The following is a 144179-nucleotide window of genomic DNA, read 5'->3' on the forward strand; positions in this document are numbered from 1 at the left end:
CACACATGGAGCTGGCCCATACTCTGCTCACCCTTCTCCCCGCCCTGCACACGGGGCTGACCTGAGTCGCTGGCTTGAGCCGTGCTTCCCCCATGTGCAGGGCTCTTGTCCAACCCCAGCCTGCTCCCTGTGTGGGGCTTGTATTGCTGCTCGCCTGAGCCCTGCCTACCTCCCTACGCGGCTGGCATCCCTGCTTGCTGGAGCCCTGTCCCCTGTCCCCACAGGGCTGGCGTTGCTGCTCATCCCACTCACTTCTCTGTGCCCCGCTAGAGGTGCACACCCCACTTTTTTGGCAAAAGTAGGCACTTGTCTCATTTGCTCTTGCCAATTGATCAACATCAGCTGGCAAAGTGCAAACGGGACAAATGGCCACTTTTGCCAAAAAAAAAAAGTCACGGGTCCCTGACATGAACAGTGAGGAGGAGGAGGTCATGTGATAGGTCCAGCTATGCTGTGAGCCAGTCCACTGCAGCAGCTGCAGGACTCTTCAAGACTCCACTGCTGTCCAGTCAGTCCCAACAGTCGAGTCTGGGCAAGCCTGACCCAGGGGAAGGAACTTTGGGTAAGTAAAAATTGCCTGAACCTATTCTCCCCTCCCCCCCCAACCAGTCTTCTCTCTCTTTTTCCTGTGTCCAGAAAGGTTAGCTGGCTCAGCTGAACAGCCTCTACTCTCCCATTTCCTCCTTCACTGCCTCTCCTGCCTCCTTGAATTCCATACCTTACCCTCAGGATCTGCTCTTCTCCAGTCCTTCCTCTCTCTTTCTGCTTCTTTCCCACCCTCTTCTCCACTCTCTGTGTACAAGAGAGTGAGCAAGTGGGAGGAGCAAAGGGAGAGCGGGACAGGGAGAGTCAGGGAAACCCACCCCTGATGTGCATTGGCATTGTGGGAAATGGAGAGGGGAAATGGGTGCCAGACTCTCCCCTGCTTGCAGGCCCCTGTCTCACACAGTTCTTGTCAGCAGAGTATGGCTGTGCTTGGCTTCTGGAGAACTCTGCCCCAACCAAGCCTTCCTGATCTTTCCCTTCACCTGAGAATATAGTATTTAAAAAGATGATGCTATTTCCAGTAGGTGTTCAGCATGGGTGTGAGGTTTCAATGGACTGGGCACTCTCCCAGCCTTCCCTGGACAGAATTATGCTGCCTCTTACTGCCCCAGTGTTAGAGAAGGGTCTAGCTTTCAACTGCAAAGATCAAATGCATACCATGAAAACAGCACCACTGGACAATGAAGCTTTCAGACAAAATCACAAAGGGCCAAACCTTGGTTTTTAATTGAAAATCTACCTGAGAAAGGAATTTCAAAACCTTTCATTGCATTTACAGAGACTGGATAGCCTGGTTCTCTACTGCCCTGCCCATTGTCGACACCTGAGCAGTGCCAGTGAGCAGTGATGCCATTGCGATTTGCACCCTATTTAGCACTTGCAAGGTGAAATCCTGGCACTGAAGTCAATAGCAAAGCTTCCATTTACTTCAATGGAGCCAAGATTTCACCCACAAAACCTTCACTTTTAAACAATACTTTCAAATAACTCTTTATTTATTTCAAAGTTTAACCCTTTGCTTTCCTTATTACACCATGCGTGTTCCCTGTAGCACTGGCTTTCACTGGAAGCTGGAGATCACACCACCTTTCTTTTATGTTTTAGCTGAATAGTCTCTGAGCTGGTAAGTTTACAGGGGCTGGTAGGAGAAATTCAACAACACTGGCTGCTTTGCTATTGGTGGCAGGGCTGTAAATGTTTGACTTTCAATTTCATTTCTTCTCTGTCCTAATCTTTCCCAACTGAAGAGCTTCCACGGTAAGAGCATATATATATATATATATATATGTTATGTCTTAAAATGTTAAGAAGGATTGAGGGAAGCTTTGGTTTTTAAGGGCTGGCAGGCTGCAGTCGGAAAATTTCTCTTTCTATGATGCTATGCTCTAAATTGTAGCTGGTGTCATGAGTTAGAAGATGATCTCATTTCCCTTTGCTAGCTTTTACACCTGCATCTTAACTTGGTTGAAGCAATTCTTGCTATCAAAATGCTAAGTTATGTGTTTCAGATCAGATCAGAGGATAATTAAACCAGATATTGATCACTTTAGCCAGTGGAGTCCTGCATATATCCCAGGCCATGCTTCAGAAAGCCATTTGTATGTTAGCTGTGCTGAGCAAGGAGGAAGTGTCGTGATTGAAGAGCAAGAATGAGAGAGTTGTGCCAGCTACCAATGAGGTGAAAATAACATCAATCATATTCTGGATTCCCTTGTTCCATAACATCACCTCTTAGCTAAAAGCACTGTTTAAAAGAAATCTCCTTGTTTCACACTGAACATGTTAGCAAAGCCTCTGCTACAGAGACCTAGGGGAAGTTGGCATTCAGCAGCGATGGACAGTAACTCTGGCCGCTGAGTGCCAGAACCTGTCAGTTTGTGATATAACCACAAGACGGGTAGTAAAATACCCCCCCTACCATCCCTTTAACTAATACCCACAGGAGGGCAAAAATCTGCTTGTGAGTTCTGCTGGTGTAACACCAGTGACTTCAATGTGGATTCAGAAGTGTGAATATGGTATTGTATAAGTTCTGGTTCAAGTTATACCTATAGGCATGTTACAGTAATGTAAATCTTGATTTATTCAGGGTAACTTCAGCTTTGAAGCTTAGGTTGAAACTAGGCATTTGGGACACAATCAGTGAATGTGTGAACCATAACACTCTAGCTCCACCTACAGGTTAGGTGGAGAACTTTCAAGTACAGTAGAACCTCAAGAGTTACGAACACCTGAGGAATGGAGGTTATTTGTAACTCTGAAATGTTTCAGAGTGGTAGCCATGTTAGTCTGTATCAGCAAAAACAACCAGTAGTCCTTGTGGCACCTTAGAGACTAAGAAAGTTATTTGGGCATAAGCTTTCGTGGGCTAAAACCCACTTCATCAGATGCATAGAGTGAAAAATACAGTAAGCAGTATAAATATTACACTTTGATTGCATTGGCCTCATTAGCACTACAAAAGTAATTTTCCCTCTCTTGATATTCACCCCTTCTTGTCAACTGTTGAGAATAGGCCACTTCCACCTTAACTGAATTGGCCTCATTAGCACTGACCCCCCACTTGGTAAGGCAGCTCCCATCTTTTCATGTGCTGTAATATTTATACTGCTTACTGTATTTTTCACTCCATGCATCTGATGAAGTGGGTTTTAGCCCACGAAAGCTTATGCCCAAATAAATTTGTTAGTTTCTAAGGTGCCACAAGGACTCCTCGTTGTTTTTTCTGAAACGTTGGCAATTCTGAACAAAACGTTATGGTTGTTCTTTCAAAAGTTTACAACTGAACATTGACTTAATACAGCTTTGAAACTTTACTATGAAGAAGAAAAATGCCGAACAAGCACAGAAAGTTTTCATACCTTGTCAAATCTTTTTAAATCCCCCCCCCCTTTTTTTAGTAGTTTACGTTTAACACAGTACTATACTTTTTTTTTAACTGGTCTCTCCTGCGGTCAGATTGCGTACTTTTGGTTCCAAAGGAGGTGTGTGGTTGACTGGCCAGTTCATAACTCTGGTGTTTGTAACTCTGAGGTTCTACTGTAATTCTAATTCTAATGGGCTTTTCTAAACTAAATATTCCTTAGATTGTAGTGGTAATTATTGAATCCTGGATCATCCTATTCAGGGCAATATATTTGTATAGATAGCAGAGAAATTATTGGCTTACCATTGAAAGATAAGTCATTCTGCATGTACCCAAAACAACAAGTGTTAAGTTTAGCTCATCTTGATAAGCAGGGAGCATAATGTGTTTAGGAAGCACTCCCCTACCAATAGTAGAATGTAGAGCTTCATATTTTCTGTCCCATCATTCTAATATATTTGGACAGAGGAATACTTTGGAAATCTTTTGAAGAATGTTCTTTTAAATTTTCCAAGTTGGAAACAAGACAAGAACATTCATACAGGACAGTATGTATTGTACATTTCCAAACTAAGTGTATGCACGGTGCCATGCAGAGATTTGTTAATATGAAATTAAGCAGTAAGTGATCTTGAAAGTTTGCATATTTACAGATAAAGGATTGAAAGAGTAAAGTTTTATATTTCTTTTTTATCTCTATAATGAAGAATAATAAAATGGTGTATATACCTTCTGACATGATACTCAGGACTTTGATATCCAATATAGGCAGCTCCAAATTGCCTAAAGGTATACCTCACTGAAAAAGAGACCACCACCACCACCAAGAATAGTGACCACACATACATTCACAACTACAAGGTCTAGTCTGTTTTACATATTTTATTAAATCAATAAGTAAAGTTACAATTACTGATGATATAGAAATCCTGTAAATACCTATGCAATTATTATAACTGTAGTCATACTCACATCCTCAACGATATTCTTAGGGTCTGATGGATGCCTTGCCAATTCATTATCAGTAGAGGGATGGTTCCTGCTGGGATTTTCCCTGGAGGTATATCCAATTTTACCCAATCTTGGGATTCTGACTGCAACTAACTCTGTGTATGTGCATGAAGGTGTCAACCCTGTTTTTCCTTATCTGTATTGTGCCCCAAAAGAAGATTGGGGTGCCCTGTTTTTCACAGGAGACTATTTAAAATAGCATAATAGAGGCTGAGATTGAATGTATACCCCGATTTAAAAAAAAAAAAAGCAGTGAAAAAGAACCAAAAGTACCACCGTGACTAAAGTAAAAGAGGCCATTAAAGGCAAAAAGGTATCCTTTACAAAATGGAAGTCAAATTCTAGTGAGGAAAAAAGAAAGGAGCATAAACTCTGGCAAGTCAAGTGTAAAAGTATAATAAGGCAGGCCAAGAAAGAAATTGAAGAGCAACTAGCTGAAGACATAAAAATTAACAGCAATTTTTATTAAGTGCATCAGAAGCCTGCCAAACAGTCAGTGGGACCATTGGATGACTGAGGTGCTAAAGGAGCACTCAAGGAAGACAAAGCCATTGCCGAGAAGCTAAATGAATACTTTGTAGAGGATATGGGGGAAACCGCCATACCTGAGCCATTCTTTTTAGGTGACTAATCTGAGGAACTGTCCCAGATGGAGATGTCATTAGAGGAGGTTTTGGAACAAATTGATAAATTAAATAGTAATAAAGTCACCAGGACCATATGGTATTCACCCAAGAGTTCTGAAGGAACTCAGATATAAAATTGGAGAACTACTAACTGTGGCATGTAACTTGTCACTTAAATCAGCCGCTGTACCAGATGACTGGAGGGCAGCTAATGTAATGCCTATTTTTAAAAAAGACTCCAGAGGCAATCTTCACAATTTTGGGCTGGTAAGTCTAACTTCATTACGAGGCAAATTGATTGAAACTATACTAAACAACAGAATTAATAGATAAACATGATATACTGCGGAAGAGTCAACATGGCTTTTGTAAAGGGAAATCATGCATCCCCAATCTCTTAGAATTCTCTCAGGGTGTCAAAAAAAAACATGTGAACTAGGGTGATCCTGTAAAAAGCAACAGAGAGTCCTGTGGCACTTTTAAGACTAACAGATGTATTGGAGCATAAGCTTTCATGGGTGAATGCCCACTTCGTCGGATGCATGTAATGGAAATTTCCAGGGGCAGGTATAAATATGCTGGCAAGAATCAGTCTGGAGATAACGATGTTAGTTCAATCAGGGAGGGTGAGGTCCTCTGCTAGCAGTTGAAGTGTGAACACCAAGGGAAGAGAAACTGCTTCTGTAGTTGGCTAGCCATTCACAGTCTTTGTTTAATCCTGATCTGATGGTGTCAAATTTGCAAATGAACTGAAGCTCAGCAGTTTCTCTTTGGAGTCTGGTCCTGAAGTTTTTTTGCTGTAAGATGGCTACCTTTTATTTTAGGGTGATCCTGCTGATATAGTGTACTTGGACTTTCAGAAAGCCTTTGACAAGGTCCCTCACCAAAGGCTCTTAAACAGATTAAGCAGTCCTGGGATAAGAAGCAAGGTCCTTTATTGGATCAGTAACTGGTTAAAAGATAGGAAAAAAAGGGAAGGAATAAATTGTCAGTTGTCAAAATGGAGGGAGGTAAACAGGGATTCTTCCAAGGATCTATATTGGGATTGGTGCTGGGTGACTGGGTAAAAACGGACAGATGAAATTCAGTGTTGATAAGTACAAAGTAATGCATATTGGAAAAAATAATTCCAACTATGCATACAAAATGATGGAATCTAAATTTGCTGTTACCACTCAAGAGGGAGATGTTGGTTTCATTGTGGATAGTCCTCTGAAAACATCCATTCAATGTGCATTGTCAGTCTAAAAAGCTAACAATGTTAGGAACTATTAGGAAAAGGATAGATATTAAAACAGAAAATCATAATACCATTATATAAATCCATGGTACATCTACACCTTGAATACTATATGTAGTTCTGGTCATCCCATCTCAAAAAAAGATATGAGAAATGGAAAAGGTGTAGAGAAGGGCAACAAAAATGATTGGGGTATGGAACAGCTTCCATACGAAGAGAGATTAATAAGATTGGGACTGTTTGGTTTAGAAAAGAGATGATTAAGGGAGGATATGATAGAGTTCTATAAAATCATGAATGGTATGGAAAGAGTGAATAGGGAAGTGTTATTTACCCTTCACATCACACAAGAAATAGGGGTCACCTAATAAAATTAATAGGTAGCAGGTTAAAAACAAATAAAAATAAGTACTTCCTCACACAGCGCACAGTCAACCTGTGGAAGTCGTTGCCAGGAGATGTTGTGAAGGCCAAAAGTATAACTGGGTTCAAAAAAGAATTAAATAAGTTCATGGAGGATAGTTCCATTAATGACTATTAACAAAGATGGTCAGGGATACAACCACATGCTCTGGGTGTCCCTAAACCTCCAAAATGCCAGAAGCTTCAAAATTCCTCTGTTCTATTTGTTCCCTCTGAAGCATTTGGCACAAGCTACTGTCAGAAGACAGGATACCGGGCTAGATGGACCATTGGTCTGACCCAGTATAGCCATTATTTTGTTCTTGGAAAGAGAAAAAAATTCACTCCATAAAGTAGGAACTATGTTTCTGAGACAATGAACATGTATCTGCTCTCATTACACCACCATAAATTAGTGAAGTCAGTGGAGTTATCCAGTGTAAGTAAGATTAGAATCAGGTCACAGTATGAAAGTTTTGACCATTTCGATAAAATGGGCCTGATCTGCATTGAAGTCAGTAGGAGTTTTGCTTGAGTAAAGGCAACACAATTGGGCCATACGTTTTAAGAATATTTTTTCTCCATTCAGGTAGAAAAATTGTTTTGCTGTGAAATCCATGAAGCTATGCTGGCTCTTTCTGCTTCATTTCCCCCATCTGTAAATGGGGATAACATTATCTTTCTTCCCCTATTTGTCTGTCTTGTTTATTTTGACGGTAGGCTTTTGGGGTTAGGGACTGTCTCTAACTATGTGTGTGGACAGTGCCTCACACAATATGGCTTTGACCTCAGTTGGGGACTCTAGATAGCCCTGGAATACAACCAATAATAATAATGATGATAATGACTTACTGTCATGCCTCTTTCTTCCATGGGGAACATAGGGCCTTCACCACTACACCACTACCTTCCATCTTTGGTGAGTTGAGTTGAGTTAAAAATAATAATACATTTTTCTTATTGTTATACTAGTAATTGTAAAATCTTTTCTGTCTTTTTAGATTAAGAAGAATGGTTGGGGTCAAATCTAGATTAACACAAGATGAGGAAGAGCAACTGCAACATCTGTTGGAGAGCAGATGCTTAAGTCTTCTCTATAAAGCAAGCATCCATGGTTACAATGCTTCTATATTTCATGCCAAGTGTGATGCACAAGGGCCAACTGTAGCAGTAGCATATAACGGAAGTGGTTATGTTTTTGGAGGATTTACGAGTCAGTGATATGTTTCATCTGGAAAGTACATAAATGATGAGAAAGCTTTTCTCTTTAGATTAAAAGGCAAAGAGGGTGTGCTCAGCCCACTAAAAATTCCTGTTAAAACTGCAACATCTGCTATATATGACCATAGTTCCAGTGGCCCTAATTTTGGTGGTGGAGCACTGCAGTTGTTGGACCAAAATGCAGCAGCAGCAGCAACAAGTTCTAACAACAACTATACATACAATGTTGCTGACTTGCATGGAAATGATCTAGGCCTTATAGAATGTGAGGTGTATCGAGTTGAAGGTAAATTGATATCAAAAGAGAAAATGTTTACTGAGGAAATTATAGCTTCGTACTCTTAATGTTATATGTTCCTTTCCCCTAGATATTAGCAGTTTCCTGGAATCTCCATGGAGGAAGATTACATGGACAACTGAGTAAGTTAACTGTTGTAATATATCACTATAATGATCTGTGGCCACCAAAAGCTCTGGTGATGCGAGTTATTTTAGGAATTAACTAGATGGTGCTAGAATAGACAGACATGTGTTGCTGAGATGCTTATCTGTGTATCTTAGGTACTAATGGCACCTATGACCCTAGTGTCTGAGCACCTCACAATCTGGGGATAAGTACAAAATGATGATTTCAGAACAGATCAGACATACATGAGAAATTAATGTCTGAACCAAAATAAGCTTCATGAAGAGCTATGCTTATTCCTAGCCACAGTGAGTCTGCTATGGCAGAGACTTAAAGTGGCATTCCAGAGGATTACAGACCATGATTAAGCAGCTATTCCAGAGCTTAACTATCCTTATACTTAAAAAGGTTTTCCGAATATCTAAATCTCCTTTGCTGTGGATTAAGTCCATTACTTCTTGTCCTGCTTTTAGTGAGCATGGAGAACAATTGATCACCACCCTCTTCTTTATAACAGTCCTGTTATCAAGTGCCCCCCTCAGTCTTGTTTTCTGAAGTCTAAATATGCCGAGATTTTTTAGCTTTTCCTTATAGATCAGTTTTTCTAAACTTTTCATCATTTTGTTGCTCTTCTCTGGACTCTTTCCAGTTTGTCCATCTTTCCAAAATTATAGTGCCCAGAATTGGACACAGTACTCCAGCTGGGGCCTCTCACCAGTTCTGAGTAGAGTGGGAGAATTACCTACTGTGCTTTACATTTGACTCTGCTGTTAACAGAGTTCAAAATGATATTAGCCTTTTTTGCAACTGCACCACATTGCTGACTCCTGTTCAATTTGTGAGCCACTATAGCCCCCAGATCCTTTTCAACAGTACTACCACCTAGACAGTTATTCCCCATTTTGTAACTGCACATTTGATTTTTCCTTCCTAAGTTTAGTACTTTGCACTTGTCTTTATTGAAGTGCATCTTATTAATCTCAGACTAATTCTCCAATTTGTTGAGATCATTTTGACTTCTAATTCTGTCCTCCAAAGTGCTAGCAACCCCTCCCAGCTTGGTGTCATCCACAAATTTTATAAGTGTACTCTTCACTTAATTATTCAAGTCGGACCCAGGACCAACTCGGTGGAACCCCTAGATATGTCCACCCAGTATGATAGCAAACCCTTGATAAATGCTCTTTAAGTATATTCTTTTAACCAGTTTTGCACCCACCTTGTAATAATTTCATCTAGACCAGGGGTTCTCAAACTGGGGGTCGGGACCCCTCAGGGGGTTGTGAGGTTATTACATGGGGGATCGTGAGCTGTCAGCCTCCACCCCAAACCCCGCTTTGCCTCCAGCATTTATAATGGTGTTAAATATGTAAAAAAGAGTTTTTCATTTATAAGGGGGGTCGCACTCAGAGGCTTGCTATGTGAAAGGGGTCACTGGTAAAAAAGTTTGAGAACCACTGATCTAGACTATTTGCCCCTAATTTGCTTATGAGAATGTCATATAGGATTCTGTCAAAAACCTTACTAAAATCAAGATACATCATGTCTACAGCTTCACTTCTGATCCACTGATTATGTTGGTTTGGCATGATTTGTTCTTCACAAAGCCATGATGGCTATTTTTTACCACCTTGTTATCCTCTAGATGCTTACAAATTGATTGTTTAATAATTTGTTCCAGTATCTTTCCATGTATCGTAATCATACTGACAGGTCTGTAACTCCCCAAGTCCTCTTTGTTCCTCTTTTTAATGATAAATACTATGTTTGCTCTTCTCTAGTCCTTCATCCATCCTCCCTGAGTTCTCAAAGATAATTGCTAAAGGTTCTGAGATTGCTTCAGCTAGTTCCTAGGGTGAATTTCATCAGGCTTTGCAAACTTAAATACATCTAACTTATTCTTTAACCTGTTCTTTCCGTTTTTGGTTATGTTCCTTTCCCCTTGTTGTTAATATTAATTGTGTTGAGTATCTGGTTACAATTAATCTTTTTAGTGAAAACTGAAGCAAAATAGGCATTAAACACCTCTTGATGTCATCTGTTATTAGCTCTCCTTCCCACAAACTAGTGGATCTACATTTTCCCTTGTCTTTCTATTGCTCCTAATGTATTTATAGAATCTCTTTTTATTGGCTTTTATGCGGGTGGATTGATCTAAATCACCAAGTGGAAAGTCGTGATTTAAATAATCCATTTTAATCAATTTCACTTATTTTCTAAAGAAAGGTGCATTCTCATTGGTTGATATAACCATTAAAACATGTTGATTTACAACTAAATAGAGGTTTTACACTAGATTTGGTTCATCTTTTTGCTACCTAGGCAGGTACGCTATAATTATATCCATTTATTTAAGCACTATATAGCTTAATATTTTCAAAAAAAGAAAGGAGTACTTGTGGCACCTTAGAGACTATGAAAAGGCTAATTAATTCTATTTCCTCATGTTAAGTATCCTCACACCTTCTTGTCAACTGTCTAAAATGGGCCATCTTGATTATCACTACAAAGGTTTTTTTTTCTCCTGCTGATAATACCTCATCTTAATTAATTAGCCTCTTACAGTTGGTATGGCTACTTCCACCTTTTCATGTTCTCTGTATGTATATATATTTCTTACTATATGTTCCATTCTATGCATCTGATGAAGTGGGCTGTAGCCCACGAAAGCTTATGCTCAAATAAATTTGTTAAGTCTCTAAGGTGCCACAAGTACTCCTGTTCTTTTTGCAGATACAGACTAACACGGCTGCTACTCTGAAACTTTATATTTTCAGATTCTTATTAATTGTACATTTTTAGTATGTTAGAAAATAGTGAATGATATTTTGCTTATTTACTACTCTTGTATCATATTTATAAAGCTTGACTTCAAAAATTAAATGTTTTCTACCTGGTACTTTCTTTATATAGAAAAGCAGCCTTTAACTCAAAGTTTTTGACGGAGACTCATGGATTCAGCATGCTAATTTTTTTATTTAAATATTTTAAGAGATTATACATTTAGGCCTTAATATATTTTGTATTAATTTCAGATTTCATTTTAAACAGGTTTATCTTTAAAAAGAAAAACTTATAATTTAAATATCAAAATTTAAATAATCCACCCTGCTTTAATGTCCATTTTTAGGTGTAACTCATTTGGTGCCTTAGCCTTTCTGATTTTGTCCCTTGTGCTACTCTTCTGTACTCATCTGTAGCAATTTGTCCATGTTTCCACTTTTTGTAGGATTCTTTTTTGATTTTCAGGTCATGAAAAAGCTCCTGATGGAGGCATATTGGCCCCTTACTATTCTTCCTAGCTTTCCTTCACATCTGGATAGTTTGGTGCTGTGCATTTAATATTGTCTCTTTGAGAAACTGCCATTTCTACTTAACTTCTTTTTCCCTTACATTTTCGCTCTGAGTTTGTTAAAGTCTGCTTTTTTGAAGTCCATTTTCTTCATGCTGCTGCTTTCACTATCTATCATTTCATGATCACTTCCTAATTGTCTTCTACCTTCAGATTTGCAGCCAATTCCTCCTTGTTATTTAAAATGAAGTCTAAAATGGTTGCCACTTGGTTACTTCCTTCATTGTCTGAAACAAACATGGTCCCCAGCATGTTCAGAGAACTTGTTGGACGTTTTGTGCTTTGCTGTCTTACTTTTGCAACAGATGTCAGGTTAGTTAAAACACCCTCCATGAAAGAATGTTGTGCTTCCACTAAGCATATATGCTGTACATAGTTAGCTGTACAGGATGTTCTGTCAAAGATGCCATGTGTCAACAGTGTCAACAGTGTGAAAAGACATTTCTGTAAAACATGCCTCTGTCCTCATTTCAGAAATCAGGAACATGAAGTCACAGTGCCTGATATAACCATGAGTGTAGAGAATTGCTGTTCACCTCATCCTATTCAGAAACTCCTTTGCTATGTTGACAGTTGCACACCTAGAAAACAGTCACACTCCAATGACTGCATGCTAGATGTTGGTTCAGATTTGTCAGTTCTGTCTGATTCTGCTTATTTGCTATGTTTTCACAGTGCACAGCTTACAAGACCTAAGCTGCATTTCGTGGTTTATGGTACCTGAGGCTGGTTACCAGAATACATGTGTAATGCATGACAACTTGTATGCTCTGTATACATACGTTGTGAAACCGGATTAACCCTACCTTCCTAATAGCTTTTAGTTTACTTCTAAACCTGTTTGAATGAATTTAACTTTGCTGCCATTCCTGTGACAGAGCCAGCACATTGCAACAGAGATTTATTTCCCCTGTGACATTCAATGCAACTATTTTAGGCAGCATTGGTTTAATATGTTTTCAAAATTTTTAAAGATGAACACTGATTTAGGGTACACAGATTGAGACACCTTAGGGCAGATTTTTACATGTGCTGTGAACCTGAATCTCCCATTGGCTTCAATAGGAACTGTGGGTACTCAGCATTTTCTGAAAACCAGGCCCTAGGTGCTTTAAATTGGGCACCCAAAATAGAGGACACCATAGTTAAATATCCATTCCATATGTGATGTCAGCACCAAATCCTGAGCATAAAGTGGTTTGACTTTGTGTGAAGGTCATACTCTCAAAGAAATCTGTCTGTTCTTCAGTTGCTCACTATATTCAAAAGCACCATTGCATGCTCTTTGGCCATGTTACCAGGATGCTCTCAAACTCTCCATTGTGAAGGGGTGCATGTCTTGATTCTACCTGATGTGTCTATGAGACTACCCTGGAGATTTATGGATTCGCAGGAATGAGCCATAGCTAGGAACTTCACAACGTGATGCCTGGTGTGACACCATCAACCATGGTCACTCTGGCTGCTGCAACGGTCCTCAGTAGACTATGTACATAAGAACATAAGAATGGCCATACTGGGTCAGACCAACGGTCCATCTAGCCCAACATCCTGTCTTCTGACAGTGGCCAATGCCAGGTGCTTCAGAGGGAATGAACAGAACACACTAACATCAAATGTCCAGCCCCTGTCATCTACTCCCAGCTTCTGGCACCCAGAGGCTAGGTTCACTCAGAGCATGGTGTTGCATCCCTGTCCATCCTGGCTAATATTCATTGATGGACCTATCCACCATTAACTTCTTTTTTGAATCCTATTATGGCCTTCACAACATCTCCTGGCAAAGAGTTCAACAGGTTGAAAGTACTTCCTTTTGTTTTAAACCTGCTGCCTATTAATTTCATTGGGTGACCCCTAGTTCTTGTGTTATGAGAAGGAGTAAATAACACGTCCTGATTCACTTTCTATACACCAGTGAAGATTTTATAGACCTCTATCATATACCCCCTTAGTCGTCTCTTTTCCAACCTGTAAAGTCCCAATCTTTTTTAATCTCTCCTCATACGGAAGTTGTTCCATACCCCTAATTTTAGTTGCCCTTCTCTGTACTTTTTCCAATTCCAATATATCTTTTTAGAGATGGGGCGACCAGATCTGCACAGAGTATTCAAGGTGTGGGCGTACCATGGATTTATATAGATGTATCATTATATTTTCTGTCTTGTTCTCTATCCATTTCCTAATGGTTTCTAACATCCTGTTAGCTTTTTTGACTGCTGCTGCACATTGAGTGGATGTTTTCAGAGCACAATGACTCCAAGATCTCCTTCTTGAGTGGTAACAGCTAATTTAGACCCCATCATTTTATATGTATAGTTGGGATTATATTCAACATTGAATTTCATCTCCCATTTTGTTGCATAGTCACCCATTTTTGTGAGATTCCTTTGTAACTCTTTGCAGTCTGCTTTGGACTTAATTATCTGAGTAATTTCGTTTCATCAGCAAACTTTGACTCCCACTGTTTATCCCCTTTTCCAGATCATTTATGAATGTGTTGAACAGCTCTGATTCAAGTATAAATCCTTGGGGGAACCCCTGTTTACCTCTCTCCATTCTGAAAACTGACCATTTATTCCTGTCCTTTGTTTCCTATCTTTTAACCAGTCACTGATCCATGACAGGACCTTCCTTATTATCCCATGACTGCTTACTTTGCTTAAGAGCCTTTGGGAGGGACCTTGTCAAGGGCTTTCTGAAAGTCTAAGTATACTATATCCACTGGATCACCCTTGTCCACATGTTTGTTGATCCCCTCAAAGAATTCTAATAGATTGGTGAGGCATGATTTCCCTTTACAAAAGCCATGTTAACTCTTCTCCAACATATCATGTCCATCTATGTTTCTGATAATTCTGTTCTTTATTATCATTTCAACCAATCTGCCTGGTACTGAAGTTAGGCTTACTGGCCTATAATTGCCAGGATCGCCTCTGGAGCCTTTTTAAAAAATTGGTGTTACATTATCTATCCTCCAGTCATCTGGTACAGAAACTGATTTAACTCTTGGATGAATACCATCTGGTCCTGGTGACTTATTACTGTTTAATTTATCAGTTTGTTCCAAAACCTCTAATGACACCTCAATCTGGGACAGTTCCTCAGATATGTCACCTAAAAAGAATGGTTTGGGTGTGGGAATCTCCCTCACATCTTCTGCAGTGAAGGCTGATGCAAATAATTCATTTAGCTTCTCTGCAATGGCCTTATCTTCCTCGCGTGCTCCTTTAGCACCTTGATTGTTCAATGGCCCCACTGATTGTTTAGCAGTGTGTGTTTGATGATAGTTAAAAATGGAGTATAGGGAAAGATGGGGAATATTTACAGTTTCCTAATTTCACTGAGCCTATATGTAGTGCAAAACATGTGCTGTGATCTCATGGGTGTTTGAAATTATGCAAATCTTTTTGTCTTAACAGGGAAAGAGAGAAAATAATGGAGGAAATCAGACCTTACAAACCTTATTTAAATTCAGTGCCACAGATTCGGATTTTGGTTTTTGGTCCAATTGGAGCTGGGAAGTCCATTTTTTTCAACTCTGTGAATTCAGTTTTCCGAGGTTATGTGACAAGCCAAGCCGTAGCGGGATCTGATAATGCTAGTATGACAACACAGGTAAATATTTGCTTCTAATTAAACAACATCCAAGCTAAATGCCCCCACTGAATTCCATGCATCTACTTGTGATGAGAAAGGCATTACTCAATATGGTTAAGAAATAGTAATCTGGCTTTAAATATTCATTTTTCAGCTATGTCTGTCTATACTATTTTACATATTTTTTTTTGCCCCAATAGTATAGGACTTACCCAGTTAAAGATGGAAGAGATGGCAAGCCTCTGCCTATTATCCTCTGTGACACAATGGGAATAGAAGAAAACTCAGGAGTGGGTCTGGAAATTGATGAAGTGTCCAACATAATAAAAGGCCATGATCCTGATAGGTACCAGGTAGGATTTCTACAAATTCTGTGCAGTTCCTTATTAGACCCAGTGATATGATATCCTTAAATGTTTCTTTACATGTACAAATATTATATCTTACATTTAATTACTGTGGAACAAAATACCCACTGTGCTCAGTAGATTCTTGCATTTGTACAGTAAAAGCTTATGAATGGTGATCACAGGTGAGGTGATCACAGGTAAGGTGTATTTGAAAATAAATAAACTATGGAAAGGTGTTTAGGCCTGATTCTCCACTCTCCTGCACCTTGTGTAGGCATTTACAGTTATGCAAAGTTGATTTAAATTGCTGTCTACCCTTCTGCCCAGGTAGCGTTTGGTACCTATTTTGTACAGGTACAAGCTAAGGGAGAATCAGGCTCAAGGTATATAAAGATTGGAGCTGGTTGAAATATGTTGAACAAAAAAGTTTTAAATAGAAAAATGGACTTTAACACCACATCTCCCCCAAATTTCTGTTGTGTCTTGAATTTTTTTTGTTTTTCATTAAATTGTTTCCAAGATTTTTTTAGCAAAAATGTCATCAATTCCATTATTGAAATGGTTCTCTAATTTATTTTTTTTACTGGAAACCTGGTTTTCAGGAAATGAGCATTTTTAAATATTTTTTTTCTGATGAAAAATGAAGAATGGGTTAGTTTGGTGAAACAGAAACAACGTTGACATTTTGAATTTTTTGAAAACATAGTTTTAAAACATTTTTGACCAGCTCTAGAAAAGAGCAACTTCTACCATATTCAAGCTTAGTACAGCGCCTTCTCATCTGGTCATTTGTCTCGATTACTAGATAGCTGCTGCCTACAGACCATTCCAAATATTAACTATTGTAATATGCAAGAGATGTAGACTTTGATTCTTCATTCCAGATGAACTGAGCTTGTTACAGAAGCAAAGATGGAGGGCTAAGGTCGTAGTATGATTCTCATCATTGTAGTATCTCGGCCCCTCACAAACCTTAATTTATCCTCACAACAACCCAGTGAGATATAAAGTGTTATTAATCCCATTTTAAAAATATGAAACTGAGGAACAGTAATTAATTATCTTGGTCAAAGATATATTGGAAGCCAGATATCCCGAGTCCCAGTTTTATGCTTTAACCACAAGACCAATTTTCCTGTGATTTATTTGGTCCCACTTTATATTAAAATTCCATCTATAAATGGTTTACAAAGAAGTAATAAATGAAGAATGTTAAAAGCATGTTACAGTTCTGAGCAGCACGCGTACAGATGGCTTTAAGCACATGAGTAGATGTTACAGATGGTTATAAGCTATAGTTATGAGTAAATTTTTGATGGACTCTACAACAATCAATTAACCATTTATTAAAACATCTGTTAATAATTTATTAATGCTTTATAGATGGAACCTTAATAAAAAGTGTGATTAAAAACACACACACAAGTAATATGTCAAGAATCCTTTTTAATTTCTAGCGATGTCTTTTGGTTTCATTATTACTTTTCCACAAGGAATATAAATTCAGAGGAACTCTGTTGACTTCAAAGGAGTGACTATGGATTTACACATGTTTACAATAACAGAGATCAGAATCTGGCTCTCCATCTGGAAAAATGAGTATGAGACTGAGAATTGGGAAATCCTGAATTTTAATCCTGATTTGATCACTCCATCTATGAGTGTGTGTAAATCATTTTCCCTCTCTGCATATCAGTATTTCTCTGTAAAATGAGATAATAATACTTGTCTCCCTGTTCCAGAGGGGTATTGTGAGAATCAGTATTTATACAGCTCTTTGAATCTCCAGTTCTTTGGAAGTGCTACGTATTATTATAAAAAAAATTCTTTGCAGTTTAATCCAGCTGCCACCCCTCATCCAGATTCTCCAGGCTATATCAAGATGCCCTCTCTGAAGGATCAGAATCATTGTGTTGCATTTGTTATTGATGGGTGCAAAATTGAGATTCTCCCTGAGAAACTGGAAGAGAAGCTGAAACAGCTTTGAAGAAAAGTGAACCAGTTTGGTATGTTTTATGTCTCCTAATATCATAGAACTGAATGAAGTGGGCACGACAAGGAGGTGATCTGACTTTCAAGCCTGAGCTGCTTGGGTTATTAAGGGCCTGAAGTACTGCTAGAAGCCATGCTTATCCTTGGAGTGTGAGGAGAAATTACCACATATTGCTCTTGAGGGTCACCCAAGATTGAGCAGGATTAATGTACTCTGGAGGGACAGGCCCCCAATCCGATGGAAGTATGGGCACTGCAGTGGGCTCTGGTGTTGGTGGGAGAATAGAGGAATTCCTGATCACCTCCGTTGTTCTCTACTCTTTGGTTGTACAGTGTGCCCTATTGAGTTTCTGCTCCTCCGTACAGCAGAGCCCTCCTGTTGACACAGGCCCCCGGGGAAACAGAGCTGTGCACTAGGCTTATAGAACTCCTGGGGGAATTCTGTACCAAAAAATAAAAAACTCTGCACACAATATTTTGCAAAAATCTTCATATTTTATTTGTCAAAATAACACAATATAATCACATCAGTTTCAATTATTTTAGTACTTTATTTCAAAATACCTGTGAGTAAGTATGTCTGTAACAATACAGACAACAAAAAAGATTTAGGAAATGTTTTTTGACAAATAGATTCCTTACTAGGCATATTAATATTAAACTCTGAGTAATAATTCATTTAAACTACAGTACAGAACCGTATTTCCCACACCCCTCAGAAGCAGGGCAAAGGCTTGGGGGAGTCGGGTAACAGAGGAGCTGAGAGAGGGAAGTAATTGCTGGGAAGGAGCCTGGGTATGAACTTGAAGTGTTTTGGGGTATGGGTGGGAAAAGGGTCTTTTTTTGGGGGTGGGGGGACGGGAAGGATTGTTAGGGAGCATCCCCCATGCAGACCCTGTCTGACCCCTAGCTTCCTCCATTCAGTCAGGCACATCTTCCCCTGTCCCTATGTGTCCCTGCATCCCCATGTGTCCTTGCACCCCCTGTCCACATGGGTCCCTCCACCCCCACTCAGACACCCACTCCCCCATCCCCATGTGGCTCTGCACCACTCCCCCATCCCCATGTGGCTCTGTACCCCCTCCCCCATTCCCATGTGTCTCTGTGCCCCCACCCAGCCACTCCCCCTCCCCCAGTAGCTCTGCACCCTCTGTGCCCATGTGGCCCTGCACCTCCACTCCCATTCAGACCCTTCCTTAGTCTGTCCTCTCCCACTAGCCCTTATGAGCCCCTGTCTGACCCCCAGCAGCCCCACGCTGTCTGTCTCTCCATAGCTCCTGTTTCCTGACCTGGCCCACAGGCACTGTGAAGAAGACAGGCTCTTTCTCTTCCCTATCAGAGCTGGTGCTGGCCAGGAGTGGCTGCTGTGTTCTAGCTCCACAGCGCCCTCTGTTTTGCAAAAGGTGGAACTGCAGTAACTTTTCAGCAGAAGCTATTCTCTGCAATATATATATATATATATATATATATATATATATGCAGCATGTGAATATGTGTGCATGCAGTGGCACAGAATTCCCCCAGGAGTAAAGGCTTCTGGGAAAACATCTTACCAGGAAACATTCACTTTGATTTCATTAATTACTTTAAAAATACATATAATCCAAGGCAATAAAACCATTTTAAAAAGGAGTAGAGGTAACATTGTTTCATTTAGCAGCTGCCATGGAGATGGGATGCAACAAAAAGTGAAAAGAGAACTGAAGAATGGGAGTCTTATGCCTGCAAATGCCAGTTAACATCATTAGCTCTTGTGGTTGTGTTTGGACACACCACCTAGGGCCTGATTTTCTCCACACACGATATGAGTCACTTCCATAGGAGGGAATAGACAGAGACATAACCTATGGGGGTGAAAGCGGGCTCCAGTTGTGCTATTGAACTCAGATAGGTATGCCATGTTTTCTGAGTCCCTTGTTTGCAGTCATTGAATTCACTGAATTTCAGCCCCGGCAATCTTCCCAATAAGGTGAGTGAGTCATTAAGTGTGGTGTCAACTGTACTGGGGGAATAATAATAAATTTGCTTAAAATAACATCTTCCCACCAAGACAATTGGGGTGCTGCCCAATAACTGTTTAATTAATATTAGTTTAATAATTAATATTTTTTTCTAATGTTGTTGTGCAAAACCAAAACACTTTCACTTATGTAAGCAGAAGGAGCTGCAATGAAGAACTGATGGGAAATTAGGTGTAAAATCTTACTCATTTTTTTGGTACAGAGATCCCACAACTGGTTTTGCTAACTAAAGTGGATGAAATTTGCCCTACTATCGAAGAAGACGTCCAGTGTGTGTACAAAAGCAAAGCTGTTGAGAAACAGGTAAAGTATGGCATTGTTGACTGTGGTGCTATATATTAATTCAATTGTCTTGAACAAATCAAGGTATTGTGATACTCTACTTCTGCAATAATTGAATCCCCTCGCATTCCTACACACATTCTCATTCTGGTCTTGTAGGCACAAGCCGGAAATATAACTAAATTTAATACTCAGGTTTTGGTTACCTCTGAAGAATAAAACAGTATAACAGCAAAAGATGGAGGGCAGATCTACACTACAGCCAGGATCGACGCTCTGAGATCGATCCACCGGCAGTCGATTTAGCGGGTCTAGTAAAGACCTGCCAAATCGACAGCAGATCGCTCTCCAGTCGGCCCCTGTATTCTACCCCCAACAAGAAGAGTAAGGTAAGTCGATGGGAGATTTTCTCCCCTCGACTCCCCACAGTGTAGACCCTGTGGTAACTCAACCTAAGGTACGTCGACTCCAGCTACATTATTCACATAGCTGGAGTTGCATAGCGTAGGTCGACTTACCATGGTAGTGTAAACATAGCCAGAGATATCAGAAACCTCATTAAAAATTAAGGGCCAGATTCTTTTGCCGAACCCCACTGCATATAAAGGATCTGGAGTCTGGCCATATTTGGCCAGCTGCAAATTTCCCCTAGTGTAAATAGGTGTAAAACTGAAAAAAAAAAAAAAAAAAAAGAGAGAGTTTCTGCCAGAACTACCCTCTCCATCTTGGCATTGGGGGCACATCAGGGGAGGAAGGAAGTGGAAGGAAGCCCTGTTCTGCTGCCTTCTATCTTGTGTAGATATTCACTCCTGTGCAGAGTGCTTGTAAAATGCTGTCATTCTGCTTTGGTAGAATTTTACACCTACTCTGCATTCTCTTTACACAGCCATAAATGCTAACACAAGGTGGAAAGTTGTGGAAAATCAGAGGCTGCTGGTGGTTTTCAGTTCCCCAGTACTGAGACTGGCCTGGGGCTGATTCAGCCAACAGCAATTCTCAGAGGTATTTAGGCACATAACTCCCATTGATTTCAATGGGAGTTATGTGCCTAAATACCTTTGAGGAATGTGGCCCAAGTGGCCATCTCCCAGTCAGGCATTGCCAAGAGGAATAGCCAACTCTATGCCATTTGAAGACTCCCCCATCTGGGGAATCCTTAGCTTAGGACAGAAGTTCTCAAACTGTGGGTCCGGACCCCAAAGTGAGTCACAACCCCGTTTTAACGGAGTCATCAGGGCTAGCGTTAGACTTGCTGGGCCCCGGGGTTCAAGCCCAAGGGCTTTAGTCCTGGACAGTGGGGCTCAGGCTACAGGCTCTCCACCTGGGGCTGAAGCCCTTGGGCTTCGGCTTTGCATTCCCTCCGAGGGCAGCGGGGCTTGGGCAGGCTCAGGCTTCGGTCCCCGCTCCTGGGGTTGTGTAGTAATTTTTGTTGTCAGAAGAGGGTTGTGGTGCAATGAAGTTTGAGAACTCTTGGCTTAGGAGATATGACTGCTTTCTAGCTGCTTTGTTCAGCAAGAATGGTACAAAGGGACTAGATCAGTTCCTAGAGTAGAGTCCTGACCCTGGGGTACATTCTGCATCTGAAATATGTAATTAATCACAGGGGGAAGGGCTGTCAGGGAGCTGAGTGCAGCTCCTTGACTCTGTGGGCTGGCCCCAGTGTGAACCATGGTTTAGAGGCTTAGCATAGCAAAGCAGAGCTCTGCCTTGGTCCCTCCTTGCCTCTGACATACTCCCCATACTCCTACATCTCACAAGGCCCTGGGTCAGGATGTGTGCGGAAGCGTGGTTCTAAAGGAGCTGACTTGTATCAGTTTTATACCAGCAAAGAGCTATTCTCATCAGAATCTTAACTGTCTAGTTATGACCAAAATCCAGTACAAAGGAGCTGGATTGGCCCAGAGAATATATCCCCCTGTATCTAGAGAGGCCAAATATGGATTTTAGTGGAATTATACCAGATATGAATCCCTAGGGGTGTTCTCTCTAGACTAGTGGTTCTCAAACTTTTTTTTTCCGCAGACCACTTGAAAATTGCTGAAGGTCTCAGCGGACCACTTAATGATCTTTCCAAATGTTTTTTGTACCATTAGCTAGCTATTGTAAAGCGCTTTGGATAAAAGGACTATATAAAAAAACACCTTAATAATAATTTATGTTTTTTTTTGTTCTACAAATAAAAGCACACAACTGATATTTTAATGTCAGTAGCCTTACCTTTCTAAGTGATGGATGTACCCTCTCTCCCCCCCCACCGTGGAAGCCCCCAATCTGGGTCTGGGAAGCAGGGGCGGCTCTAGCTTTTTTGCCACCCCAAGCACGGCAGGCAGGCCGCCTTCGGCGGCTTGCCTGCGGGAGGTTCCTGGTCCCACGGATTTGGCGACATGCCTGCGGGAGGTCTGCCGGTCCCGCGGCTTCGGCATACCCACCGCCGAATTGCTGCTAAATCCACGGGACCTGCAGACCTCCCGCAGGCATGCCGCCGAAGGCGGCCTGACTGCTGCCCTTGCAGGGACTGGCAGGGTGCCCCCCCGCGACTTGCTGCCCCAGGCATGCGCTTGGAGCGCTGGTGCCTGGAGCCGCCGCTGCTGGGAAGGAGGGGGTCTCTCCTTCTCTCCCCCACTCTGGCAGCCCCCAAGCTGGGGCTGGGAAGGAGGGGGGTCTCTCCCCCACCACAGCAGCCCCCAAGCTGAGGTTGGGAAGGAGGGCCATTTCTCCCCGGCAGCTGCAGCCCTGGTGCTGGGGAAAGTCGCCTCTTTCTCTGACCACCACAGCCCTGCATGGCCCAAATTCCACCCACCCCCTCTTCTCACCCCACTGCCCCTCCCACCTACCCCCTATTCCCCCCTGCGTGGCTCCACTAATTAGGTGTGTGGCCCTTCATTCTCTTGTGTGTGGCCATCCAGGCGCGCACCTTAGCGGGAACTACACCTCTACCCCGATATAACGCCACCCGATATAACACGAATTTGGATATAAGGCGGTAAAGCAGCACTCTGGGGGGGGGAGGGGGGCGGGGCTGCGTGCTCCGGTGGATCAAAGCAAGTTCAATATAACGCGGTTTCACCTATAACGCGGTAAGATTTTTTGGCTCCCGAGGACAGCGTTATATTGAGGTAGAGGTGTATCTGCGGACCACCTGAATGGAGCTCGCGGACCACAGTTTGAGAACCTCTGCTCTAGATCATTATGAAGGAAAAATAGCCCTGTGTTCTGGGTATCACCTCTGAGATTAAATAGAGGATTTTGGCCTCCAGGGCAGTTTACACATTCAGTTTCTATCAGTGAATTTGCTAAAGAAGAATAAAATAAAGTGAATATGGTCTTGAACTGTAGCTGCATCAAAATGTAGTTGCTACGTCAGTTGCAGGATGGGTATGATGTGAAAGTAGTTATGCCTTCAATATAAGGAAGTTTGAAGAACTAAAATATCTTCCACTTTTAATCTCACCAAACAATATCTGTGAAAATACTCAAAGCTTTTGCTTAGCTTCCTCAAGGAACAGAAAGATTGAAAAATAGTCGGGGAGTTCTTTAGGATAAACCATTTTGTGCCTTTTCTACAGATGCGGATAACTGCAGAGAAACTTGGAATCCCTCTTGCTCAGATTGTACCTGTTAAAAACTACTGCTCTGAGTTGGATCTTTTGTGCGATGTTGACATCCTGTTACTTTCCGCCGTGAGGCAGCTTATACGTTTAGCAGAAAGCTACCTTGACAATTTCCCTTTTGAGAAGTCAAAGAAAGAGCTCTAGCCTGATGTTTACCTGTGACGCTGGATATTTTATGTGCTAAACTTTTAAAAATCCTGACATCGGAAGTCAAATTTGTTGCTGCCCTAAGCAGATGCAACGCCATTGACTTCAGTGGAGTTGCACTTGCTTATGCCAGTGGAGAATTTGGCCCAACAGTTCTATATCTTGTTATTGCCTACGTAAGATTAATGGTATTTTTGCATGCATCAAGGGAAGAATAGATTCTCCAGCTTTCAAGGTGGGATCCCTTTATTAAACATTCCACATTCTTACTCTTCTCCTAACCTTCCAGTCAGAGACAGCCCTTTCCACTAAAAGAAGCATTTGCATAAACCTTTTAAGAAGTTGCCTAAAGATATTACTTCCTCCTAGTAGTTCATGTGAGTTGCTTGCTGCTAGTGCTAGTTGCTGTGCATTCCATATGTTCTTTATTTTTATCCTTTAAGTTTGTTATACTATATAGCATTGACACTTGAACCTTTTTAATATTGGGAGTACTGAAAGCCAGCTCCTTACCCCATCCACCCCCACCCCCTCAGAGCTGAGGCAGCCGGGACCCCAGGTGCACGGGGCCGGGAGGCAGGACGCCGGGTGCGTGGGGCCGGCAGCCTGGAGCCTGGGGGTACTGCAGCACCCCCCGCACCTCTAGTCTCCGCGCCTATGTTATATCATAAAGTAGTTTTCATACCAAAATTTTATAGCTACAAGGCAACATGTGAAAATTAACATTCACCTATATGTTCATATTTCTCACTGCAGCCATTATAAAGAATAGAGGATTGATTTATAACCAGAGTTAAATTGGTAATTGATAACTAGGATTGACTAGTGACACCTACGAGGAAGTGAAAATTACTGTAGTTGTTTTGTGGTATCATCTGTTTTTCAAAATGCTGTTAACATTTAAAAAAAAATCGAAACAGTAGGTTGTAAAACTTTTATTAATTGGAAAAATAAATTACTCTAAGCACTTTTTCAATCACTTTCTTCAGCCAGGTTTGGGTCTTCAGTAACTCAGCCGGAGGTTGTGGGCCTATTGCAGGAGTGGATGGGTGAGGTTCTGTGGCTTGTGATGTGCAGGAGGTCAGCCTAGATGATCACGATAGTCCCTTTGGCCTTAAAGTCCATGAGAAGAGGTGAGGCAGAGACACAAGGGACCTACTTTTCTTCTCGCTTACACTGGTTAAACACTGCTGTATCTCTATTGACATCAGCAATTACTTCTGATTTGCACTCGAGTACTTGAGAACAGAGTTTGGATTAGATCCTTGATGAGATGTAATATATCAAATGCAATGGTAGCAATAGAAAGAGTAATCAAGGTTTTGACTGTTCCAGAAAGAGTTGGCATTGCTGGCATATGGTTCCCTGCAGGTATAGTTGAGGGGAAGGGCTACTTCCTATACAATAAACTATAATTAAAATTGAGCGATGCATGTTATTGGACAAGCATTTATTTTCTTTTTGTTAAATGACTTGGTCCAGTTTGCCCTCTAGTGGCTGACAGTTACAAAATATGCATTTCTAGAAAATAGTGCTACATAAAGATGCTTTAGAAAAAACTATGGGGCAAGATTTTATTTAACTCTCTTGTCTGACCTAAGATTCAATTCTTTATTATTTTCTTTTCTGTGAGCACACAACTATTTGGGGAGGAGTTTTTATTACCCATTGATGGAAGTCCGGTGTGAACTACCATCCAGCTGCCCCTCTGCCAAGAGAAAGCAGAGGCATATAGCAAGCCACCAGCTCTCTCCACCAGAAGACCACAGCAGGTGATGGGATGGGAGTATGGGAGGGCCTCTTTATGTCGCCTGATATTTTGCTGTTGGAATGTATTCATCCTCCTCAGGCATATTTTATAAACATAAATAGCTATCTCAGTCCAACCTTGTTTTAAGAATGGCAATGATAAAAACACACTTATAGTGTATTACATCCCACAAGTAGCATACTGAGATGCTTAACAAAATGGAAAAACAAGATATAACTGACCTTCAAAGGTCTTTTGAGGTAAATCAGAACCTCTTGGAGGAAAAAAAGAAACCAAATAGCTGTTGAGTTGCAATGAGGCATTTTCAGGGCTTTTATCTCACCTTTCCTCAGTGTACCATATAAAACATTTTTTATTGCAATTTGCAGCCCTGTAGAATAGGCTAGTGTATCAGCATCAGTATGTGTGTATTCTGTTTTTCATGCATCATTTAAAAGGATCATCTAATATTTCTGCAGTTGGGGCTCTTTTGTCATTTTCTAGCTCATGTGCTGATGCTGCGGAGAGAAGCTGCTGTTTAATAATTTCAGTGGGGTTAACTCTACACGAGAGAAGGGAAGAACCTGGAGTTAGAGTGCTTTGGTAAGATTTAGCCTGGAGATTATCATTTAGAAGCTGTCCTCAAGGGGTGAGTGTGGGTGAATCTCAGCTGATAAGCTGCATGCAAAACACCCATTGACTTCCATGGCAGTTAAGTAAAAGAATTCTTCATCAAGCCTGTTTTTTCACTGTCTGCACGCTGTGTCTTAGAATGAACTGCCTATAGTGTTGTACTTCTGCACACAACACATAACTAGATAGTGGAACTCATTGCCACAGGAAATTGTTGAGGCCCTGCTGGAGGACAAAGAAACCATCAATGCAATAGGAGCTGCAATTGTAGAGTTAGCTCTAACCTGATGAATATAAACATAATAATATTACATAATATAATATACATCAGAATAATATAATAATATGCATAAGAATATTACATAATATTGTTTCATGTTATGGCCATAATAAAGGGTGAGGTGCACATATTTGCAAATATGAGGAGACATATAAGGGAAAAAAGGAAGTTAAAGTATAAAAGTGGGGGAGAGGGATTGGCGAGGGACTGCTCAGTATCTCAAGTATTTGCCATCATCAATATGTTTTGAAATACGTTTGATTCAGAAGATTCCGAAGGTCATAAATGTGTCTTCTAAGTGGAAGAGACTGAGACCCAGATCTTCAAAGGTATGTAGGGGTGCCTAACCCCTGGGTAGACAGCTGCCTAGTGGACTCCTCAGCCTCCAGCTAGGCACATAGGGAGGAGTCGGTTCTCCAGAAGGATACATAGTTCTTTTTTTTGTTTTGGGGCCTCAGCGTGCTGCAGACTTGCTGGAGCTTGGCAGAGTGACTCTGCTGGATGGGCCAGCATCATCCAAAAATTGGGTGGTGGGCACTAGTCTTGTTTATTAGCTATTTGAAGCTATTTAGTTGTTTTCATTGTGGTTAAGCAGCCTGGCAGGACACACCCAGAGACCATGAGAGTGTAACCAATGACTGCCCAATAGCAACTCATGGGGAGGAGTCGTAATTTATAAATAGGAGGAGTGGGAGGATGCAGTGCTGGAGCAGTGCAAGGACCAAAAAGTTCTGCTGTAAGGATTGTATTCCAGGGGCTTAGCCAGTCTGTTGGATTAGACTGCGAGGCTCCCTCATCCAACTGCACTGCTAGAAATGCTGCAGGCTGTGCAAATTGCAGACTATCATTGCAAAGACCTGAGGGGAGTCTGAAGGAGACTGTGGGACTATCACTTTTTAAGGAGCTGGTATGACCTACAGCGGGTTTGGACACTATGCCACTGAGAAGGGTAAATCCTCTCAGAGGAAGAGTCCGAGGGGAGTGTATGCACATAATTATATGTTACATTTGAAGTTATGATAGCCACAAGTACTAAAACTTGGGGGAAACCCCACTGAAAGTGTTGTCTTTAAAAGATTTCTTATTGCCAATATTCACACTTGTTTCAAGGACTGCAAGTAACTATGATGTAGTCATATATAGATTTATTTAGTAAATGTTTTCCTTCCGAGATTTTGTGTCACTGACCTTCTATCAGAGATTTAACTCTGTATGATATTTGTGGGTATACACATATATCAAAGTGCTGCAAAGACTTCACTCTGGTCTCTACTGCAGCAGAGAGATTAGCTACAATACAGGCAGAGGGAAAAAATACTATGCCTGATTTAACATATTGCCTTCCCCAAAACTGTTACAGAAACACCCACAGGCTCCAATCAGGTATGTTTTTAACATTATGGATAGAATGTTTGTACAATCTTAAATGAGTCCAACTATATTTAATGTTCAGTATTTTTATTTTGCTTTAATTACTTTACTTTACAGACAACGAGAATAACCCTGCTGTCATTCTCTCAATGTTTTTACAAATTTCACTGTCAAGATTATGATGCATAGAAGATATTATTTGGGCTGAACAATCAAAGGGAGTTAAAGGTGTTGTCACATTTCTCTTCCCTTGCATTTTCATGCTCACTGAAAAATGTTGTCCACAATCCCTGCTGTCTTAAAAAAATATGAATAGTTAATATAAAAGAGCAGATGACCTGTATAAAACATGCATCTCAGTCACACAGTACAAAAAGTAGGAGCTAATAGCTGGAATAGCCATTGTTATCGGCAGAGAAACGGTAAAGCTTTACTCTGAAAGTTGATGTAGCAGAATCTTAGGCCTGGTCTACACTAGGAGTTTATGTCGAATTTAGCACCGTTACATCGAATTAACTCTGCACCCGTCCACACCACGAAGCTATTTAGTTCGACATAGAGGTCTCTTAAATTCGACTTCTGTACTCCTCCCCAACGAGGGGAGTAGCGCTAAATTCGACATGGCCATGTCGAATTAGGCTAGGTGTGGATGGAAATCGACGGTAATAGCTCCGGGAGCTATCCCACAGTGCACCACTCTGTTGACGCTCTGGACAGCAGTCCGAGCTCGGATGCTCTGACCAGCCACACAGGAAAAGCCCCGGGAAAATTTGAATTCCTTTTCCTGTCTGGGCAGTTTGAATCTCATTTCCTGTTTGGACATCGTGGCGAGCTCAGCAGCACTGGCAACGATGCAGAGCTCTCCAGCAGAGATGGCCATGCAATCTCAGAATAGAAAGAGGGCCCCAGCATGGACTGATCGGGAAGTCTTGGATCTGATCGCTGTGTGGGGCGATGAGTCCGTGCTTTCCAAGATGCTATCGAAAAGACGGAATGCAAAGATCTACAAGAAGATCTCTAAAGCCATGGCAGAGAGAGGATACAGCTGGGATGCAACGCAGTGCCGCGTGAAAATCAAGGAGCTGAGACAAGGCTACCAGAAGACCAAAGAGGCAAACGGACGCTCCGGATCCCAGCCCCAGACATCCCATTTCTACGAGGCACTGCATTCCATCCTAGGTGCGGCCGCCACCACTACCCCACCACTGACCGTGGACTCTGAGGATGGGATATTGTCGACGGCCGGTTCCTCTGACATGTTAGCGGACGGGGAAGATGAGGAAGGAGATGAGGAGGACGAGGCAGTGGACAGCGCGTACAACGCTGATTTCCCCGACAGCCAGGATCTCTTCATCACCCTTACAGAGATCCCCTACCAACCGTCCCCAGGCGTTAACCCGGACACAGAATCAGGGGAAGGATCAGTCAGTAAGTGTTTTAAACATGTAAACATTTATTTTTAACAGAACAGGAATATTAACAATATTAACAATGGGTTCACGTTTCAGTCCTTGGCAGTGCAACTACTGAAAAAAAACCTAACAATGTCCGGTTTAGCATGATTGTTTTGCCCTAGGCGCTCTACTGTTTAGTCCCTGCCAGTGCAGCTACAGTAAAATCCGGTCTATATGTCCGGGGATAGAGCAGAAATCCTCCTGGGACATCTCCACGAAGCTCTCCTGGAGGTAATTGGAAAGCCTTTGCATCAGGTTCCTGGGGAGAGCGGCCTTATTGGGTCCTCTGTGGTACGAAACGTTTCCGCGCCAGGAGACAAGCAAGTACTCCGGGATCATTGACTTGCAGAGCATGGCGGCATACGGCCCTGGTCTTTGCATGCTTTCCTGAAGCATCCTTTCTTTCTCCGTCTCTGAAATCCTCATCAGAGTGATGTCGCTCATGGTGACCTGCTTTGAATTAGGTAGGGGAATGTTAGTATTGGGACTGCTTGCCTGTTCCTTTACAGAACTGTAACCGGCGGTTTACAGCCACGCGGTGGAGGCAGGAGAGGGGCAGCATACAGGGATCTTTCCCTGGGACAGCCGTGAGGGGGTGGGACGGGGCAGAGTTCATGCTTGCCGGATTGCTGGCAGCAGGGACTGGCATTGCTTTGAACGTGAAAGGAGGCCAGTGCTATTATTAAAGTTTTAAGCAGCCACAAGTCTACGGCTTACCATGTCGGCCTGCTACACAAATTCCGCTGTCCTGCCCCGCTTCTCTGATCTGCACTGCAAGACTCCAGGCACTGAATGCGAAGGCCGAAAATTCGACCTTGTCCTGAGTGCGCATGTGATAGGTGCTGTGCATGGTCTTGTTCACAGAGAAAGACTATGTTCTTTGTTCACAACTAAATTTATCTTTCTGAGGAATTCACTCCCTTTTTCCCATCCCACAGCTGCGACTGTCTCCCGACCTAGCCTGGCATCACACTCCCAGAGGCTAGCGCAGATTAGGCGTAGGAAGAAGAGGACACGGGAGGACATGTTCTCGGAACTTATGGGCTGCTCCCGAGCCCAGGCAGCCCAGCAGACCCAGTGGAGGGAGAACTTGTCCCAAATGCACAGATCACACATGGAACGGGAGGAGAGGTGGCGGCAGGAAGACCAGCAGGTGACTCAAACGCTGCTTGGACTAATGAGGGAGCAAACGGACACGCTCCGGCGCCTTGTGGATGTTCTGCAGGACCGGAGGCAGGAGGACAGAGCCCCGCTGCAATCTATCTGTAACCGCCCTCCCCCGCCACAAAGTCCCATACCCCCCTCACCCAAAGTCCCAAGAAGGAGGGGCGGCAGAGTCCGTGAAAACTCTCACTCCACCCCTGCAGACTGCTCAAGTAGCAGAAGGCTCTCATTCCCCAAAATTTGATAAGTCCTTTCCTTCCCGCCTCACCCAAGCCCCCGTCCCAGTTTCATCCCCCAGTTTCATGTGTAGTTGCTAATAAAAAATACGTTTCTGTTAATTACTGTTTCCATCATGTTCTTTTAGAGGAGAGTCTGTCTGAAGGGGGGGAAGGGGGTTGGTAATTGGACAGGACAGTCACCTTTACCAGGGTACAGAGGCGGGGGCAGGTTCAGCAGCAGGGCACACACACATTGCAGTCACTAGTTACCCTGGTCAGTCTGGGAGGTGGTTTTCATGTTCTGTGTGTGTGTGGGGGGCTATGTGACTTTGTGGCGGGGGAGGGCGGTTAGAGATCTTATGCAGCGGTCCTTATCCTGGATCACAGAGCCACGCAGCAGGGGATCTGTAACCGTCCTCCCCCTGCTACAAAGTCACATAGCCCCCACACACAGAGTCCCGAACAGGAGGGGTGGCAGGCTCCGTTGAAACAACCAGTCCACCACTGCGGAGCCTGTCATTCCTGGAGTTTAGAAGTGTCCTTTGCATCACTACACTACACCCGCTCCCCACCACAGTCTGCGTCCCAGGTTCAACACTTTACCGAGAAAACAGTAATAAAGAAAACGGTGTTCATTAACAAAATTCAAGTGATTTTATTTTTAAACGTGTGTTGGAAGGGGGTGAACGGGGTATGTAACTGGAGAGGATAGTGAACATTTACTGGGTAAAGAAACGGGGGCAGGTTCAGCTTCTCTGTAAACAAACTTAATAGTCACAGGTTACCCTGCTCACTCAGGAACCTAGCTTTCAAAGCCTCCCGGATGCACAGCGCATCCCGCTGGGCTCTTCTAATCGCCCGGCTGTCTGGCTGGGTGTAATCAGCAGCCAGGCTATTTGCCTCAACCTCCCACCCCACCATAAAGGTCTCCCCCTTGCTCTCACACAGATTGTGGAGCACACAGCAAGCTGCAATAACAATGGGGATATTGGTTTCGCTGAGATCACAGCGAGTCAGTAAGGTTCTCCATCTCCCCTTGAGACGTCCAAAAGCACACTCCACCACCATTCTGCACTTGCTCAGCCGGTAGTTGAAGAGTTCTTTTTCAGTATCCAGGGTGCCAGTATAGGGCTTCATGAGCCAGGGCATTAGCGGGTAGGCTGGGTCCCCGAGGATGACTATAGGCATCTCCACATCCCCAAGAGTTATTTTGTGGTCCGGGAAGTAAATACCTTCCTGCAGCCGTCTAAACAGACCAGAGTTCCTGAAAACACGAGCGTCATGAACCTTGCCCGGCCATCCGACGTTGATGTTTGTAAAACGTCCCCTATGGTCCACCAGTGCTTGCAGCACCATTGAAAAGTAGCCCTTTCGGTTAATGTACTGGCTGGCCTGGTGGTCCGGTCCCAGGATAGGGATGTGAATTCCATCTATAGCCCCACCGCAGTTTGGGAATCCCATCGCGGCGAAGCCATCTATGATGACCTGCACGTTTCCCAGGGTCACTACCTTTGAGAGCAGTACCTCAACGATTGCGTTGGCTACTTGCATGACAACAACCCCCACGGTAGATTTGCCCACGCCAAAGTGGTTCGCGACTGACCGGTAGCTGTCCGGCGTTGCAAGCTTCCAGAGGGCTATGGCCACTCGCTTCTGGACACTCAGGGCTGCTCGCATCCGGGTGTCATTGCGCTTTAGGGCAGGGGACAGCAACTCACAAAGTTCCATGAAAGTCCCCTTCCGCATGCGAAAGTTTCGCAGCCACTGTGATTCATCCCAGACCTGCAGCACTATGCGGTCCCACCAGTCCGTGCTTGTTTCCCGGGCCCAGAATCGCCGTTCCACAACATCAACATGACCCATTGCCACCATGATGTCCTCGGCGCGGGGTCCCGTGCTTTGTGACAGGTCTGTGCCACTCTCAGACTTCAGGTCCTCACCGCGCTGCCGTAGCCTCCTCGCCCGATTTCTCAGCATCTGCCTCTGGGAAAGGTGGATGATAAGGTGCGAGGTGTTGACAACGGCCATAACTGCAGCGATGGTCGCAGCGGGCTCCATGCTCGCAGTGCTGTGGCGTCCGCGCTGTCACTCACCAGAAAAGTGCGCGAATTGATTTCCCGCTTTCAGGGAGGGAGGGCGGGAGTGACGGTTGGATGACGACAGTTACCCAAAACCACCCTCGACACATTTTTTTCCCCAGAAGGCATTGGGGGCTCGACCCAGAATTCCAATGGGCAGCGGGGACTGCGGGAACTGTGGGATAGCTGCCCACAGTGCACCGCTTCCAATGTCGACGCTTGCCCCGTTAGTGTGGACTCACAAAGTCGAATTACTGTCCTTAGTGTGGACACACACGTTCGACTTCGTAATATCGATTCCACATATTCCATTTAAGTAAAATCGAACTACTCTCGTAGTGTAGACATACCCTTAGACAGGAAAACTTTCCAGCAGCCTTGGCAGCCAGTTGCTGCAGCAAGGTTCTTAATAGTGGCGAAGTTGTGTTCAAGGGCATAATCCCCTGTCCACTGAAGTTAATAAGAGACCTAAGTGGGCTTTGGATCAGGCCCAATATGTACAGAGAAATGTGTGATTTTGCACTCTCACTGTTGTAATCAGAATGACACTTTCTTCAGAGGAGGTTATCTGAAAAAATTCAAAGGTAATAATTGATGTGTCTTAAATTTCTCTACTTTGGAAAATTCAAGTTAATTTTTTTTATACCTGTCATAGAATAGAAAAATGACTAACAACTTCACAATACTCAAAGCACATCTGATAATGGATTTTCTACTTTACACATGAATATATGCTCATTTATTGCAAAGGATAGGTATTTTATTTCCACCTACACTGTAACTTTTTAATAAAGGTAATAAATCTCAGTAGAGTATGTATGATTAACAGAGAAACTCAGTATGTGGTTGTCAGTCCTGAATGTTCTCGTATCAAGGAAGGAACAAGGATACTCTATCTCTGATTATTATTTTTTTTTTTTGTAGGAGGATCTTTTGAATAGTATCTTGACTCACCTATGATGTTTCTTTTATATCTGCAAAATAATGAATCTGACTGAGAACAGCCAGAGGGCAAAGAGAAGCCAAAATGGCTGCTTGCCTACCACGACCCAAAGCTGTCAATGATGGATTAAATGAAACTTGAAGTAAGGGAAAGGATTTGGAAAATGCAACATGTTCCGTACCTGAAAAAATGTATTTGAGAGGTGGGGGGAACCTATCACAAATGATAGGTACAGTACTCTAGAATAGGACTGCAACTTGCCTTTGCAAACATTTTTTGTAACCTTCTAATTGAGCATTAAATTGAATAGAGATCTAAAATTTAAACACTATTAGTGTTTTGAATCTGAACTTTATTCTTACTGCCACTAATTTAAAGAAAGTGCTTTGAATAGAATGGTGAAATTCTGAATTATTTTGTTAATTTACTTCCCAGCAAGGGTATATGAAGTTGATATACTACAGTATTATTAATGGTACATGTGAGCTGAATTGACTGCACATTTGGGCACTTTTTATTGATTCTCATTCTCAACCTGATAGTCTGGAGGAAAGGACAGTAATATACTATTGGCAATGTTACTTTTATATACTTGGTATAAAAAGGCATTTGGAATATACAGTAACTCCTCACTTAAAGTCGTCCTGGTTAATGTTGTTTCATTGTTACGTTGCTGATCAGTTAGGGAACATGCTTGTTTAAAGTTGTGCAATGCTCCCCTCTAACGTTGTTTTGCAGCCGCCTGCTTTGTCCACTGCTTGCAGGAAGAGCAGCCCGTTGCAGCTAGCTGGTGGGGGCTTGTAACCAGGGTGGACCGGTAGCCCCCGTATCAGCTCCCTGCTCCCCTAAGTTCCCGGCAGTTCATCTGTCCCTCCCCCCACTGCCATGTGCTGCTCCTGCCCTCTGCCTTGGAACTGCTCTCCGAGACTCCTGCTTGCTATGCGGGGATTTAAAACCAATTTCCACATTATCATTAGTTTTTTTAATTTTTACTATTGGTTTTGATAGAAACAATAAATTCTAAAACATTAATAAAGGTTCACTGTTATTACTCCATTCTTAATGTTTGACAGTAGTTTAATTGTAACTTGTTTGCATGACTATAAAGATCTGTGGGTATAGGCTGGTATTAAAGTAAGAGAATATTTTATTACTGCAACTATAAACCAGTCATGTACCACTGTAATGCTCCCTCGCTCTCCTAGTTGGAGTGAGGCCACTCAGGCGAGGCCTGTCGGGGCAGGGCCAGAGTCTGTCAGACAGGCAAGAGCCCCCAACAGGGCTGCGCGAATAATAGTCACTACCAGGCTTTAGCCTGGGCTTGGGTAGCTCAAGTAGTCAGCCCTTAAACACAGTCTACCAGGGCTGGCTGGGCCCTGGGTGGAGCTCAGGTGGCCAGCAAGCAAACCAGTTTCTTGGGGCTGGCTTTGGCCTGGGCGAAGCTCAGACAGCCAGCAAACAAAACCAGTCTCTCGGGGTTGGCTTTGGCCTGGGCGGAGCTCAGGCAGCCAGCAAGCAAACCAGTTTCTCGGGGCTGGCTTTGGCCTGGGCAGTGCTCAGGCAGCCAGCAAACAAAACAGTCTACAGGTGAGTGGTACGGGATGCTCCTCTTCAGAGCTAGAGCCTCCTTTCACAGTGTAGGGGGTCAACCACCCTCAGGTAAGGTTGCAGGGGGACGTGGGCCCACCCTACTTTGCCGCGTCCCAGCCCCGGGCCCTGGCAGGGGCAGAATCGGCTACCCCTGCGTCAGCAGGGATCCAGCCGCAACATGCTGACTGGGCCACCTCTGGCTCTGCAGCCAGCTGCTTCAGGGCTGCCCCTGGGCCACTTCCTGCCACCCCGTGGTTTGGTACCTGCGGCCTCCAGGCTTCTTCCGGCTCCTCGGGCTATACGGCAGCAGGTACTCCGGGCCAGTCCTTGTCGGCATCTGGGCATCGGGAACAGCCAAGCGCAGGTTCCTCTCGGGGACATGGGAGAGCAGGCAGAGCGTCCTTCTCCACAGGCTCTCTCCCAACTGTGCTGCGGGGCCGGCCTTTTATACTTCCGGCCACGCCCTGGTACTTCTGGCAAGGGGGTGGGGGGATCTAGGCTCCGCCCTCCAAGGGGCACGTAATGCTCCCTCGCTCTCCTGCTCAGAGGGAGGCCACTCAGGCTCACTGCAACCACTAACAGCTTCTTACCTAACCAACTGATCCTGTTGTTGATGTTATATAAGGATCGCAGAGGATGTTTATTTCTTAAATTGTCTTGTGCTCTTGCTGTCACTGATTTTAGCCTTAAAGTTCCTGAATCCAAGTGCAGAGAAGACCATATAACCATTTATAGCAAATATGGTAAAAATGCCTGACACTGATTGATCTGGTCACAATTGTTAACTCCACTGCCCAGGGGTCATGACCAGAAGCTCCCCTCCTTCTCCATTTAAAACCGTGTGAATTTTTGAAATGACTTTTCCTGATTGCCTATCTGGATAAGCACACCTAGCAGCCCTCCATTATTGTGTGCAACTGCCAGCTGACCATGCCAGTTACATGCTCCAGACACACTCCGGCGTCTAGTAGACAGGAGATATTAGATCTCCTCCGCCTGTGGGGAGCACTGTGCAAGCACAGCTACGGACCAGCTGTAGAAACATGGACATCTATTGCACATAGGGATTCAGGGGAAGGGGTATGAGATAGATCAGCAGCAGTGTGGCACGACGGTGGAGGAACTGAGGCGGGAATAGCAGAAGGCCAATGAGGCCGCAATCAATCTGGTGCTGAGCCATAGAATGCTGCTTTTACAAAGAGCTGCATGCCATACTTGCGGGAGAACCCCCTGCCACCCTGCACATCACCATGGAAATCTCCAAGGACCCTGAGTCATAGGCCCCTGGCATGAACAGCGAGGACAAGGAGGAGGAGGAGGTGGAGGTGGAGGATGGGGGACATGTGAGAGGTCCAGCTATGCCAAGAGGCAGGACCTCTTCAAGACTCCACTGCAGTCCAGTCAGTCCCAACAGTCAAGCCTGGGCAAGCCTGACACAGTGGAAGGAACCTTGGGTAAGTAAAAATTGCCTGAACCTATTCTCCCCCTCTTCCCTCACAACCAGTCTTCTCTCTTTTTCCTGTGTCCAGAAAGGTTAGCTGGCTCAGCTGAACAGCCTCCACCCTCCCATTTCCTCCTTCACTGCCTCTCCTGCCTCCTTGAATTCCATACCCTACTCTCAGGATCTGCTCTTCTCAGGTCCTTCCTCTCTCTTTCTGCTCCTTTCCCATCCTTTTCTCCACTCTCTGTGTACAAGAGAGAGAGCGAGTGGGAGGAGCAAAGGGAGAGCGGGACAGGGAGAGACAGGGAAACCCGCCCCTGATGTGCATTGGCATTGTGGGAAATGGACGGGGACATGGGTGCCAGACTCTCCCCTGCCTGCAGGCCCCTGTCTCACACAGTTCCTGTCAGCAGGTATGGGTATGCCTGTGCTTGGCTTCTGGAGAACCCTGACCCCAACCAAGCCTTCCTGATCTTTCCCTTCACCTGAGAAAATAGTGTTTAAAAAGATGATGCTATTTCCAGTAGGTGTTCAGTGTGGGTGTGAGGTTTCAATGGACTGGGCACTCTCCCAGCCTTCCCTGGACAGAATTATGCTGCCTCTTACTGCCCCAGTGTTAGAGAAGGGTCTAGCTTTCAACTGCAAAGATCAAATGCATACCATGAAAACAGCACCACTGGACTATGAAGCTTTCAGACAAAATCCTGCCTCTTATCACAAAGGGCCAAACCGTGGTTTTTAATTGAAAATCTACCTGAGAAAGGAATCCCAAGGAATTCTAAAACCTTCCATTGCATTTATAGAGAGCTAGGGTCTAATTTTCTACTGCCCGGCCTATTGACACCAAGGCAGTGGCAAGTAGGGTGACCAGATGTCCTGATTTTATAGGGACAGTCCCGATATTTGGGGCTTTTTCTTATATAGGCTCCTATTATCTCCCCCCGCCCCCCGATTTTTCACACTGCAGACTGGTCAGCCTAGTGGCAAGTGAGCGGCGCAGGTGCTGCAATGATTTTTATAGTGGGGGCACTGAGAGCCATTGAACCAAACTGTAAACCCAGAATATAATGGAAACTACTTCAAGCCAGGGAGTTCTGCAGCACCCCCAGCACCTCTACTTCCAGCACCTATGGTGAGCCGTGCTTACATTCCGATTTGTTGTACCCTACTTAGCACTGGCAGTGATAGCAAAGCTTCCAAAGGTGCCAGGATTTCACCCACAAAACCTTCACTTAAAATAATACTTTGCAATAACTCTTCATTTCGAAGTCTAACCCTTTCCTTTCCTTGTTATTACACCGTGAGTAGCACTGGTGTTCACTGGAAGCTGGAGATCACATCACCTTTCTTTTATGTTGTAGCAGAATTGTCTCTGAGCTGGTAACTTGATAGGGGCTGGCAGCCCGCTCCCGGGAGACTGGAGAAATCCAACTCCATTGGCTGCTTTGGTATTGGCGGCAGGGCTGTAAAGAACAAAGGTTTGACTTTCAGTTTCGTTTCTTCTCCGCCCTGAGACTTTCCAACAGAAGCGCTTGCACGGTAAGAGCCCATATCTTTGTATATATCCATTGTGAGCGCTTAAAATGCTAAGATGGTTCGAGAGAAGGTTTGGTTTTTAAGTGCTGGCAAGCTGCGGTCGGAAAATTTCTCTTTCTATGATGAGTCTCTTTCTAGACTCTAACGTGTAGCTGGTGTCAGGAGCTGGAAGATGATCTCATTTCCCTTCGCTAAAGCTTCCCTTTCCCTTCCCCAAGCTTTTACACTTGCACTGTAGCTTCGTTGAAGCAATTCTTGCTATCAAAACGCTAAGTTATGTGTTTCAGATCAGACCAGAGGCTAGTTAAACCAGATATTGATCACTTTATTAGCCAGTGGAGTCCTGCATGTCCCAGGCCATGCTTCAGAAAGCCATTTGTATGTTAGCTGTGCTGAGCAAGGAGGAAGTGTCGTGACTGAAGAGCCAGAATGAGAGAGTTGTGCCAGCTACCAATGAGGTGAAAATAACATCAATCATGTTCTGGATTCCCTTGTTTCATAACATCATCTCTTAGCTAAAAGCACTGTTTAAAAGAAATCTCCTTGTTTCACACTGAACATGTTAGCAAAGCCTCTGCTACAGAGACCTTGGGGAAATTGGCATTCAGCAGCGATGGACAGTAGCAGCGGCTGCTGAGTGCCAGTACTTGTCAGTTTGTGATATAACCACAAGACGGGTAGTAAAATACTTCCCCTACCATCCCTTTAACTAATACCCACAGAAGGGCAAAAATCTGCTCTTGAATGTGGATGCAGAGGTGTGAATATGGTCGTATATAAGATCGGGTTCAAGTTATACCTTTACGCATGGTACAGTAATGTTACTCTTGATTTATTCAGGGTAACTTGAAGCTTAGGTTGAGATCGGGCATTTGGGGCAACAATCAGGGAATGTGTTAACCATAACTCTAGCTCCACCTACAGTCTAGGTAGAGAACTTTCAAGTAATTCTAACCCTAATAGTCTTTTCTAAATTAAATATTCCTAAAATTTTAGTGGTAATAATTGAATCCTGGCTCATCCCCTTCGGGGCAATATATTTAAATAGAGAGCAGAGAAATTGGCTTACCGTTGCAAGAGAAGTCATTCTTGATGTACCCAAAACAAGAAGTGTTAGGTCTAGTTCTTCTTGATAAGCAGGGAGCATAGTGTGTTTAGGAAGCACTCCCCTGCCAATAGTAGAATGTAGAGTTTCATCTTTTCTGTCACATCATTCTAATATATTTGGACAGAGGAATACTTTGGAAATCTCATAAAGAATGTTCTTTTTAAATTCTCCAAGTTGGAGACAAGACAAGAACATTTATTCAGGACAGCATGTATTGTACATTTCTGAGCAAAGTATGTGCACTGTGCCATGCAGAAATTTGTTAATATGAAATTAAGCAGTAAGTGGTCTTGAAAGTTCTGCATATTTACAGATAAAGGACCCAAAGAGTAGAGGACAGCTTTATATTTCTTTTTTATCTCTATAATGAATAATAATAAAATAGAGTATATACCATTTGACATGATACTCAAGACTTTGAAATCCAATATAGGCAGATCCAAATTACCTAAAGGCATTTCTCACCAAAAAAGGACACCAACTCTTCCCCCTTCCCCTCCCTCCCCCCCCCCCCCCCCCCCCCAATCTGGCTGCACACAAAGATTTCTTCTGGCAGAGCAGTCAGTATGGAAAAAAAACAACCATCCCTCCTCTTGGAAAATATTAAGAGAACTGAAAAAAGAACAATTTTTGGAGGTGTGTTAGCCTCTGTGTCAGTCCATACAAACAATGCAGTGAAAGAAGAAATGAAACGTGGCAAGGTGAAAACACAAATAACATTGATGTGTTTGTTAATTCTTTCTTTCTACTTGCAACATAACCTTCAGAATTATTAAACTAATCTTGTGTGGTTATGCAGACAATAAACCCCATGCACTTTGCTCATACAAGTAGCTTTCAGGTTAGGATTTACAGGACTGGCTCTGTGCTTTCAACTGGTCATTAACTGGCCAGGGTGCAAAATATATAGGAATGACAGAGTAGCTCATTTGTTGGGGTAGTGCCACTATGTGTGAAAGAAAGCATAGCGTCAAAGTAAAAATCTTAAATGAATCAAACTGTACCATAGAATCTCTATGGACAGTAATTCCATCCTTGAAGATGGATGGAAGAGTGTAGGAGTATGACTGGGATAGTAACAATGATTGTGAAATATTGAGAGAAAGGCGACAAAGGCAGAAAACACATTAATAATGGGTTTTTTCAACTATCCTCCTATTGACTGGTATATGTCGCCTCAGGAAGGGATGCAGAGGTAAAATTTCTAGGCACCATAAATGACTGCATCTTGGAGCAACTTGTCCTGGAACCCACAAGGGGAGAGGCAATACTGGATTTAGTCCTAAGTGGAACACGGGATCTGGTCCAAGAGGTGAATGTAGCTGAACCACTCATAGTGACCATAATGTTAAATTTAACATAATTGCAGGGGGAAAATGCCAAAGAAACCCACCACAGTAGCCTTTAACTTCAAAAAGTGAAACCACAAAAATGAGGAAGCTAGTTAAATGGAAATTAAAAGGAACAGTCACAAGGGTGAATTGCCTGCAAATTGCATGGAGACTATTTAAAAACAGCATAATAGAGGCTCAAACAGAATGCACACCCCAAATTAAAAAAAGAAAAGAAAAGCAGCAAAGTTCCACTGTGACTAGACTGCAGAGTAAAAGAGGTGGTTAGAGGCAAAAAGGCATCCTTTAGAAATTGGAAGTCAAATTCTAGTGAGGAAAATAGAAAGGAGGATAAACTTTGGCAAGTCAAGTGTAGAAATACAATAAGGCAGGCCAAGAAAGAAATTGAAGAACAACTAGTGAAGACATAAAAACCAACAGCATTTTTTTAATACATCAGAAACCTGCTAAACAGTGCCATTGGACAATCAAGGTGCTAAAGGAGCACTCAAGGAAGATAAGGCCATTGCAGAGAAGCTAAATTAATTCTTTATAGAGTATATTGGGGAAATCCCCACACCTGAGCTATTCTTTTTAGGTGACAAATCTGAGGAACTATCTCAGGAGGTGGTGTGGCAGCAGAGGAAGTTTTGGAACAAATTGATAAATTGAACAGTTAATAAGTCACCACAACCAGATGATATTCACCCAAGAGTTTCATATATAAAATTGCAGAACTATTAACTGTGGCATATAACCTATCGCTTAATTCAGCTGCTGTACCAGGTGAGGTGACTGGAGGGTAGCTAATTTAATGTTGATTTTTAAAAAGGGCTCCAGAGGCGACCCTGGCAATTACAGGCCGGTAAGCCTAACTTCATTACCAGGAAAAGCAACAAGGAGTCCTTGTGGCACCTTGGAGACTAACAAATTTATTTGGGCATAAGCTTTCGTGGGCTAGAACCCACTTCACCAGATGCATGGAGTGGAAAATACAGTAGCAGGTATAAATACACAGCACATGAAAAGATGGGAGTTGCCTTACCAAGTGGGAGGTCAGTCTGAGACAATTCAATTAACAGTAGGATACCAAGGGAGGAAAAATCACTTTTGTAGTGGTAATGAGAGTGGCCCATTTCAAACAGTTTCATTACCAGGCAAATTGGTTGAAACTATACTAAACAACAGAATTATCAGACACATAGATCAACATGATATATTGCTGAAGAGTCAACATGGCTTTTGTAAAGGCCATTATATTAGAATTATTTAAGGGTGTCAACAAGCATTTGGACAAGGGTGATCCTGTGGATATAGTGTACTTGGTCTTTCAGAAATCCTTTGACAAGGTCCCTCACCAAAGGCTCTTAAGCAAACTAAGCAGTCCTGGGATAAGAGGGAAGGTCCTCTCATGGATTGGTAACTGGTTATAAGATAGGAAACAAAGAGTAGAAATAAATGGTCAGTTTTCAGAATGGAGAGAGGTAAATAGTGGGGTCCCCCCAGGGGTCTGTACTGGGACTAGTACTATTCAACATATTCATAAATGATCTGGAAAAAGGGGTAAACAGTGAGGTGGCAAAATTTGCAGATGATACAAAATTACTCAAGATAGTTAAGTCCAAAGCTGACTGCAAAATGTTACAAAGGGAAAACTGGGTGACTGGGCAACAAAATAGCAGATGAAATTCAACGTTGCTAAGTACAAAGTAATGCATATTGGGGGGGAAAAAATCCCAACTATGCATACAAAATGATGGGGTCTAAATTAGCTTGTACCACTCAGGAAAGAAAAATTGGAGTCCTTGTGGATAGTTCTCTGAAAACATCCACTCAATGTGCAGCGGCAGTCAAAAAAGCTAACAATGTTAAGGACCATTAGGAAAGGGATAGATAATAAAACAGAAAATATTATAGTGCCATTATAAACATACATGATACACCCACATAGAATCATAGAACTGGAAGGGACCTCAAGAGGTCATCTAGTCCAGACCCCTGCACCCAAGGCAGGACTAAGTATTATCTAGACCATCTCTGACAGGTGTTTGTCTAACCTGATCTTAAAAATCCCCAATGATGGAGATTCCAAAACCTCCCTAGGCAATTTATTATGGTGCTTAACCACTCTGACAGGATGTTTTTCCTAATGTCCAACCTAAACCACCCTTGCTGCAATTTAAGCCCATTGCTTCTTGTCCTATCCTCAGAGGTTAAGAAGAACAATTTTTCTCCCTCCTCCTTGTAACAACCTTTTATGTACTTGAAAACTGTTATCATATCCCCTCTCTGTTTAGTCTGGAGAAGAGAAAACTAACCCAATTTTTTCAATCTTCCCTCATACGTCATGTTTTCTAGACTTTTAATCATTTTGAATACTGTGTAAAGTTCTGATCATCCCATCTCTAAAAAGATATAATAGTATTGGAAAAGGTGCAGAGAAGGACAACAAAAATGATTAGGGGTGTGGAACAACTTTCATACTGTTTTATTTAGAAAAGAGATTGACTAAGGGGGAGTATGATAGAGTTCTATAAAATCATGAATGGTATGGAAAAAGTGACTAGGAAAGTGTTATTTACCCCTTCATATAACACAAGAACTAGGGGATCACCTAATGAAATTAATAGGCAACAGGTTTAAAACAAACAAAAAGAAGTACGTCTTCACACAATGCAGTGTCAGCCTCTGGAACTTGTTGCCAGAAGATGTTGTGAAGGCCACAAATATAACTGGATTCAAAAAAGAATTAAATAAATTCATGGAGGATAGGTCCATCAATGATTATTATCGAAGATGGTCAGGGATGCAAACCTATGCTCTGGGTGTCCCTAAAGCTCCTAGTGTCAGAAGCTGGGACTGGACGATAGGGGATGTATCACTCAAAATTGCCCTGTTCTGTTCATTCTGTCTGAAGCATCTTGCACTGATTACTGTCAGAAGACAGGATACCGGGCTAGATGGACCATTAGTCTTACCCAGTATGCCATTCTTTTGTTATTGGAAATAGAAAAAGATTCACTCCATAAACTGGGAATTATATTTTTGAGACAGTGAATATGTATTTTCTCTCATTTACACCACCATAAACCAGTGAAGTCTGTGGAGTTATCCAGTCCAAGTAAGATTAGAATCAGGTTACAGTATGAAAGGTTTCACCATCTAGATAAAATGGTCCTGATTTGCATTGAAGTCAATAGGAGTTTTGCCTGAGTAAAGGCAACAAAATTGGGCCATACGTTTTAAGAATATTTTGTCTCCATTCAGGCAGAAAAAGTATTTTGCTGTGAAGTCCATGAAGCTATGCTGATTTATACTAGCTGGCCCTCCCTGCTTCATTTCCCACATCTGTTAATGGTGATAAAAACATCTTTCTCCCACTATTTGTCTGTCTTGTTTATTTTGACAGTAGGCTTTTTGGGTTAGGGACTGTCTCTAACTATGTGTTTGGATAGTTCCTAACGCAATGTTAGGCACAATACACATGTCCTCAGTTGGAACGTCTAGATAGTCATGGAATAAAACTAATAATGATGATGATAATGATTTACTATTCCATGGGGAACAAAGGCCTTCACTACTGTCTTCCATCTTTGGTGAGATGAGTTAAAAATAATAATACATTTTTCTTATTGTTATACTTGTATTTGTAACATCTTTTCTGTCTTTTTAGATTAAGAAGAATGGCTGGTGTCAAATCTAGATTAACACAAGATGAAGTAAAGCAACTGCAACATCTGTTGGGGAGCAGACAATTCTCTCTTCTCTATAAAGCAAGCGTCCATGGTTACAATGCTTCTATATTTCATGCCAAGTGTGATGCACAAGGACCAACTGTAGCAGTAGCATATAATGGAAGTGGTTATATTTTTGGAGGCTTTACATGTCAGAGCTATGTTTCATCTGGAGGGTACATAAATGATGAGAAGGCTTTTCTCTTTAGATTAAAAGGCAAAGAGGGTGTGCTCAGCCCACTAAAAATTCCTGTTAAAACTGCATCAGGTGCTATATATGACTATAGTTCCATGGGCCCTAATTTTGGAGGTGGAGCACTGCAGTTGTTGAACCAAAATGCAGCAGCAGCAGCAGCAAGTTCTAACAACAACTACACATACAATGTTGCTGACTTGCATGGAAATGATCTAGGCCTTATAGAATGTGAGGTGTATCGAGTTGAAGGTAAGTTGATATCAAAAGAGAAAATGTTTACTGAGGAAATTATAGCTTCATACTCTTAATGTTATATGTTCCTTTCCCCTAGATATTAGCAGTTTCCTGGAATCTCCATGGAGAAAGATTACATGGACAACTGAGTAAGTTAACTGTTGTAATATATCACTGTAATGATCTGTGGCCACCAAATACTGTGGTGATGTGAGTTACTTTAGAAATTAACTAGATGGTGCTAGAGTAGACAGACTTATGTGTTGCTAAGATGCTCATCTGTGTATCTTAGGTACTAATATGGCACCTATGACCATCGGGGCGGAGGGAAAGCTCAGTGCTTTGAGTATTGGCCTGCTAAACCCAGGGTTGTGAGTTCAATCCTTGAGGGGGCCATTTAGGGATCTGAGGCAAAAATCTGTCTGGGGATTGGTCCTGCTTCAAGCAGGGGGTTGGACTAGATGACCTCCTGAGGTCCCTTCCAACCCTGATATTCTATGATTTCCATGATAGTGTCTGAGCACCTCACAATCTGGGGATAAGTACAAAATGATGATTTCAGAACAGATCAAACATAAATGAGTTATTAATGTCTGGACCAAAATAAGCTTCATGAAGAGCTATGCTTATTCTTAGCCACACTGAGTCTGCCATGGCAGAGACTTAAAGTGACATTCTAGAGGATTACAGACCATGATTAAGCAGCTAGTTACTTATCTGGCCAGTTCCCAGAGTGGCATAGGTACAGTGTGGCAAACATAAAAGTATTTGATACGTTTAGAAAACCCTGTGCATCTCAGCATAGAATTATAGAAATATGGGGCTGGAGGGGATCTCAAGAAGTCACCTAGTCTAGCTCCCTGCACTGAGGCAGGACTAAATATACCTAGATCATCCCTGACAGGTGTTTATCTAACCTGTGCTTAAAAACCTCCAGTGATGGGGATTCTATAACCTCCCTGAGAAGCCTATTCCGGAGCTTAACTGTCCTTATAGTTAGAAAGGTTTTCCGAATATCCTAACCTAAATCTCCATTGCTGCAGATTAAAACCATTACTTCTTGTCCTGCATTCAGTGGACATGGAGAACAATTGATCACCCTCCTTCTTATAATAGCCCTCAGGGCCGGCTCCAGGCACGGCCGCTTTTTTTTTCCGTTCCACTCCGGCCGCCCTGTAGGGGGCGGCGGCGCGGAGGACGGGAGCGCCCTGCAGGAAGCCCGGCAGGGCAGTCCTTGTCCTTCCCTCCCCGCCAACCGGAGCGGAGCCCTCCCGGCAGGCGGCACGGCGGGAGGGGCCACGTGGCCGTGCCCCGTTGTAGCCCTGGTTGCCCCCCTTCTCTCTCTTTCCCGCCCGCTCCCTCCCCCTCCCCCCCACTAGCTAGTCCCCCTGCACCCGCGCTCCGGCCGCGCTGCAGGTTTTTTTTTGCTTTGCCGTTCTGGCCGCCCCATTTTATTTTTGCTTGGGGCGGCCAAAAAGCCAGAGCCCTTAACATATTTGAAGTCCTCCCTCAGTCTTGTTTTCTGAAGTCTAAATATGCTGAGTTTTTTTAACTTTTCCTTATAGATCAGATTTTCTAAACTTTTCATCATATTTGTTGCTGTCCTCTGGACTCTTTCTAATTTGTCCACATCTTTCTTAAATTGTAGTGCCCAGAATTGGACACAGATCTCCTGTTTGGGCCTCACCAGCGCTGAGCAGATCGGGACAGTTCCCTCCTGTGCCTTACATTTGTCACTCCTGTTAACAGACTCCAGAATCATATTAGCTTTTTTCGCAACTGCATTACATTGTTGACTCGTATTCAATTTGTGAGCCACTATAACCCCCAGATCCTTTTCAGCACTACTACTGCCTAGCCAGTTACTCCCCATTTTGTAGCTGCACATTTGATTTTTCCTTCCTAATTTTAGTACTATGCCCTTGTCTTTATTGAATTGCATTTTGTTGATTTCAGACCAATTCTCCAATTTGTCAAGCTCATTTTGAATTCCAACCTTGTCATCCAAAGTGTTTATAATCCCTTCAGCTTGGTGTCATCCACTTATTTTATAAACATATTCTCCACTTCATTATTCAAGTCATAAATGAAAATATGGAATACTTTCATACCCAGGACCAATCCGTGTGGAACCCCACTGGATAGGTCCACTCAGTATGACGGCAAACCCTTAATAACTGCTCTTTAAGAATAATCTTTGTCACAGAATCCACAGGTCTGGTGCTCTCGCACAGCTCTGGAAGAGTCCCCAAGAAGACCCCTTCAGTGTGTTATCCCCCTTTGGGTTACATTCTCTCACTGGGGTAAGCCTCATCGATTCTCTGCCTCCTGGGACCGAACCTCTGAGCCTTCAGCACCCCTGCTTAACTCCGTGAGCTCCCCTTAGTGAGTCCATTTGAATTGGACACCTGGGGAAGGCTTGCACACCCAAAGGGAGCAATGCACCCCTAATTTCCTTAATCTGGAGCAGGGGTCAGCAACCTTTCAGAAGTGGTGTGCTGAGTCTTCATTTATTCACTCTAATTTAAGGTTTTGCATGCCAGTAATACATTTTAATGTTTTTAGAAGGTCTTGTTCTCTAAGTCTATAATATATAACTAAACTATTGTTGTATGTAAAGTAAATAAGGTTTTTAAAATGTTTAAGAAGCTTCATTTAAAATTAAATTAAAATGCAGAGCCCCCCGGACCAGTGGCCAGGACCCGGGCAGTGTGAGTGCCACGGAAAATCAGCTCGCGTGCCGCCTTCGGCATGCATGCCATAGGTTGCCTACCCCTGATCTGGAGTCAGGTTTCAGAGTGGTAGCCGTGTTAGTCTGTATTAGCAAAAACAATGAGGAGTCCTTGTGGCATCTTAAAGACTAACAAATTTATTTGAGCATAAGCTTTTGTGGGCTAGAACCCACGTCATCAGATGCATGGATTGGAAAATACAGTAGCAGGTATATTTAGTCTCGTTAGACTGACCCCCCACCTGGTAAGGCAACTCCCATCTTTTCATGTTCTATGTATAAATATACCTGCTACTGTATTTTCCACTCCATGCATCTGATGAAGTGGGTTCTAGCCCATGAAAGCTTATGCCCAAATAAATTTGTTAGTCTCTAAGGTGCCACAAGGACTCCTTGTTGTTTTAATCTGGAGTGAATCTCAGACAGCGTTGTAAAAATCAGAAAGGTTTATTAGATATCTGGAACACAGCGTAGAAAGTCCTTGGTTAACATAGAGAGTTACAGAATATTCCATCTCGGTCAGTCCTGAGCCCCAAGCTCTCTTTGACGCCCCTTGAGTCCCAGTCCAGAAGAGTGTGTCTTGCTGCCAGCAGCCCACACTTATACAATCCCCTCTGCCCTTCCTCACCTTTGTTCTTCTTCCTGGGCAAACCTCTCATCACCTGGCTGTCCACCTTTTTCTTTTTTCTCCAGCTGGTCAAAACTGGCTGGCTTCCTGCAGAGGGGCTTGGCAGTCCCATGTCATTAGTTGCTTGGCACCAAATGTCTGGGCAGTCGGAGCGGCCATTGTCTTCTGAAACTTTGCATGGGTATGGGGCCCAGGCCCCAGACCGCAGATAGCCAGGGAACAGTCATACCTGTATCGCTACAAAAAGTAAACCGCCTTTTCCCACCAGCTAGTTAATCATGCAGTACATAGGGGAAACTGAGACACCGACAATATTCATCCAAAATATTATGAAAAATTCCCACTTCATCACACTCTTTTAACCAGTGTTGCACCCACCTTATAGTAATTTCGTCTAGACCACATTTCTCTAATTTGCTTATGAGAATGTCATGTAGGACTGTCTCAAAAGCCTTACTAAAATCAAGATATGTCATGTCTACAGATTCACCTCTGATCCACTATGCCAGTAACCCTGTCAAAGAAAGAGATTATGTTAGGTGGCATGATTTGTTCTTCATAAATTCATGTTGGCTATTCTTTATCACCCTCTTATCCTCCAGAATGACGTTTACAAATTGATGTTTAATAATTTGTTCCAGTATCTTTCCAAGTATTGAAATTAGGCTGACTGTAACTCCCCAGATCCTCTTTGTTCCTCTTTTTAAAGATAAACAGTATGTTTGCTCTTCTCCAGTCCTCTGGGACATCACCTACCCTCCATGAGTTCTCAAAGATAATTGCTAACGGTTCTGAGATTGCTTCAGCTAGTTCCTTAAGTACCCTAATGTGAATTTCATCAGTCTTTGAAAATTTGAATACATCTAACTTACTCTTTAACCTGTTCTTTCCCTTTCCCCTTGTTCATATTAATTGTGTTAAGTATCTGGTAACATTTTAGCAAATACTGAAACAAAATAGGCATTAAACATGTCTTGCCATCATCTATTAGCTCTCCTTCCCCACCTACCAAGTAGTGTATCTACATGTTTCCTTGTCTTTCTCTTGCTCCCTACTATATTTATAGAACCTCTTCTTATTGCCTTTTATGCAGGGTGGATTGATCTAAATCACCAAGTGGAAAGTCGTGATTTAAATAATCCCTTTTAATTAACTTTTTCATTTGTATTTCTAAAGAAAGGTGCATTCTCATTGGCTGATATAACCATTAAAACATGTTGATTTACAACTAAATAGAACCATTACACTAGATTTGGTTCTTTTTTTGCTATCTAGGAAGGTACACTATAATTATATGCATTTATTTAAACAAATATATAGCTTTATATTTTCAGATTCTTATTAATGGTACATTTTTAGTATGTTAGAAAATAGTGAATGATATATTGCTTAATTGCTACTCTTGTGCCACATTTATAAAGTTTGACCTCAAAAGTTAAATGTTTTCCCCCTGATACTAGAAAAGCAGCTTTTAACTCAGAGTTTTTGATGGAGGCTCATGGATTCAGCATACTAATTCTTTAATTTAAATATTGCAAGAAATTATAATAAATTTTGGCCTTAACATATTTTGTATTAAATTCAGATTTTATTTTTAACAGGTTTGTTTATAAAAAGAAAACTTCTTATAATTTAAATAATATTTAAAAATCTTTTTTTAAAATCCACCCTGCTTTTATGTCCCATTTTAGGTGTAACTCATTTGGTGCCTTAGCCTTTCTGATTTTGTCCCTACCTGCTTATACTACTCTTCTGTTCTCTGTTAGCAATTTGTTCACATTTCCACTTTTTGTATGATTCTTTTTTGATTTTTCAGGTCATATTGGCCTTTTACTATTCTTGCTGTCTTTCCTTCACATCTGGATAGTTTGGTGCTGTGCATTTAATATTGTCTCTCTGAGAAACTGCCACCTCTACTGAACATCCTTTTTCCTTACATTTTCTTCCCATGGGACCTTCCTACCAGTTCTCTGAGTTTGAGGTCCATTGTCCTCATTCTGCTGTTCTCACTCCTTCCTTTCCTTAGAGTCATGAAATCTATCATTTCATGATCACTTTCACCCAAATTGCCTTCTACCTTCAGATTTGCAACCAATTCCTTCCTATTATTTATTCTGAATCAAATCTAAAGTGGTTGCTTCCTGCTTACTTCCTTCACCGTCTGAAACAACACATGATCTTCAACACATTCAGAGACCTTGTTAGACATTTTGTGCTTTGCTGTCCTACTTTTCCAACAGATATCTGGGTAGTTAAAGCATCTTCCATGAAAAAATGTTGTGCTTCTGCTAAGCATGTATGCTGTACAAAGTTAGCTGTAGAGGATCTTTTGTCAAAGATGCCATGTGTCAACAGTGTAAAAAGCACCCACCTCCTATCTGTCTCCCCCCCCCCCCCCCCCCCGGGACTCCTGCCCGATCCAACCCCCCCCCCCGTTCCATGACTGCCCCTCTGAGACCCCTGCCCCATCCACACAGCCCCGCTCCCTGTCCCCTGACCGCCCTCGGACCCCCGCCGGCCCATCCAACCCCTCCTCTCATTCCTGATGCCCCCCTGGGAACCCCTGCCTCATCCAACCACCCCTTCTCCCTATCCCCTAACTGCCTCCGGAACCCCTACCCGTGACTGCCCCCTCCACCCCATCCAACCCCCCCTCCTTCCTGACTGCCCCCCTGGAACTCCTGCCCCCATTCAACCTCCTGTTCCTCCCCTGACCACCCCGACCCTTATCCACACCCCCGCCCCCTGACCACCACCCTGAACTCCCCTGCCCTCTATCCAACCCCCCTGCTCCCTGTCCCCTTACCGCGCTGCCTGGAGCACCGGTGGCTGGCGGCGCTACAGCTGCGCCGCCCGGCTGGAGCTGAGCCACGCCGCCACCATGCAGCACAGAGCACCGGGTCAGGCTGGGCTCTGCAGCTGCGTTGCCCCAGGAGCTCACAGCCTCGCCGCCCAGAGCATTGTGCCGGTGGCGGAGCGAGTGAGCTGAGGCTGCGGGGCTGGGGGGACTGCAGGAGAGAGGTCGGGGGCTAGCCTCCCAGTCCAGGAGCTTGGGGGCTGGGCAGGACGGTCCCGCAGGCTGGATGTCTACTTCTAAGCCTGTTTGAATGAATGAATGTAACTTTGCTGCATTACCAGTGACAGAGTCAGCACATTGCAACAGAGATTTAATTCTCCAGTGACATGTCAAAGCAACTGTTTTAGGCAGCATTAGTTGAATACATTTTCAAAATTTTCAAAGTTGACCACTGATTTGGGGTACCCAGATTGAGACATTGTAGGCCAGATTTGTATAGGTGCTGAGCACCTGACTCTCCCATTGGCTTCAATAGGAACTCTGGGTACTCAGCACTTTCTGAAAATCAGGCCATAGGATGTTTTAAATTGGGCACCCAAAATTAGAGGATATCATAGTTAAAGATCCATTCCATGTCCAAACCATGTCAAAGTGTGAAGGTCATTCTCTCAGAGAGATCTGGCTGTTCTTCAATTGTACATTATATTCAAAAGCACCACTGGATGCTCTTTGGCCATGTTACCAGGATGCTCTCAAACTCTCTATTGACACCTGGGGGGTGCATGTTTTGACTGTACCTGGTGCGGTTGTGGGGACACCCCTGAGATTTGTGGATTCACAGGATTGAGCCAGATCTAGGAACTTAACAACATGGTGCCTGGTGTGACGCCATCAACCGTTGTCACTCTGGCTGGTGCAACAGTCCTGAGTAGACTGTGTGTTTGATGATAGTTAAAGATGGAGTATATGGGGGGGATGGGGAATATTTCAGTTTACTGATTTCACTGTGCCTATATGCAGTGCAAAACGTGCTGTGAGCTCATGGGTGTTTAACACTATGAAAATCTTTTTGTCTTAACAGGGAAAGAGGGAAAATAATGGAGGAAATCAGATCTTACAAACCTTATTTAAATTCAGTGCCACAGATTCGGATTTTGGTTCTTGGTCCAATTGGAGCTGGGAAGTCCAGCTTTTTCAACTCTGTGAATTCTGTTTTCCGAGGTTATGTGACAAGCCAAGCCATAGCAGGATCTGATAATACTAGCGTGACAACACAGGTAAATATTTGCTTCTAATTAAACAACATCCAAGCTAAAGCACAGTCTCTTAGTTAAAAATCAACATTTTTTTCCCACTAAACGGAAAACCCAAAGATAGTCCATGATTGCCCCACTGAATTCCATGCATATACTTGTGAGAAGAAAGGTATTACTCGATATGGATGAGAGATAATCTGGTGCTAAATATGAATTTTTTAGATATGTATTTCTATACGTTACTTTTTTTTGCCCCAATAGTACAGGACTTACCCAGTTAAAGATGGAAGAGACGGCAAGCCTCTGCCTATTATCTTCTGTGACACAATGGGAATAGAAGAAAAATCAGGAACAGGTCTGGAAATTGATGAAGTGTCCAACATAATAAAAGGCCACGTTCCTGATAGGTACCAGGTAGGATTTCTACAATTCTATGCAGTTCAACTGATATCCTTTAATGTTTTTTTACATGTACAAATATTATATCCTAAATTTAATTACTGTGGAACAAAATATCTACAGTGCTCAGTACATTCTTGCATATGTGGTACTGTACAGTAAAACCTTATGAATGGTGATCATAGGTAAGGTGTATTTGAAAAGGAATAAACTATGGGAAGTTTGTGTTTAGGCCCGAGTCTCCACTGTCCTGCATTTTGTGTAGTCTTTTACAGTCATGTGAAGTTGATTTAAATCGCTATCCACCCTTCTGCCCAGGTAGCATTTGGCACCTACTTTGTTCAGGTACAAGCCAAGAGAGAATCAGGCTCAAGGTATATAAAGATTGGAGCTGGTTGAAATATTTTGAACAAAAAGGTTTTAAATAGAAAAATGGACTTTAATGCCCCTACCCCAAATTTCTGGTATCTTTTGAAATTCTTGTAGTTTTTCATGACATTTTTTGAAAGATTTTTAGCAAAAATGTAATCATTTATATTATTGAAATGATTCTCTAAAAAATTTTTTTAACTGGAAACCTGGTTTTCAGGAAATGAGCAATTGTTATTAATTTTTTTTGTGAAAAAAATTGAAAAATGAAGAATGGGTTAGTTTGGTAAAGCAGAAACAACTTTGACATTTTGAATTTTTAGAAAACATTATTTTAAAACATTGTAAAGAGCAGCTTCCACCATATTCAAGCTTAGTACAGTGCCTTCTTACCTGGCCTTTTGTCTTGCCTAGTAGAGAGCTGCTGTCTATAGACCATTTCAAATTTTAACTCTTGTGATATGCAAGAGATGTAGAATTTGATTGGCCATTCAGTTGAGCTGAGCTTGTTACAGAAGCAAAGATGGAGGGCTAAGGTTGTTGTATTACTCTCATCATTGTAGTATCTTGGCTCCTCACAAATCTTAACTTAATCCTCATAACAACCCAGCGAGGTATAACGTGTTATTAACGTAATATTAAAGATATGAAACTGAGGAACAGTGATTAATTATCTTGGTCAAAGTTATATTGGAAGTGAGATCTCCTGAGTCGCAGTTTTATGCCTTAACCACAAGACCAATCTTTCCATGATTTATTTGGTCCCACTTTATATTCAAATTCCATCTATAAATGGTTTACAAAGAATTAATAAATGAAGAATGTTAAAAGCACATTACAGTAGTGAGCAGCATGTGTATAGATGGTTATAAGCACATAAGTAGATATTATAAGCCATAGTTATGGGTAAATTTTTGATGGACTCGACAACAATCGATGAATCATTTATTAAAACATCTGTTAATAATTTATTAATGCTTTATAGATGGAACCTTAATAAAAAGTGTGTTCAAAAACTCTATAGTAGGGATAGTCAATGGTGTGTGTGTGTGTGTGTGTGTGTGTGTGTGTATGCATGGGTGTACACACACACACATACACATACACACACACACACGGAATATCTCGTGAATCCTCTTTATTTTCTAGAGATGCCTTTTGGTTTCATTATTACTTTTCCACAAGGGATACAAATTCAGAGGAACTCTGTTGACTTCAAAGGAGCGACTCTGGATTTCCAAACGTTTACAATAACAGAGATCAGAATCTGGCTCTCCGTCTGGAAGAATGAGTATGAGACTGGGAATCAGGAAATCTGGAATTTTAATCCTGATTTGACCACTCCCTTTATGAGTGTGGGTAAATCATTTCACCTCTCTGCATATCAGTATTCCTCTCTGTAAAATGAGATAAGAATACTTGTTTTCCTGCTCCAGAGGGGTATTTTGAGAATCAGTGTTTGTACAGCCCTTTGAATCTCCAGTTCTTTGGAAGTGCTACTTATTATTATAAAAAAATTTCTTTGCAGTTTAATCCAGCAGCCACCCTTCGTCCAGATTCTCCAGGCTATGTCAAGACCCCTTCTCTGAAGGATCAGATTCATTGTGTTGCATTTGTTATTGATGGGTGCAAAATTGAGATTCTCCCTGAGAAACTGGAAGAGAAACTGAAACAGCTTCGAAGAAAAGTGAACCAGTTTGGTATGTTGTATGTCTCCTAATATCATAGAACTGAATGAAGTGGGCACGACAAGGAGGTGATCTGACTTTCAGGCCTGAGCAGCTTGGGTCATTAGGGGCCTGAAGTACTGCTAGGAGCCAGGCTTATCCTTGGTGTGGGAGGAGGAATTGCCACTTATTGTTTTTGAGGTTTACCCGCTGGCTGACTCTCTGAGCTGGATTAATGCACTCTGGAGGGACAGGCCCCCAGACTGATGGAAGTATGGGCACTGCAATGGGCTCTGGTGTTGGTGGAGAATAGAGGAATTCCTGATCACCTCCGTTGTTCTGTACTCTTTGGTTGTACAGTGTGCCCTATTGCGTTTCTGCTCCTCAGTACAGTAGAGCCCTCCTGTTGACACAGGCCCCCGGGGAAACAGCTGTGCACTAGGCTTCTAGGAATACATCTCTCCAGGAAAAATTCACTTTGATTTCAGTAATTACTATAAAATACATACAATCCAAGGCATTAAAACCTTTTAAAAAGGGAGTAAAGGTAAGATTGATTCATTTAGCAGCTGCAGTGAAGACAGGAAGCAACAAAAAGTGAAAAGAGAACTCAAGAATGGGAGTCGTATATATGTGAATGCCAGTTTACATCAGCTCCTGTGGTTATGTTTGGACACAATACCTGGGACCTGATTTTCTCTCCACGTGATATGAGTCATTTCCATAGGAGGCAATAGACAGAGACATAACCTACGGGGTTGAAAGCAGGCCCCAGTTGTGCTATTGAACTCAGCTAGGTGTGGCATGTTTTGGAGTCCCTTGTTGTGAGTCATTGAATTCATTGCACTGAATCTCAGCCCTGGCAATCTTCCCAATGAGATGAGTGAGTCATTAAGTGTAGTGTCTACTATACTAGTGGAATAATAATAATTTTGTTTACAAAGCATCTTCCCACCAAGAGAATTAGGGTGCTGCCCAATAACTGTTCAATTAATATTAGTTTAATAATTAATCTTTTTCTAATGCTGTTGTGCAAAACAGAAACGCTTTCACCTTATGTAAGGAGAAGCAGTTGCAATGAAGAACTGATGGGAAATTAGGTGTAAAAGCTTACTCTTTTTTTTGGTACAGGGATCCCACAACTTGTTTTGCTAACTAAAGTGGATGAAATTTGCCCTACTATTGAAGAAGATGTCCAGTGTGTGTACAAAAGCAAAGCTGTTGAGAAACAGGTAAAGTATGGCATTGTTGACTGTGGTGCTATCTATTAACTCAATTGCCTTGAACAAATCAAGGTATTGTGATACTCTACAGTACATTTGCAATACTTGCATCCCCTCATATTCCTACACACATTCTCATTCTGGTCTTGTAGGCACAAGCTGAAAATATAACTAAATTTAATACCTCAGGTTTTGGTTTACCTAAAAGGTTTAGGACTTGTTAAAATTGCAAGCTGCACCTCTGAAGAATAAAACTGCATAACGGAAAAAGGTGGAGATACCAGAAACCTCATTAAAAATTAAGGGCCAGATTCTTTTGCCAAACCCCACTCCATATAAAGGGGCTGGAGTCTGGCCAAAACTGGCCAGCTGCAAATTTCCCCTCGTGTGAATAGGTATAAAACTGAAAAAAAGAGTGCTTCGGGGGAGGAAGGAAGTGGGAGGGAGCTCTGTTCTGCTGATTTTTTTTTTTTAAGCAGATTGTCTTTCGGGGAGCAAACACTGCTGAATTAATTTTGTACAGTCCCTAGGCTGTTCTAAGTCATGACATGGCTCATACAGACCAGCACATAGAATTCTCTCCTTGGACTCCTTGCCCCTGTCCCATGCTGACAGAGTCTGACTCAGGAGAGAATCTATAAAGGTTTGATTCCCTGCTACCTTCCATCTTGTGCTTGTATAATGCTGCCATTTTGCTTTGGTAGATTTTTACACCTGTTCTGCACTCACTTTGCACAGCCATAAATGCTAACACAAGGTAGAAGGTTGTGGAGAATCAGAGGCTGCTGGTGGTTTGCAGTTCCCCAATACTGAGGCTGGCCTGGGGCTGATTTAGCCATCAGCAATTCTCAGAGGTATTTAGGCACCTAACTTCCATTGATTTCAATGGGAGTTAGATGCCTAAATACCTTTGAGAAATGTGGCCCAAGTGACCATCTCCCAGCCAAGAGGAATAGCCAACTCTGTGCCATTTGAAGTCTCCCCCACCTGGGGAATATTTAGCTTAGGGGACATGACTGTGTTCTGACTGCTTTGTTCAGCAGGAATGATACAAAGGGACTGGATCAGTTCCTAGGTTAGAGTCCTGACCCTGGGGTACATTCTGTCCTGTATCTGAAATCTGTTAATCACAGGGGGAAGGGCTGTCCCTGACTCTGTGGGCTGGCCCCAGTGTGAACCATGGTTTAGAGGCTTAGCATAGCAAAGCAGAGCTCTGCCTTGGTCCCTCCCTGCGTCTGACATACTCCCCATACTCCTACATCTCACACGACGCCGGGTCAGGATGTGTGCGGAAGCGTGGTTCTAAAGGAGCTGACTTGTATCAGTTTTATACCAGCGAAGAGTTATTCTCATCAGAATCTTAACTGTCTAGTTATGACCAAAATCCAGTACAAAGGAGCTGGATTGGCCCAGAGAATATATCCCCCTGTATCTAGAAAGGCCAAATATGGACTTAAGTGGAATTATACCAGAGATGAATCCCTAGTAGTGTTCTTTCTAGATCATAATGGAGGAAAAATAGCTCTGTGTCCTGGGTATCACCTCTGAGATTAAACAGAGGATTTTGGCCTCCAGGGCAGTTTACACAGTCAGTTTCTAGCAGTGAATTTGCTAAAGAAGAATAAAATATTGTGAATATGGCCTTGAACCGTCACTGCATCAAAATGTAGTTGCCACTTCAGTTGCAGGATGGATATGATTTCAAAATATATGTGAAAGTAGTTACGTCTTCAGTATAAGGAAGTTTGAAGAACTAAAAATCTTCCACTTTTAATCTCACCAAACAATATCTGTGAAAATACTCAAAGCTTTTGCTTAGCTTCCTCAAGGAACAGAAAGATTGAAAAATAGTCGGGGAGCTCTTTAGGATAATCCATTTTGTGCCTTTTCTACAGATGCGGATAACTGCAGAGAAACTTGGAATCCCTCTTGCTCAGATTGTACCTGTTAAAAACTACTGCTCCGAGTTGGATCTTTCGTGCGATGTTGACATCCTGTTACTTTCCGCCGTGAGGCAGCTTATACGTTTAGCAGAAAGCTACCTTGACAATTTCCCTTTTGAGAAGCCAAAGAAAGAGCCCTAACCTGATGTTTACTGTGATGCTGGATATTTTATGTGCTGACACCAGAAGTCAAATTTGTTGCTGCCCTAAGCAGATGCAACGCCATTGACTTCAGTGGAGTTGCACTTGCTTATGCCCGTGGTGAATTTGGCTCAACGGTTCTATATCTTGTTACTGCCTACGTAAGATTAATGGTATTTTTGCATGCATCAAGGGGAGAATAGATTCTCTAGCTTTCAAGGTGGGATCCCTTTATTAAACATTCCACATTCTTACTCTTCTCCATTTAAAAAGAAATTGAAACAATAGTTGTAAAACTACTTTTGTTAGATTAATTGGAAAAATAAATTACTGTAATCACTTTTTCAATCACTTTCTTCATCCAGGTTTGGGACTTCAATAACTCAGCAAGAGGTTGTGGGCCTATTGCAGGAGTGGATGGGTGAGGTTCTGAGGCTTGTGATGTGCAGGAGGTCAGCCTAGATGATCACGATAGTCCCTTTGGCCTTAAAGTCCATGAGAAGAGGTGAGGCAGAGACAAAAGGGCCCTACTTTTCTTCTCGCTTACACTGGTTAAACACTGCTGTATCTCTATTGACATTAGCAATTACTTCCGAGTACTTGAGAACAGAGTTTGGATTAGATCCTTGATGAGATGTAATATCAAATGCAATGGTAGCAATAGAAAGAGTAGTCAAGGTTCTGACTGTTCCAGAAAGAGTTGGCATTGCTGGTATATGGTTCCCTGCAGGTATAGTTGAGGGGAAGGGCTACTTCCTATACAATAAACCATAATTAAAATTGAGCAATGCATGTTATTGGACAAGGATTTATTTTCTTTTTGTTAAATCATAGAAAATTAGAGTTGGAAGAGACCTCAAGCGGTCATCTAGTCCAACCGCCTGCTCAAAGCAGGACCAACCCCAACTAAATTAGCCCAGCCAGGGCTTTGTCAAGCCGGGCCTTAAAAAGCTCTAAGGATGGAGATTCCACCACTGCCCTTGACTTGTTCCAGTTTGCCCTCTAGTGGCCGACAGTTACAAAATATGGATTTCTAGAAAATAGTGCTACATAAAGATGCTTTAGAAAAGACTAGGATGCAGGATTTTATTTAGCACTCTTGCCTGACCTATGATTTAATTCTTTATTATTTTCTTTTCCGTGAGCACACAACTGTTTGGGGAGGAGTTTTATTACTCACTGATCCAAGTCCAATGTGAACAAGCCTATTATCCAGCTGCCCCTCTGCCAAGAAAGCAGAGGCATATACCAAGCCACCGGCTCTCTCCATCATAAGACAACAGCAGGTGATGGGATGGGAGTATGGGAGGGCCTCTTTACGTCTCCTGATATTTTGCTGTTGGAATGTATTTATCCTGTTAAAGCATATTTTATAAACATATATAGCTACTGCAGTCCAACCTTGTCTTCAGGATGACAATAGTAAAAACACACTAAAAGTGTATTAAATTCCATAAGTAGCATACTGAGATGCTTAACAAAATGGAAAAACAAGATATAACTGACCTTCAAAGGTCTTTTAAGGTAAATCAGAACCTCTTGGGGAAAAAAATGAAACCAAATAGCTGTTGAGTTGCAATGAAGCATTTTCAGGGCTTTTATCTCACCTTTCCTCAGTGTACCATATAAAACAATTTTTATTGCAATTTGCAGCCCTGTAGAATCAGGCTAGTGTATCAGCATCAGTATGTGTGTATTCTGTTTTTCATGCATCATTTAAAAGGATCATCTAATATTTCTGCAGTTGGGGCTCTTTTGTCATTTTCTAGCTCGTGTGCTGATGTTGAGGAGAGAAGCTGCTGTTTAATAATTTCAGCGGTGTTAACTCTACACAAACACTGAGAGAGAAGGGAAGAAGCTGGAGCAATTCTTAGCATTCTTTAGTAAGATTTAACCTGGCGATTATCATTTAGAAACTCTCCTCAAGGGCTGATTGTGGGTGAATCCCAGCTGATATGCTGCATGCAAAACACCAATTTATCCATGGCAGTTAGGTAAAAGAATTTTTCATCAAGCCTTTTTTTTTCACTATCTTCAGGGTCTTAGAGTGAATTGCCTATAGTATTGTACCCGTTCTACATTACAGGGTGATGACAGCCATGTTGGTTGTGATGAGGGACTTCCAAAGCTAAAAGCGTCAGCCTCTGTAGCATGAACTAAGGAATTAAATTTATATCTGGAAGCTGTAACAAACTCACATCCTTTGTAGCACAGAGAGGGATGTGTAACACACACCAAACTGTGGGTTATATAACTGCTAATGTAGACAGTGCAATGAAGACTTCTGCTCAATGTGCAGCTGCAGTCAAAAATCAAACACAATGTTAAGATTTGTAAGGAAGAGACGATGAATAATACAGGGAATATTATAAGGCCATTATATCAAGCAGTGCTGTGGTCTCATCTGGAATCCTGTCACCTCATCTCAGAACAGACATTGCTGAATTAGAGAAGATTCAGACATGAAAAGAAAAACTCTCCTAGGAAGAGAGATTGAAAAGCGTGGGATTGTTTACCTCAGAAAGGAGACAAATCAGAGGGAACATGATAAATGTATATACAATAATGAATAGTATAGAGAAGTTAGATTGGGAACTTTTGTTCTCATGGTCTCATAACACAAGAAGAGGGGGATATTTGATTATACTGAAAGGCATCAAATACAAAACCGATAAAAGGAAATACTTCTGCACACAACACATAACTGGACAGTGGAGCTCATTGTTACAGGAAATTGTTGAGGCCAGGAGGACAAAGAAAACATGAAAGCAATAGCAGCTACAATTGTAGAGTTCGTTCCTCACCATGAAAGGGAAGAGGGTGCAACCACAACAAAATATTGCATATTATTATTTCATGTTATGACCATAATAAAGGGTGAGGTGTACATATTTGCGAATGTGAGGTGATGCATGGGGGAAAAAGTACAAAAGTGGGAGAGAAGGATTGGAGAGGGACTGCTCAGTATCTCAAGTATTTGCCATCATCAATATGTTTTGAAATACGTTTGGTTCAGAAATAGATTCCAAAGGTCATAAATGTGTCTTCAAAGTGGAAGAGACTGAGGCTCAGAAACTCAAAAGTATGTAGGGGTGGCTCCAGTCAGTACTGCAGTGCCTAACCCCTAGGTAGACTGCTGCCAACTGGACTCCTCAACCTCCAGCTAGGCACATAGGGAAGGGTGGGTGCCCCAGAACGGCATTTTCAGAAACCAGCAAACTGACTGGAAGCCACCTAAGTTAGCAAGGAGTGAAATGCCACAGTAAGGGGTGGAAAGAGGAGGGGCTCAGGCACCTAACATGGGCCGCCTGGCTGACGGGCCAGAGATAGGTTCTCCCTCCATTTGGGATCCTCGGTTATGAACCCTGTCCTGGAGTTAAGCGGCTGACCTAGCTTAGTTCCTAGGTAGCCCATGCCCTCAGAGCTGAAACAGTGTCTATCTTTCGCTGTCTCCTGCTCGTGCGCGATACTGCTCTCATGCTCACCCTACATTTCCCTGTGTCCCTGCTGTCTTGTGTGCGTGCTGTGCTGCCCGTCTGCTGTGATGCAGTGCTGGAGCAGTGCAAGGACCAAAAAGTTCTGCTGTAAGGAATGTATTCCAGGGGCTTAGCCAGATTAGACTGCAAGGCTCCCTCATCCAACTGGGAATAATAGTGAAAAGACTTCACTCTGCACTGCTAGAAATGCTGCAGGCTGCGCAAATTGCAGACTATCATTGCAAAGACCTGAGGGGAGTCTGAAGGAGACTGTGGGACTATCACTTTTTAAGGAGCTGGTATGACCTACAGCAGGTTTGGACACTATGCCACTGAGACTGGTAAATCCTCCCAGAGGAAGAGTCCGAGGGGAGTATATGCATATAACTATATTTTACATTTGAAGTTATGATAGCCTCAAGTACTAAAACTTGGGGGAAACCCCACTGAAAGTGTTGTCTTAAAAGATTTCTTATTGCCAGTATTCATACTTGTTTCAAGGACTGCAAGTAACTATGATGTAGTCATATATAGATTTATTTAGTAAATGTTTTCCTTCCAAGATTTTGTGTCACTGACCTTCTATCAGAGATTTAACTCAGTATGATATTTGTGAGTATATGTATATATCAAAGTTCTGAAAAGACTTCACTCTGGTCTCTACTGCAGCAGAGAGAGAAACTACAATACAGGCAGAGGGAAGAAATACTATACCTGATTTAGCATGTTGCCTTCCCCAGACCTGTTACAGAAACACCCACAGGCTCCAGTCAGGACCCCACTGTTCAAACACAGCTATGTTTTTTGCCCCAAAGAGCTTACAATTTAATTAAAGGCAAGACACAACCTGGAGGAAGAACAAGGAATAATAAAATCATAAGGCCAATTGGGGAAGGAGCTAGTTTCCCATTACAACTGGCCTATAGACAGACTTTCTGCCTTTGGGTGTGTTTTCCCTTGATTACATTAGAGAGAATCACTGTATTCCAGAACAGTCTGTAGAGGTCCTGTGCTGTCAAAGTGTCTCTGCGTGTCTTAACCCCAACTTGGTTCCATAACAACGCCGCTCCAGTGGAGCCATTCTGCCATGGACTTGAAGCAGCATAAGCTTTGGTGTGGAATCTTAGGGGAGACGATGCACGGAGATTGTATGCTCCCGCCTTCCGACCACTCATCACCACCTGAGCATCTCTCGTCCCAATCCACTCCATGCTTGGGCAACGATCCAAGGAGTTTTGGCCCCATTGTGGCAGGGTGGAAAATGAATTCTGCAAAAACAATGTATAGCTCCCATGAAGGTAAACATTAAACCACAATGAAAACAATTTTAACATAATCCCAGGTAGAGAGGAAAGAGAAAGAGGGTGTGTATTTTTAAAAAATACGGGATCAGCTACTCAGCTGATGTGAATTGATGTAATTCCACTGAAATCATCAGCAAAGGATCTGGCCCCCAGCCTAGGTAAGGAACTGTTTATAATCATAAACTAAAGGAAAGAGTATTACAAGTGGATAGCACAGTCAGGACAGACAGAATAAGGCTATAAAATTCCAAAGGCTTTGTCAGACAAACATTTTAACACAAGTTTGAATTTAACTCTTAAAGTTTAATGAATGGCTTCTATTAGGAACTGCTGTAAGGTTTGAATGGCTTTTTGCATACTCTGTGTATAGGAGGGGCCATCTGTGCTTAGTTGCTGTCTGGTTGAAACCATTAAAAATTGGCATTCATTGTGTCTTGGTGAGTCAAGCAGGAGAATGTGCATTGGTAAACTAATGAAATTAAAATAGGTAAAAAAAATAGGTTTAAGGTAATAATGGTAAATGTTGTAATCCTGTCTATCTGTGAATACAATTTCTGCTTCTTACACTCCATCTAAAAGTAATGAAGGATATTGGGACAAATAAATATCCACTGTAAATTACAGTTAAGTGAACTGTTGGAAGAAGCAGACAAAAGTTATTTTAGGTGCATTCAGATGTTTGTAGGTACCCACAAAATAACCTTCCTATGCTGAGTCCAGGAAAGCCATATTTGCTGTTTTTGAACAGCTTTGGATTTTCTCGGTAAACTGTTCTCCCAGCCCTGCTAGTAATGTAATCAGCACTTATCCAGCAATAACAGGAGTGAGAGTGGCTTAGGCAATATCTTTAACCTCCAGAGACAATGGAAAATGGGTGTTTACAAAGGCTCAGTACTATAATGCACTTATACAAAGAGTATTTTGGGGGTTGAAACAAACTGGGCAGTAATTCACTTAAAACTTTCTGGAATGTTTACAAACGTATAAATAAACCAGGAGGAGGCTTTAAACCATTGTTAATAATCAAAAGAGTCAGTAGATGGCATGAGAGACTTGAAAATTCAATGTGAAAAGGCGTTCCCTTCTTCAACATTGTGCCCTGTCTCCTGTTTTAGCACCAAGCCCTCCACTGTGTGGATTCCCCTGGTCTCTTATTCATAAGTTGCACTTTAGTTACACATAGCACATTTGTTTTTTAGTTTACTTACTAACCACTTATTCAAACATTGAGTGAAATCCTGGACCCATTAAGGTAAATGGGAGTTTTGTCATTGACTACAATGGGGCTGCGATTTCACTCATTTTTTAAAGTTCTTATTATGAAGTGTAGGCATTTAATTTCCAGCAGCAACTTGATCTTAACTATTTCTTCCTCTCCTGTCATCCTGGATCCCTTGTCGCTGGCTGCAGTACAATATCATACTTTCTCAAAATGACACCCGTTGTCCTTTCAAACTAATGAATCAACAGGAACCTAATAAAAGCATCTGATTGGACCAAACTGTTTATCACCTTTGTTCAGGAATGAAAAGAATCTGTTCAGATCAACCTTTTCCCTCTTTCACTTTAATTTAATGATCTAAATAATTTAGACTCATTACAAATAGGTGAGTTTTAATCAAAACTGAACACAAGCAAATCAAACATTCTGTTTTGATTTCTCCAGATGTCTAGTTGTTTTAAAATGTGCTGAATCCTGAAAATACAAACCCTTTTCTTATCATTAAAATATACTGCATTTGGTAATGAGACCAATTGGAAAAATACCTTAATTTCTATCATCATGGACTAAATTGTGTAACATATACAAGAATAAATATTAATATCTAAGTATTATTAACTCCATGCAGGAGGTAGGTATTGTTATCCGCAGATGGAGAAAATGAGGCTGAAAGCTCACTAGACTTGCTGAAGGACACACTGCAAGTCAGTGTTAGAGCCAGGATTAGACCTCAGGACTTCACATACGCTCGGGCATATGTCATTCTTCCAGCCCTCATTTCATTACACAAATGCAAATGAAAATAAAACATACAGGGGTGAAAACCCCTCAGTGGTCTGGATGGGCCCCAAAATGTCAGTGGTATACTCGATACAGCTGCTGCACCCAAAAAAATCAGCGAACCGAGATTCAGGCTCCAAACACTTGCTAAACACACTATAACAGGTTCAAAAGTGAGGGAGCAAAGTACAAGGTTACAGCTTTTATATTTTCTGTTTGTTTATTACGGGTAAAGGGAATAGAACAAAAGTCAGTATATGATGAATAAAGCAGCAGAAAAGGCAGATGAACAAAGAAACTCATGAAGAAGCAGTTAGAAGAACTGTGTGAATAGCGAGGGCTGTCAGTCGACTAGAAGAAATCAGAGCTGGTGGCCTTGCTGCACTTACATGCCATGAAGAGCAATGGGGGTTCCTGCCCAAAACTGGGGTCCAGAGAAGTCCCTTTTTCTCCTACAGGGCATATAAGAGACCAAGCAGATGGTTCCCCAGATGATCCAGCAGAGATAGCAGTGATGGTGAGAGGTCTAGATGTGGAGGCTGAAGTGGAAAGGCTGCTTGTGAAGGAGAGGCGGAAGAAACTGGAGGCCAGGGATCAGGAAAGTGGAGGCAGAGCTGGAGCAATAGAAGCTTGCTGCCGAGAACAAACAGGCAGTTTAAACAGTCAAGTCATGCCCATGGGACCCAGGAGGAAGGACATAAGGGTGTGCCTGATCAGGGGCTAGCAAACAAGCAATGTGGGTACGATGGGTGCCATTGCTCTGCCTGTAGTCTTCAGCATTATGACCACTAAAGGTTTTTCTGGGCATTGGAATGTGGGACTTTTTGTTGTTGTGTTACTTTCTGTAATGAAGTAACGGGGTTAAACTCAGAGGTCTCAGGTAGACGCCTACGAGGGCCAGACTCAGTGGTTGAGGGGGCAAAATTGTTGTCTATCCTTGCCCGGGAAACTGAGTGAGGGGTGAGTGTGGCTGTGGCACAGGAAAAAGGTGCTGTGGTCCAGAATCTGCTAGGAGCAGTCTCTTCTTAGCATATGTGTAACGTGCCTTAGGATTCATCACCAAATTTGGTCCACTTGTTGGCTCATTAACTTCCTCAGCCCAGGCCGGGTACTGATGGGGAATGCGACATGAATGCTGAGCCATGGCCCCCCGCTAGGAGCAGTGAGACACTGCTACAGCTAGGAAATGCTGTGGGACAGGATCTGCCGGCAACCCAGAAACTAGGCACAGCATTAAAGCGATGTGGGTGACGCTGTGTGATAAAAGTGCTGACAAATTCATGCTATCTTGTGTAACGTCCCCTTTCCTCCCTGGATTACTGAGGAGCAGGCAACACTCGCTGGGTGCCTGATGTTGACAGTAAAGGAGATCCTAAGTATCCCAGTGGTGATGTTGGCTAGGTGGGAATCCTCTATCCACCCCTCTCCTGCAGTCCCTTTACTGTACTAGTAAAGGAAATTAATCTTGAGGGTGCCTGCACCTGGTTGGACCCTGTACACATGCAATGGCGTGCCTTGGGATCCTCAAGGAATAAACATGAGCTAATCTATGCAATGTGTCTAAATCAAAAGTACCAATTATATGCATCTAATATAAACTTAGTTTAGAGTTAACGCACCTTTACTTAACAACTTAAAAACCATGATATTACAGACTGAGATTAATTAAAATGTCACAACCAATTTAAATCAGCAAGGGGCAGTTCAATAAATTAATTAATGCAGTTTACAGTAGTAAGTGAAACTTATCTAACTTGCATTTACACTGGCACCATTTCCCCCACCTCTGTGTGTGCGCGTCTCTGAATTTCAGAGTTCTAAACGCTTGCGTGGGTGCATTTGAAGACATGAGCGTAGTTTGAGGAGGTGCAGGGAGGGCCTTGCCCCCCCAAACAGAGGTGAGGCATGCGGGGTCATGTGCCGCTCTACCCCCCCAGCTTTCTGTCAGTGCTGAACTGCCCTGCAGGGCTTGTTTTGCTCAGTCTTTGGGGGAGTGGGGGGTGGGGCAGACATGCCAAACCCATGAAAAAAACGCAGAAATTGGGCTTGTTTTTGGCTTAATTGGCTTGTGAGTTGCTTGTTGGCTAGTTTTTGGCTTGTAGCGTGTTGTAGCTTGTTGCTTATTTTTTTTGATCGGCTCCCGGCAAGCAGGGGTAAGGGGGGGGCAAGCAGAGGCAAGGAGCAAGCAAGGGCAAGAGGGGGGTGAGAGTCAGGGGTGCCCAGCAGGCCCACCACAGTCACAGACTGCATGCTGGGGGGGATCTAGTCACATAGAGCGTTGGGGTTCTTAGGGATTGGCTTGTTTTGGCCTTGTTTTGAAATTGGGATTAGCTTGATTTTTGGCTTATTGTGAAAGTCAGGGTGCTTATTTACCACGTGAAAGCTGGCTGCTGTGGTGGGGGGGCTATGTCCTTCCCACACGGTGCCTCTCCCCTCTGCTGGCAGGTCAAGCAGCGCAAGCCCTGCAGCCAGGCAGCCCGGCGGGGCGGGGAGCAGGACGGAGCAGCTGCTCTGGGTTGCTACCTCAGCAGTTGGCCGCCACCTCTTGGGTCCTAGTTCTACCTGTTTCTTGTACAACAAGTGCTCACAGGAGACAGGACAAAGGGGGGCAGGGTGGGGCTGGGGAAGAGACAGTGGAGAAGGGGGGGATAGGACTGGTGAAAGAAGGGGCTGGGAGAATGGATTAAGGTGCCCCCTCCCCACCTATTCCACTTGCAGTCCCCCCGTTCTGTCCCTTCCGCGTCCGGCCCACCCGCAGCCCCACCCCTTTCTGCCCCTTCCCCAGGCCTGCCCCTTTACTATCCAGGGTTCCCTCCATTCCACCCCCCACTGCAGCCCCCATCCCGTTTGCACCTTTCTCCCCCTCCCACCAGTGGCCCCCAGACTGGAGAAGCTCTGTCCCGGTTCCATGGCCTCAGGGCTGCAGCAGGGAGTGAGAGCTCCTCCAGTCCCACGGCTGCAGCAGGGGGGTCCGGGTGCTGGGTCTTCCCCTGCCACCCCTTGCACTTCTGCAGGGAACGAGGGTTGGAGTGTCGGGGCTTCACCTGCCCCACCTGCCTGTCTGCTCCCAGCACTTCTGCCGGAGAGTGGGTCAGGCATGGGGGCTTCCCCTGCCACCCTACCGAGTCTGCTGGGGAGAGGGTAGGGGGCTGGGTCTTTCCCCATCCCGCAGCTTCTGCTGGGGAGAGGGTAGGGGTGCTGGGGTTTCCCCTGCTGCCTGGGCTTCCCCTGCTGCCCGGGCTTCCCCTGCTGCCCCGCACCCGGGTTGTCCTGCCTGCCTGGTGCTTCTGGGAACTGGGGGCAGGTGCTGCTGCTGGGGCTTCCCCTGCTGCCCCATGCTGAGGTCAGGTGGGGGAGGGAGGGGGTGCTGGAGACTGCCCTGGTAGTCTGGCACTTCTGGGGACCGGGGGGAGGGAGCTGCCACTGGGGCTTTCCCTGCCGCCCCACAGTGGATTTACACTGCGGGGGGGGGGGGGGGGGGAGAGCCCATTTTCCCAGTTCCCACCACCAATTGGCCGGGGTCCCTGGGCATGGACACTGTGGGCCCAGTGGATAATCCACCACTGGGGTGGGGCCTTGGGGGGAAGAGGCAGCAGAAGGGCAGGGACTCAGGGGAGGGGAGGGGAGGTGCAGTGGAGGTGGGGCCTCAGGGGAAGGGACAGAGTGGCGGGGCAGGGCCATGGGTTTGGGTGTCGGTGGCCCACCACTTTTAGGGAGCTGCTGGAGCTCCTAGGCAGAAATGACTCTTAGGTCATGGCCAATGGCCAAAACACCAGTATCAAACTCATGGGGGAGACTGTGATAATCAGGGTGCAGATGTAATGCTGACAGACCCTGGTCATCGGAGGGCAGGAGAAAACCTGGGACCTCTGGAGCTTAGTGCATGAGTCTCTACTGCATGAGCTAAAAGCCATATGGCCCTTAGCTAAGGCTGTAGGGCAGACTCATTAATTTCTCTCTCTAAGTGGTCTCGGTGCCACTACAGAACACCACACCCAGGAGGTGTGTGGGTTACACAGACACCCCAAGGAGAGAAGAGAAGGGTTAACTTCCGCCACAATAAGAAGTTCAACCAATTGATTGCATATACTGTTATTTTACTGTAAGAGAATACCAAGTGAGATCTTTTATGAAAGCTTGTAATGCACTGAACTGAACATTCATTTTGAGATACGTTTATGGCTTATGGTTATGACTGTATGTATGTATAGCAAATTGTAACTGACCTCAGCACCACCTCACAACAGCATGGTGACGCAATCAGGTGGGGGTGGGCCACCTCTGAACCAGACAAGACTGCCTTCAAGCATCAAGCAAACGAAGACAGGCGAGCATTTTCTCCTCTCTGAATACATATAGTGACTGAAGAACACCCCCTCCCTCCCCGCCTCAAACCCTTTTAAAATGGAAGGGGTTTAAGTGAAACTGAGGGACAGGCTGTAGGCCGGAAGCTGTCCATGAAACACTGGCACACAGGCAGTATGCTGGGAAACAGTTCAAAGGCAACTTGTATTAGAAAAGGGATTTTATTTAATGTAGAAGTTAAAGCCTGAGGTTATGTCTGTGTTTATTTACTGGGTAACTCATATGTTTGCTCTCTCTTACTATTTCATCTTTGAATCTGTGGTTTTGCTATTAAATAAACCTTTTGTTTATTTTTACCCTAAGCAGGTCTCTGTGGTGCAAACTGTGTGGAGTGTGTGCACCAAAGAGACCTGATAATGTAGGGGGTGGGAGGTGAGGGGCTGGATTCAGACCTTTGGGCGTGCTGAACCAGAGGGGAAAAGTTAGAGTTTCTGGTATTTACGAACTCAAGAAAGATGGATTTGGGGAGACTTTGGCAGGGCTGTTGAGTCACCCTGCAAGGAGAAACTAGGCTGCTGGACATCAGAGTGACTTTGCGCTTGTGAACAGTTACTGGTGTTAGGGATCTGAGCTGCAGTTGCACAGTTACCCCCAGGCTGCAGGGCAGGTGGTGACAGATCCCCTTAGTAGGGTTGCCAATTTTGGTTGGACATATTCCTGGAGGATTTTTCACATGACATTATCTTTAATTAAAGACTAATCCTTAATTCCTGGAGACTCCAGGACAATCCTGGAGGCTTGGCAACCTTATCCCTTACTGGTCTGGGTGTGCTCCAAAACATCATAAGGGGCGTAACTGAAAGGCCATTTGCTTAGCTTGCTACAATACAGAACAAAACTTAAGCAATTCATAGCAGTTGAGAAGCAACAGTGAAGAAAGGTACAGTACATAAAAGCCTTGCCTGTTAAATATACATTTTAATACTCAGTAGATAATTGTAATGTTAGAGTTGCTTTATAACATAGGGCAGGACTGAATTCCAAATGAGCTTTAAATCCAAACTTCAGCCAGCCTCTGAAATAGGTCTGAAATATCGCTGCGGTATATTAGCACGTGGAGCATTGGCCTTTTGACACTTACAAATCTAATATTGCTCTTAATTCCTTTGGTAAGATGAGTTTGTTCTATCAGCCTTCCCCCCCCCACCCCCCAAATTCCAACTCGGAGCTTTATGAGCTTTCATTATATTTGGATTTCACAGCTGCAGCATCAGTGGCTTCGTTCTGTCTTTTAAAGATATTCAGCTGCCTCAGTATGGGGCCACTAATGAATGAGCACCATCACCTCCAGAACAACAGACAGAAATAAAAGCTGTGCCTTAAAAATGGAAATAATATGAGCTGTGGCTAACCTCTGTCCTGAATGGAACAGAGGGAAGCAGGCATGCACTCGTTTCACTAGCCACGGCTTCCCCATCTGGGCGAAGCTGCAGTCTGAGCAAAGCCTTATTTGAGAAAGTTTGAATGGTTGCCATCATGTGCACTTCCTTAGCAGAAATGAACATCTGCTCTATCATCATCTTGTGCTCCCAGCACATACACTCCCAGATATCACCTTTCCTTTCGTCAGCCGCTTGAATGCGGTGGAGCATTCTAGCTTACGGTCATTTAGAATGTGCCAGTACTGCTTCTGAATGTATCTACACATAGAATACTGTCCACTGATTTCAATGGCCTGGAAATAAAACAGCTACAGCATGGCAGCTGCAGCACTGAGCCACAAGAACGTGAAACAATGATATGTGTTGCCTGTCACAAACTGCTGAGCTAACGTCTGTCCTCAGATGCTTGGGGCCAACTCCCACTGAAGGCGGTGGGACTCATTTTAGTGCACCTGAGTGCAGAAGAAGGTTAACAAAAAAAGTTTAAATGAGCAGCATGGTCTTCCTTCCTGTTTCTGCGCTTCAAGCTCCCTTCTACTCATCACTAGCGGCCTGACCTTAAGTCAGGTGACTGGCCTGCAGTTGTTACTAGGGTTGAGCATTGAATACTCAAGGCTCCGCCCTCCATCACTGGGGATGAGCATTTATCGTTTCAGGCGGTACAGCATAGTGTGTCTAATTTGGTAAATTTTATTTAAGCGGGTGCTATACACAGGGAAATGCATTTTTACTGTCTTCTCTTTGTTGCACTTGTACATCTGAGGCTGCCACCCCCGAGACAGGAACATAACACTCTCTGCATTTGCCGTGATTTATGGCATTACTGTGTTGCCATTATGTAATACACTGGCTTAGTATATGTGATTGAGTTTCCTCTCTTGAGGTTGGTTCCACGGATTATAAAAACACCCTGTGTCTTACTTCCAGGGGAAGGAGTTCTCTTTTAGCTGACATAACAGGGGCTTATATTTTTTTCATACTGCAGGTACCAGCTTGATCGGTGCTGATTACTGTGGTATCTATATGTAGAGGGCATGGTCTATTAAAAGTAGAATTAATTCATAATGGTAAAGAGTATTTGATTTTTATCATAGTGCCTTTTGAGCATTAAAGCTCCTGTTAACATTTCTCTTCACTATCTTTGTTTTATTTGAACTGGTTTACTGGAGGAAAGTTGCCCTTTCATAAACAGGTGGCTTAAGAGGCAAGAAGATTTGGAATTAGAGACAGCGGCCCAGTAGTGAGTGCATTAAAGTCAGGGCAAAGCTTCCACAAATGATAGTGGGAAGTGGCCCAGGCCCAATGGAGGAGCTGACAGTAGCTCAGCCTGTACTTTGTCATTTTAATGGGAGGAGGAGTGTAAGATGCTTCATCTCCCCTTTTGCAGTGTAACTCTTCTGAGGAACTAGCAAGTAACATGGATTTGGATTGAGGCAGAGGTTCTTCAAGGAAGGATAGGGAACATCTTGTGAACACTGTATTACAAATAAAAATGTAGCAGGAGAACTGATGTTATTGTTCCTAGACTGAATGGAGTTGATGGGAAAATTGAGGATCAACATTAAATAGTTGTCTGAACAAATTCTTCGGTTACTACTACCCACATGCCAGACAGAATCTGGCCCTTACTGTTGGACTTTATTTTAGATATGTAATGTATGGATATTGTTGTCATTTGTATCATATTTTTCTGTCATTCTTTTGGTAATTTTACTCAGTGTTTTACTAATAGTTTCCTAAAGTTTTTATAAGCATGAATTTCATGGATGTACAATAGAAAATGATCAACAAAAAAAGTTCCTTTTTACTCTGGTAGCCTATGAACTAACATCACACCCTTTTAAATTTAAATCAAAATGGGGACTGTGTCACACACATTGGCTCTCTGAAAAGCTACTGTGGGAGCCTAGCAGTTCAAGTCATTCTTTTGTACTGTATACTAAGGCTAATGCTCTTGCTGGGAGTGAAATATTTTTTTACAGAACAGTTTTGAAGCACAGGATTTTCCTTTTTATTAGAAAACATAAATGAAAACAAGTGTGTACTTTATCTTTAGTATGCTAAATTATGAAATCCTTTATATAATAGAATGTTAGAGATAGCCATAATCGTGTTTTCCTCTCATCACCCAGTGAACATAATTTTAAGAGAGGACCAGTGTAATTATATTCCAGATAAAAGGATCCAGAATATTATACTTGGCTTGATTGCTTTGTTGATAAGAAGGAGGGGGAAAAAAGAGATCTGGATACTTATTTAATGAACAGCATATTTATTAAGCAGCGCGTATTGTACATAATGCATTTGACTTTGTACGTAATGCATTAGGCTTACCTATTTTTAAAGCATTTTTTTTTAATATTTTACTGCAGCTATTGCATTCCCCCTGCAGCTGTCCAGCTATTCAATCATTTGGGTGAGTACGTCTATAGCACATTGCTAAAGCATTAAGATGAACTACAATCGTCAGTGCAGGAACAGTCAATGTCAGCATCCACAGACTCCACGATGTCCTCGGCTGCATATTTCCTGTCACTGCTCCTATGCCAGTCAGACAGGCTCACAGCAGAATCTGTCAGAAGAGCAAAGCCACATTAACTAACATCAAGCAAATTAACACTTGACAACATTCCAAGGCAATATTATTTTGATGGTTGCCAACTCTTTCACCAGACAAAGAATATGGGTCCAATCCTGCCTCTACCATTGACCTCTGACTGACCTATTGACTCGGAGCAGGATTTTCATCTGTGGTGTAATTACTATAATACTTCCCTAAAACAAAATGAATTGAATTTCATGATGCACAAATATAGAAAGCAGGGGCTTGTAGAAGTGCTGGATGTGACCGCCCTTTAAATAAGAACACTCCGTAGAAAAGCACATCAGCCATCTCTTTTCATGTTATCACTGCCTATGAGGGTGGAGTGGGTGGGTGGGTATTTCATCTCTCTGTTTAAGTTCATTCTGAAGGATAAGCCCTTTGGAGGATTTTCAGAGGTTCATAAACTTCTAATTAAAGTTTTCCATATATTCTCAAAACTGGCAGTGCAATGTCAGTTTCAGTATTAACCTTACCAGGTTGCTTTATCAACAGCAGCTTTAATATATCATAAACCCCTACTGCTGAAATAATCTAAATGAAATAATAATATTCATCCTCCCAATAAACATTCTGAGCTGGTTGGAGGTTTAACATTGCATATGGAAGAATATTAGAACCCGCATTTAGATTGTTTGCCTAAGTAGAATGTGCCAAGCTTCCATAATTTTATCTCTAGTTGTTTTGTCAGACATATGGGCAATATATTTACAACATATTATATTATACCAAGAGAAAATCCGGAAATGTTTGTTTGGGTTTTGGCTGTATCAGTCATCCATACTCAATGAATGAAATGTTAATGCACAATTTGGTGGAAAAATTACACCTCTCTGACCAACTTGACACACAGGTTTTGTATAACAAACTACAAAACATATTATCCTAGCATGATGCTTGAGCTGTTTGTTATTAAATATTTAATATTTTAAAGCTAGAAAATGAGAAACCCTAAAGAGTCTAGTTTTGATTTGCTTTTGCTTAGCTTTTTCTCATGCCTTGGTCTTCTAAATTTTTGCATACTAAAGGCCCAATCCTGCAAGCTTTAGCCTCATAAGTAGTCCTTACTTCTGCAAACAGTCTCAGTGGCATCAATGGAACTGTGTACCTGAGTAACTACGATGCAAGTGAGTAAGAATTTGTAGGATCTGGTCCATCAGGCAAATTGCCTGAAGTATAAACTGCAGGATTTGGCCACAGATTTATAGGGCAATAGGGGGAAATTTTCCCCTCAGTTCTGCACAGCAGTAACTTCCCTGATATTATGCTCACCCTATACGTGTTGGCCTCCCATTGCTGTCAGTAATGTGGGCTCCCACTTTGTGAGGAGCAGAGTATCAGGGCTGAGTTCTCCCTGTGTGGATCTGAGAGAAGAATTTTGCCCACATATATAGGAGTTCATTTTATGAACCTGGGAGAGAGAATTATGTTACCAGCTCTGCTTCTGCTGCTACTTATCTGGTCCATCAAACAAAAACAAAAAAAGGACATCTCTTAAAGAGTTCCATTGTAATGCTGTTGATTCCCAGCCTGAGGAAAAGCAATCATGTTACTGAAGAACACCAATGGCATCCTCTACCTTCTTTCTCCTCAGGAAAATAATAATAATAATAATAAGAAGAAAACCTTGATAAAAGAGCAAGAAGCAGAGGTGGTAGTGGGCTCCTGTGTCTGAGATTCAGTAAACGAACCAGAGAAACCTGCAGCTGCTGTGCAAGCAGCAGTGACTATGATGACTGATTTGGCTGATTTTCTTCTTTTCATTTTGTGTGAGAATGAGACAAATTTATTATAGTCTAGTAATCGAAGCAGTGAGTGGCCTAGGGTGATGACACTTCACAGATATGGAACATGGACACAAACGAAAATCTGTGAAACATGGATATGACAAGATTTTAGAGATAGCTTGGCATTGAGGGTGTCTTTTCTTTTCTTAAAAGGATTCATCTAGTCACATCACATGGTGCTGTCAGTATGCTATTAGTAATCTCACTGTGTTACTTTTCTTATTGGTTGTGTGAGCTGGGTTGCCTACTGAAGAGATATATACCCAATGTTTTCGTGAACTGCTTTGGCACATTGGGAATTCTAATAATATGAGCAAAGCATGATGATCTTTAGGAACACTGTTTAAAATCAGTCAGAGAACACTAGATTCTTCTTCTGGTATAAACTGAGTTCTATGGAGCTATGTCAGTTTACACCAGCTGGGGTGCTGGCCCAGAAGGTTAACATGCGGAACAGAGCTGTACTGGTAGGTGGCAGAACTGTTTATGGCTATGGTACATGTGAGTTGTGTGATCAATTCCTGTATATTTAAGGATTTGGAAGTAATGCACCAGAAAAGAAGAAACTCTGTAGACATGAGGCCTGATTCTCCTCTCACACTTGTGTGAATTTAGAGTATCTACTTTGTAGACAACGGAGTTGCACTAGTGTCAAGCTGATATAAGTGAAAACAGAATCAGGTCCATGCTTTTTAAAAATCTGATATGTCTGAGAGTTAAATACCTTCAAAACCAAGCTGTTTTCTGAAAAAATCAGGAGAACACCCTAGCAATATGTTTTTTGCTGATGCATTGCACATGGGCAGAGCATGGCAGCCTAATCATACTGCAGTCATGTCACATTACGTGACTGACTTTCAGTTGCTTTTCTCATCTTCGTCTACATGAAATAGCAGATTGCAATGTGACTAAAAGGACTTTTTGTTGCTTATCACAACTCAATGAAACATCTGGAAGGCATGACACATTTTTATTGGTCACTGCTGCCCCTTTTACCATCCCTAAGATTTTTTTCAGACAATACCATCTGCCAAATAATCCACATTGGCTTCTAGCTACCCATTATTGTAATTGTTTATGTAAAATATTAATGGGGTTAGGAAATAACAGCTCTGAAAGTCAGGTGGGCTAGTAGGGGGTCTGTGTGGTGCTATGCTATATCTTGACTAACTGATCTGACAGAGCTCCTCTGGTATGTGATAAAGAAAGTAAAACCAAAAAAATCCTACCTTTTGGGAAACAGGAGAAGCCAACTTTAACTGAGGTTTTCTCAGTTGGAGTACAGCCTTTCATACACTGCAGTATCCTGTCAACAGAGTAACATGTAGATTCCCTTCCATCAATAACAGGATGTCCCTTCAGTTTCACATAGCGGCGTTGCAGTTTACACCCTAAGAGGAAAAAGAAAAAGTAGTTAAACCCTAAGGAATACAAATGCTCTAATCTTTCCTTACAATAAGAAAAGTCCATATTTTCTCCTCAGCTTTTAAGTACAACTCCCCAATGACCCATTTTCACAGCAGTAAAGGTGGCAAGATCAGGACCATAGTTAGTGGGGAAAACTGATTTTTGAAAGGGGAGTTGTGTTTAAAAACTGATGGCACAGTATGGCCCAAATGAAATCCTATAGTCCACTCTTTTAGAAATAGGTCTGAAAGCTATTAAGAATAGGTGCTGTGTAAGAACAGGGACTGCTGAATTGCATTAGGAAAAATGTCAGTTGTTTGTGAGTGCATAAGTAATGGCAGCGTTTACATAATGATATCAAGACCAATTGTTGTATTGGATGATTTTTATAATGCTGCAATTATCAGCACTAAAAGGATCATTAACATTCACAGGATTCCACGTGCTATCTTGTTTCCTGACATGCTTATGGGTATGATCTTGCTGCCACTGAAATCAATGGAAAAAGCCCATTTGACTCTATTGAGACTCTTTACAAGCCCAAAGTAAATGAAAATACTGCACTGTTGGAGGGAGTGTAGTATTATTATAAATATATGCAAGGAGACACACTTATACAGTAAGAGTATTTCCCAACGCCCCCTCCCGCCCCCTTTCTGTCCAGATCCTCTGATGGGGTAAAATGGAATTGAAGTCAATGGTGCTATGCCATTTTACCCCAGTTGAGGGTCTGGCCCAATGTACTAAAATTCTCTGTGTGCTGTTTATAACATATGCAGTTTGTTTGATTAAATTAAGTCTACAGAGAGCGAGCTGATTTAGTGCACGCTCCTGCTCTGAAGCAAATCAGTGGTGAAACTTCCACTGACTTCAGTGGGAGCAAGACTGGGTCTGATTTTGCCAGTCATGGAGTAAGGAACTACTTAAGTATCAGTAAATGTGGCAGAATCAAGCCTCTAGTAGTAAACTGAATGTGAGAAAGAGTTGTATTCAACGCTTCAGATTCATTGGGAGAGTTCTAAAATAACGATTAGTTATATAAACAGAAAATGAACGACAACAGTGGTCCTTTTTATTTACAGGTAAATGTTTCTTTTTTCTTTTTTGTATTTTTAGGGGAAAAATAAAAGAAAAATGACATTTTCTCTAAGTAGAAATTGTTTTCAAATCTACTGACCTTCGGCGCAGGTTTCTTCTACCAGTACCCATGAATGGACAAAAGCTGAGCAGCTGTGTGCCAGCCTATGATTGGGCATGAGGAGTTCATTTTGCTTTTGTCCATCATTATTTCCACAAATACCACAGGTCCTTCCTCTCATCCATGAAACAACAGTAACCTATAAAGATAACACATCTTTTCTGTCGATGCTAATGTGTTGGCCCATTACAATGCAAAGGTGTAAAAGAGAAGAAAGCTAGTAATATAACAGATTCAGAAGTACCTTAAGTGTCGAGCCATCAAAAGTCACATTCGCCAGCCCTTGGTCTGGAGCTTCTACTACAACTGTTGTTTCATTTCTATAAATTTTAATGTTTTCTGTAAAAAGATACAACCGTTTACAAGTTGTTCCTCTAATTTTGAAATAGTAAAGAAATTATCTAATCTCAGGGATAATGTATATAATCATTAATTTTCATTTACAATGACTGTTTACTATTTCCATCTGAATACATTTTTTGTGGAGAGGTGAGGTCACAAATAAGAGTTTTTTCTTTTTATTTGCAAAATGCTGTTTCTCTGGATCTATATAGCTGTCATTGACTTTTCTGTCTAGTCAACAGAGCCAGCCTGATTTACACCAGCTGAAGATCTGGTCCTAAATATCTAACTTTCTCTATGATGTTCATCATCATGGCATTGCACCTACATATAAACAAGTACCAATATAGTCAAACAGCTCTGAATGCAAAATGCTTCACATTTCAGTGAGAGGATTAATCCTTATGCTTTACAGTGGCAAGCACACTATGCAAATCAATATAATAATGGGCCTGATTCACTTATTAGTGAAAATTAAGAGTATGTCAGTTGAAGTCAGGTATGTAAAACCAAAATAAGTCACAGAAGTATCAGGCCCATAGTTTTTCTTAGTATTGATACACAATTATTTTTTACATCTCGAAGTCCTCATTAAGCTTGTAAAATATTTTGGCCTAGATAATATTTAGTCCTGCCATTAGTGCAGGGGCTAGACCAGACGACCTCTCGAGGACCCGTCCAGTCCTACAATTCTATGATTCTATATTCCTGTAAATATTTAATTTCTAAATAATTCCTGGAAAGGTGAGTAACACACTGTACCTCTTTTATTTTGATACATTTTGCTGTGCGTTAACACTGGTCCGTCATTGTATGACACGAGGATAGAGGAAGATGGAGAAAGATAGAGTCTCACGCTTCTTGAAAGAAGAAAACAAATGTGTTTAACTGTAGGAACATTGATGTAAATGACCAACACAGACACAGCCCCAACTTCAGCATCCAAATTTTGAATATGCCCCCAAAGTTCAACACTGGTTGGGTTTAGGGCTCTGGTTCAACACTTTCCTGGAAATGAGAAGCCCAAGGAGGTAGCTGTGTGGGGGCTGTTGATAAGCATTACCTGAGAAATTGAAGAGAGAGGCTGGAGGGCAGAAGACGATTGCTGGTATTATGATTTAAAAAGTACCCATCATTTTTTCCAATGCAACAAAATGTAAACTAACTTCCTAAAATTCTATATAGAGACTCAAGAATGATTACACTTACGATGAACTAATATTGATGTACACCTCCCTGGAGGAAGAGCGTGGATTGACTTTTCTCGTCATGACGATGAATTTGGGGTGAGCAGTGCAGTCTTGAGCTACTACAAGGTTGCAGTCTTTATTGAATGAACATTTGTACTTCACTCTGTCAAATGTTTTGAAGTTTTCTTCCCTCACTTCACATGTGGCTGAAAAACAACAATAAAAATAAATGGCAGATGCAACTGTGCTTTGGAGATTGTCATGGAGATTTTGAAAGCTGCCCAAGAGGTCTGAATGGCCAGTTCCCATTAAAATCAATGGGAATTGGACAGCCAAATCTTCTTGGCAGCTTTTAAAATCTCAGCCTAAGTATACATACTTAAGAAAGGCACGGCAGCAACATAAAATGATCAATCAGTGTGGAATTATACTGTTGTATACCCATCACTTTTTTTGGATAAGCAGCTGAAAACAAACCATCTAGTGATAGTCTTGTTTTAAAGACTCTGTTACTATCACATTCCTGAGAAGCTAAAAGTTGAACCCATGACAAAAACTATTAGCATTTCTCCAAATTTTTCCACTGTTTGTAATAAGTATCATTAGAATTAGACAGACCCAGTCCTACTAAAAATCATGAAGTCTCCCTTCTAAGGAAAATAAATAGGATTGGAAAACTCATGTCCCTGCCCTATATCCACCAGGTCATCCCTCTCGTGGTGGGGATGACAGCCTCTTGGAAGCGACAAAGGACAGAGCCACTTGGGATCTCTGTGTGAAACCCATGAATTCCTAACCATGCAAACAGACCTGAACTCCCTGCGCCCCCCTTCCAACAACTGCTGAGAAGGCATCTCCTGTGGTTGGGGTAAGGGTAAAGGTAAGGGTTGCCAAGTTTCCCCAGAAGAACACTGCTTGAAAAGACCAAGCCCAAAGCTGACAGGAGACAGAGTCACTGGAGGGGCCAAGTTTTAACTATTACAAATAACCATTGTTCATTTATCAGGGACTAGACCAGTACTGAAGTAACATTTACATTGATCTTCTTTAGCTATCAGTGAAGATATTTCTGGAAGGAAATTCCAAGCAGTCACTTCTCGAGCCTGAGAAGCTGGAGCTGGGCTCACAGGCAAAGCAAATGGAAGTGGGAAAGCCTCATAGTAAAGGGTTAGCTGAAAAAGAAGCAATGAAAAGGCTTTAGGATATGTTTAGTCATACAATTTGGTCAATCATAACAAGCAAAAAGACTCCCCTTGTTAAAAATTCCCTAAATATGTATTTGTATAACTGGAGTCATTACAGTCTTCCCAGGACATTGTGGGCACCCAAACCTAACATATATATTTTTATGAGCTCATTATCTTTTATTTTATTATCACTTGTACATTTTCTTGAGAGATTATCTTTAAACGATTATTTAAAGACATAGGGAATTAAGATGCACAGATGATGTTTACGGTATTGTTAAATGACTTCCTTAAAACGAAAAACCAAACCAAACAAACCACCACACCACAGGGTGGCTGAATAATAAGTTCTCTCTGCCTTATCCTGTCCCACTGCAACTAGGTACTAAAGAGCATGTGTTAGCTGGCAGTCTTACAGAATGAAAGTTGGCTTGATGTGATTTTGGTTAAGTTCGCATACCATAGAGAAAGACACATTAAATATATCTAGATAAACAGGTCATACACCACTCCCTCATTATCACATATGAAAACCCCCTGGAAAATTGAAGTACAAGGGTAGGTTAAGGACACACACATTTCCTTTATGGAAAGCCAAGCTGTTGTTAAATTACACCAGACCCACTAGGGGACATTTTTCATAAAGATGCACAGGGATTTAGTGGACAAAGACCAATTAATCAGTTGGAGTCTGCAGACTACATCTGTGCAGGCTGCTGGCAAAACATACCCCTTCTTGTTTGTTCAGAGAAGGGCTTCATTTGGGAGTTCCAAGGTTTGATCGGTGAGTAATGGACTGCAAGAAGCACCGGGCTGTAGGACTCCAGCACCAGGCAGCATATAGGTGCAAGTAAGGTTAAGCACTAGCTATAGTCTTCCTCAATGCATCCTTTGTAAGTCACACACCCCGTACTCCTGAGAGCCCAGGATAAAAACAAGCAAAGTGTGTGGGCAGGATGGGCATATCTGAGGAGATATCAGCTTCAGTGCTACCCTCCGCATACAAATGAAACATTTGGCTACAGGCTTCCCTTTTGGGCATTACTCCACAGGCCAGACTGAGTTGGTCCTGTGAAGTTGGTGGCTCTTTCATTATGAAAGCATTGAGTTCCCAAGAACTTCTAGTAATGCTGATCACGTTTTTATCTTGTGCTTTATGGCACACTACAGGATCAAGCCCGGTGTATTCAGGATCTACGGTAGCTCGTGTAGGAGGTAAGGTTCTGCATTTTTCCTTTCTCAGAATTAGCCTAGATGTATTACCCAAAGTCAAACTATATAACTAGAAAGTATATTTGGAAAAACAAACAAACAAACAAAAGGTCCACATACCCCAGGAGCCTTTATGACTGTATTAATTGTCCGTGGTGAAGTTGCAACTGCTCTTACTACAAGCTCCTGAGAAGGATTTTTCTGATACACTTCTGAGAAGCCCATCAGGTATGCTATTCCAGGAACAAATTCCATAGTTCTAGAGATAAACAAGATGTGACATACTCAGAAACTTCATAACACCAACCAATATAACAAGAACAACACAACAAATGACAAGGTAGCAGACTGCATACGTTATAGTTGTCCTCCTTATCCAGGATGGAAGTTTTGTCCAAGCCAGCTTCACCTGTACAGCTGGATTCCTTGAAATTTGGCCTGTGGAAGCTCTTGCTTCAATTCTATACTCCCGGCATTCCTTGCCCCACCTGAACCTGGCCTTTATGAGGAAGAGAAAAAGTCATTAGAATTTTGGAAATGAAATCATATAAAAAAAATCTGTCATCATATCAAAATACATGATCTCTTTATGAAACTTCAGTGAAGTCTTCAATGCTCCTAACTCATTCACTAAATATACTTGTGGAGGAGCTTTGGCTACATCTGGAGGAATATGGGGATGAACGGTAAGGGTAGTAGGCCAGGCTGAATGTTCCCATTTTGAACGTTCAAAATCTTGCACTGAAACATGACCTAGAATTCTGCAGTGTGACATTTTGCTGAGATGCATTACATTTTGCAAATTCATCACCAATCTGTATATTTAAAAAAGAAATGGCCTGCTCCTCTAGAAAGTTCACTTTTACAAAAATGTCTGGTTTTGCAAAGATAAACAATTTTCACTACTGACAATTCTGATGAAATTTTGAAACTGCAGCCACAAAAGGCAGACGTCTGGAGATCACTGTACACGTACATAGCTCTGCAGATGAAGGCTTCCACGACTGGGACATGTGGGCATTGCTGTACGGAGAGGCTTGAAAATAGAAACTGCAAACACAGTGCCCTAATTCCAATGCTTTCAGGCATCAACTGTACACCCAACATGACTTCAGCACCTCTCTTATATGGAAAGAAGGAAACAAAATGTCCTTGAAGTGGCACGGTGGGTGAGGTAAAATTTTGTATTAGGCCAATTTCTGCTTTTGAGCCACACAGCGCTCTTCTTCAACTCTGGGAAAGGTACTCTGAGCAGCATAGCCAAATGCAAGATGGAACACCTTGTCTCTCTAATATCCTTGGACCGACATAACAACTATGCTGCATACAACATTTGAAGTGGCTGTCATTTGAAATGTATGTATAAAGAAAGGAATGAGCCAGATCCTCAGCTGGTGTAAATTGGCACTTGAGCTGTTCAAACATTTTCAAATTTTGAAAATTTAGCTACAAATGTTTTTCAAACAAATTTAGAAAATTTTCACAAATTTATTTTCCTGTTTTTCAGTGGTTGCATTTTTTCAAAAATTCAAAATTTTGATGAAAAATATTTGGGAAAAATTCCAGGAAAATTTGTCTTCCTTGTTTCACCATCTCTAATCAGTATAGCCATCTGGTTATTTGATACTGAGGGGCCTTTTAAAGCTCTCACTTGGTGGAGCTAGTTGTATCTTTACCTGTGCTTTGAGAGGCAATACTACAGAATCAGCACACGCTTTCCAGTTAGTTTCAGCAAGCTGAACCACAACCAGTTGCATATCGACTTTGGCAGCAGCAGAGTTAATATATGCTGTGGCTTGGTAACCTTGATTTTTGTTGTCACTCCTAACTGCCCGAGCCACAATGGTGAGCCCAGGTGGAAGTACGTCTCCCAGGAAATTGGGCTGAAAAACAAAACAAAAATGGCAATGCTTAAATACACATGTATATTCAGTGGTGAACGTTGGATTCATTTCGTACTGCACCGATAGCTGTACAGCAGTACAGAGCCTGGGTTGGTTGAGAATGAACATAGTTCCAGACTCTTATTGTTATTTCAGTGTAAGTTTTGGTGGGTTATTCTCCTTTTTTATTTCAGTAGAATAAAGAATTTTAAAAAGATGCAGTTGTCTTGACACAAGAGCCACGACTTACTTAAGACATGTCAATGGACTTATTAAGATTTTGTGTATTATTTTTAATATTTAATCGATTTCTAGAACATTGGATATTACCATAGCAATATATTCATTCAGAAGCAACTCCTTTGAGCCATAATGAGAGATGTGAGTTCCTTATTAATTGCAGTATTCATACAATATTATGAATCCTTTGGATATTTAACTATGTATTTGGGCCAGGCTGGTATATTATTATTAAGATACAATTACTTGGAATGGATTCAGAATACCACACTAAGGATTGTGAACAGTTAGTGAGCTAATTGGTGCTTACAGAAATGTTTGTTTCTCCCTAAAAGTAATGGATCAGTTTTACTGAGCACATGGCCAGATTTTGTCTCTGTTACACTGGACTTACACTGATGAATTCTGTGACTCTACTCTGGAGAGTAAGCACTGCAAAACCAGGATTTAACATTTAAATGAATAGGTGGGTTTTTTTCATATTCTCAATGAATATATAAATTATATAGGACACATGCCTAAGTTGTGTTTTTCAGTACAGCTGGTTGAAAATTTTCTGTCAAAACAGTTTTTGATGGAAAATACCTTATCAATGACATGGAAATTTTCACCAAAAATTTTAATTTTGGAGTTTTCATTAAAAAAATTGAAAATCTTTCCATTTCTAGCCACCCAAAAGGAAACTTTTCTTTGAAAGTTTTTGACTGCTGAAAACGCCAAAAAAAAATATTGAAAAATTTAGTCAAGAAAGGAACTTTAAAAATCTTTGTCACAATTTTTCACAGGAAAGAAATCATTTCTGGTTTTCAGCTTGTAAAAAAAAAAAAAGATCTCCCTGTAGGGCATTTTCCGGAGAGCAATGACTCATTGGGGTTAATGGCTAGAGGCACAGGCAAGGTCAACAATGCCCCTTACGCAGTCTAATTCCCAGGCAAAGAGAAAATTTCACCTCATGTGCAAAGCTAGAATCGCTGCTGCTGCTGCTGCTGCTGCTGCTACTGCTACTACTACTGCTGCTGCTGCTGCTGCTGTTCCTGCTGCTGCTGCTGCTGCTACTCTCTCTGGTGCTGCTGCTGGTACTGTCGCTGGAGCTGCTGCTGCTGCTGCTGCCTGACTGAGGGGAAGATGATGATGATGAGCTGCTTGATGACGCCTGATCTGGATTCTGTAGAAGAGAAATAGGTAAAAGACTGTATGATAGGTATTTGGCCAAATCCAGCTCTTATCATGAAAACCAGGAGCGGCGCCAGGGTTTTGGCGCCCTAGGCGGGAGTCCTTCCGTGCTCCCGATTGTCGGTGGCAATTCTGCGGTGGGGGGGTCCTTCCGCGCTCCCGGTCTTCGGGGCACTTCGGAGTGAAGGACCCGCCGCAGAATTGCCGCCGAAGACCCGGAGCGCGGAAGGACCCCCCCGCCGCCGAATTGCCACTGAGGGCGGCAAAATGCCGCCCCCCCAAATCCTGGTGCCCTAGGCGACCGCCTAGGTCGCCTAAATGGAAGTGCCGGCTCTGATGAAAACTTCCTCTCCTAACTGGAAGCTCTTGTGTCAGTAATCAGATACTATGTCACACGGAGGCACCTAAACAGTGTAACATATCATTATAAAACTAGAGCTGGTTAAAAATATTTTATTTGTATAAAAAAGGGCAGGATTTTTTCATTACAAATTTCACAAAACCATTTTCCTATTTTGTGACCAGCCCTAATAACAAGAACTTTACAGGAAGAATCCATAAAGCCACCACATTTTCCTCCTCATTTAAGTACCTCCTTAAAACTCACCTCTGCTGTGATGCACACAGAATCTGCCTTCTGATAATGTCTAGGCAGGTGGCAAGCTCTTATTACTGCTACTGATTGTCTAAGAATTCTGCACATAGCTAGTCTGTGCTAAAATATCTTATTATTTTGTTATCCCTTTCTCCCCCCCCCCCCCCCCAACATGCCACGCCTGCTTGTTATTTAGTATATGGTTCTACACCACCTAACTCAGAATAGCCTTGATCTTGTTGAGGCTTCTAGGACTACAGCAATATGCAGGTATTATAATAATATTATCAATAATAAAAATGATTACCAGTCCATTGTGGCTGCTCTAGATGACACCATAGTATTCTTCACATTCTGACATTGGATATTAAATTATTTGGGGTCACTCACTCTTCAGAATGTCCACGTGAAATGAACATAAAAGTCATTTTTCTCCTCCCATCTTCCCAGTAACTGCTCTACAAGTCCTCTCCCTCCAAAGTGCTCTGTTTAATGCCATATACTCTATACATCACATGCTAATATGTCTTCCCTTATGACATCCCACAACTTTTCCTTGAGTCAGCCTCTCTGTCTCTTTCCTTCAATCTTCATCTGTTGGACTCTCTTACTCGTACAGTTGTCAAGACTGTCCTTTACACGATCAAACCAACTGAGCCTGCACTCCCTCATTTTTTTCATTTATAAGAATTATTTTGAGAATGTATCAAACATACACATTCCTCATGTGGTCTTTCTTACTTATGCCACTCATCCATCTCAACATTCACGTTTTTCTGTGGAACAGATCACTTGCTCATATTTCTTCTTTGAAGCCCAACCCTCAGTGCCAGACTTTAAAACTGGATGGACTAGTTTTATAGACTTCCCCTTTAATCTTACTGGTATCTTCCTGCCACATATTACACCACTTATCTATCTCCATTTGAGCCAGGCATTTATTACCCTAGCTCTAATTTCATCCTCTACTTCCCCATTTTCTGGAACCCAGATACTTGACATTTTGTGGTTTTGGTATTGTCTGTCCATCTAGTTGTAGGAATAATTCTTCAGTGGTCACATTATTAAAATTACATACCATATATTGTTTTTCCTCTGCTTATTTTGAGTCCAAGTCTCTCCTACACATCTCTCTATTTATAAAGATCCTCTTCTAGACTATCTTTCTTCTCACTGCGTAGAATGATATAATCTGCAAACAACATGCACCAAAGTGCCTCCTTCTTTTGTATGTTCCTTGTAAGGGTATCCAGGATGAAGATAAACAAGAAAGGGCTCAATGCTGATCCCTGATGCACTCCCACCTTTACCGATCATTCTTCTCTTTCACTACTAGGAAGTTTTGACTGTTGACATTGCACCTACATATATGGCTTTAACAAGCTGCACACAAAGTTTGGTATCATTTTCTCCCTCGTACACCTCCGGATGACTTTCCTGGGAACTTGGGCAAAGATCAATGAACACTATGTGAATATTTTCCCTCTTCTCTCTGAATTTTTCTGACTAGCTGCCTCAGCTCAAAATCAGCATCTATTGTCAATCTTCCTGGCACGGAGCTATATGGGTTTGTTCTAATATCTACTTCACTTCTTAGTTTAATGATCATTAAAGTAAACACTTAAATTTTGGACTTACCAAATGGGACTTGAAGCGGAGTCGGTACATTTCTGGAACGTGCTGTTCCTGCAAAATTCCAAAACAAATTATTGCCTGCAATGATTCAACAAGAATCAGATCACATTCAACTATGATACATTAAAGATGGTTACCCAATCTCCAGATGAGTCATAACTGCTGCGACTGGTGTATTGAGACTTAGCATGTTTCCTCTCATCTTTTCTATCAGTTTTGCTGAAAGGATACGACTCCTTGGAACGCTTCTTGGCATCGTAGCGAGCTTTATCAGCATTTTCACTGCTGCTGCTGCTGCTGCTGCTGCTGCTGGGTCTGCCGGTGGTGGTTTCACTGCTGCTGCTGCTGCTGCTAGAGCTGCTCTGCTGTTTGCGTGCAGCCTTGGAATGTTTCTTCTCGTGAAAACCTCTCTCTTTATCAGCACTAGTAGCGTGTACAGTAGGTGGTTTCTTAGAATGTGTCTTAGCTGTATGTTTTCCTCCAACAGCTTTGCTGCTGCTGCTACTGCTGCTGCTGCTGCTGCTGCTGCTACTGCTGCTGCTGCTTTTCCCAAATGGAGATAACTTCTTTACTTTGGTTTTAGAATGCCCTTTGCTGCGGGGCCCTTTCTGCTCATGTTCTTGATGCCCCTTCTGCTGTTTCTTGCTTGGTGGGCCCAATGAATCGTCAAAGGAAGATACATCTTTCTTCTTCAGATTTACCTGGTCACCTGCCTTACGCTGAGAATCACTGCTGGACTGGCTGCTGGATGAGCTGGAGCTACTGTTGCTGCTGCTGCTGCTGCTGCTAGAGCTGGATGATGATTTTCTGTCTTTTCGGATAACGAGTGATTTTTCCTAGTAGAAGACATGAGCAGAGAAAGACAATTATTATTCTGTTCACTTGCGGACGTTTTTAAGTAAAATGCTCTTCTGAGAGAAAGAAGTCTTTCTGCTGTCCTTCAGAAAGCAAGGTCTCGTCCCCAAGTAGAGACTTCATCTCTGTTTATAACATATTTTAGTGATGTCCACATGGGATGGTGCTCTAAACCAATACATTTAGATGACTATATGTAGAAGTTATGGTGCATAGAATTATGCATGACTGAAGTTAATACTGTATGATGTTATTTCCTACACTATCTAAAGTACTAAGTTTGCCTTGTTATTGTCACTTTATTTACTATTAAGAGTGTACTAAGTGTGTGTATATTGTCCCCTGCAAGTCTAGAAGTGTATATATTAGATAAGTACCTGGGTCTGGACTGTGGGATCATCAAGGATTTTCTTCAGTTTTTTAATTGCCTCTTTGCCAGAAGCTAGTTCCGTTTCTGTGTCTTCAAATTTTACTAAACGCACCATTTTTGCAGCAGCCTGAGCACCTGCTTGGATTGTTACTTGTATTTTCTCAATTGATGACCCTGTATGGACTGACATTACATGGCAATTAATATCACTGTTGCTGGTTATTGTTATTAATAGCAGTAGAGGACTACACTAGCCGTACTATTGTATAACAGTATTGTTACTGTTTTTTGTTGTTAATAGCAGTAGAGGACTACAATAGCCCAGAATGTGCCAATTTCTGCTTTTATATTGTATGTGGGAGATAAAGCAACATTTTTTTTGCAGTTATATTTGCATTTGGTGAAAATGGCTATTTCTGGTATTTAGTGACTTCGATAGTGTGTCATGCAAATTGAACTTACATATATTTTTCAGTGTTGAGCATGACGCTAGATTCATTTCAAGTGAATAAAAAATTGCAGATAATCCAGTCAGCACATCCAGGTCACTGGAATAAATTGCTTTTTTTTTACCAGAGTTTATTGGCGGTGCCTTACTTGGCAACAGCTCTGATAAGAGAATTATACATTTGTTGCCATATCGGTCTTGGCAAATTAACATGAATTTCTGTGTTTATATATTAATTAATTAGATATTGTGCTTGCCTCTGGACATTTAAAGGATGGTCCAGAGTTCAGGCCATTAGCCTGGGACTTGGGAAACCTTTGTTCAATATCTTTCTCTGTTACAGATTTCATGTATGACCATGGACTAGTCATTTAGTCTCTCTGGAGTGTCGTGACAATAAATATATTAAATATTGTAAGGTGCTGAGATACTAAGGGCCATGAATAGGGGCCATGAAAGTGCCTAAGATAGAAAGACAAATATTTATTAGTTTCTCTCAAGACAATAGTATTTACCTGGTTTGCAGGTAAGTTTAAAAGCATTCTCCCCAACCAGATAATAGAGAGGAGCCTTTCTGATAAATGCAGCATTCACACTTTTCCTTTCTGCGCAAATTTCAACTCCAAATGTACTTGCATTGAAGCACATGGAACGAACAGATGGTACTTTCTGTTGGGATGATTGTCCAGCTGAATAGATGTTTCCTGTTGAAATGATTTCTGAAGACAGTCTACCCTATTGTGTAATAAACACATGTCAATGTTAGATTCTGTGACGCCAATAATAAAAAATATCATCAAATTGTTAAGTCTCCTGTTTTAAGAATAGATTCCTGTATGTTTTATAGAGGTGATTAATTGATTTGCTTGAGATTCTGGTCGTCTGACATGGAATGACCTTGTTGTCAGCTGGTCAAATTGGCCATGTCATCTCATGGTCAAGTAGGCCATGTCATCTCACGTTTATGGTATCTATTTAGAATAGAAGGGGAAGGAGCATCAGGATTTAAGGCTGGAAAATGGAGTTCCACCTAATCGTGCTAATTATTTTATTTGGCTTTGTTTGTTCAGTGATTCAAGCTGTGTTTACTGAATCCCAGTATCTTGGTAACCCTATAATGACTGTAGAAGTTCTAGACAAAAAGAAATTTATAGTATGGAATTCTGTCCTACAATAAACATTGAGCCAAATTGTGGAGCCCTTACTCAAGTCAATGGAGCATTTGCCTTGATAGGGTTCTAATAAAGACTACAGGTTTCATCAGCTAAGAAAGCCACAAAGATCTCCTAGATGGCCATAGTGGATGACATTAGAAAGTGCTTCCCCTAAGCATTCCATATATGGCAAACAATGGTTCCAAAGGACCCAATGAATTACAGTTAAGAGGTTGGAACTAAATCTGTGCAATGCAATTTATGGTTTCCCTGATCAATGAAGCTAACAGCTAAATGGACAGAACCATGAGTTTCCACCAGCCAGGTGCATAGTGCCTCTTTAAATGTAGTAAAAGGTTTACAACCAATTTTACTTTTTCATAAATGAGTAAATACTTCACATTTTTGTGGACTGCCTGACAAGATTCCTGAGTTGTCAGAGGCATACTCTAAAAATACAGCTTTTAATGGTAGCTCTTTCTTTTGTAGGTAAATTCCAACTATGCTGGGAATCGTTCAAGTTAGGCTTATCATTTAGTTACTGTTCATTTAGCGTCAGTTCAACAGTCAGGGCCAGATTCTGTGCTGCAGCTCTCCGCAGATGCAGCAGAGAGACACAGACTAGGAGGATTCAGCTTGTTTCAGTGCCACAGGGGCTGCTCCACCTTCTATACTCCTGGGGGAATTCTACACCACTGCATGCATGCATAATTAATGAGCCATGCATATTTTTATTTTTTTGCTGCAGTTCTGCCTTTTGTCCACCAGAGGGTGCTGTGGCGCTAGAACACAGCAGCAGCTCCCAGCCAGCTAGGGAAGAAAAGAGCCTTCTTCACAGCAGGCCAGGTCAGGAGATAGGGGCTATGAGGAGACAGACAGCGTGAATGCTGGCGGGGTCAGACAAGGGCTCATAAGGGCTAGTGGGGGAGGATAGACTGGGGCAGGAGCTGAATGGGAGTGGAGGCATAGGGCCACAGGGGGAAGGGAGGTGCAGGGCCACATGGTGATGGGGGAGGGGGTGCAGAGCTACATAGGGACATAGGGTGTCTGAGTGGGGGCATAGAGACACATGGGGATGAGGCGGGGGTGCAGGGCCACATGGAGATGGGGAGAGTAGATGTCTGAGTGCAGGTGGGGGGACACATGTGGACAGGGGGTGCAAGGACACACAGGGATGTGGGGAGTGGGTGTCTTAAGTGGTGGTGGAGGGACATATGTGCCTGACTGAATGGAGGAGGCTATGGGTCAGCCAGGATCTGTATGGGGGAAGCTCCCTAACAGTCCCTCTCCCTGCCCGCCCCCCAAAAAACCCCTGTTCCATACTTTTCCCACCCATACCCAACAACCTTCCAAGTTCACACCCAGGCTCCTTGTCAGCAATTATTTCCCTTTCACTCAGATCCTCCATTACCCCTGACTCTCCCCAGCCTTTGCACTGCCTCTGGGGCGCGTGGGAAATATGGTTCTGTATTGTAGTTTAAACAAATTATTACTCAGATTTCTGTATTAATATGCATAGTAAGTAATCTATTTGTCAAAAAACATTTTCTGAATCTTTATTTGTCTGTTACACACATACTTGCTGACAGGTATTTTGAAATAAATGACCAAAAATAATTGAAACTGGTGTGACTATACTGAGTTATTTTGACAAATAAAATATGCAGAATTTTGCAGAATTTGAAAATATTGTGTGCAGAATTTTTCATTTTTTGGCACAGAATCCCCCCAGGAGTACTTATAGCAGCCTCCCCATGATTGCCTATAGGCTTTGCCACAGCAAAGCACTATGGCCACTCTCCTTTGGACCCCCATCCCACCCATGAACCAATTGCCAACATACCCCTCTGACAGAGGCTGTGAGGGAGACAGTACAGTGTTGTGTACGCCATCCCTTGTTGCTCTTGCATTGGAGGAATTCTCCACAGGGCCATTGTGTCTCTTATATGTTACTAGAGCATCACGAAGACGCTGAACTAGAAAGCCCTTACTGAAAACTGTGTCCCCAAAATGGAATTATAGTCAGTCATTTGACTTGTCACAAAAACAGACATTCATCCCTGAACCAGAAATGCCCCATTCCTCAACATCAAATCAACATCTGTTAATTTACAGGAAGGCTACATGAGAGTTACAATGCATTTAAAGGGTTGTGGGCCTTTCCCATAGGAAATTGCAAAAATTAATTATTCAAGACAATGTTATAGTTTCTAAAAACAATTATGTTAGCCTGACACTGTGATTAAATTCCAGATTTTTGTTATATCATTACTATTGGGTTATTTTTGTCCGAAGGTTGTACTTGACTCATTTTGAAAAAAAAAAATGGGTCAGAAATCATTAATACAAATTCACTTCTGGATAAAGGAGATAATCTTACACAGATCAAAAAAACAAAAGGAGTGTTCAAAATCCAATATGTGTTACCCTTATTTTATCACTCTCGCTTGATGCGGAACCTGAATCGAAGGACAGCTTCATTATGTCAGGCACTGCCTCAGGTAGAAGAACTGGCGTCATCTTAGTGGCAGCTAAGTCTTCAAGATTTCGTGTAACAGCATATGTCTTAGACCTGCAGAATAAACATGAAGGGGAATGTTGTATCGATAAGCACTTCTGAGGAAAAGATCTGAATTATATCTTGTGGCATGTACTTAGCAACAAACATCCTACCTTGCAAATTACTTCACAGATATTTACAGAAGTCATCCTGCTAGTGAGATTGTCAAGCCCTATAAAGGCTGCAGAGAAATGTAGACCAACATTTTCAAAGTTGGGTGCAATCATTGAAAGCAGTGGGCTCTGTGCATGTAAGCATGGAAAACGGGGCCACTTAGTCTGGTGTCTAGCTATGGATTTAATTGCTTAGCTTTTGGCTCCCAAGTTTGGAAATTACGGCCTTCTTTTTAATTTTCAAAATTGTACATAGCCTAGAAAAGACTAGCACTTGGGATGCTTGTTTCTAAACTGTTACTTCATCCTCTCTTTTTTATAATTAAAAATAATAAACACCAGGGAAAGTACGCCATGAAATGTAAATTCTTGTGTGACATTTATTAAAAATGCCATTGAAGAGAGGCGCCGAGAGTCACCTGAACAAGACATCCGCAACTTGCTGCAACTGCATTATCGCTAGAATCATTGCTTTTCCCAGACCAGGAATGTTCAGAACTTTATTTACATAATAATATTCAGTACCGAGGTTCCTAAGCTGTTGTTTATGGACTGCTGGTGGTCCAAGAGCACTCAGATCTGGTACTAGTAACATGGGATGAGATTCTGTATTGCACCCCTTAGAGGCTCAGAATGAGAAGGGGGCTGAGGTGGCTTTAAGCCACCTTTGTGCCTTCCCAATCCTGGGCTGCTCCATGGCCTGGAGAATCCTCCCCCAGCCAGATGTGCGGCTTTTAAGGTCCCTTTACACCTCTCCAGCCCTTTTACCAGGTGTAAGGGGGCCCACACAGAGATGAGGATCTTACCTCTGGTGCTTGCTGTTTATTTCTAGCTGTTTAATAGCATTAAAATACAACTAAAAATACCTTATGTACTCTCCTAATGTTTCTTTTTCATGTCACCAATTGCCGTAGCTACCACAGGGTTGTTATGGGATTGTGAATGAGAGGAGGTGGCCTGCCTGACCGCGAATGGGGAGATGGCCTATGAGATGATCTCTATTATAATGAGGTCCACACTGTGTGAAAGTCTGAGCGCTCTCAATCTTCCCTATTTGAAAGGTGAATTTGTATTCATTTGATGGTGCTCTCTTCCTCTTGAAGACTCTTGCCATGCTGCGTGCACTGTAAAGCACACAATTGCACTTCATGTGGAACACCTCAATAAAACACGTGTCACCCAGGGGGGCTTTGTTTGCTTTTCCTGCTCTCCCATTTTAGCTAAGGACATGACAGCAACGCTCCATGCTGAGCGTGAGTAGAACCTTGAAGAATGGAATCTGAAGTGAAATATTCTTCCTAACAAGCTGAGTGGATAAAAGAAAATACAAATCAACATGCATTTCAGATGGCTCATCTGGATAAGGGAGACAAAGGAAAAAGCAAATGGCTTTTATTTCAGTCCCATTCAATAATTTAAATGACCACCGAACAGCAGGCTGGGTCTCCAGGCACAAAGTTCTCCTATTCCTTTTTTTTTTTAAGTATTATTTTTTTATGCCAATAGTCTACTCCTGCCACCTAACGAAAGCGGAGGATCAATTCCTCCCTGTTGTGCTCAGAGAGCTGACAATGCAGCTGCATCAGAGGTGACACATGTCAATGTCTGCAGAATCACACAGCACAGTAAAAATAGGCTGTAAGAGCCAACTCTGGCTCTTTAACAAGAAAAAAACAGTTACAAAGAGGGCCTACAGCTATGATATGAAAGAATCTGTTCTCTGTGATCCCACACAAGGGAGAAAATAAAAGGGAGATTTTCCAATATATGTATTAGTGTATTTCTTGGATAACAGAAGAAGCTGTTCATTTATCTGTGATATAATATCAGCCAAATTCAATGTGTGTGTGTGCGTGCGGGGGGGGGGGGGAAGGATTCTGTTGAACTGGGCCCATTTATGTCAGCAGCGAGTGTTGTCCTAAGTACTAGCATAGAAAAAAGAAAATAAGAGCTATATATGAATATGTTTCATTATTTAAAAAAAGTCTTTATTCATTTTAAAACACTACCTATAAGAACTACATAAATGATACGCAAGTAACAACCCTATGGCCAAATTCTGATCTCATTTGCACCAGTGAAAAGCCAAAGTACCTCCGTTGAAATCCACAGAATTACTCTTGATTAATAGCAGGAAAAATTAATTCAGAATCTGGCACAAGAATGTTAAAAAAATAAAGTTTTGAACTGGTATGGAACTTCCCTCCCACACATGCACACCACATCTCCTTAGTAATGTCCTGTACGACACACTGGCCCACTTGTGTACTCCTTCCTAGGAGAGTGAAATTATCCCATGTCACATAAAATTGTGCAATTCTGTCATTAATCTCATTTATAAGAGGCTCCTGTGAAGCAATTTCTGCTAGGCCAACCTACAATTTTTTAAAAACTGGGACACAGCACTATGCAAGCGAATGTATATATTTCAATAGCTTGTCATTATGAATATGAGATACATTTTCAAAGCGTGCATTCTCTGGCATCTCTCCATACATATACTTTAAGCACAAGGCTCTGATTTTCCCCAAAGCTTATTTACATTTCTTCCTGTAAATGTTATAGGAAAAAATATGTTTTTAAGTAGCCATCTGCTGGCAAGCTGAATATAATACCAATAAATATGCAAAACCCAATAAGTGTGTGGAAAAGGTTTTAAAAATACCTAGGGTTTGTATTGTTTCTCAAATTCAGTTTAACTTTGATTGGATTGGATTGAAACAAACGCTTTGTATTTTTCATGTAGTATTATTAATGGGTAGTTGTGATATGTGTTGAAAAGGGAGTCTGAGTCCTAAATTTGCTGTCTTGTCTTGGGGCTTCAGTGTCTTTATCATCAACACTTTAAATCAATTCTTCAAAAGTCAGTGATTTCTCATCTGGGTTTTTATTTGCTGCTGGAGTCTCATGCATCTCACCATTCTCACAGAAATGGTGTACCAGCCTAGATAATATTGAACCAGATTTTACTCACATGCCCATGGAAGTCTGGTCGCTCTCAAAGCATGAGTGCCAGGAGACAGTCATGCTAGCTTCCCCATGCAGCCAACTATCTTCTCACTATCTGTAATGTCACTGTAAGCTCTCAGTGCAGGTTGGTTGGACTAGGTGACTTTTTAAGGTCTCTTTCAGCCCTGTGTTTCTATGGTGCCTAGGTAGCTCACTGACTGTGAAGTCCATAAAGACTGAGTCAAAGTGCCATATTGTAAAATATAGTTTCATTATGAAGGCTGCTCACAAATGGCTCTAAATAGCAAACACCTCCAACTTCTCAGCTTCCCCTTAAGAACCATTCCCTGTGGTTTCTTTAACAGAGGATACAAAGGTAAATAGTGTCAGAAAATTTCCAAAATATTGAATCCAATAGATTTCTTATAACTTGACAGGAAGCACTGAACTATTCAAAATATCACGCAAAACAAATCCATATTAAATTAAGGTTTCCTGCTAATTCTCCATATATTGATTTAATATTTTTCCTTTTACTTTTAAGATTTTACTTGTCCCAGAAGTACGTTGGTGACATGGTTCAATCTTTTGTTCTCTGATCATTCCCCTTATGTGCACATTGTTTCATTCTGAGTGCATATGCCATTACTCACTTGTTTTGTAGCATAGTTTTGAAATTCTTTTATAAGCATAAGAAAAATTGATGGTGATAAAAATTTGCTCATCTTTGCTAGAGTCTATACCATTAATGTATGTGTTTGATTAGGCATTATCTAATTATTTCTATCTAAGATGATTTCAGGTGACATATAATTTACTGTGCTTTGATACTCAGAGGTGAGCAAGGGGAAGTGGTTTGAATAGGAAAGTGTGGCTCCCGAGTTCTAATCCCACAGTTCTAATGTTGGCTCACTCTCTGACCTGGAACAAGTCATTTAACATTTCTGTGTCTAAGTTTCCTTTTCTGACAGACAAGGAAAATAACTATCTAGTTTTGCAGGAGTGTTGTACATTAGTTAAAGTTTGTATAACAATTTGAAGCTCCAGGTAAATGCTCAGCATTATTATTAATATTCATTATTATTATTTATTTCCTTAATATTCCCTTTAACCTGTCCCACACTGGGACCCACTCAGAGTGTTTGGCATAAATATCCCTTTCTAGCTGATCTCAGGAATGAACGTGTGGTCCATGCAAGAGACTGAACAAACAACTTTGGGCCATGACCCCTTTGAAGCTCTTGCACAGATAACTGATGCTCTGTCAACTGTGGAAGAACTCGCCCCTTTGTTTAGGCATCTGGAATGCTTCCTGAGCATGTTCACTGGAACCCCCAAAGTCATTGTGGAGAACCTGGTTATGATCACTCTTGATGGAGTGAAGGATTCACGCTTGGAGGAGGGTGTAATACAGAATGTCTAATAAGACAGTTTGCGACCATAATAGGGAGAGGGGACTTTTAAGGGCGAATAATGATCAGCCTCCATGACTGCTAAACTGAAGAGGCCTGCAGAGCTTCCAGGAGCCAGCAGCCATGAATGCTAACTTCAGGTGGGTCAAACACTGAATTCTTTCATTGCTGCTATATTCCTAGAACAGAAACTTGTTAACATTTCTGGGCACTGTAGATTTCTGTTGTTGCTGGCACTTCTCCTTTGTGATGAATTTGCAGCTTGGCTATCTGTGTCTTTTGTATGTGAACATTTTCCTAAGCTTTGGTCTGCTGCTTTGATTCCTTGGACACTCTCTTTTTTCCCCCTCCCTGCCTCTCTTTGTGCTTGTATTTCTATCTGTTTTTGGTTCGTTGCATCTGGCTGCAACAGTTTTCCAGAGTGTTTTGCAGTTGCATGAATGGTAGTAAATCAAGTAGACCAATCAGGCAAGACGATCAAATGCCCACCACAGGAAAACCAGATAAAAACACAAGAAATGCTGAATTCTGTACAATTTTAAAACATTGAATGTGTGTATGTGTGTGTGATTAGCAATGTATTCCAATTATAATCAATGGTGTTCATTCTGCTTAAACCTAACCTTATGCTTTCAAATGCAAACTTTTTAATACATATATATTGTGTAGTTATTTGAGAGAAAAAATGATTAAATGAATGTTATAAACAATTTGGGCCTAAAAGTGGTTTAAAAGAGAAAAGCAAGTGAAGACCACCGGAGAGAAGTGGCATTTATATAAGCATAATTTTTGATTCAAGGCATTTACTCTATAATAAGTAAGTTATGCCAGACAGTGCCAGTCAGCCAAATTATTTGCATGGGGTGATTCCTAAAAAGGAAATGCATTTTATTTTCAAAAGATTCCTTTCTGCATTACTACATAGGAAAAATAATATAATATCACCAAAAGCATCATAATATGACTGATACAACCTGATATGAGAAAGTTCAGAAATCCGAGTCATAAAATGGATGCAGCTTACCTTAGAGTAACAACATCAGTTTCCTGGCTGCATGGTGGGATTTCCAATTTGAAATTCTTATCCTTAATATTCAGAGTAGCCGCAACGTTCATAGGGATATTTATATTTGCTTTAGCATGTGCCTCCAATCCAGCTTGGAACAGGTGTGTATTAGTTCCCATTACAAAGATCATGTCCTTGACCATGCTGAAAAATTAGAACAACATGGTGAAGTTGCAAGCATACAGTAAACAGCTGACAGATACTTACAACTGCCCTGTGCATTTGGAAATATGATCGTTTTATTTTGTACTAAATGTTTACCTTAGGGTCAGCTTGGATCGCACTTTAATATTGGCATTAAGTAAGTCAGCCAGTCTGAAATCGGAACTTGGAGTTGGTGAAATCTGTGCTTGAACTATTGTAAAGAAAGAAAAGAATATGAAACTGTGTAAAAAGTACCTTGCAGTCCTGCATACCACTTGATTTTCAATTTGCCTTACCACTTCCTGCAACATTTGTGAAAGAAGCATGATACAAGCTTGTCTCCATTGGGAATCCAATACACATAGGCACAATGCGACGGACTTCCGCAGACAACAAAGCTTTCGACCACTGGGTCCCTACACCACTTTGAAGATGATTTATGAATTTCTTTATTGAGGGAATTTTTTCTTCTGGTCCATACAATGCCTGCAATTATAGATTTGCCCTGTTTAAATAAGTAGAACTTGAATATCATAGCCCATGTCACAAATTATGCTCCAGGAGAAAATCTGCCAGCAGTGATAATAATTACTGTTGATCAAAGTTTGAACTTATTGTACATGATCAAATCCTTACAGCAAAACATCTCATGAGTGTAAAGTTAAAAAAAAAGGAAAGAGAGAAAAAAAAGAAACAGTATTTTATGCCTTTTGATCATGTGTCTGATGGTACTATCAAAGAGCTACCTGTAATAGAGTTTGGATGGAATCCTTATCAAGTGCACCAAAGAGGATTTCTTGTCCAAACATCTTCATGTAGCCTGATGCAAAAGGTTTATCACTGGACTGTGCCTTCCAGTCAGAGAGCTGTGTGACAAGAAGAAGTTTGTTAGAATGTTCCTGGCATTGGTAGGATTAACCCCTTACTACATTTTTTTTCTGTGAACGCACCGTTTTCAGAACTTCCCTCACATCAAATGCACTGTCAGAATCACTGTCAGGTAAGTGTCTTTTCGCTAACATCTCCTGCAGTCTTTCAGCTTTCAGTCCCACCTGCGTAAAGAAGTAAATCAGAAATGAAAAAAAGTGTGGGAGGGATAAAAAAACAGTGATATTAATCAGAGAAAAATTGTGGGAACGCCCATTTACCTCCAAAGGTTCAGCAATGTGTCCAACGAAATGGGCCCTGAATTTGGACAATGCTATTGATGGGAATATGCTGCCTACATTATTCAGTGTCAATGAATGGGCTGCCATTCCAATCATAAGAGACTCTAAAGAGAAAGGAAAATATACAGTAAAACGCAAGCTCAGTTAGTTTTTAAAACCACAGAGTGCAGACTGTATCAATTTACTAATTGCATAATATGAGCAATACAGCATGACATGAGAGAGGCCAGAAATCCCAGTAATAAAACTGATGTCATAAAACTGTCATAAACAGAATATTCTGCATATTTGAACTATTAATGGACAAAATTACAACTCCCCTGCTCGTTGCATAGCAATTATGCTATTTTTTCAATTGCTTCTGCTATATCATTTACATCCGGTCAGATTCTGTAACATCAGCTTATGCGGTGCATTTACAAGACATCATTCAATGTAACTTGACAAAGGGGATCAGGAATTGAAACAGATTTGCCATCCTTTGCTAACAGTTATGGGAAAGTGATATAGATGTCCTATAAGGACAGATGGTGAGGTGTAGACGTGTCTCCCAAATTACTCTAAGGCAGTTAAATACATCTAGTAATAAATGTTGTAACTCCTTACATGAAGTGGCACTAATTGCTCAGTAATTGTTAACTGTCAAGTAAATACAAAGCAATGTAATTTATATGTATTTCCCGTTCTCTAGGTTTATCATACACAATGGGGCAGATCCTAGGGCATGGTTAATCTGTACAGAACACGTCAGCTGGCTCTGTGCTAAGGTGGTTTAAAACTCTCCTTTGCACTCCCTTGATCTTGGTGCAGCTCTGTCCAGTCTAGTCCCTGTGCTGTGTGAAAGTAGCCTCAAGGCTCTTCTAAAAAAAATTGGGCTTCAACAACAAGACCAAAACCATATGTGAGAACCAGGATAGCATAGGGGCATCCCTACTACATCTCCTTTCCTCCACTCTTCCCTTGTTACACCAGCAGCAGCTAGTGTGAGTGGCTGAAGAACTCCTATGTTAGATCTCTGCCACTGGAGGATCACCCTTACTTTGGAATTATACTCCACATGCTTGTTAAACTGGCTTTAGGACCAGACTACACCAACAATGCAGCACAAAGTTGAATAAACTTTACTGAGACCCCATATTGCTGCAATCCCATTACATAACACAGGAATCTAATGGAGAAAGGACTGGAGGCAACAAACTAAGCCATCAGGAGATATAATTTCGTACGGTCTCCAATACAGCCAAGAGATGTCATTTTAGTGTGTAATGATCCCACATCGGATCACCCACTAAGGAGTAAATCTGAGGCTTTCAACACCAGAAACACTGGTCTCCGCCAGTTGAGATAGGTCCATTAGCTAGTAGCATTAGTACTCTATTATCCTTTATATGAACCAGCCACTGATGTGTGTTACAGTGCATATTGTCTACATTCTAGGCCATGAAATCTTGTCATTAACCCAAACATTGCACCTACTGACACTTAATAAGAATTGCTGCTTGTAAATGATTAGATGATTACACAAAATGTATTAACTTGAAGAGAGCATGGACATTTTCCATCAGCGTGTGTCAGTAACTCATACAGCTCGAGTATCAAATATTTTTAGTTTTCTGAGAAAATATTTACCAATATTTACCAATGCAAAATAGTGTTGGCACAGTCATATGATGCACTGTAGCCATTATATCTGGAGAGATGTGGATACATATAAATGTATCTGACTAAATGGCATATCTCGAGGAAGACTGAGAGATTGATGGAAAAAACCAGTGCTGACAAAAAGCAATGTTAAAAAATGAAACCCTAAAATATTAATAAATGTGTTTTATTTAATTCTGTAATAATTTCTAGAGTATCTCCCTGAATGCATTTTAAAAGGTACAAAAGTTCACATAGCACGTATTAGTGATTGTATTTCTTCAGGCGTTCTCTGTCTGCGTCTCCAAGTTAGCAAGCATGTGTATCATATATTACTGTTGTCACTGTGGTATGTACTGTACTTATTGTCATTGTAGAGCAGATTAAATGGCTATGTAAAATCCATGAAAAAAAGGCAGAGCAGTAACAAGATCTACCAAGGCGTTGCAATAAAATAATAAAATAATAATAATTAATAATTAATCAATAACAACAAAATACATCAACATTTGTCACTGTAGGTTTAGAATGTTTCAGGGACTTGTTTTTCATTGATTTTTTACAAAAATAGCTTTAAATATCCTGATAAGTTACAAAAGTGATAAAAACATCCAAATACAGAGGGACTGTGTTTATAGATATAATTCCCCTAGTCTGCCAGCTAAATATGCCAAATTGTTGGGGCTGTCATGGTCATTTGTATCGGGGAACCACTTAAATAATCACCATTATCAAATAAAACTTGCATGAAAACAGCTAGAATTTGGTTGAGCAAGCATGTGTCTTCTTATCATGCTTTCTCTCTTTATACAGCTAACGGCCATACACAGCCTATGACCTGCGCATGAAACTCCCATTGACAGGAGTGGGATATCAACAGGATCCCATGCATGGATCTACTGTATTGTATAGGAGAATTAAGGGTATGATGGTGCAAGCAAAAGCTATGAACGTAAATCTTAGTTGTTTGTGGGAAAAGGAAATGTTTGTGTCTGAATATTTTCAAACTTGAATATTTAAAGATGAGCACCTATTTTCAGAAGTGTTGAACATTCATAGCTGCATTTGAATTCAGGGGGAGTTGTGGAGGCTCAGCACTTTTAGAAATCAGACCACTTATATTCAGTTTTGGTCAGTTTTGGTGCCCAACTATGGTTTGAAAACTTGGCCTATGTCTGCATTGTTCCTAGCCCATCATGGAAGCTATATTGGGCTGGCTGTGTACAACGTAAAATGCACAGGGATATAAATCTCTTTAAAGGAAGTATCCTTAGATATGACATTATATTCCTGATGATAGAAGAATTTTCAGGTGCAATGTGCAACTGACAAGCAGTTCAGGAATCTATGGGTAGAACTGGGCTTGTATGATTGGCTTGTATGATTCCCCTCCCACCCTTAACTTATGTGTATTTTATTTCAAAGCCTACAGGTGATTAATATAGATGGAGAAATTTGAGCCTTACCTCTAAACATACTAAAGCGGAAAACTTTGCTGAATCGATAGCCAGGTCTGTCAAGTTTGGGGCTGAGTATTCTGATAGCCATTCTGCAGGCAGAGGCCCTGAAAGATTCAGTGAATTGTACCATATTAAAATCTCCATTGCAGTTTTCAGGAAAGCAAGTTTCTCTTTTAGAGAAATAATGTGTAGTGCCCTTACACGACTTGGAGATCCGGAGCTGTACTTCTGCCCAGAGCCCTCAGGGAGGTAAAGATGAAAGTTGCCACTTGCATGCTAGGTTCTTTTAGCATAGCATTAGCTAAAGTCACCAAGACAGGAAGACCTGGTTTGGTTTCAAGCAGAACAAAGGCAGCAATCATTCGGACTTGAGGATTAATCTTGTGGTTTAGGAACATCTCCAGGGTAATATCTTGTACCTGAAAATAGTAAATAGAATTTTAAGTTACTGTATGTTTGAACATTTGCAATTAACTATTCATCTTTTCCCACCCTTTACCACAATTGTAGTACAAGTCTTGTGTTAGAAACAAAATCCATGCTTAATTTTTTCCATTTAATTCTTGCAAGTAATGTGGCAACAAAGTTCATAATTTTAAGTTCAGAAGGGACCATTATGACCATCTAGTCTGACCTCATCGGGCCAAAGGACCTCATCCAATGCATTTTGCATGAAACCCAGAACTTCTGTTTGAGCTATAGCAATTCTTTTAAAAAGCTAGTCAGTCTTGGCTTAAAGCCTTCAAGTGATGAAGAACCCACCACCTACCTTGTAAGTTGTTCCAATGGTTAGTTACCCTGAACGTGCCTTTTTTTCTAGTCTGAATTTGTCTAGTTTCAACTTCCAGCCATTGGATCTCATTATAGCTTTATCTGCTAGACTGAGCAGCCCTCTACTATCAGAAATCTCTTCCCCACATAGATACTTGTAGATTCTCATCCAGCCACCTCAAGTTTACACAACAAATTTAACTGCACATTGTTATCTGTGACAAATATAGTCTGAGCTGTACAATATTTAGTAGTGTAAGCATCCAGGTTGTGCAGTGTAAGGGCTTGATCCAAAGTACTTTAATGATCAAGCTCTAACTGACCTGATATTAATTCAATGATGTGGATTAGCAAATGTTAAAATAAAGGTGACTACAAGGATGCAAATGTTTCCAAAATGTACACAACTATTTCAAATTAAGCAATGAAATGAAAGGCCACCTGGTAGGACTGATTAGTGCAAATTTGTGTGTAGTAAACCACAAACCTGGGATCACATTGTTTCTTATACGGTGGAACACCCAGTCATGGGCATTAAAATACTTCAGATTAGGGTTTTTCCAAAAAGTGCATAATAAATGTTATGAAATAACTGCCTGGGCCACATGAAGAGTGCTGGGCTCAGGGGGAATCACAGCCACAATACCGCTTTGAAACACCAAAGCAGCTTTTTCTTTTCCTCTGAAGAAGAAACCATGGCTCAACCCCCATCTCCCTGCTTATATATCTCATGCAACCTAGCAGCTGTTTCCTTATTTTTTCTGCTAAAAACACATTCTGGAGCAGCTTACCCTGGAGCCAAAATATGGGATCAAGACAACATATACAAAAATTGGGTATAACAGAAATCCTGATAAAGCATCAGTGGGATGTTGTGAATTCAGCTGACGTAAAGATTAATTAAAACCATATACTTTTTTTTTTGTTTAGAACAAGAAAAGAAAAAGAAAAGAAAACAACAATATTCCACCCCGAGTGATTAAAAAAGAATCTTGAACGTAAGTCAAACTTGAAAACATAAGGTTTCTGGTTTAGAATAAGACTGTTTTCAGGTGAGAGGAGCAGTAAAGCCTGATCTGTGGAGTAAGAGACTATTTTGTGCTGCCTGATCATAATATAACTCAAAGACAAAAGTCACATTTAATAAATGTTCCATTTATGGTTTAAACACACACAATGTCTATACATTCATAATTAGGATTCAACTCTGCAATATCTATGAGATATCAATATATATCTAAGATTTAGATATATATTGGCCCTGATTTATGATTAGATGTGACACTTAATCTATAGTTAATATAAATCTTTGGAAAACCTTGCTTTGTGGGTTCTCTCTCACACCAGTGTTGAAATAACACTAAACACATTTTGATCAGTAACTTATCTCTCATGTATCTTTGGAAAATAAGATTTTAAAATGGAAATGCTGACAACAACCCAACAACAGAATAATGAACATATCCTTATACTAAGCTATTCCGTGCGTTCTGAAATACTGAAGATGAATGTGTCATAAGGAATTGGAGGTTCCCACTCATAAATAATGGAATTAATGTAAAGAAAACCACCAGAAGTATGTATAAAATGCCACCCCTGTCTTGCAACAAATAAAAACAACATGTTGAGCTTATAGCACATGCTAAAGAGGGATTCTTTGTTTCCTTACCTTTCGTGGGTCTCTCTTGGCCAGGTTTCTCAGGGCCATCACTGCATTACTTTGAACCCTGACTGGGAGATCAGAAGCACCAGGTGCATATCCTGGCATAAACTTCATGATGCGCTTTAGGATGGTTGGATGTCCTACATTCCCAAAGGTCTTCAGGGCCAGGACCATTTCTTCCTCCTTGGCCCTGCTGGATGCTTCAGCTGCAAAATCATACAGTGGCTGAAAAAACAAAAAGGGTTTAAATTGCAATTCGGTTCTGTAGACATACCCTGAGGGGGTCGTTGAGTCGTTTTAGTTTGTTCAAATATTATTATTATTAAATTATAATTTAATGAAAGTATTTTCAGTTGCATTTAGTGCTCATGGAAATTGCTGGAATTTTAGCTCTGAAGACTGAAGTTGTGAATTTGTTCTTGGAACAAGTACAGCATAGACAGCAGCAATGCACAGTTCCTCACCGATATACCTTAAACATGATGGGTTAGATGTATACAGGGCCGGCTCCAGGCACCAGCTGAGCAAGCAGGTGCTTGGGGCGGCCAAGGGGAAGGGGCGGCACTTCGGGCTCTTCGGCAGCAATTCGGCGGCGGGTCCCTCGGTCCCTCTCGGAGGGAAGGACCTGCCGCCAAAGTGCCGCCGAAGAAGAAAGCGGCGTGGTGGAGCTACAGCCGATCGCGATCGCGACTTTTTTTTTTTTTTTCACCACTTGGGGCGGCAAAAACCCTGGAGCCGGCCCTGGATGTATAAAGGCACAAATGGCAGTTAGGACCCAATTCCCAATGGCTTTCAATGGGAGTTAGGAACCTGGCATTGGTGCATTTGAAAATCTTTCCTTTCCTGCTTAAGAACCCCACTAGATTCAATAAGACAGACTAGTCTTTGGGCCCATTCTGTCTTTAGTCTCTTTTATGAGATGGTTAATAAAGGTTCCAATCTCTGCCAACTGGAGTGGCAGTTTTGTAGCATCGACTTCTAGGGAGACCACCAGGCCATTTCATTCTGCTGCTTGTAAAGCAAGCAAATCCTAACGTTTTTTAGTCACTGGGCAGGATTTGTACTTGTGGTCTAAACAGCTGTCATTTTTGAGTGTGTGGCTAGAACTAACTCTTGCCTGGTAGAGAACTTTTCTGACTGTACAAACAAGGGCTGAATGAAAAAAGCCAAAATATCACAGAATATTTTCAATACATCAGATAGGCCTAAAGAGCAACTTTTGTTTTTTAAGACATCATATTTTTGATCTATTAATTCAGCTCAAAACTTGCACAGGATAATACTAATAGGCAAATCCAAATTTAAAACATTTCCTGTCTGACCCCTTGCTTTGCTTTAAACACTTCCCATCTCCCAATAACATTTGTCTTAAATAGCTGGGAGGCAGTGTAGCATAGTGGAGAAAGAGTGCTACAGTTCAGGACACCTGGGTTCTATTCCTGGCTCTGCCCTTGGCCTGCTGGGTGACCTTGTGCAAGTCACTTTAGCCCTCTGTGCTTCTGTTTGCCCAACTGCAAAATGGGGAAAATGATACTTACCACCTTTGCAAAGCACTTTAAGATGTACTGAGGAAAAACGCTGTATAAGAACTAGATATTATTATTGCCAGTGTAGTCTATTGGTTTAAGTAGATGACTGGGTGTCAAGATTTCTGGGTTCTATTCCTAGCTCTACAACTGACTCACTACATGACTTTAGGCAAGGAATTAATCTTTGTGTTCCTTAATTTGCACATCTGTTAAATGGTTATATTTATGAGTACCATGGAAGTGTGTCCATAGGCGCCAACTTTCTCCGGCGCCGGTGGGTGCCTGCGCCCCCCCTTTCCCTGTCCCTGTCCCCACCCCCATTCCAACCCCACCCCCAAAGTCCCCGCCCTAATTCCGCCCCTCCCTGCCCCTATTGGGTCCCTTTCCCAAATCCCCGCCCCGGCCCCGCCTCTTCCCCCAAAGCGCCGTGTTCCCCCTCTTCCCCCTTCCCTCCCTGCCCTGTGAATGAGCTGTTTCACAGCGCAAGCACTGGGAGGGAGGGGTGAGAAGCAGGACGCGGCGGCACGCTCGCGGAGGAGGCGGAGGCTAAGGTGAGCTGGAGAAGGGGGCGGGGCCACAGGGAGCTGCCGGTGGGTGCTCAGCACCCACCAATTTTTTTCCATGGGTGCTCCAGCCCTGGAGAACCCACGGAGTTGGCACCTATGAGTGTGTCATGAGACTTCACTATAAAGCATTTTGAGAGCCTCAGATAAAAGATGCCACGAAAGCGTGCAGAATGATATGCTTTGTCCTTCCAACCTTAATTGTCTCAATTACAATTTTTCCATTAAAAAATAAATAAAAGAAATTCAGGCTGTGTACCTGGAGAGCTGACTCAGGGCAGGAGTCCGAAACGGAGCAGTACTTATGAACCAATGAGCCATAGACTAGATAGGCAATTCTGTGCAGTAAAGTATCTGAGCGTGAATGAGCCTTTTTCAGGATGAGCTAGAGAGAAAATATTTGGACATTACCATCACTAGCAAGAAATAATTTAATTTTTATTTTGCATTTATGTACGTTTTATATAAATCCGCATGCAGGAAAAGGCAATGCATAGCAACTGATATTCCCTGAAAGGCTGGCTTCTTAGTTGATCAGTGGCTGTTACTGTATTTCACATAGTGACTACATGGTATCTCTGAGAAACTTAAGATTTGTTGTTTTAATAATATTCCAGATTTTGATTTGGGTATTAAATTCTTGTTGTAATGCAAAGGGTGAAAAATCACCAAAGTAGGGAAGGTGAATTTTACTGAGAACTGAGTGGCGCATAGTATTCATAAAACTATGAGTGTTCTTTGTTGCTTTATAATTGCCGGAACTGTAGGGACAAAAAACTAAGAGGGATACTAAATATATCCCAATAATTCAGACTGATGGGAATATTTAGCATGAAAGCATATGCTAACATCGGACTTGAATCCATCACTTTCTGCCCCATAGGTGAACATGCTAATAACTGATCTGTGCTGACATTCATAGAGGGCCAAGTTTTGCTCATAGAGGCATGGCTCTCATTGAAATTAAGAGGAAATGACTTTATGCTTCTGAGGGCAGAATCTGACCCACAGAATATGTACAAAATTTTATAATGAGCCTGATTCTACTCTCTCTTACACAAGTTCATTCCACACTGGCATAATTCACTTGACTTCAGCAGAATTACTCTGATTTATACCAGTCCTGATAGGACAATCAGGCCCAATATATTCTGATAAAGCAAAACATGTATTTCTTACTATCTAGCTGTTGTGGGGTCCCTGAGTTACAGAGCCAATCTTGATCTAACTATAAAGTTAATTTGGACAAAAGACTTCCAGAAATCAGTTTGCAACATTAAAACTACATCACTTAGGAATATTCAGCTGTTTCATTCTGGCTTCATCTATGTCCCTTTGATTGCTTCCACCCTTCCAACACTGTCAGGAAATAAAGTCTTTTCAGTCTCACTACCGGATATAAAACCTTTGTGTTTTCAAAGCCTTTGCAATCTTGCCAAAGGAGTAAATACAATGGATGCTAGAATTGGTGAAGAAAGATTAGAGAGTGTTAAAACATCCTACCACAGCTTCCTCTATCACATCACGGGTTGGTGTACTTAAATGCAGGCCCACAAGCACTGCCTGAGCTGCTTCCAGGTCACTGAGTTCTTGCCTTTCAATTTTATGCCTTAAGAATCTGATTGCACTATGAGTGGAAACGGCAGGAATTATATCCCAAATCAAGCGCCTGCAATAGGAAAGACAATGATCATTTTCCAGATCTGCATCTGAACACATTAATTTCATATCTTCAATCATAGTTTTAAGAATTAAAGTTACTATTACCTGTATACAGGCCGGCTAGAAAACTGTTTCCAAACTGACTCATAGATATCATCATTTGCTGCCCGGAAAAGCTGTACAAGCTGCAGGAATTTTGATGGAGCATCACTAGGAACCCGCTCATGTGTGTGCTCTACCAGATACCGCAGGTTTTCCACTATCTGCAAGAAAATTAAAATATACAGCAAGATCAAATATGTTCCCTTTCCCACATGCATCAGCACTGATTTACAGCGAAATATTTACTTCCGGCAGTTAATTTTACCTGACTCTCCAAGTTTTTGATTTTGAATAACTGGCCGGGAAGCTGAAGCAATTCACTGCCAAAATGGTACCGAAGTGATCCACGTTTCCGGAATTCTGTTGATGGGACTTCTGAGGAGTGTTTTTCCACATCACTCAGTACCAGCTTCTGCCTGCAATGGAGAAACCCAGTGAACTAACATCATGAGATCCAGCGTGCAAAATTAAGAGAAGTTCTGCTCTGAATATAATTATGTATTTTTACAAAAGTGTTTTGTTATCAAGATGCAAAGTTATTCACAAACATATGCACTGAAATCCAGAGAGAGGGCCTGATCCTGAGAGAACCTACAACTCCCAATACTCAGAACGTCTCAGGGTCAGATCTAGACTTTACTCCCCTTTAGGAGTAAAGAACTAAAATTCCAGGGGAAGGGAAACTGGGACAGGAGGAGTATGTGTGTTGGGGGGGGGTAGGATGAGGGGGCTTGATAAATAAGATCACAGGAAATGTGTGTGTTATATGTACATTTATGTATTGAAGTTCAGACAAAAATAACGGACTTGATCCTTCATCAGAAATCATCACTGAATTTTGAGCCTGTCTAGAGGTTTCCTGCGAGTTCTTAAATACCTCTTCACTTTCTGGTCTCAAATGGAAGTGAAAAAAGTGAAATATTGCAAGAAATGTTACAGTCTCTTCTTAAATTATTACTGACCCAACTATAAGCAGAATGTCCTGGGGTTTTCATAAGATGAAATGTTCTCATGAGATTTCCCCAACCTGATTTCTGAAGCAAAGAGATTCAGATACTTTGGAAAAACATCCAAACCTCTGGAAACTTTTCAAACTGAGCTAAACCATCACCCTTCATCATCAAGAAGTTTTTAATGAAAGGCTGTGTTTGTAAACATTTCTTATCCTTGCCATATCTGTGGCTAAAGGGATGTGTCCTATCCTGCCAATTACATTTAAATAGACCATTTAGGACAATATAATACTTTTAGGTATTTGTACTGAACATCTGAGAACATTCCAGTAGATATGATTGTACTGAATAGTCTCTAAAACCTCCATAGAAAATTGGCATGTTTACTTTGGAATCTCTACAGAGATCTTTTGAAACATTCCACACACTGTTTCCATAGGAATTTCATAAGATCTTTGCAAAAATATTATAGAAATATTCTACAGACAATCCAGTAGGAGCTGAATACAAGGGTCTATACAATCAATAGAGATTTTTCCTCTCCAGAAAATGTATACAATATTACTGGAAGGGCATTGGAGTCAGGAAGTATAATGCCAGGTACACTCAGACAGGTTTCTCTCCCCCTTGCAGCACATGCCAAATCTATTACATACCTTCAGCTCTGAAGTATTGGGAAGAGGCATATGTGCATATATGGGAAAATGAACATCAAGGCTTGGTCTACACTTAAAACTTATATCAGCATATCTATGTCAGCTGGGACTGTGAAGGGGAAAAATAAATCTAGTGACGTGGCTATTCCAACAAATCCCCCAACGTAGATGCATCTTGCCAGCAGACACACTCTTCACTGGCATTAGCTAATGCTGTTCAGAGAGATGGCGTTACTATACTGGGAGAACACCTCCATCTATCAGCATACGGTGAATCTACATTGGGGACTAGGCTAGCATAGGCTTTGTAATGTAGCCATGGCCTTAGGGTAGGGTTAAAAGGTAAAATAATAGTAAAACTCCCCCGATTTCAATGGGAGCAGTGTTAGGCCAGCGGTGAACAGTTTTGAAAATCTGACCCCAAGTGTATTAAATTTCTTGATATTTTACTTCTGACTTATATGAAAAATGTATTTAAAATAGCTTTAGTTATCTGACAAATGCTTCCTGGAGACCCAGACTGCATGCCCTCCTCTTACTACCCCTTAGTGGTTGGCCAATTCTGCTGGACAGTTCATGGAGTATAGGAGCAGGGAGCAGAGCAAAGCCACTGCTGAGTCTCTTTTCCACTCTTTTGGGGGCATCAAGCAGCCCTTGAGGAACAGGAAGGAAGCAGTCTGTGCTCTCCTGAAGACAGAGGGCCAGGTCCTAAGGGGGTGGAAATCAGTGTAGGTCCATTGGCTCCAAGAGGGATATGCTAACTTACAACAGCCTAGGATCTGGTACCTGGTCTGCAATTATGCCTGACCCTTTCCTGGGCTGCATCAAACACCGTTCATCATCACCACCCAAATGTGTATCCACATCTGATCCTTAGAGTGTAAAAGTTCTTTAAAATACCTTATCCTACCCCCGCTTGTTCACTGTTTAACCAAGTTATCATGCCCACTTATGCTCCTCTTGGCCAATTAATTGCTCTCCAGCCCTTTATTCATTTTTGTTGCAGTTCTCTGAACTCCTAATTTGTCTTAATCTTTCTGGTATTGCAGTGCCTAGACCTGTAGGCTATAGTGGAGGGGACAGTTCCTCACTGAATTTTATGGAGCAATGCCAGTTGACATAAGCTAGGATCTGGCTTGAGGTGAAATATATCTAAGTGATAAAAAGAACTCCCTATCTTCCCTACTCTGTGACATGATTTCTCTGTATACAAAGCCCATAACTAGAGTTGGTCATAAAATAATTTGTTTCTGTGGAAAATTTTGTTGAAAATTAAAAAAAATATTCATAAAGAAAATGTAAATGTTTTTGGATTTCAGCTGAAAAGTGGAAGGTTTAAATTTTTCAAGCAAATATTTTGAGGTCTTGGCCACAAAGTTTTTGACATAAATTCAAAATTTCCCACAGACAGCAAACACTTTTAGTGTAGCATTTCATTGGTTAAAACCCCAGGTACCCATCAAAAGCAGTTGTGATGGAAAATTTTCAACCAGCCATACCCAAAACTGCATTGGCAACATGACAAATTTCAAACTGCTGTGAATATCCACATGGGTCTCTTTCAGTGACGTGGTTTTCCAGGGATCTTCCTTTTAGTGAGTAACTGTATATCAGAGTATTTTACTACAAATAAATTAGTTTGCATTTTTTCAGATCAAATTGCATTTATCTTGGCTTTTAAGGCATAAATCAAATATCCCAGAGAAATAAACTCATCAAATACTGCCAACTTTAGCTAGCAAAATTTGGATAGTTATGCACATGTTTCAGATTTATGACCAACAGTGATGGTTGTTTTTTTATTATCTGGTTGAGGCTTTATATAATGTAATATTGCCAGTCAACATGTGGTAGGTACAGAGGTCTCAATTCAGTTAGGGAATTTGACTAGATTACTTAGATGCTGAATTAGTGAATTAAAGGGATATGTAATTTTGGATCAGCTATGCAGATGTACAGTACCTTGCTTCTACTACTGCATCCCCTCCAGTGACCTCATGGAATGGTGTGAACTGATGGATTTCTTGGACATCAGCTTGCACAATTAAAGCCTCCTCACGGGAAGATTTGATTTTGTAATTGTAAGTAGTGGTTGCCCGGGAATACTTGTTTTTCTTCAGAATGAAAAAGTGACAAATAGAAAGTTATTTAATTTAAATTCCGTGAATAGAATTCATAGATAGTAGGCTCAGAAAATACCACTTATACCATCCAGTGTGACACCCATTTGTTTGCAAGGCTACTCTCTATATTATTCCCATTAATGTCTCATGTGAACTCTGCTTGTATATTTACATAATGGAGTTCAATCCCATTGCTCATACTGCTAAGAATTTTAAGCATAAACTTTTCTTTCCTTGAATTTAAGCAACTGATCATTCTTTTGAGAGGGTAGAATTTTGTTCTGAACAGAGACAGCATGAGACATATGTACCCCTATTCTGAGGGCATAATGTGACACAGAGGTTTTGCAATGGCCAGTACACATGAATACCATGCAGAAAGCAAACATAGATAATTAGATATAACAAGCCTGATTTGCCTTCCACTTAAAGTGGTATAAATCAGGAGCCAATGTAGTTAAATGGGTGCAAAACCAATGCATGTCAGAGAAGAATCAGCCCCACAATGTGTTTAAATATAAATCCATCTTACTTACTTCTCTGCAGGCTGGGCATTGGCAAGTATATGCAGCACCAGTAAACATCTGAGCTCTCTCATCACAGCTGCTTAGGTCCTTGGATTTTGTCACATAGATTTGATTTGCTTTCCTGTTTTCTTGAATCACATAGGTTGTATTGCAAACACCATCGATCCCAGCCTGCCAAAAATTAGAACCAATCAGCGCTGTCTCAGAGAATGCTTCTCTTGATGCAGAATTGCTGGATGCCTAACATGGATCTCTACTGTGCTCTGACCATATTTAAAAAACATGCATGTACTGTCAAAGGGCCAAAGCAGGGGTCCCACTGAAAGCACAGACAAAATCCCCGCTGACTTCAGTGGGATAAAATTTTGGCTCAGTGAGAGGTTTGTATCAATTTCCAATTAAGGACTATGGAATAGGAAATATAATTTGGAAAAATTAATAAATATGTGCTGAAATAATTTGATCAGTCAGAATTAAACTTCAAAAGCAAGAGATTTTTTAGTTGCGGCTGATACTTTGCCCTTAAAAATCCCATTATACCTAATCTCCAGCTTATACATTCCTCTATTAGAGGCTTCAGAATAGCAGATAATCTGACACACAATGTGAGCAGCAATAATTATACATTAGTTAAGAATAGTGGAGCTTTAACTGTGGATTTTCTTGCATTAGAAGGTTTAACTCAAATGTTTAATACTACTTTAAGATTTTATATGTATAAGGTGTATTGGTTCTCTTCAGTCAGTGAACAGGACTTCTACTAATGTTAAAGGGAGATAAGTGAATATATTTTTGGGGGAATGGTTCATTTCCTGACTTTTCATTGTTAATGGTAGCATACAATTACTCCAAGGACTTAGTGGTACGGGACCTGATTTTTCAGACCTCAGTTAAAACTCCCATTAATTAAGTGATCTCTTGTAAGTCATTTATCACCTGATTCTTCATTCCTTAAATATCCCAAACTCTTATTGACCTCACTGGGAGTTTAGAAGGCACAGGAAACATAGAGTCACACTCTGCAGCTCAGGTTCACCTTCTGTGTTTTGGGACCTATCGTGATGCCTATCTTCCTTTCTAAAGTTCTTTGAGATCCTCAGGGAAAGATGCCAAGGTTTATTAATCAGTAAATGACGGAGTAAAATAATGAAAACTCAGAGAAGATTTCAGTAGCTAAACCCATATGTGTAGGTTGGCAACCGGACTACCACATGTAACCAATTCATTTAGAAATAATGAAGATGTGCAACTGGGCATTGCAAAATACTGCATATGCTACAGCTACAAGGTCTCAATATGGTGCTGCAGGTGGAACACATATTGTGAAAAATATGAGATCCTGAAGCTCATTTCTGAACCTTATTCTGATCATATCAAGTAAATGAAAGTGGTTTTGGGCTACATTTGCAATAAAAATATTTTGAAAGCACAATAATATCAATGAAATGAAAACCAACCTCATCAATGTAAATATATTTATGCAAAACTAAATCAATTTCAATCTGTGTGGTGAATTTCAATGTGGGGTTACTTAAATTGGTATTAAAACCCATAAAACAGTGGAAATTCCAACAGAACATCAAGTACAGCTGTAAATGCTATTATAATAACACAACATCATATGTACTATATTCCTTCTCAAATAGGAGCTAAAGGAGATTAAAGTATGCATGATTTCTTAGAGACATCAAATTGCTATTATTTCTAGATGAAATGTTAATAATATGCTGAGGATTTAAGCTTATTTTAATGTACTATTCACATTTTTTGTAGACCAACATTATAGCTTTCAGAGTGGTTTCCTTTTTCCTTTTACCACCCAACAAGCCATGTTTTCTTAGTTTCTAATGTTGTTAATGCACTCCTGAAATCATTGGATCAATTAGATTAAAAATCTATACATTTCTCTGGACCATTAAGGCACAGATCTACCAGTGGCAGTACAGAATAGATGAACAACTTTCCTCTAAGTCTAGATGTTGCTTACTAGTAAATAGACACTTAACACTGAATTCAGATAAATGTGTTAGAAGAACCAGAAGTGTATGCTTATTCAAATTACACCACAAACATAATTACCAAAGCAAAGTGCTCACCTCCTGCAAATTATATGTATTCTGTGACTTCTTCAGGGTGAATTCCAGCACATTCAGGAATCCTCGATAGAAATTAAGACCATCATCTGAGAGAGCATCTGGAGCCATAAGATTTCCAACACGGCCATTGCTGTATTCAAATTTGACGGGATTTCTGAGTTGTGCTGCAAGAGCCTGGGTCAGTTTAGATGACCGTGCAAATGGATCTCTAGGCCAGATACCATTGTATTCTGCTGCTTCAAGTGAATGAATCTGGGAGAGAAGGGGAAATAGATTTCCTATTAACATTTTTCCATGAACTTTTTTTCTTAGGATTTTATGAAGCAATACCTCAAGATAAAGCCATGACAGGGACTTGCAGATGTGAAAAGGGGCTGAGTGGGATGTTTCCACACATACCATCCTTTGTCTCAATTCACAGATCATCTGTCTGGCCCAAAGGTTGGCCTGTGTACAGAACTGAGCCAGAGAAGAGACACACTAAGCCCTATTCTACCACCAGAACTGTGGAAGACCTGCAGTAAATTGTGTGGAAAGTCACTGTTACATGAAGCAGCATTAACTCAGGTGGCACTTGCTATGATCCCCCTAACTGCAGTCACAAAGCACAGCCAAGGGTAGAGCTAATAGTGACATGGCTGCTGAGCTATTATTAGAGTCACAATTAGTGTGTATGGGGGGGGAGGGGGGGCTAGAGAGCAGAGTGGAGGAATTGTCCCTCCCTATACGTTTTACCTGGGAACCTTGGGGTTGGAAGCTCAGATAGCTGCAGATCTCTCTTCTCCACCTCATATTGTAGCCCTGCTGCAGTGCAAAACTCCCCCACCCCCCAACACACTGCCCCATCAGTGTGCTTCTGCCATATATGTTCAGTTTCCAGGGCCCATTCAGTACTTGGGCTTTCAGTGGAGACTGCCAACATGGGTGAGAGTTATGCTGGTGGTTTTACGATGAAGATACTTGTCTACTGGGAAGGGGTCTGAGACCATTAATTTTGATTTAAGGTAGATATGAACCAGTGGCCTGCAAGTGAAAGGTTAATCTCCTGCGCCATTCACTTCTCCAAAACCAAATGCTTTAAATTTAGCAGCATAAAAATAAACGTCCCCTATAGCTGAAAGGGCATGCCATGTTACATAACCAAAGAGAGACATTTCCTATTGCCTTTCATTATATCCTATAAGAATACACAACAGCAGGCAGCTACTTCAGTTGGAAAGTTCCTGCTCTTTTCAGGCACTTATTAGGACACAGCCACTAGTCTTTCCTATCTATAATTTAAATTTGCCAAGTGAAATCTTTTAAAAAGATGATTTTTCTTCCACACACATACAAGACTAAATGGAATCAGTCTAGAGCAATAAAGGGGTATGTTTCAATACATTCATTGGAAGCACACATAGGCTTACATTAGAGGTCAAAATCATTTTCATATCATCAGAAATCTTTAGTAATTACTCAAAAATGTTAATGTCAGCATACAATAAAGGAATACAATCTCAGTGTAGCACAACATGGCATTTCCCCACTGAAGCTAAAGAAACAGCCAGAAAAAAATACGTATGCCAGATATTGAATGACATCCAGCTGCTATAATATGTTTATTTCTGTTTGTTTGCTAGTTGCAAAATCAGTTGATTAAATAATCTTAGGTTGTACAGTTTGGGAACAATTGAATTGATCCAGTAATGAATTATTATGCATTTGAAATTACATTCTGTTGTCTCCCTGACCACAAAGCAGAAGAAATCCTTCAAGCCCAAGGTTGGCTTGAGCTGAGAATTACCTGGCAAAGTGCAAATAGAATATGGGGAACTGCATAAAAAAATAACAGTGTCAGTTACATTCTGCCTGAGTAAGCAAAACATATGATGAAACTTAATTATTTCCCCAAAGCTTGAAAAAAAAAGTCAGGTAGGAAGATAATTTCAGCTTTCACATTGGATACATTTTCTTACCCTAATAAGACAAAGTTTTGGCCCAATACCACTGATTTCCACTTTACATTTTACTTTTATTCCAGCTCTTGCAAGTCCTCTGTCTGGAAGTCCACTGAGAAATACACTTTCATAATCATATGTGTAAACCTTGTTTTCTTTGAAATCAGGTTCTGTAAAGAAAAAATGCTCAGTAAACATTATAGAGAACCTATAGAATATATTTTAGTACACTTAGCTCCAAATAGGAAAGATCAATTTGTTAATTTTGATATTACTTCTGAAGCACATTAGCAGTTGTAAAACTAAATTAAACATTCCTACACCTTTCAGATTATATTTCAATTGCACCCATTAGAATGATATAATCTGATAGGAAAAATACTTACGATAATTAAGATGCTGACTCCCTGAAAGAGAAAAAATATATAGAAATTATGGCAAAGAATCATTTTACAATTTTTTTATAAAAAATTACTGTCCAAATTTTTATCTCAACTTGTGAAGTACATGCTGCATAATACTTTCCAGTTAATTCTGTTAATTTTTAAACACAGATTTTTATTCTAAAGTCAGAATATATCCAAACTTTCCTCCCCTAGACAATGGAGAATTTGGTATCAGGTTTTCTTGTCCATTTATGCAACTTTGAAGTTTATATTTATAAATGAACAACAATTAGTCTCTTAAGCCTTATTCAAAAAAGTCTCTGCTATAAACCTATCCAGACAGATAACGTACTTACGTACCCACAAGGGTTAAAGTCAGAGCTAGAATTAAGTCCCTCATTATGAAGGATAAGCTAAAGGTGAATGTGCCGGGTTCTCTTTTATAAAGGCATAGTGTATCACATGATCATCAAAGTGAAGTTCCAAAATAAATAACCATATTTCAGAATCAGTATTGATCAATCAAAAAACAAACATTTCTTGTGGTAGGAATGCTGTTAATGCAAATCTATTGGATAATTTAGACCAAATGTATCTTTTCTATGAAATATGGAATCTATTTCTGATATTTCTTGTTTTCGCCCTTTTTTCCCATTTCTCCACACACATTTATACAATAATTCAACAACTGGCAATACATATTTGGGCTTACTTTAAAAACAGTGGAGCCAGATTCACAGCTGATGTAACTCAGCCTAGCTCCACTGAATTCAGTGAAGTCATGATGATTTACACCTCCTGCATATCTAGACCACAAGCTCTTTGAGTATCAGGGGGTAGCCGTGTTAGTCTGTATCTACAAAAACAACAAGGAGTCTGGTGGCACCTTAAAGACTAACAGATTTATTTGGGCATAAGCTTTCGTGGGTAAAAACCTCACTTCTTATCCGAAGAAGTGAGGTTTTTACCCACAAAAGCTTAAGCTCTTTGAGACATACATCAGTTCTTCAAAATGACATAGTCTTAAAGGAGGATTTGTGCATGATTTAATCTTCCGGTGACTGAGATTTGTGCATGTTGCTTTAGGTCACAATCCTGCAGAGAAAACCATGCAAATGCAGAGCCCCACTGAAGTCAATGAGGCTCAATGACTGTGCATGGCTCCCTCTGCAGTTCTCTTTGTAGGAGTGGGGTCTTATTACAGACTTGTGTGAAGCTATCTGGGGAGAGCAACTCCCTCAGATTCTGTTGCTGGTTACGTGTGTATCAATCTCGAATAAATGGGCTGGCCATTTAGGTCAATGGCATTACTCTAGATTTACACCATAAAAATGAAAGGAAAATTCACCATTTTCATGGGAGCACAGAATCACAGGGTTTAGAGGAACCTTGAGAGGTCGTCAAGTCCATACCCCTCTGCTGAGGCAGGACTGTGTTTACCTAGACAAGTGAACCTATTTTGCTGTGATATCTTAAGAGGAGACTGTAAGAAGAGGCAGTGGGTAAAATTTTTAAAAACACCCGTGTGTGTTAGGTGCATTATATCCCATTGACTTTGAAAGGAATGGCCACTAAATCACTTAGGTGATTTTTGAAAATGTTACCCACTACCTCCAACTCATCTTATATAACTTTTTGATGCCCAACTTCTTGTAATGATGACAATTATTTTAATCTTCCTTTGGAAAAAGTTCACAATGTGTTGCAAATCCAATTTCTCCCAAAACTAAAGAGAACCTCAGTTATGCACATTTTGAATGAGCTTACGTCCATTTTGAATGTAACCTTGCCTTAAGGGCAAATGTTTTATGTAAATTACATATCAAGTAAAAGACATAATTTTCAAGTGGCTGGGTGCTAAGGTTGTTATGTGGAGAGGGGAGGAGAACTCAAAATGTACGTCTAGTATTTTTCTTTGAGGCTGTGAAAGTTAAAAAAGTGCTTGCAAGATAGATGCACATGCAGGCAGCTAAAATACAGCAGCTAAAAAGAAGAAAAAGATTTTCTTAGGCTGCTACTTCATTAAGAATAAGAAGAATAAAAAATGGTGCTGGATTTTTAAGACTGATTCTGGGCCTAAAAATCTACTCTGTGGAGGCCCCATTGACTAGTTCCCTCTCTACCGTAATGAAACTCTACATTTACTTGAGTGTTGCTACCCGAATGAGGGAATGACACACTAGAGCTGTGCCAGTGCATCTGAGGAGGAGTCTTTCAGTGGAGTGCCTGGAGCAGTCAACTATGTAGAATAACCTGACATAAATGTGCCGTGCACAATCATCAGTGGACAATCATTGTGCTTAGCCGTGGCAACACCAGTTACTCTGTAGATGGCATCGAGGTGCACAGATGGAGCAGCTACTGTACATCACTTTTGGAGTTGAACAGATAATCAATTAGGGAAACCAGTGGCAGAAAAAATAAGTAGGATGAGGGCAAACTCATCTGGGAACCCTTATTATTGATGCTGCTAAGTCCTGGAAATCCTAAGTTCACACCTGCCTTCCAGAAAACAAAATGTATACCCCCAAATATCCCCATTCCTGGAAATCATGCTGTTCTCTAGTAAAAAAAAAAACAATGAAAATATCTCCTTCTATTGAAACATGTTAAAATTTGCAAGATATATATATGAGTTGTTATGCCAGATCCATATTTAAGTCGTTGGTTCGGGGCCAGTTCGGATGGTAGAATACCACCTTACTGAATAATCAAGAGCAACTGGGTTTTCCTTAACATTTTCTCTTCAGAGTGTTAACTAGACCCTCATGTTTCCCATCTTGTAGCTATCTGATGAGATCACAGTGTGGTTTCAGGCGATAGGGGTTCAGTGGCATCCATTTGCAGGTAGCATGTATATTGCCATAAGTGGCTTTAATAAGAGATGGATTTCAATGGAGTTACACCACCGTAAAACTGGAGGGACACAGTGGCGAATCAGGCCCATAGTGTGCATCAGTAGCTTCCAACTTTGAAATTGGAACTGTCATTTGGTCTTATTAACTGCTATCAACTCAGCCTGCAATTTTCAGTGGGGCCTAAAGGAGTTCGATGCCCAACTTTCATTGACTTTCAATAGGAGATGGACACCTACTTCCTTTGAAAATGTCAGCCTAAAAGAATGTCTCATTCTGTCTTTCCAAGTATCACCGTCTTTCCCAACTCACATGTTCCGTCCACTTGGTGTTTTCCCTCAAAGATGTAATCTGCATAATGTGGGGAAAGAAATAGAAAGTTTGCACGTCTCTAAGTAAAATGCTACAAAAATATATTAAAGAGATGGCGGTGAATAACCCAAGAAGATCTTTGAGCCCTGAAGTTCTAATATCAAATGTGTAAATGCGTATTCTCTCATTAACTTTCTTTTAAGAAATCCTAATTTAATTTCAATCTGATTTAATGAGAAAAGTGTGAGAGACATGAAACATTCACTGACTATATAGTTTTCTTACCCCTTTGCCTTTGTTGACTAGGGCATTAAGTATACAATGGTGACTGTTGGAAGTATTTGATAAAATGCAAGTCTATTACTAATGAAGGAAATGCTTATTTTTTCTGCAGCCACATTATAAAAGTGGCTGTATGTATAGTGGCAACATAATATTTTCTGAGTGGTAACATCAGAATTCTGCTGCTTCTGTTACTGTTCTTTCATTCGACTGTAATCAATGATATAGCTCAATGATATAGCCTGACCACTGCAGTCATATTGTGCCATCATGATCAACTGGCCAGGCTTGCATAGTACACAATGTTGAAACACTGTGAGTAAGACTATTAATGTGAGACTATTAACACAGTATTGGAACAATGTGTAAGCGGCACTCATACATTTTTATATGGTGCTATAAGATGTTTCTATTTTAACAATAGGTTTTATAGTTCAGATAGCCTTGTTCTAGCATTACTTTAGTGATGGGAGAACCTTAAAAGAATTAAAGTTTGTGATCAGCTTGTATAAGCCCCCCAAATTTGGATGCTTAAAGGTATGTCTACACTGCAATCAGAAGATATGATTGCAGCACACATAGATATACCTGATATAGTCCTGCCCTCCGAGGGCCTGGCTACATACTCAAGTGGCCGCCACAAGTGCTGCCGCAGCTTCACTGCTATTGTTATTCAAGCTAGCTTTGATTTAGCTAGATCAAAGCTATCTCAGGTATGTCTCATTTGATGAAATCACATCTCCTGATTGCAGAAGAGGGACATCCTGAGATAACTGAATCTCCGGAGTATCCCTGTGTTCCATTCATCACCAGGTCCTGCAAAATTTCCTCCCTACCTCACCATAGCTGCTGAATCCCCACTACCTGAGTTTGTTTTCCTGGGTGTCAGGAAGAAAAAGGTACAGAAATTTGTTACACCTTTTGTTATTTTCAAGGGGGAGCCTGGTGGACCATTCCCCACCCCACACAAATTCACTGGGTACCTGAAAGACAGCCCTAGAGTTTTGCCACTGACTTTGAGGGGAGTAGCACTGGGCCCTAAACTAGCTTTCCCCCAAAACATCCAGGTCAGAAGGGATAAACAACCTACCACTTTAAGAAATCAGATGAAAAGGAAAATACAAGTAATGAGCGACACTGAAATACACCTAAAATAAATACAACTGAAAAGAACCCTACAGTAACCAGCTAGTGGGTGCATACTTTCATGGTAGAGGAAGGAATTTGCAGTCTGGTCACAGACTTCATTTGCAAACTACAAAGGTATTGCTAAAATACAAACAATAAGCAAAACATGATTTTTAAAATGATGGGAGCATCTTAAAAAAAGGCAAGTGAAAGAAGTTCACAATGCTACTATTCTATGCCATTTCCACAGCAACACATGTAATAAGGACTGTGTTGTGCACTATTTCAATATGTGGAGGTGGGGAGAGTTCCAGAGAGCATGATGGCAGCGTATACTTACAAGGGCTGCAGCATGATAAGGTAGGATGCTTTGAATTTACAGGTACGTGCACCATAAATGAAATATGAATACAGGCTAATTAACCCAATTAGAACTATTGCTTCCACGCTGCCATTGTCTTTCATAACAGATTCTACTCAAGTAACAGACTCTTATTATCTGCTGTTGGACTGTTGCTGATAGCCCTGCACTCTCCTTGTTCTCTATTTATGTTGCTGAATTATGGTGCAGTGATGCCATTTTCATCCGGCTAATATATTGCCTAACAACAAAGAAGGGATTAGCAAAACAGCTCCCAAGCAACCACTGTAGGTTAAAATGGATGCAATCGGGTGGCTAAGATTTTTGCCTTCGAATTGTACACAGCTTCTATAGTTGGAGAAAGGTTAAAATGACCAAACAAATCATATCTAACATTCAGTCACTGAGAAGTTTTAAAAAATATTCAACAGCCACTGTTTCGGTGTGGCTTACAAGACAATGTTTTGTACTTCCTCTGCTGGCTCTGGGGCAAGGAATGTTCTCTAGTTTGGGCCAGGCTGCCAGATGCTGATTGTCCAGCATTCACCTAGGGACTTTCCTATATCAGCTTGCTTTAAAAGTTTCTTTTGTTGTTCTAAAACAACAAAACCCCTGACAATTCAGTCCAATGTACTAGAGATAAAGCTGCAGGCCCAATTTCCTATCGTGTTACCCCAGTTTCATACTGGTCAGCACCACTGATTTCAGTGGAGTCATACCTGTGGGACCAGACACAGTGTGTTCACAATGACATTGATGGCAAAATTATTTATTATTTCTGTCTTTCTTTTGGAATATGCAAAAATTAAAAGGGGGCATCTATCCAAAGCCCACAGTGGAGCTGGTTGGAACATTTTCAATGAAATGGTTTTTCATTGAACTGTGTTGTTTCATTGAAGCTGAAATCTTTTGTGGAGATATACCAATGTCAATGATCTTTTCAACAGGAAAGCTTCTGAGGTCCAGGGTGGACTCTTCAGTCATTTCCACAGAGAGAGAGAGAGAGAGAGAGAGAGAGAGAGAGAGAGAGAGAGAGAGAGACAGATTGAGGGAGGGAGGGAGAGAGAGAGAGCCAGCGAGCCCTGAATCAAACCCCAGCCTTTTTGAAAATGGATGTTTGAACACAATTCTTTGTCACAAAATTGTTTGAAAGGCTTTGTTTTCATAAATAAATTTCAAAATCTCAAATGTTGTCAATGAATGGAATTTTCCTCCAGCCAGCTCTAGTCCACAGCTCGCCTGACAAAAGCCATAAGAACAAATGATACGAACCCCACAACAGCCAACAAAACTCCACCGCTCACAGACTGCCCACCTCAGAACAAAATTATATTTCATTTGATTTTTGAGCTACTACAACGGGATTAAAGATAAAAAAGAGGAAAATGTTTTTTGAAAAAAGGCAAATTATTAAATTAGCTATAATTATGGAAATTATATATCTACAGAAATGGAAGGCACTGATTCATCATCACACTCATCATCAGCTGTCAGGCTAATTACTTGGCTTCAGCTTTCTTTCTTTCTTTCTTTCTTTCTTTCTTTCTTTCTTTCTTTCTTTCTTTCTTTCTTTCTTTCTTTCTTTATTTTTTACTTGAGGCAGTCCTTGGATAGGAAAAATGTCAGTCAACTTGATGTTAGAGTCGGGTCACATCTGAGTGCTAGCAGATATCTGCTATAAGTTCATCTTGCTCTAATTCAGATTTCATGGTCAGGTAGCTCTTAATTTCTGTGGCATTGGTATGCAGACACAACATCAAGTAGTACTGAAATTTAGCCTTTGCAGGAAAATGTGTCTTCACTTAACTCACCTTGGTGAGGAAACAGTGTCTGTACAAACAGGATACTCCAGAGATACAAACAGTTAGTGTACATAGCTTTCAAACACCGTTCTTGTATAATGGCCACTGCGTGTGGTTGTATTCCTGGTTACGGTCACAGTGGACAATAAGGAGAGAAATGCCAGTATAATGTTTTATTCTGATACACTTTGACTGGATAGATAATGTGTTGATGCTCAATTATGGCTGTTAACACCATTACCCCCAGTCGGTATGTATGTATAGGATTGTGGAGGTATTCTGTCTACCTTAACAATAAGGCACACAGAATGTATCTGGGATCATCAGAAGAGTACATGCCAGAATGGCCATTTTTATAACCGCTCACAAGAAGTTCTCTGGCCCTACACATTTACTATAATCTAAGAGCCATTGTAGAAGGCAGCCCATGTTCCTCCATAATCTACCACCTTCATGAAGTTGCAGAATGTGAATCTCTCTTTTGCTCTGGGAGCACAAGGACTGAGACCTTTGCAGAAGTGCTTAAGGAAGAGGGGAATTCTCCATGCACCCTCTCTCTCCTCCATTATATCCCATGCCAGACCACCCATAATCTGGCTCTAGTCTTTAAGCTCTCCTGGGCAAAGATTTGATTTTTATGTGTTTTTAAAAGCATTGTGTACATTTATGGTACTATCCAGATAAATACTAATTAATAATTACATTTATGTTGTGGTTCCATACAAAATGTGCTAAGCACTTTCCAAATGCAGAGGAAGCCATTGCCACTGCTCACAAGAGCCTACAAAAACGATAGTATTTCTCAGGCAAGGTGTTTATAGACTTCTTTGTTTTATAGACCATGGGTTTGATTCTCCATTCAGTTATGTTATAAAACCAGTGTAACAGAATAGTGAATCAGGCTCATCCAGTTGCCATATAATTGTAAGAACATTCCTGTATTATTGACAGCTAAAGAAGTTAATGATAACAGGTTATAAATTCAATGTAAACTCATTTAGGGGCAGAACATATGAAGAGCATGATGCCTTACCACTAGGTCACTGTGACATCAGGTCATAGGCCAGATAAGATAAGCGGTTTATAACTCCCAAGAAAGAAACACTTTTCTGCCAATACAAATAATAGACATTGACTTTACCCTCAAAAAATGCAAAATCACCTATCAGTATTTGATCAACGACTTTGACGTTGAAAGACTCAGGGATCTAGTCACATGAAAACAAGAAAGCAATGCAGACTAACACAGTTTAGTTTTAAAATTAATCTAATGGCTAATTTAGTAATGAATTAAATACCTTATATTTCATTAATTAGGAAGAACTTTGTTAACACTTATAAAATGGATATTTCTGCTATATTTTAAATGGCTCATTATTCCTTTTTCTGTTTTATATAATTTCATGTTAGAATATTAAATGTAGAAGTGACGTTCATATCTATTAACCAAGCAACTTAAACCCATCTGGACATGGGGTATAGCCCTAAAGCCTTGAATTGTAATTGACCATGGATGTACTGTATGCACAGGCTAGTTCTGGGTTCTGAGTTTCCTGGCAACGTTCAGTGATATCACAAAAAGAGTACTACTTGTAAACCATTTGGGAAAAATAGACTCTTGGTTCTAATTCATGGACTCACCTGGGGCTGAGATTATCAAGGATGAATTTGATTCTGTGTTTGTGAGAGAAGGGCCTAAATAACCTTCCCAGATCCATGTGTTTTGGAATCAGGACTGAAATCTAGATTTGCATTTCACAGTTGCCTCTGGCTGAAATTTTTCATATCTTGTGTCCTGGCCCTTTTACATTCCTCATACTGCAGGGCATTTCTTGTTCATTAGAGTGAATACCACAGAACAATGCTGCTTATTTGTAGAAAAGAGCTTCCTTTCCTACAGGACAGGAGGACTTTTACATAGCCAGCACAGTACATTTCCCCCCATACAATATGTTGCACACAGAATGTATTTTTGCATGCAACTTGAGTGGTCTAGTCACTTGAATTGCACGTTCACATCCTAGTTTATGTATATGTAAAAGATAAGGGCCAGATTCTGGCAGCCCTGTCCACAAAGCTCAATCCAACTCCTACTGAAGTGAATGGAGTTATTTCATTCACTTTAAAGGGAGTGGATCAAGCACATACTGAGCAGTACCTTACTCCTTGAGTAGTTATTTTAACTTTAATAGGAGTGTTCTAGGAATAAAATACTACTCAATCTGAGCAGGGCTGGCAACATCTGGCCCTTACTCACAAAGCATTTCAACACATTTTTACAGGCCCCTTAATGTTGACCCTTATTTCAGCAACCATCCAGTTTCTTAGTTTTTGGTACACAGTTGCTGCAATGTGTAAATTCATTTCCTTTTTCTCATCTCTGGGGAAAGCAGTAGCAGGATTATGCTTTTCATGGCCTTTTTAGAAAAAATACTGGGAAAGCAACTTCTGAATTGTTCTGTAGCAGTTCCTGCACTGATCAATAAATAACAATATTCATTCTTGAAACCAAAGTGTGACATAATGACCAAACTGAACAATTCTATATGGCCTGTAGTGGAATAAAAGAAACACAGGGAGATGCCCTGCCATATAAGGTTTATACTCTTTATGCACTTTGCCTTTTCCTTCACCTTTGACAAAAGGTATCTACTGTTTATTGTATGAATCAGTCAATGAGCTAGAGTTTCAGCTGGGGTAACTTGGCAGAGCTCATCAAAGTCTATGGACTTATGCAGATTTACTGCAATTGACTATCTAGCCCAGTATTTCTAATCTCCCACTCAGGATGATCTTGGTTAATGTAATTTATTGTAATTACTTTTTTCTGGTAGGATCTATACCAATCAGCTGAGATCCCCGTGAGTGGGAAATTAGAAATACTGCATGAATCTCATACATATACTTTAGATACCAAGTTACAAAAGACAAAGATGGAAAATACAAAAAGCCTAAATATCTTCCATTACATTCTTGTTGGATTCATAATTTCTTTCCCAGAATCTTTGGACATTGTGACATTAAAAACTAAGAATGCAAGAACCAAAGGAAATCAGAAATTTGACAACTCATTCATTTTGAGCTAGATCCTGAATTCCTCATGTTTTATAATAAATTTGATCTTAGGACTTCCAGATTTTTCAGTGGTTGATTTTCATCTGTTATGAACGATGTTGCAGCATGCATGAAAAAACAAAGTCCTCATACCCAATAAAATCACTCACATTTATGCTTTCCTTTGTGAAAAGGTAAAATATTGAATTTTCCATCTCCACTCACAAAATATGCAGTATATCAAAAGTACCCTTTGACATCTAGTAAGCATTATTTCAATAAAATTATAAAGACATCTTGATATGGATACTGTTCTGTTGACCCGCTGAGCTCTCTCATTACCTGATTGTCTAGTGATAATACTATTGTCCCATAGACTATTGGCCACTGTCTCACAAGACTCTTGTTGGAGTAGAATTGGTGATACTATTAATAAGATCAGCAAGAGTCTTACTAAAATTTGGCTTTCATGTGAAGAAAGATGCATTTTATCAATGGGGCTGTGAGTAACTCCAGAGACCTAAACATGCTGCTGGAAATCCATCAACATGTGGGTTTGAGAACGGGTGTCTTGCTAGATTTCTGCTACCAGTGCCTAACTCATTGTTCTGGTAGCTTTACATACTATTTTGGTGGTGCTTATTACTAAACCTGGAATCAGGAGAAGTTCAGATGTCAGATAGAAGCCCGGAGTTGATACAATATAATTCAGTAACTTACTTTCAATAACAACAAGGAGTCTGGTGGCACCTTAAAGACTAACAGATTTATTTGGGCATAAGCTTTCGTGGGTAAAAACCTCACTTCTTCAGATGCATAGAGTGAAAGTTACAGATGCAGGCATTATATACTGACACATGGAGAGAAGGGAGTTACTTCGCAAGTGGAGAACCAGTGTTGACAGGGCCAATTCAATCAGGGTGGATGTAGTCCACTCCCAATAATAGATGAGGAGGTGTCAATTCCAGGAGAGGAAAAGCTGCTTCTGTAATGAGCCAGCCACTCCCAGTCCCTATTCAAGCCCAGATTAATGGTGTTAAATTTGCAAATGAATTTTAGTTCTGCTGTTTCTCTTTGAAGTCTGTTTCTGAAGTTTTTTTGTTCAATGATAGTGACCTTTAAATCTGTAATAGAATGACCAGGGAGATTGAAGTGTTCACTTACTGGCTTTTGTATGTTACCATTCCTGATGTCCGATTTGTGTCCATTTATTCTTTTGCGGAGGGACTGTCCGGTTTGGCCAATGTACATGGCAGAGGGGCATTGCTGGCACATGATGGCATATATAACCTTAGTAGATGTGCAGGTGAATGAGCCCTTGATGGTGTGGCTGATGTGGTTGGGTCCTCTGATGGTGTCGCCAGAGTAGATATGGGGACAGAGTAGGCAACGAGGTTTGCTACAGGGATTGGTTCCTGGGTTGGTGTTTCTGTGGTGTGGTGTGTAGTTGCTGGTGAGTATTTGCTTCAGGTTGGGGGGTTGTCTGTAAGCGAGGACTGGCCTGCCTCCCAAGGTCTGTGGGAGTGAGGGATCATTTTCCAGGATAGGTTGTAGATCGTGGATAATGCGCTGGAGAGGTTTTAGCTGGGGGCTGTATGTGATGGCCAGTGGTGTTCTGTTATTGTCCTTGTTGGGCCTGTCCTGTAGTAGGTGATTTCTGGGTACCCGTCTTGCTCTGTCAATCTGTTTCCTCACTTCCCCAGGTGGGTATTGTAGTTTTACGAATGCTTGATAAAGATCTTGTAGGTGTTTGTCTCTGTCTGAGGGGTTGGAGCAAATTCGGTTGTATCTTAGGGCTTGGCTGTAGACAATGGATCATGTGATGTGTCTTGGATGGAAGCTGGAGGCATGTAGGTACGTATAGCGGTCAGTAGGTTTCCGGTATAGGGTGGTGTTTATGTGGCCATCACTTATTTGCACTGTAGTGTCCAGGAAGTGGATCTCTTGTGTGGACTGGTCCAGGCTGAGGTTGATGGTGGGGTGGAAATTGTTGAAGTCCAGGTGGAATTCTTCAAGGGCCTCCTTTCCGTGGGTCCATATGATGAAGATGTTATCAATGTAGCGCAAGTAGAGGAGGGGCACTAGGGGACGAGAGCTGAGGAAGCGTTGTTCTAAGTCAGCCATAAAAATGTTGGCATACTGTGGGGCCATGCGGGTACCCATAGCAGTGCCACTGACTTGAAGGTATAAGTTGTCCCCAAATCTGAAGTGGTTGTGGGTGAGGACAAAGTCACAAAGCTCAGCCACCAGGCATGCTGTGGCCTCATCAGGGATACTGTTCCTGACAGCTTGTAGTCCATCCTCATGTGGAATATTGGTGTAAAGTGCTTCTACATCCATAGTGGCCAGGATGGTGTTTTCAGGAAGAACACCAATGCATTGTAGTTTCCGCAGGAAGTCGGTGGTGTCTCGAAGATAGCTGGGAGTGCTGGTAGCGTAGGGTCTGAGGAGAGAGTCCAAATAGCCAGATAATCCTGCTGTAAGAGTGCCAATGCCTGAGATGATGGGGCGTCCAGGGTTTCCGGGTTTATGGATCTTGGGTAACAGATAGAATACCCCTGGTCGGGGTTCTGGGGGTGTGTCCATGTAGATTTGTTCCCGTAGTGTAGCTGGGAATTTCTTGAGCAGATGGTGTAGTTTCTTTTGGTATTCCTCAGTGGGATCAGAGGATAGTGGCCTGTAGAATGTGGTCTTGGAGAGTTGCTTTCAATGTCTTCCTTCCAGCCAATCCACAAAGAAATGTAGCTGTAAGAAGCATTGGAGGAGTCTGATAAATCTCATCTTCTAGGCATAAAAGTATCTGCTGGTAACAACAAAATGAAATTCAAATATGAGACATGCAGCTAAAAAAAAAATATGCTTCATGTGAAAGCACATCAGCAACTCCACCTATAAATTCCCACTTATCCAATGCATTGGGAAATGTATAGAAAGCGATGAAAGGGAGTTGTGGTAGTGCATGCACCAATACTTAGTCAATGTCTGAAGAATAAATAAAGCAAATTATAGACCTGCAAGTTAGTGGTCAATGGACTCTAAAAATATAAAATTGTCCATACTGCCACTGACTGTGATTCAGCCTTAGCCTCTAGATGATAATTACTGGAGCATCAGGGGAAACTAGCATAGCTGAAATGTATAGTATATTGAAATGAACAATATTCCACACATTTCTAAGCATCTCAACACAAAGGAAAGATTTTGTGCTATTCTTGGACCTGTGCTGCTATCCCATTTTGCCCCCGAAGATATAGAGAGCAGGGAGTAGGCCTGCTGGCCACTAACTAAAGACTTGCTGACAACCTCCTGAAGAGGTGGAAAATTAGGCTAGTGTACATCTAGGCTTATTTGGGAAGAAACAAGATGGTGCTAAGGATCACTCCAGGAACTGAAAAGGAGGGGACCACTTTCCTGAGGCATAGTAGGGAGAGGGGTTCTGCTAGTGATGATTGAGAGAAGATGGTTGTATGTGGGAGGCCAAGGAATAGCCAGCGGAATTGTGTGGAGTGATTGGTGCAAATGTTCGGATAATTTGGATAAGATTTAGATAAGCACCCAAACTTTTTAATCCTTATTCAGCCAAAACTCTGAACCTTTGAAGATTTGCCAATCTCTGATTTTGAGGGTTAGCTGGAGATCACCTACTATTCTAAAGTATTCACAAGAGTGCGTTGCTAAGCAGGCATTCAAGGAAAGTGGGGGAAATTCCCTTTTTATAGTTTTGTTTGGTTTCAGAGAGAGAAGATTCCAGAGTTCCATTCTGAGATCACTATGCCATTGCTGGGCCCAGCACTTTGCCTCTGGTGCCATTCATTTTGCTCTAGAGCCCTGCAAAATCTTGGATCCTAGGTCAGTGTATTTCTCCCAAAGATGATGCTTTATTGGAAATCCCTTAATGAAGAATCAGTACCATGGCCCATGTTCAAGAAAGATGAAGGCTAGTAGGACAATCAGGGGAATAGAGAGGGCTTGGCTTCTTTAGTCTAGCAAAACACAGGCTGAGAGGGGATCTGATTGCTCTTTGTAAATACATCAGGGGCGTAAACACCAAGGAGGGAGAAGAGCTATTTAAGGACAATGTCAGCACAAGAACAAATGGTTATAATATGACGATGAATAAATTTAAACTGAAAATTAGATGGCTTCTAACCACCAGAGAAGTGAGGTTCTGGTACAACTTTCCAATAGGTGTAGTGGGGTAAAACTACCTGACTAGTTTTAAAATAGAGTTTTACAGTTATGAATAGGATTCTATGACAGCATTAACTGTGATAGTAGGGGACTGTACTCAATCACCCAGGAGGTTCCATCCAGTTTTATGTATGTTTGGATTTAGTTAGACAGACTGCAACAAGGGAACAGTCAAGAGGGAAAAGAAAAGCACATCAAGGGAAGGAGTGAGCAGGACTGATAATCCTAATGATCATCCACTATAGCCTCGTGGGGTGACGAGTCAGGGGTTGTCTCTGGTCCTCACACTTGATTCCTTCTGTAGTTTGGTTTATTTGGCTTTGGTGACTGTACCAGGCTTTTGGCCACAAGTGAAGCAACCTGGAAGAGGTGAAAGCACAAAGCCACATTTTTCTTCCAATGGAAGCACCAAAAGAAAATGTCCCCAAAAAAGTTTCCCTTGTTTCTTAAATAGGCTGTTCCATGATCTTCCAGATCCTTCTAGTCGTTTCCATTATTAGATGTCTAGATTGTGCCAGATAAGCATTTCTGTAAGGAATGGGGTGGATCTACTCTGCCCAGATAAAGATGGGGAGAGATGAATCCATCCCTGAGCTGGATGGGCAGGAGGAGCACAGTCTGTACCATCCTTTAGGATAGTGTCGCCGTCTCTTTCTGGGGTACTCAGACCATTCCACTGACCAGGGCAAATGGGGTTTTACTACTTCCCTGTCCCCTTTGGGCTGATGTGCCCTCCTTGACCCCTCCACATGCCCTGTCAAGGGATGGGGAAACACTGCTCCAAACTTCCATGTGAATTTGTTTACAGTTCCGGTCTTGGCATTTTAGTTTAACAAATTAAAATTATTTGATTACAAGAATTTCTGACTGTTTTTCACTTATTTCCACTTATTTTATTGGCATCTGAATAAAACATATGCACAGGTTACTGGAAACTTGCTACACTGTTCACCTCCTTAACTCTCAGGTCCAAAATAGATTCTAAAAATCAGAAAGCAGCTATAGTTCAGCACTACACAGCGAGAGACTGAGCGCATGAGACAGTGTGAGAGAACAGCACATGTACATTAGAAAATAGTCCAAGGACCTGATTCACTTGCTGCAGGATACAAGTAACTTCACTGGGAATAATTTATATCCTGTGGTGCGAAGATAGGTCTCCAAAGAGCCTATACAGGAAAAAAACCAGAGCGTTCTCTATATACAGCAAATGGCTCACTTCTTACAAATCAAAATTGCTATGTGCTTTCAAAGTACAAGAAGTAACAGCACTTAAAGTATATATGTGTACGGCAGGTTAACAGGGGAGCCATTTTATCCCACGTTTCTTTAGCTTTCTTGTGTCATTAGGCAAGAAGTCTTCAACAACAGTTTATACTAACCTCATTACAGACCATGCAATCTTGGGGACAGCTTTCTATACAGCCTCTTCCCCCAACTGTTCATGATCAAGAAGGACACAGTTCACAGTTTCCTCTTTCCCCAATTTTATTCAGTTTTTATAAAAGCTTGCGGTAAGTAATGAATGTTCATTTCTATGAGCACATTGAAAAGTATCTATGTGATGGTTATGTGAGAGCTTCATAGCCCTTTACAGTCCATAGTACAGAAGTGAGCCTTTGGGGCGCCTCAAAAAGTTTTAAAACACTTGATTTCATTCAGGGAAGAATCAAAGAGTTTCAGGAGGAGAAATTGTCTTTACACACATGAAAATGAAGGGATCTTTTAGCGAGATGACAGCAAACCTGCGTTCTGTAATCCCGCAGGGGTTCTTTTAATAAGTCACTGAAAAGTTCCATTTGATGAGTTAAACCTTCCATTTTTTTCATACTTATTATAGCCAAGGAGGTGCTAACCTAGTACAATGGGCAAGGGGGCGTTAACACATTACAATAGACCAGACAGAGTTAGTACAATACTGGGCAATAAGGGACCTCAGTACAATGAGTGAAAGAGGCAGTGTCTGCCACACAAAAATGTGTTTTAGAAGAGAATGCTTTAGGCTGTTACTGGTCATTTTATAGCTGCCATTACAACCAAATGAAATTAATTAAAGATATTTAAATATTTCCCTACTATTTTTTTAAACAGAGTGCCTAAAGATTCATAGGTCAGAAGGGACTATTTTCACCATCCAGTCGGCCCTCCAGAATAACACAGCTCAGAGATTTTTATCCATTGATTTCTGCACCTAACTAGAGTCGGGCAAAATTTTTTGGACAAAAGGTTTATTCACTGGAAAATACCGTTTAGGCCTCTATGTATATGGAAATAGCAAAAGTATGTCAACTTCTCTTTTCAAGATGATGTTTTGTTTTGCAATTTATCAAGATTTATTTCAAACAGATTCGAAAACACCTAAGAATGAAACAAAAAAACCTGGAAAAAATAGTTTTTGGTTGAACTAAATATTTATTTTGACCCGACATAAAATGTCATTGCTATTTTGGTGAGAAAAAAACAAAAAAATTACTATTTTGGGTAGACCCAAAATGAAAATTTTGTCCGATTTTTCAGTTTGGCCACATATTCACTTAGCTCCACATCTAACTCAACAAATTGGAGTTATAAAGATGGAGTTAAACGAGGGATTAATTTGGCCTAATAAATCAGATACCATGGTGATGAGAGTCATATTACCATGTAGAAAGATAGATTAGCTAGCTAGATGTAGATGGGAATGCAGCAATATTGTTGCTGGTAGTATTGGACTATATCTGAATACAATTTGCATAAATTAAAGCTGCTTGCTCTGTGATCAGTTTTTCTATAGGCAAAGTGAGCCTCCAATGTCCACCTTCGTTTCCCTGATTATATCCAGGCCCATCAGTTCTCTCACTTTCATTCATATTCACTTCCTATTTCGTGCCTGAATATCACAGAAAAAGTATAATACATCAGCCATATATTCCTGCTGAAAGAAAGAAAGAAAGATGCATTTGTCAGAAGAGAAGAGAAGAGTATTCCTATCTGTCGCTTCATTATAAAGCACAATGTGGGAACAGTCTTCTCAAAAGAAATTCACAACATGCACTATGTAAATTTCCATAGGTATTCAGCAAACTAAATTCTGCAAATGTATGTGACCTACTTTATTTCAGACTATTTAACACCTAACGGTATCCCTACTGCCAATCAAAATGACAACTTCAAATGTTATATATGCCCTTGATCTGAGAAGAACTGAACTGTTGATGGATGACTTGAATAAGACTCAGGAAAACTGTAGGAGAAAATGAGATGTGTAAGAACTAGATTTTACAGCACTGTTGCACAGATGCATTGCTAGGGAAAAAGTACTGTTCATTCTGTTGACGTGTGGCCAGACTGAGGCATACAAGGTAGACTGGTGCCTCTGAGCATAAATTTAACATACTGAGTTACAATTTAAGATCATTTTAATATTCATATTAAGGGCAGCTGAGAATCCAGGTAGCACCTTTTCTGAGTGATTACAAAAAACCCTAATAGCAAAGCTTCATACAAAACACTGAGGTGCTAGGAAATAACTGTCAGCAATCATAATGTATGATGCACACTAATTTTATGGATGCAGATGCAAAGAGAAGGGAAGCCAAATGCTTTTGGAGTTAGCTACTACTGTGCTTTCAGTACAATTTAAAGAGGTCTATGCTGACTACTGGACCTTATTTCAATGGCTTTGTATCAAGGAAAGTGGGCCTTGCTGTCCAGTACATGCAAGCTGCTTAGTGGTATGTAAGCATGAATTTAGTAACCAGAGCACATGTATAAATTAGAACTATAGTTAGATGCTTGGGTTCAGTATTACTCAGTGGATGTGTGCTAAGATAAAGGGATCTGAGGAAATATTTCTGGATTCCTTTTGACAACTCTACTGCAGGAAGGGGAAGGATGGTCTTGTAGTTGAGGTACTCGCCAGGGACTGAGGAGAACTGGGTGAAATTCCCAACTCTGTCACGGACTTCCTGTTTGATTATGGGCAAGTCACCTCATCTGTCTGTACCTCAGTTCCCTGTCTGTGACAAGGGGTCTTGTTTATTTAGCTTGTAGGGTCTTGGGGGCAGGGTTTTTCTCTCACTATGTGAACGTACAGCATTTAGACCATGGGGCTCCAATCCCAGTTGGGACCACCAAAGTACACATAATGATAATAATATTACATTGGCATTGCTGAGAGCTGGCTGTGTCTTCAACAGATTCCTTCAATGAGCTGCGGTTAAGCGGAAAGGCTTACATCATCAAGCACAAAAGGATTTGGCTAGTGCATCCAGCATTACAAACTCTGCAAAGATGGCACAAAATAGATTTTGAGCAAACTTTCACTTTATTCTTCCAGCAGGGATTTCTCTAGTTCAGTGGTATACAACCTTTGCAGCGCTGAGAGTCACTCTTCTCATGAGCCCAAGGGCCACAACTAATTTACATAAACATATTTACTAAATCTGCACAGATGTCGTGTCAGATAGTATCCCCATGATGCATTTACAGTATGGAACTTGAATACATCCGATATATTTTCCAATCCTTAAAACTGTTTTTTCTTGCTTTTTATTTCCCTTTCCCCCCTATTTTATTCCCTTTTCTCCATCCATCTGCTACTTTCCTTCTCTCGTGTAGTTTTCTTTCTCCCTTTTATTAGTCTTTCCCACTTTCTTCTGGCCTTTTTCCCATTCCCTTTCTCCATCTATTCCTTTCCCCTCTCCATTTCCCCCAATATCTTTTTCTCACTTTCATTGCTCTGTTCACTACTCCCCCCCCCAATTATTACTCAGTTCCCTCTTTCCACTACCCTTTTTTGCCCTCCTCTTTCATTCTTTCTTTCTCTGTTGTCCTTCTCCAGTCTCCTTTCTTTTTGATTATTCTTCTTGTCTCATTGTCTTCTCTTCCTCCTCCTTTATTCCCTGTCCACACTCTCCATGTCTTTTGTTACATTCCTGCTCTCCTTTCTCATTTCATGCCCCTTTACAGCCCGTCTCCTCCATTGCCCACTAACTCATGCCCATTGTCCCACATCTCCTACTCCTTTCCCTAGTGGCACCTCTGGAAGGCTGGATCATGGAGTGAAAACAAAGCTCCTCTCCGTTACCTAAAGCTCTTGGTTGCTAGCACTTTGTTCCTGTTCCTGCATCACACCGCATTCTACATAACTTTGCCCAGTGTCAAAAAGTCAAAACTTATACCAAACTATTTCCATTGTGTACTCTTACAGCTCTAGTCAGAACAGAGAGCTCAGAAGGAGACAAAGCACAAAAGAGTTAAGGTTCAAAATATAGTTCACTTATAAAAATACTATCATTATATGGTTTCAGTAATTATAAATATTTGTAGCTATATTAAAAAATATCCCAAACATTAAACTCCAATGAAAGCTGAAGTTCCTACACCAATCTTAAATTTGTTCCAATATCTCTGGCTTCTCCCAATCATGCAGCAGAGAGTTTAACCACTTGCTACATGAGTTTTGATCCATATTTGTGATATAGCAATGTATTTGCTGGGGGAAAATGCACATTCCTTTGCAACTTGGCTTTTCACAAGTGTTGAAAGATCTACCAATGAAGGCTGCAAGGACCAGCTCCTGGTCCATTGAACGCCATGTGGGTTTTACCATTGGTTTCAATCGAACCACAGTTTGGCCCTTTGAGTTGTGTGGTCTTTTTTTATTCGGTGTGTTGGATGGAGAAGATACAGGACAATGTATGGTCTCTATGTGGAGAGTACTGCCTCCAATCTATGGACTGTATTCAATATTCTTTCCCTGTCACTTGACTGTCCTTGAGGAATTATGTGATGTGGAGACAGGTTACAGTGGGATGATGAGATTTTTTCTGTCCTATATTTATGAATGAAGATGGGAAGTACAGTAGTTTCTGGCCATTAGTGAGGAGTTTGTTTTTTTGAAGCTCAGTTACATGTGATTTGTTTTGCAGCTAACAAGATAGTATATTGAAAGAGTGAGTGCCTATGATCTGTATTGCAAAGGGAGTAAGGAAGTGAATACTAAAGGTGGTCCTTAGTGTATATGTGAAAGCTTGGTGGAATATGGGACCATGGTTAGAGTTGGTCTTAACCTTGAGGAACTCCAAAATGGCTAACCGAGGTCTAATGCTGCAGTTTTCATTGGGGATTGGTGTCTGCTACAATTTTACACAAAAGACTTGACATTCAAGAATGAGCAAACTATTACACCAATATTTTCTGGAGGAGGAAGGTAACTTGATTCATTTTACACGTGCCTGTGTGTGTACACACAGATAGAATAATGCTGTCTAGTAAGTCTCTCAACTCATGTCAGAATGTTCTAAAAAAATCTAAATAATACATTTTTGCTAAAGTATCTAGTAAAAGGGCTGTGTTATTAAGAGCAACTTTTCCAGCTTCTTATTCATTAATAAAAGTTATCTATACGTGGAAGCTGAATCTTTTTGTTAGTTAACAGTTGTCAAACACTGTCTAGCGTGATTAATGATATTTTCGAAATATAAAACAGGGCTAATTGGTGTCTAATCTGAAAGCAATTCTCATAGTTTAAACCTTCTTTCCCTCTTTTGCAGGAATGCTTGTGTGTTTTTAAAGAGGAACTGATTGCCTTGTCTAGGGAGTGAATTATTTTATTCTTCTGTATTAACAATTCATGAATGATGCCAATAGCTGCAACATGATCTTCTTCTCCCTGTCCCACCAATAACCTCAGCTGTGTCCTGGAGGGTAAACTCATGTCACATCGATCAACGGTCTTCATGGTCTGTAGCATAGATATATGAACTGTGGCTTACGCTATGTTCTTGTTTGCTCTCCTGACTTGTGGGAGTTGGGGCTGTGCAAAAATGAGTTAACCGTTACAAAGTTTCCCATGATCCTGCTGTTTATGTGATTTGTAAATCAACTAGAAAGAAAAAGGAATATGGGTTTTCAAAGTGTGGGCAGAGATGCTGCTAGCCCATTGGGGGCCCTAAGTAGGAATATTTTTGGGGACCCCCCTCAAACATCACATACTAAAAAAGTGAATACGGGGCCCCCTTAAGCTGCTTGGGGCCCTAAGCAATTGCTTAGTCTGCTTATGCCTAGTGCTGGCTCTCAGTGGGGGGTCATGACCAGATGTCAGGAAGTCACCATAACTATGCCCTTTCCCTGTTTCCAATTGATAGGGATGTCCCAGCAAAGCCAGAAGGACATTGCGGGGAATCAAGGAGTTCTTCCTAGTATTGGAAAATTTGAAAACCACTGGATTAGAAAGCTAAAGAGCAGTTAAGGGGGTCAAATTTTCAAACCAGACCATAAAGTTGCACCAGCAAATTTGCACACTCCATTTCTGAACATGAGCAAAACCCTGCATTTGCATGAAGAAATGACATTTAACTATACAAAACTGGGTAAACAAACATCAAAATGCCTGATTGTAAAAACAAAATCAAATGCAAGATTATATGCAGACAAAAATTGTATGCTCAAATTGGAAGGTGTAAATTTAGGCCTTGAGCTCGATCTGAAGTATGTACATGACTTCATCCACTTTCGTCCCCTTTAACTTCAATGGAAGTGCTCACGGGAGCCAAGTTAACTTAAATGTTTGCAGAATCACAGTCCAAGAGGCTAGATTGAGACCACTTGCAAAAACTGGGGCATGATTCTCTTCTGATTTACACAAGTTTTACACTAGAGTAATTACACTCATTTAGTGTATGGCATGGTGCATAATAGACACACACACACACACACACACACACACACACACACACACACACACACACACACACACACACATTGAGGGACTCTAGGCTTTCCTATGTACTAACACGTCTGTTCAACAGACATTTCTCCCAGTTCAGTTTCATGATTGCCTTTGGTATGGCTGCTTGAATGGTTAGCTACAGTGGGGAAAATATTGTGATTTAGAAAAAATAATCTTTTTTATGCCTTTCATTACAAATAACATTTTTGATGACCGGAGTATCCATAATAAGGCTTGACAAACAAAAGGTAACTTTGGTTGCCAGACAAAAAGAATGAAGAGGCAAATAAGTGAAGCTAGTTTTAACAAAAGTCGCTGTGGCCTCTGATATTAAGCATTTGATCTCTCTGGGGAGGGAAGAGATACAATCTATCAAAAACATGTTTTGTAAGGTAGCAAGCCATATCTCTGAAAATATAAAATCTGAGACGACGCCTCTTATAAATGACCTTGGGAGAAGAAGAGCTTGAAGACAGAGGAGTTATAAACAAAGGACAAAATAAGAGCAGTGGCAGAACTGCAGGGCACATGGATAAAGAGGTAGGAGACTGCGAGCATGAGAATAAATATCAGTCATTGGGATGGGTTACCCAGGGTGAAGGGTAGAGAGCTTCAAAAACGAAATCCACATTTCTTGAACATCTTAGCTCCTAATGCTGCAGAGCATGGTACTGTTTTTGCTTTTCTATTCATAGCGCTTGTAGCCTCTGTTCATAATGTATATTACGATTTTACATTTAGTTTTTTTCTCTTGCTGCTTAAATTGTCTTTTGTTGATTTCTATTACAATAATTAATAGAGAATTTGTACAATAAGAACAAAACCAATTCAGTTCAGGACGACTGTCTGGAGTATGTGTCCTTAGGAGCTTTTTCCCTATCATGATGATTAAAGTACATTCAGATGCATTCTGTACTCTACTAATATATTTCAATCATATTTTGATTAAATTCTTATTGTGTGGCTAAAGACCACAATGGAGATCAGCACCCCACCACTATCTTAGGCACTATACAAACATATACTTAGATACAGTCCCTGCCTCCGAGAACATACAGTCAAAGTGGACAAGACAGATACAGATCAGGGGAAAGGGAGCTGGGAAACAGAGCTGCACAGGAATTAAGTGACTTGCCTAGATTAACATAGGAAGTCCATGGCAGAGCAGGGAACTGAAGTCAGATTGCTCAAGTCCCAGTCCAGTGCCTCTTCTGAAAGATATTCTACAGCACATATTATACAAATTTTCCATGCTGACCCCCTTTGCTCACAGAACTTTGTTGTCCTAGAGTCCACAAAATGGACTGTTCTGCGTATGGGCAGCAGCAAGGTAAACTTCCCCACACTAGCCTGTCAGTTGCTAGGACTGACCATTTCCTCTTAGGACAGGACCATTCTTTTTGTTTTCACGACTGCACACTGATTAACATCAGGTCCCTGTGGTCTCAGTGGCACACTGGTCTTATGTATTGTGGCATGACCTCCTCCTTTCTGGGGCACCCCTATCTGAAACCTTGCAGCAGTTGTTAATGGATTGCAAAATCATTTGAGAGCACGTGATTTTGGTGAAATCTGTCTCAACTGTATTTTAAGCCGAGTATACACATTTAGCATTTTTTTCCATATACTTGCACTGTGAATAGATCAAATGGTAAGATATGCACAAATGTTTGATTTACTTTGAAGGACTGAAATGCCACCTGGCATGTGTACTCGGCTTGAAAGGAACCCTTGCCACCTCATATTCCATGAACGTGGGTTGCAAAAAGCTCCCTTTGTCTACAGATTCCTGGCATGGAAATGCCACAAAGGCAATCGAGAAAGAAAATTAACGATTTTTGTTTCAAGAAGGAGATTTCTGTGGCTAAATTCTGTTTTGGATTATCTGACTTCAGAATCACAAGTGAACATGATTAAATCTAATGGAAATTACACTCTAGGGAAGTATACACCCTAACTGTGCCCATATCTGTACTAAACTGTGCCCAAACATTATTAAGTATATTGTGGGGTAACACACTTAGATTCTATTTTATACTTTTAGGGCAACCATATATTTCCAGTCTAAATTACTTATTTTAGTTTGAAGGAAAACAACAGAACAAGATAGAACCAAGAAAAGTCTTCACAGGAGAGCACAGTGGTTTTGAAAGATGATGGGGTTTTTTTTAAGCCACCCGGCTCTCAGTAATTTCAAAGCTCAGTGTGGGTGCATATGTCACCTTTGTAACAGATTACATCTGAACTGAACACAAAATGGCAGCTGCCTCCAGCAGACAACATAGACCTAAATATTTAAGGTGCCTGTACACAGAAACAAAATCACATTAAGTAGCTGCATACACTGGAGCAGGGCGATGGAATAATAAGTCTTTTCTAGCACTGACTTACATGATTGTATGAAAAACAGTGGTTAAGGGCTCTATTTTCACCTCAGTTTCTGTGTGTGGATCCCATTAACATTACTGGGAGTTTACTATGTGTACCAAAAAAGAATATACCTTATGCTGTAGTAGGTATTATAGAGTGCGTCAGTTTTAATGGCAGATTGCTATGTGGCCTGATGCACTAAAATAGTTAAGTCCTGTGTTGTTTCAAAATGCACATTCTCTTTAGCTGTCTTTGTTTGTGGTCGCAGTTTATATCTTCAGCCCTTATTCTCCTGGAACAGCTTAGCACAGTTATACAAGTAAATGATTTGAATATGACTCAAAAGAGTAAATAAACCCTTACCCTGCAATTGTTCTAGGCACAGCGAAAGAGCAAACAATTATTTTGACAGGTAGACAGGAGACAGGTCAAAGTGGTCTGCTGAAAGTTTGCTTTCAACAGAGGTCAGCAATGTAAAGCTTTTTTTATTTCATGATGACCCGACAGCATTCACAGATACAGACTTCATTCCCAGACAGAATGTTTGGTTTCTCATAGGCAGTTGTTGGTTTGTCCATATCTTTTCAATGGTCTTTTTTTGTGTGTGTGTTAAAAGCAAGTGTTTGTTTCTGAATCATGCTGAAAAATCATTGCTAATATGAAAATCATGATTAATTTACCTGTCTTTGATGCGGCCTCAGTTTGGACAATGAAATTAGGCAGGTCAGGTTCACTTTATATTTATAGTCAGTTTCACTTTCTGCTTCTCATTGTTTCACTCACAACTTCACAACTGCAGGTCTGCCAACCTCAAGCTTTCAAAAATCATGTCTCAGTCCCCACAAAACCACAAGATTGGCTTAAAAATAATAAGATTTTAAATAACACACTTTGGATTCTTTTTATTTGTCTTCTGGTCTTTGAGCTTTTAGTGGGCACTTAAAAACCACAAGCGCTAGAAGTTTACTTTTTAAAAATGAAAACTGAGGTTCTCCTGCAGTCACTTGATTCCAGCAGCTTTAAGCAGAACACCAAATAAAATATCATAAGAGTTGGCAATACTGAAACTGCAGGGGAATATTGGAATGTCAACACAATAGTTTTCATTCAAAATATTCTGTCAGTGTTGTGTGGGATGAGCCAGTGTCCCTGAAAACTGGGAGTGTCCCTGTGTCCTAGTCCCTGTACAAAGAATGGTGTCTTGTCCTGTTAGTACCCCTTCCTGGGCAGAATGGTCACGTGGAAGAGCCACTGAGCAGCTGAGCCAGTGAAACTGACACAGAGTGAGAGAGCATGAGAATGAGTGCAGTGGATAGAGAGGAGACAAACGGCAGCAGATAGATAGGAGACAAAACAAAACAGAAGTAAAAATACAGAAAACCCCCAAGAGGGGAGCAAGAAATAAATGAAGAAACCAGAACAGGGGGATTATAATTTTAAAAGGTGCTGGCTGGAGACAGGGCCAGCTCCAGGCACCAGCTTGTCAAGCAGGTGCTTGGGGCGGCCACTCCGGAGCGGGGCGGCACGTCCAGCTATTCGGCGGCAATTCGGCAGATGGTCCCTCACTCCGGCTCGGAGCGGAGGACCTCCCGCCGAATTGCCGCCGCAGATCACGACCACGGCTTTTTTTTTTTGGCTGCTTGGGGCGGCCAAAACCCTGGAGCCGGCCCTGGCTGGAGAAATGACAGTGTGAGCCTCCTGGCACAGCACCTCACCCAATACAAGGCTGCCCAGTGCCCACACAGGAGGGTTAGATACACACACACAGAGCTGCCTCCATACATAGATCTTGAAGGACATTCTGACCCACTGAAATGAGCTATCTACAGCATTCAGGCTGGATTATTCTCTTTATCTATAGATTGCGGATGTATTACCTTCCCTGGCCTCCTTTTAAAAGGGGCCTGCGAGCAACTTGCTCTGATGGAGGAGGCCCTTGTTAGCGCAATTCCATTGGAGAAGCAGGTAGGGAAGCACAAGGCACAGAAAGTTCCTTACAGTTAGTTAACCTCTAACTTTATTTACAGAGTGATGTATAGATCACCTGGGTAATAACAAGGTAGAAATTGACTTGCTTTCTAAGGGCCTGATCCAAAGCCAATTAAAGTCAACTGAAAATTTCCCCTTGACTTTGGATCAGGCCCTACAGCCAAAGCAGCGTCTAAGTCCCCAGCATGATGTATAACACTCTCCTGGGAAGGAATGTATTGTCTGCAGAGAGCCTCCAATTATAAAGTTCATAGGAATGCAAGGATCCAGCAGATCCTTTAGTGTCTCACAGCACATAAAAGCTCTTCATTAGCAAACATTCTTCCCTTTGAAGATGAGGAAATACACAAAGGGCCAGATCCCCGGCTTGTGTAAATAATTGGAACTCCATTAAATTCAGTGTTTAAAATCCTCTTTTCTGGAGCCACAATACATAGTAGACCCAGCTCATTTCTGGTGTAAGTCGGGACACTCTTTCTTGTAGTTCTTTATGAGACAGGTGGGTCCTCAGGTGGGATTTAAATGACTAGAGGGCTTGGCACACCAGTTTAGGTTAAGCAGAGCTTGTTCCAATTATATTTTTTCTTGCCTTGCTAGATGAGTTCAAGTCAGCCCTCCTTATATACACCATCATTAAACAGCCAATTACAAGTCCACTTTGGTAATTCATAGGTACAATAAGAATTGCAGTTCTTGGCTCAGGATGACACTAATGCAGCAGTGCAGGGAAATAAGGTAAGTCAGATCTCCTTCCCCTGCACAGCCTCCCACAGCATGTCATCTCTAAGCAGAGTGTGTGTGGGTGTGTGTGAGGAGGGAATCTGTGTGGCCTCTATTCCTCCACTTCATGTGACCAACTAAGCAGGGAGGTGTAGAACCCTGACTTTGCCCCCACAATGGGCCAGCCAGTGGAGCACCAGGGTAAAAGGTGACATTAATTACTA

General features: G+C 41.3%; 2 protein-coding genes and 1 pseudogene across 2 annotated transcripts; 2 read left to right on the top strand and 1 right to left on the bottom strand.

The window, feature by feature from the left end:
• Positions 1–2195: 2195 nt before the first annotated feature.
• On the top strand, positions 2196–23667 carry LOC135882414 (interferon-induced protein 44-like; annotated as a pseudogene).
• Positions 23668–38076: 14409 nt separating this feature from the next.
• On the top strand, positions 38077–58171 carry LOC135882726 (interferon-induced protein 44-like). Its single transcript, XM_065409729.1, has 8 exons — positions 38077–38131; positions 44241–44746; positions 44829–44880; positions 51969–52164; positions 52405–52557; positions 54440–54611; positions 55710–55810; positions 57697–58171. Exons 2-8 carry the CDS (start codon positions 44251–44253, stop codon positions 57883–57885), a joined length of 1359 nt encoding a protein of 452 aa, XP_065265801.1. The 5' UTR covers positions 38077–38131; positions 44241–44250; the 3' UTR covers positions 57886–58171.
• Positions 58172–72861: 14690 nt separating this feature from the next.
• On the bottom strand, positions 72862–117577 carry LOC135882824 (vitellogenin-1-like). The gene is made up of 35 exons (XM_065409851.1): positions 117538–117577; positions 117178–117198; positions 116810–116961; positions 114852–115103; positions 112765–112926; positions 112068–112219; positions 108762–108912; positions 108500–108657; positions 108236–108401; positions 106992–107117; positions 104647–104865; positions 102408–102625; positions 102213–102310; positions 99085–99209; positions 98887–98988; positions 98683–98802; positions 98233–98422; positions 98054–98147; positions 97751–97936; positions 92120–92264; positions 89054–89273; positions 88098–88273; positions 87003–87701; positions 86869–86916; positions 84412–84627; positions 83016–83222; positions 81696–81838; positions 81460–81598; positions 79977–80112; positions 78960–79146; positions 78513–78610; positions 77653–77747; positions 77388–77547; positions 76033–76194; positions 72862–72986 (listed from the first exon to the last, which is right to left on the bottom strand). Exons 1-35 carry the CDS (start codon positions 117575–117577, stop codon positions 72862–72864), a joined length of 5688 nt encoding a protein of 1895 aa, XP_065265923.1.
• Between the last annotated feature and the right edge of the window lie 26602 nt (positions 117578–144179).

Source organism: Emys orbicularis, chromosome 8, assembly GCF_028017835.1.
Source record: "Emys orbicularis isolate rEmyOrb1 chromosome 8, rEmyOrb1.hap1, whole genome shotgun sequence".
Taxonomy (NCBI): Eukaryota; Metazoa; Chordata; order Testudines; family Emydidae; genus Emys; species Emys orbicularis.

What these genes read in the sequence shown, in the direction of transcription:
- LOC135882726 (XM_065409729.1), top strand. Translation starts at nt 44,251, where the DNA reads ATGGCTGGTGTCAAATCTAGATTAACACAAGATGAAGTAAAGCAACTG. An exon ending in ATACTAGCGTGACAACACAG is followed by an intron (nt 52,165 to 52,404) that starts GTAAATATTTGC and finishes TTGCCCCAATAG; the next exon opens with TACAGGACTTACCCAGTTAA. An exon ending in ACGTTCCTGATAGGTACCAG is followed by an intron (nt 52,558 to 54,439) that starts GTAGGATTTCTA and finishes ATTTCTTTGCAG; the next exon opens with TTTAATCCAGCAGCCACCCT.
- LOC135882824 (XM_065409851.1), bottom strand. Translation starts at nt 117,577, where the DNA reads ATGAGGGACTTAATTCTAGCTCTGACTTTAACCCTTGTGG. An exon ending in AATGCCCAGCCTGCAGAGAA is followed by an intron (nt 112,220 to 112,764) that starts GTAAGTAAGATG and finishes TTCATTCTGAAG; the next exon opens with AAAAACAAGTATTCCCGGGC. An exon ending in CAGTCATAAAGGCTCCTGGG is followed by an intron (nt 80,113 to 81,459) that starts GTATGTGGACCT and finishes CTTCTTTTTCAG; the next exon opens with CTAACCCTTTACTATGAGGC.